Source organism: Ptychodera flava, chromosome 9 (genome assembly GCF_041260155.1).
Source record: "Ptychodera flava strain L36383 chromosome 9, AS_Pfla_20210202, whole genome shotgun sequence".
Taxonomy (NCBI): Eukaryota; Metazoa; Hemichordata; class Enteropneusta; family Ptychoderidae; genus Ptychodera; species Ptychodera flava.
The window spans coordinates 2929935-3074113 of NC_091936.1; the positions used below are offsets into that span (position 1 = coordinate 2929935).

The 144179-nt window shown below is 36.1% G+C and overlaps 4 protein-coding genes across 5 annotated transcripts in view; 2 read left to right on the top strand and 2 right to left on the bottom strand.

Annotated features, from left to right (window-relative positions):
• Positions 1 to 9826: 9826 nt before the first annotated feature.
• On the bottom strand, positions 9827 to 44186 carry LOC139139758 (deleted in lung and esophageal cancer protein 1-like). The gene is made up of 30 exons (XM_070708656.1): positions 44057 to 44186; positions 37266 to 37484; positions 36666 to 36819; positions 33463 to 33573; positions 32889 to 32998; positions 32269 to 32492; positions 31600 to 31769; positions 30978 to 31151; positions 28438 to 28571; positions 28098 to 28184; positions 27342 to 27432; positions 26555 to 26717; positions 25829 to 26030; positions 22732 to 23043; positions 22157 to 22381; positions 21372 to 21536; positions 20853 to 20995; positions 20251 to 20404; positions 19922 to 20032; positions 19120 to 19250; positions 18452 to 18649; positions 17648 to 17876; positions 16406 to 16583; positions 15919 to 16262; positions 15268 to 15485; positions 13942 to 14245; positions 13273 to 13437; positions 12877 to 13030; positions 12486 to 12606; positions 9827 to 10352 (listed from the first exon to the last, which is right to left on the bottom strand). The coding sequence occupies exons 2-30, from the start codon at positions 37482 to 37484 to the stop codon at positions 10229 to 10231; spliced, it is 5115 nt and encodes a 1704-aa protein (XP_070564757.1). The 5' UTR covers positions 44057 to 44186; the 3' UTR covers positions 9827 to 10228.
• A 212-nt stretch (positions 44187 to 44398) lies between these two features.
• LOC139139759 (transcription initiation factor TFIID subunit 12-like) lies at positions 44399 to 49335 on the top strand. Its single transcript, XM_070708657.1, has one exon. The coding sequence runs from the start codon at positions 44525 to 44527 to the stop codon at positions 45386 to 45388; it is 864 nt and encodes a 287-aa protein (XP_070564758.1). The 5' UTR covers positions 44399 to 44524; the 3' UTR covers positions 45389 to 49335.
• Positions 49336 to 51050: 1715 nt separating this feature from the next.
• LOC139139760 (PAT complex subunit CCDC47-like) lies at positions 51051 to 69704 on the top strand. 2 transcript variants are annotated; one of them, XM_070708658.1, is made up of 14 exons: positions 51051 to 51142; positions 52883 to 53146; positions 53823 to 53933; positions 54345 to 54472; positions 55631 to 55796; positions 56268 to 56333; positions 57565 to 57666; positions 58277 to 58384; positions 59852 to 59937; positions 60430 to 60488; positions 61031 to 61140; positions 61555 to 61722; positions 65755 to 65811; positions 67675 to 69704. In XM_070708658.1, the coding sequence occupies exons 2-14, from the start codon at positions 52910 to 52912 to the stop codon at positions 67681 to 67683; spliced, it is 1407 nt and encodes a 468-aa protein (XP_070564759.1). In that variant the 5' UTR covers positions 51051 to 51142; positions 52883 to 52909; the 3' UTR covers positions 67684 to 69704. The 2 variants fall into 2 exon arrangements, with proteins under 2 accessions (XP_070564759.1, XP_070564760.1); XM_070708659.1 differs by having other exon boundaries at positions 51068 to 51227.
• A 12175-nt stretch (positions 69705 to 81879) lies between these two features.
• LOC139139761 (sorting nexin-13-like) overlaps positions 81880 to 144179 on the bottom strand; it is a 63040-nt gene continuing 740 nt past the window's right edge. Inside the window, exons 2-23 of the mRNA XM_070708660.1 lie at positions 142067 to 142179; positions 126225 to 126330; positions 119339 to 119428; positions 99250 to 99374; positions 98595 to 98713; positions 98078 to 98182; positions 95883 to 96055; positions 95054 to 95195; positions 93270 to 93376; positions 92348 to 92444; positions 91606 to 91808; positions 91194 to 91298; positions 88849 to 89019; positions 88280 to 88379; positions 87145 to 87392; positions 86225 to 86335; positions 85812 to 85970; positions 85333 to 85392; positions 84887 to 85032; positions 84370 to 84438; positions 83739 to 83851; positions 81880 to 82565 (exon numbers count right to left, since the gene is read on the bottom strand). Of these exons, the coding sequence (XP_070564761.1) occupies positions 82063 to 82565; positions 83739 to 83851; positions 84370 to 84438; positions 84887 to 85032; positions 85333 to 85392; positions 85812 to 85970; positions 86225 to 86335; positions 87145 to 87392; positions 88280 to 88379; positions 88849 to 89019; positions 91194 to 91298; positions 91606 to 91808; positions 92348 to 92444; positions 93270 to 93376; positions 95054 to 95195; positions 95883 to 96055; positions 98078 to 98182; positions 98595 to 98713; positions 99250 to 99374; positions 119339 to 119428; positions 126225 to 126330; positions 142067 to 142179 (3165 nt within the window). The 3' untranslated portion in view covers positions 81880 to 82062. The remainder of the gene's footprint in view (positions 82566 to 83738; positions 83852 to 84369; positions 84439 to 84886; positions 85033 to 85332; positions 85393 to 85811; positions 85971 to 86224; positions 86336 to 87144; positions 87393 to 88279; positions 88380 to 88848; positions 89020 to 91193; positions 91299 to 91605; positions 91809 to 92347; positions 92445 to 93269; positions 93377 to 95053; positions 95196 to 95882; positions 96056 to 98077; positions 98183 to 98594; positions 98714 to 99249; positions 99375 to 119338; positions 119429 to 126224; positions 126331 to 142066; positions 142180 to 144179) is intronic.

Below are 144179 nucleotides of genomic sequence, written 5' to 3' on the forward strand. Positions count from 1 at the left end.
AAACAGTGATGGAAAAATTTACGAATTGTCTTAAGATCTGGAATACTAGAAATCTGTCGTTTAAAGGCAGGGCAACAGTAGCTAATATGCTGGCTGCATCAAAATTATGGTACCTGGCATCATTTGATCACGTACCTAAGGAAATTATTAATGAAGCAAATAGTAAATATGGAATTTTATTTGGAGAGGCAAACGAGAAGTTATAAAAGGGGGCATTTTCATTCAAAGATATGATGACTGTGGCAAAAAAGTTGTCGACCATTGAAGAAAAAATTGATGCACTCCAATTAAAGTGGCTTATGAAATTATTTGAGAAAGATCCAGATGAAGGGACCCCTAAATGGGCCAGCTTATCAAAATATTTCATAGCGAATTATGACAATAAACTGAATAGTGATTATCACTACTTCCATCTCAATTTCAAAGTCAACAACAAACGAACCCCAATGGTGTATGGGATATGTTAAATACCTGGAAGTCACTTCGACTTACAAGAGTGAATCTACCAACATCAAAACAGAATCTTCCTAGAGAAGTTCTGTGGTATAATGACAATATTAAGAATGAATGAAATGTCCTCTTTTATGAAAAATGGTCAAAGAGTAGAATTTTTAGGCTTAAGGACATCTGGAATGATGACAGAAATGACTGGCTACAACAATGGGAAATAATTGCAAAAATTAGAGGAGGTACAAATAGACATGTGCAAGAGGAAATCAAGACAGAGTATGAAACACTCCTCAATGCTATCCCAGATTCCTGGAAACAAATCATCTCTTCAAACATCCAAAATGAAGAAAACTATGATATTTTAGACTTAGAGAATTATGGTCTGACAAAAAGTGATGTCAAAACCAAGTCACTTTATTGGAAATTAGTTGATAAGAAAAGGCATACAGTCAAAGGTCAGATTGGTCAAAAATGGGCTGAGAATCTAAGCCTCACTGACAGTTACAAAGCTACTCTATTCAGCCGTCTTAATTCAACAGGAATTGTCAGCAATTCACTAAATGATTTAAATTGGAAGCTAGATTTTCCATCGAGGCCTAGTCACAGGAAGCTTGGCCAAAACTTTCAATTTAAGTGATGAGAAATGCCATATTTGTGGCCAAGAAGAAACACATCTTATTTGAGTGCAAATATGTTAAAGAAATCTGACAGAAATGTATTTCTTTCTTTGTCAGAAAACACAACTTTGATAATAATATCAATATCAAAAGACTAGCAATTGCAGGAATCGAAAATGATAATAATGCAACATCTGACACTATTTACTGTATTACTTCCTTTGTAAAATATACAGTTTGGAATATTCAAAATTCGGTTACCCTTGATGGGATTAAAGTTTCCCTTCAATCCTATGTCACGCAATTGAAATGTTATCTCTCCTCATGGATGAATACATTGTATTTCACTTATACAATGATGAACAAAACTGAGGATTTTATCACAAAGTTTTCAAGGCTTGTAAGACTTGAAGGAGAAGAATGCATCCTGAATGCATTCATATGATGATATTTGTAATTAAACAGCTAATTATTTGTTTTTTGTTTTCAGACAAGACGCATTGTAATTTTAATGCATTCACAGTTATGTAGATTTGTTTTATTTGCGACAATGTTGAAATAAATTTACCTTTTTTAAAAACAAAAACAAAAAAAAACTCAACACGTAAAGCAATGAGCAAATATTGTCGATTTAATATAAAAGTTCAATGAAGGATAAAAAACTTTATCCTTTTAGTTGGAGGGGTTAATCTAAAATTTTTCTATCCTACTAATCGATTTAAGACAAAAATTGCCAGGGGAAATGAATATTTTGAAAAAGAATACAGCAGAAAAATGTGCACTTTCGTGTTGCAGGCAGCGGCTGTTGACCTCTGTTCCACTCAGACATTTTGCTCCATTTCTAGTGTACATGTAGTCCACCAAAATGGAGCAGTGTGTAGGTTGTTACAACCACCAGGACAGATGAGATAGTTTTTATAAAGGAGAAACCTGGAATATATTGTACTTGTTCGTGTTATTTCATAGATGAAATTCAAGTTTGTTGTCAGTATTATTGAATTTACATTGGAAGAAACACAAAATCAAAGCCCCACTAGCTGTATTTTTAGCATTACTTTTATTACTTTACTTTCAAAGCTGAAATACGTCATACGTTTGTGAGAATGTAATAAAGGACTGTTCAGTTTCTTCGGCCTACATTGGCCTACGGGTGTCGATGGATTCATGGAGGGAATGTCAACCTGTTTCCGACTTTGGTGATGGGGGTCACCATGTTTTTTAAATGCAAAGGGGGTGGGGGCAGTGTGTTCTTGAATTTCGACAGGGCTCATACTTGCCTAAAATGCAGCTTGCCAGCTATGAATTTCATCGATCATTCAGTTGTGTTTTTCAACGCGTCCTTTGTGCGCGTAACTGTAATGATCAGACATATTTTTCAACGCACCCTTCGGTCGTGTGACTTTAATATACCAGACACGTATATATCAGAGATACCTGTATGTTTAATATTTATCGGCGGCCCCTTTTGGGCACGTCACTTTAAAACATCAGATATTTTTCAGCGCGTCCTTTAGCTGAATGACTTTCATGTATCAGACATATATCAGAGATATCTGGATGTTTAATAGTTTTCGGCGCCCCACTCGGGCACGATACTTTGATATATCAGAGATATATGTTAGAGATATCTTGATCTTTGCAAAGTGAAAGTCTCTTTTGCAAAGTTTACTAATCATTATGAAATCTGCAGTTCATATGAAAAGCATGACAATTTCCTGATACTTTTCTCTTTTGAGAATTTATTATAAGAAAGCAATATGCACTAATTGTTTCACAATATATTTGATACAGTGACATACTTCAGAAAGAGAAAAAATGACAAGGTAATTTCATTCTCATTCATGCGATTTTCCTTTGTGTCACGGGTTTTCTGTAAAAAGGTACCTTTTTCATTACTAAAATAATAGTTAACAAAAGGCAGGTTTTGTCATTATTATCTGTTCTTTCATGGTTTCAATGTTAAAAAAGGTCCTCTCAGACACTGCGCATATCAGATTTGGCTACAACTTAAAAAAAAGCGACCTAGCGGCCGATATAGCTCCGCTGTGTTTATGTAGAGAATAACTATTTTGACACATGTTGATGAAGAAGGTGGAAATCTTTGATAGCTCAATGCAGTGGCCAGAAAAAGTGGCTAAAATAGCTGAAAAAATACACAATAGAACATTTCATTGTTCTTTGAATATATCACATTGGATCATCCCCAAGAACATGTCAACCAAAGCTATCCGATGAGTAGTTTTTTGGAGAATAAAATTTTCTGACCAAAAATGGCAACAATCGTCCCAAAAAAAATAAAATTTGCAGATTTCATCATAATTTCAAAAGATCAAATTTAGTTCATCTATAGAAACCTGTATACCAAATTTGAAAGCTGTTGAACAGTACTTTTTGAGAAACACATTTTTTAACCAAAAATGGAAAAAATTGACCAAAAATTCAAAATTGCAGATTTCATCATAATTTTCAATAAATATCATTTAGTTCATCTATAGAAACCTCTATACCAAATTTCAAAGCTATCAGATGAGTAGTTTTGGAAATACACATTTTTTGACCAAAATTGGCAAAAATTGCCCCAAAAATACAAAATTACAGATTTCATCAGAAATTCAATAAATATTACTAAGCTCATCTGTAGAAACCTGTATACCAAATTTCAAAGCCATCAGACCAGTACTTTTTGAGAAAGACATTTTTTGACCAAAAATGGCAAAAATTGCCCCAAAATTACAAAATTGCAGATTTCATCATAATTTCAATAAATATCATTAAGGTGATCTGTAGGAACCTGTATACCAAATACAAAGCTATCAGATGAGTAGTTTTGGAAATACACATTTTTGACCAAAAGTGGCAAAAAATGCCCCAAAAATACAAAATTGCAGATTTCATCATAATTTCAATAAATATCATTTAGTTCATCTGTAGGAACCTGTATACCAAGTTTCAAAGCTATCAGATGAGTACTTTTGGAAATACACATTTTTTGACCAAAACTGGCAAAAATTGCCCCAAAAATACAAAATTACAGATTTCATCAGAAATTTAATATATATTACTTAGTTCATCTATAGAAACCTGTATGCCAAATTTCAAAACTATCAGACCAGTACTTTTTGAGAAATACATTTTTTGACCAAAAATCACAAAAATTGCCTTAAAAATGCAAATTTGCATATTTCTGCACAATTTGAACAAATCTGAATTAGATCATCCCTAGGGACATATGTACCAAATATCAAAGCTATCTGACTGGTAGTTTGAAGGAGAAGATTTTTAAAGGTTTTTTTACCAAAAATGAAAAAAATTGCCTTAAAAATACAAATATGCAAATTTCACCACAATTTAAACAAATCTGTCTGAAGTCACCCTAAGTAAACTGCATATCAAATTTCAAAGCAATCAGACAAGCAGTTTCAGAGAAGAAGATTTTTTTACCAAAAACACCAAAAAATGCCCCAAAAATACAAATATGCAAATTTCACTACGATTTGAACAAACTTAAGTGAGGTCACTCCAAGTGAGCTGAATATAAAATTTCAAAGCATTTGGACTTGCGGTTTCAGAGGAGAAGGCAATTGTTGACGGACGACGACGGACGACGACGGACGACGACGACGACGACGGACGACGACGGACGACGACGGAAAATCAACCTATTTGATAAGCTCCGCGTCGCTGACAGCGGAGCTACAACTTAAAAAAAGCTCTCTATGGCTTTTTGGGAGATGTTATTTACTGCATTTCTCTCTTTGACATTAATGATTGACATCCATTTGTGTACAACAGTTTTGCATCTGCTTATGCATAGAAAGCGTGGAACACACAGCTAATTCAAACTATTGACACTTTTAATTTCTATCTTATAACTGATATGACAACAATTTCATTAAAACACAGAATGACTGATGTTTAAAAATGTACCTCAAAATTGTGAGTATATACATACATACATACATACATATATATATATATATATATATATATATATATATATATATATATATATATATATATATATATATATATATATATATATATATATATATATATATATATATATATATATATATATATATATATATACAAAAAATGTATACAATGTGCCCTCCCGGTTATCACCATAATGGCTTCATGGCAACCTCTGAACTTGGGCACAGAAATATATATATATATATATATATATATATATATATATATATATATATATATATATATATATATATATATATATATATATATATATATATATATATATATTATATATATATATATATTGAATTATGCAATTTATATTCCACTTTTTGTTTACCTTTGTCGTGCACGGGGGGGGGGGGTCACCCTGTTTTTAAAAGTTGGAATAGGGGGATCAGCCACTTTTTGACTTTGGCATGAAATAATCCACAGCCCCCTCAGGCCAAAGAAACTCACCAGTCCTTTATTTACAAGTCCATTGATGTATGACAAACAGATTGATTTTGCAACATTGCTACATTAGAAAAAAATTCTTTGAAGGGAGAATGCAAAAAAAAAAATTGCCAGGATTCACAAGGAAAAAAAAACATCCAGTGGAACATGTGGGAAAAAAAAAATAATGCCCCCCAAAAATCTTCCAGACTCCCCTCAGGATATCAAATGGTCCACCCCTAATGATACATGTATTTGCTTTCATGAATACAGCAATAGTAAAGACCTTTCAAATTCTGATGTACCCTGCTAGATTATCATTGATTATCTCATGACTGTTGAAAAAGGTGTAACCAATAAAATGAAATTCAAAGTGACAACAAAATACAAATATAAAAGCTCACGCTATAACCAGTATCCAACCATATAGTACTGTTTAACTCAAGTTGGATGGGTATCATGACACGTACACTAGGATATCTGACTGGTCAGAATTTGAAAGTACAGGGGAGAACACACGAGAGGCTGCAGGGGAAAGTGTCAGAGGGGGCTGTCCAATATATATATATATATATATATATATATATATATATATATATATATATATATATATATATATATATATATATATATATATATATATATATTGTTATGTAGGTCATTTCCCCCACACTCATCATGACCTGAGTTCAATTAGTCTAGAACATTCTCAAGGTCACTGCCCTTGATGACCTAACAACCTTGAATTCAATTAGTCATGTTTGGAATGTTCTGGAAAGTTGATTAGTTGTGTAAGGGAGATAATTTTAGAACAGTAATTAGCATGTCAATAAAAGTTCTAGATTTTCTTATATGCCTTTATAAAAGGGACGTGCACAGCTTCCAGTCAGACTTTTGGGATCGTGTCTCTTGTGTGTTACTAAACTCCAGCAGTAGTCATTCTCAAGACTTTTCAAGACCTTCACTGCCAACGCTGGATTTATACTGTGGACTTTGTGCAGCTTCAAGCCTGCAAGGACTGTTCATTCATCCAACTGACTGTTACAACTCTGAGACTGGAGCTTTGCCGTCCCAGCTGAGATAAGTAGTCTGTACACTTTTAAAGCTTGTACTCTACCCCTGACTTAGCAATTAGTTTTATTTTCGTAATAAATTTTGTTTAAACGTTAACTGCTGAGTTCACCCTTTTGTTCGTTTTCTCTGCACGTAACAATATATATATATATATATATATATATATATATATATATATATATATATATATATATATATATATATATATATATATATATATATATAGATGTATGTGTGTGTGTATACATGCACACACAGAGAACAAAACTTAAATGTTAATTATATGTACTCTCCTGTCATAAAGAAGACACCAGTTGAACTCTTTTCTCGATAATCTACGTAAAAAAGTTTTATTCAACCACTAGACATCATTTTAGCTGCTCTCATACTAGCTTCCAAGGTATTGAATATGGGATTTTCTATCTTGGTTTTCCCTGTTGTTTTTCAGTACAATGACAGGTTCACAAATTTTATAATAGAAACTATCTCTACGAACAGCATTAGCAAATCATAGCCTTACCAAAACCATGAACAGGATCTAAATTGGCTATTTTGATTGGTTCCAACGTAAACCCTCTGTCACATGATGGAGAGACTGGTGTTCCAATTCCATCTTCTGGATAGCTGGTATGATGAGTTTTAGCCAAGTCAGTCTCTGATAGAACCTTTTCTATTATAGTTAAAACCATAAACACTTAGTTATGACAAAAAATTGCCTTTGCAGCAAAGCATTTGATAATGTAAATCACGCTCTTGTCATTAAAGTTAGAATATTACTGTTTTCATAAGGATCTGCTACAGAAGTTTCATAGTTACTTGACCAACAGAAGGCAAAGGGTGCCTTCGTGGTGTGACATAATGACTGAAGGATCCATCCTCTTTTGTTTGTTTTATATGTCAACAATTACTGTACAGAGCAACTCTTAATTATTTGCAGATGATACCAAACTTTACACTGAAATTTATAATTGTGAAGACTGTTGCAATTTGCAGTCATCATTAGACAAACTTGTACAGTGGTCAACTACTTGGAATTTACCTCTAAATATTGACAAATGTGGCACAATCATGATATCTTTCATAAAGAATCCCACTAACTATCACATCGGTAACAAAACCCTTGCCAGGCTTAATCATCATATCAAACTTTTTATCATACTCAACACAAACTTGTTGATTACATTGTTGCCAAGGAAAATCGCATTGTTGGTTTTATTAAGCGTAATTAAATGCTCCTGCTCTTTGTCTTTTGTATGTAACAATTGTTTGTCTAATTTTAGAATACAGCAGAGTAATTTTTTAGTTCTACCATATATTTCAAAGCACCAAGGAATGAGAATTGAATCAATCCAAAACATTTTCTCTGTTTTTACCCATCAAACATGGCCTTCATAAGGACAGCAGTGTATGGTGTAATTGTGACTACAACTTACTCTGCAATTTTTATAATATTCCACATTTACGTTTCTGTAGGTAGTCCTGCGAAGAAGTCCTCTGTCACATTTTTAATTTTACAAATAGTGTATCTTTCTTTGGTCTCAACATTCCTTGTTTGAGCACCAAACACATTTAAAGGGGCCTAATTTATATATCTCATAATAGAGCCGATGTTACAAAGAGAGGGTTCATTGGTCATCGTTCCCACTTATTTTATTCACTTAACAGTAATATTAATATCTTTTGTGATTCGCTGCAATTTTACAAAACAAATATCTTTGCAGTCTTGTCTATGTGATTTTAATTTGTTGTGGCATTTCTTGTATGTTGTTTCTTCATTTTCAACCTTGTCTTTTATCACTGTATCATATTTTATACTTCATATTTTAACTTGTTTGTAAGTAGCAGCCAACTGGTGCTGTTTGTGAGAATAAAATAAATTAAAAATAAAATAAAATAAAAGTTACACCTCTGAAAGGCACATTGAAAACAAAAACAAGCAGGCGATGTAACTGAGTCCTATTAAACATTTTCTTAGGTAACCTTCAGAGCATACACTGTATTTGGTTCAATGAGGACTTCCCAATCAAGCTGGGTCAATTCACTATTGGTTATAATAATTGCTTGATTTATACTGATGATCTTCAGTCTAAAAAGCACTCTCGCTAAACTGTATGATAATCTATATATGCTATTTTTGCTGGACAGGTGATGATGGGAGAAATTTCAGGGTCTACAGATGTCAAACCATGCATAAATAAATACATCGTAACTTTGTCTACGAATATAAAGAGAATGCTGTTATGAAACTCTTCCTAGACCACTGACTGAAACCCGTCCGAAAAAAGTATTTCAAGAGTGATTTTCATGTGAAACTAGCTCTGCTCCTACAATTACCCTTTCACAGAGAGGTACTTGATGAGGAAGACTTGCAAACAAGTCTTGCAAGCCAAATCATCTGCAATATTAATCATATCCTCATTGATGGGAAATCATTATCTTCCTCCACATTAAATAACAAAACCCTTCCATAATGTTACCAGCCTCCTCAGCAAAAATGATCTGTCCTGGGATGACCTCCTGGCCTAAAATCTCCATACAAATAATATGCTTCATCTCGATGGCATGATTTAAGTCTCTGTCATCAGAGATGTCATAATTGCAATAATGTGAAAATCTGGAAGTAGTGGCAAGTCTATGTTATTTTGGCTGCAACTTTGTTAGAGTTGATAAGCTCTCCAGAAAGTCTTTCAAAATAGCCATAAAAAGTCAAGATGCCTAATCACTGAGCAAAAAGTACATGTATTATGAAAGAGTATATGGCTTATATCAGCCTTAGTCTCTTATGTACTCCTTGTCATTAAAAAGACTGGCTTGTGAATTTCAATTTAAACTCCTTCACCACATCTTGTACACAAACTATGATCTCTACAGAAGGGATATGGCCAAAACAACCCTCTGCTCCATATTTTACTCATATAAATTATCTGTCACCTTCTTCTACGCTCAGTTTTATGATTCTACGAAGTCTCTTTTCTTGCGATACCAAGCCTTTATGATGTACTTATTGGAGACAAAAGTGCTCCTATTATTTATAATAATCATCTCATACTAACAGCAAAATGATTTATTTATACAATGAAAATAAATAGCATGTAACCAGCTATATTTGCTACAGGCTAAACACAACCACATAGAATATGAAGCTGCTCTGGAAAAAGATGAGTAATCTAGAGACACATTGTTGTAAACTATTTTTTGAAAAAAGTCGGTAAGAGGGTGAAAAAAGACTTCATTAAAGTGAAGACAGTGATGTTATGAAAACAATGACACAAAAATTTAATAACAAATATTTTATTTGAAATGATATTTGTGAACACAATACAAGGGTAGTTGGTTGTTTATACAGTAACAGTTGGTGAGGAAAAAGACATCATACAAAACAATTGTCAATAAAAGATATCCATGTTTGTTGTAGGTTTTAACATGAACTCCATCTGTACTGCATAGAAACGTTTCCAAATCCTAATTTACACACCAATTACAAATTATAAAATCAGAGAAAATTTTATATGGGTTACATATAAAGTATGACTGTTTGTGTACATATATACATATATAACAATGTACTGTTTTGTAGGAATGATATTCACCCAGGAGGACGGAATATATGTTCAGCTTTCTGTAAGGATCATGTGATGATCATGTGATCTGTGCTATATCATCATTATTTTGCTCGTTTAGATATTAACCAATGCTTCGTGTCTGCCATCATATGACCCTTGACCTTTCACACATAGTTTTCTTGTTTCCTCTCCAAGCATTCCTTGGAATACAAATATACATTCATAGTCTGTGTTGTGCCTGGGGAAAAAGTAAGAAGTGACATTCACTGAAATACCTGTTGCAGTCCATCCATCCATTCATCAGTGCTCGTGCACTGATGTGAAAAAAGTAAAATTTAATGGTATGATTTGATGAAATAAAGCTCAAGTATATTATCCTCGCAAAACTATACTTAAGGTCTGTCCTAATTGTTTTGTGGGAAATGGAACACATGTACGGTATGATAGAATGAGACCAACCATGCAACTAATTGTAGTAATTCCAGTTGCATTTTGTGTAATGTATGCACCAGTTGTATTTTGTGTAATGTATGCACCAGTTGTATTTTGTGTAATGTATGCACCAGTTGTATTTTGTGTAATGTATGCACCAGTTGTATTTTGTGTAATGTATGCACCAGTTGCATTTTGTGTAATGTATGCACCAGTTGTATTTTGTGTAATGTATGCACCAGTTGTATTTTTGTGTAATGTATGCACCAGTTGTATTTGTGTAATGTATGCACCAGTTGTATTTTGTGTAATGTATGCACCAGTTGTATTTTGTGTAATGTATGCACCAGTTGTATTTTGTGTAATGTATGCACCAGTTGTATTTTGTGTAATGTATGCACCAGTTGCATTTTGTGTAATGTATGCACCAGTTGTATTTTGTGTAATGTATGCACCAGTTGTATTTTGTGTAATGTATGCACCAGTTGTATTTTGTGTAATGTATGCACCAGTTGTATTTTGTGTAATGTATGCACCAGTTGCATTTTGTGTAATGTATGCACCAGTTGTACATAATATAAAGACTCAGTACATGGCAACTTACATCCAAGTAATTTGGCGGAGGTCTAAACAAGTTCTTGTAATGAGTGCTCTTTCTCTGACATGTGGGGTACATATGAGTATTGTTGTCTAAACATTAGTGAAGTGAAGCTATTTAAGCATTGAACTATTTGTTTACTGATGTACAGAGATACACAAGCATCTGAACACAATCAAAGCTAATAGGTGTATTGAATGCTGTAAGGCTATTCACAATCTACCTTTAGTTATGCTTGAATGCATACAGAGGAGGTATTGTCTGAGATCAATGACAATACTGAAGTATACAATGTAATATGAAGATGTAAGTCCCAATATTTTCTGAAAATTTTGGTGAATACTTGTGAATATTACTATGTACCTTTTAAAGTGATATATTTCACATTTTACTGACAAAAGTTGAAAAAAACTGTTTTCAGAATGCTCCGTATGTACAGTGTTTCAGGATTCCATACAAATTAAGTATGCGTCCAATTTGTCAGCTAGAGTATGGAAAGAGTGTTCAACCCATGAAGTAAAGATATAGTTCAGCAGATTATTTTGTATACATTCATACATTTTTGACAGGTTTTCGTTTAATGTTTGAAATTGTGAAATGTATATTTTTTTTTGAAAAAATGAGGCCGTGTAAGAGTTACCCAATGTCATGAAATGGCCCTCAGGTTAAAGTTCAAATGGAGTTTCACAGTTTGATGATATATCATAGGTTACAAAAGTAGGTGCGATAATATGAGGTTATTACGAAAATACCGCAAAGGATGCACGAGGACATTGGCGCAGCGTATCGCCCGACGCGAAGCGGAGGGCGATGCGAGGCGCCAATGTCCGAGTGCATCCTTTGCGGTATTTTCGTAATAACCTTATTATTATACATCTTACATTCCTGATCGGGGCATCAAAATGTCGGAGTAGTGACCGTTTTCGTGCAATGTCAACAATTTTTTTCCGATTTTATCGCGCCAGTATAGAACGCTACCTCGGACGCGCTTCTGCAAGTTTTGGAGTGTGTGCACTACACACATACATACGTACAGAGCGCGCGCGAGACTTGTTCTGGCACTCGTCCAAGGGGTCCCTTCAAACCGTTCTAATTCTACAGTGAACGCGCAGATACAGCCGCAGGGAATGGGGCGCCTTGAAACCGTGCCGTACGGAATGGGCGCGAGTTCCGTACGGCTTTTTTAGCGCACGCTAAATTCTATTGTTCTCGATGGTAGATGTATAATAATGACTGTTATCAAATGTTAAAAAGATGAACATGTGATAAAATACTTATAGTTCAGACAACAGTATTAGGTTAGTTGTTGCTAAATTTCAGTTAAACATGAGTCATACTTACTTTGCTGTGAACTGAATCTTAACATAAGCTTTGCTCTTTGAAATGTGAGTCCTGTGTGCCTCTAAGAAACCACTGGCAGGAGTAACACTGAACATTCCATTCACTGCTCTGGATGCTTTGTCTGTGTGAAAATATGTTGTCCAAAAAGTTAATAAACAAAGGCAAGGTCACAAATGTTGGTTTGTAAATCAACATGTAAGATGCTTTCTCTACTACCAATCAAAGCAATTTTCCTCACTTTTGCTACATCTTTTACTGATTGTATATTTTGTTCTACAAATGGTACATTTACGACTTTACTCCTGTACAGCATTCTTGGACTAAAATAATTTTCTGTGTATGAAACAAAAATCAAATAAACTCTGCTCATAAAAAAGTGTTTAAAACTAACCAATGGTTGCTGTCCAGAAGCAGTCAGAACCAGTTGGGTTCTTCAGGAATATTTCAAGTTCTCTCTGTTGGCCAACCAGACAGGTCCCAAAGTCCAGCATCTCATGTGACAATATCAATGATGGAATGGTTATAGAAGCACTAAGTGGTAGAGTCTGTAACAAAATATACAATATTTCACGTCTGATAAGTAAATTAGATGTTTGTCTGATAATTTGTATAGTTTGGAAGGGTCTGTTCTAGTTTGCATAAGGTCAATGATATATCTGTACATGTTACATGATCATTCATATCTCTATTCTGCGGTAAATTTTCATGATAAAATGTCACTATTCTACTCTTATATCCTCTGGGCAGGGAATTTTCTTTAACCTTTCTTTGATATAAACCAACTTACCTGAATGGTGTCATTGTTAAATCTCATTTCCAAGTGTTCAGAGAATTGTAACTTTCTCTCTGTTTCGTTGACAATCAAGGACACTCCCTCCACATCTTCATCATTTTCCAGACTGTACAGATACTCATGAATCAGGTCCATGGTGAGACAGAATGCAGCTTTTACCTACAGGATTATAGCAGAGTGGAGCATTAGCTTGACATCATGCAAACTTCTATCAGCATAGCATTGTACATGTCCCTACAGGATTATCAGAGAGTGGGGCAAGAGGTAGACATCAACTCTACTACTCATGAGAGGCTAATTTAGTTGGCCATTAAGTCAACTCCTGTAGGTGCATCTATGGGATTATCAGAAAACAAAGGTACTTTACTGATATTTGATTGTCATCCACTGAACTCCAATAGTTTAGTCCAACTGTATAGCAATAGGGTAATACACTTAGGAATCTTGAATTGCAAGACTTTCTACTAATATACATATTGCATTGAACGACGATGAACATTGCTTTTTCCTACAAAGCCCTTACATCTAACCACAAAGAGAGATGTACTGAAATTCTACAGTAACAAAAACAGCACTGTCATCAAAAGTTCTAAAAACACATGAAATAACATGTTATATTTCAAATGCATCAAACCAGTATCAAAGATAGAGAATGAGCTGTACCTGTAGATTATACTGTGGTCGTAATGAGAACTGTTCACTCTCTGTGCTCAGATGATGTCTCTTTGCTGATTTCTGTCTATTCTCTGCACTTGCTCCTTTTTCATCATCAGCATCAGGATCCATACCAACCAAGACAAATGGATGGTGAGTCACTATTTTAAAGTTAAGTGGTGTCTCTGTCATGTTGGTCAGCTTACAACTCTGTGATTTGAGGAATTGATGAACAAGATGACCATCTTGCATCAGATCACTTGCTGCTGTGTTGTACACCATACCATCATCATCAAGGGTCTCAATAGTCAACCTGTATACAAACAAAATCAATGAAATGTTTCTCTGTGCATGTTGTCCCTTTTCAGGGTCACCCTGCAGTACCCTTTATGAATGTTTTCATGTGTTTTAACAGATTTGCAGGGGAGATTCACCAAGGCTGATTTTTACATATGTGCTGGCTTTTGGATCGCTTATTTGGGAAAAGCCATTTTTGCCATCTATAACTTGCGCAATATTTTTTACAAAAATGGATAAAAATAGTGGTGGAAGTTGCATGTCAGGGCTTCATCAACTTAATGTATTTTGAATCATGGGAAAAAAGCACCAAGGCTGGTGCTTTCATCACGTGATATGGCAGGGACCAATTTCCAATGAGTATGGCATTGCCACTCACTCAAGTTCACAGGCTGTGTGTTTTGGCATAACTATCGGGTAACTTCTGCCACTGATTTTCTTTCTTTTTGTAGATAATTGCACAAGTTATAAATGGCAAAAACGGCTTTACCAGAAGCAACCCCAAAGCTAGCAAGTTTGTACAAATTAGCCTTGGTGAACTTCCTCTTTAAGGTGGATGGGGGTGGGGGATTAACTTGGTAGATTGGGTTTTCTTGAAGCAATAAACCATAAGAGGACAGCATTCAACTGATTCATCTTGTCTGCTCTGCAGAGATGTTTTTTCAAAATACTTCAAAATACTGAACATCAAATAGTGCCACACAATGATATCACTTTGTACTCTGGAATGTATCATTCAGTGCAGAGTAATTATGATCAAAGTTGGCAGATACAATATACAAGGAGGTTTGCATTGGTACTTTACGGTTGACCAACAGATTTTAGATTTGCTTTTAGAATTGCTCACAATAGCAAGACTTACATTTCTGGAATTTAAGGTTTAAAATTAAGAACTGCATCAATAATACTGGCTGACTGATAATTCACACCACAACTTTACTACTTAATCATAATAAGCTGTACCAAACATATTTTTAAAGGATGGTTGAATCTTTTTATTATGTAATTATCAGTGAAAATTCACAAGATTTGACTCACATTGCTGGTTTAACATGTGCTGTAAAATCCAATCTCAGAGGTGGTACATCTAACGCTTGTTGTCTGGAAACATAACCTCTGATAGTCTGAATTCTCTGTGTGTCTAGACTCATGAAACCCTGGGCATAACCAACACAGTCTGTGCCTTCCTCTACCATGGAATTGGTGAAAGGTATGAAACTGGCCGTCAGCATTACATGACTCCGTGCTGGTATCACCTATAATAGCAGGGATTGAATACGCATGTGAGGTATATCATATCATTCTTTGTTAGAATGGCAAATTATCAAATGTCTCTCTCTGATATGAAGATCACATCCAGTGAAAATGGAAAACATTTTTCGAATTTGCCAAAGATACACCTTAAAAACACAGATATTGCATAGAAAATTCAATTTAAAGATGATCAGATGGACATACAAAGACATTCTCCAGACAGCACACTACATTTTGTCACAAATTCTTTGACTATGCATAGGTGTAATTTTACTATGATAGTAGCACAGCAGACTGGGTAGTGCAACTGTATAACTTGTGTGTACAGTTTGTTAAATTGACTTTTAATTTGTAACCATGAGCAGAAAGTTTCAAAACAATGCTTGTCCAGTGACAGAACTGTGCCTATGTATGTAGAGTAAAAATTTCACTTACTACTTGTCTTGGTTCAATTGTAAATGGCTGATCACCAGGGATGCCTTCATGTTCTCTCATTCTCACTGTGATCAGTTTTGGAGTTTCCTCTACACCCTCTTTGCTGTCAGTGTCCTTGGTAGCTGCACTACGTTTGATAGATGTCATATCTGTATCTGGCGTATCAACAAAGAACTTATCTGTTGGTAGCAGCTTCATTGGTACAACTTTGACATCTTTCTCTGGTATGATCTCCTCACCATTTGCATCTCTCAGTGGGAAAGGATCTCCAATATTCACCAGTAAATCAATCAATTTGGAATCTCCTTCAGCCAGGTTATAAGTCTCCCAATCAACACGGATATCTGTCAGTCAAAACAGAAATATACCATAACATGTATAATATGTACATTAAGACATTTCTGAACAAATGGTAAACACCTTCTTGAAAAGGGAAAACTAAAAAAAGTTGATTGTCACATCAAAACATGATATTAGATTTACTCACCATAAGGGCTGGTATTGTTCACTCTCATTGGTCGGCTAACAGGTGGTACACCAGATACATGAGTACCAAATCTGACAATCGGCATTTGCTCTTTCAAGGCTGCCATCATTTGGAAATTCAAAGGACATCCCTCAATAGACATTTCAATAGGAATTACTGTTGGATCCAAATCATCTACCTACAGATTGTCAACAACAATATCCAACAATGAATTAAGCCAGTCTTACATTGTTCATCTGAAAAAAGAAAATTGACATGTACAGAGATAAAAAGATGGGACTTTTAACATATCCCTAATTATGTCCATATACATACGAGTGTGGAGTTAGTTGTTGATGCGATTTTTCACAAGATTAGCAACTTCATTCTTTAGAAATTGTTGCAGTTTGTGTTGAAGTTTTGCGATGATCTATGCAATGGACTAGGGTCCTGTGTTGAAGTTTTGCAATGATCTGTGCAATGGACTAGGGTCCTGTGTTGAATTTTTGCAATGATCTGCGCAATGGACTAGGGTCCTGTGTTGAATTTTTGCAATGATCTGTGCAATGGACTAGGGTTCTGTGTTGAAGTCTGTGCAATGGACTAGGGTCCTGTGTTGAAGTTTTGCAATGATCTGTGCAATGGACTAGGGTTCTGTGTTGAATTTTTGCAATGATCTGTGCAATGGACTAGGGTTCTGTGTTGAATTTTTGCAATGATCTGTGCAATGGACTAGGGTTCTGTGTTGAATTTTTGCAATGATCTGTGCAATGGACTAGGGTCCTGTGTTGAATTTTTGAAATGATCTGTGCAATGGACTAGGGTCCTGTGTTGAATTTTTCAAATGATCTGCGCAATGGACTAGGGTTCTGTGTTGAATTTTTGCAATGATCTGCGCAATGGACTAGGGTTCTGTGTTGAATTTTTGCAATGATCTGTGCAATGGACTAGGGTCCTGTGTTGAAGTCTGTGCAATGGACTAGGGTCCTGTGTTGAAGTTTTGCAATGATCTGCGCAATGGACTAGGGTTCTGTGTTGAATTTTTGCAATGATCTGTGCAATGGACTAGGGTCCTGTGTTGAATTTTTGCAATGATCTGTGCAATGGACTAGGGTCCTGTGTTGAATTTTTGAAATGATCTGTGCAATGGACTAGGGTCCTGTGTTGAATTTTTGAAATGATCTGTGCAATGGACTAGGGTCCTGTGTTGAAATTTTTGCAGTGCTTTGTGCAATAGACTAGGGTCCTACATATTATACTTACATTGAAAATCAAGGTGTCATTGTAGTGACCCCACATATCGGTAAATGCTGTGATTTCTATCACCTGTTCCCCAAATGGGGGCAGTATACCAGTTTCTGGATGAATAACAAATGCAGCACCTCTACCATCTCTCAGAATAGCCTTGGAAAAATCGGATTCTGCTCGACTACTTGTTTTACTGAGTGGATCAGAAAGATTTGGTGTGCGACCTAGCAGTGATCTTCTTTGCCTTCAAAAAAAGAACACTATTTGAGTCTTGAGAGATATACTTTTCAATTTTGCATATGATGATGATGTGTGTATGAACTAGTAAAAATTAAAAATTAATATGGAAATGATTTTACACTAACAGTACAAATCATTGTCATTGGTAGTTTTACTATTTGAATATAGCATGGAGATTGACCAAACTCTCTTAACAGCCATAATTGACTTTGCCTTGACTTCTCACCAGGAAATGTTTGTGCAGTTCAATTTGCACTAAATGAAGTGATCATATATTATTTTATTGATAATCAACACAATTCTCTTTCATTGTCATATATTTTCTACTTTGTAGCTGCCTTATACTGTCTCTATCTTTTACTAGTGATTGCTCTCAATTTTCTTTCAAATTAGTGTTGACATATACAACTTCAATGTGATAAAGATTGCTTGAAAAGAGCTCTTCATGTAAGCCTTTGATAAAAAATATGAAAAGGAAACTTCTGAAGAGCACAGAGTATGGTACTTTCTCAATTTGATATCTGTTGTGACTGATATTGATATTAATCAGATAAGGATGAAAGCTACAGACATTCTTACCCATTAGACTTAGCAGAGCCTTTTTGCATTTCAGGTGGTGTTGGTGGTTTTCCTGCAATGAAATAATCTACTGCAATGTTGAATGGTGCTGCGATGGCTGAGTTATTGGTAAGGTGTACATATTTCTTTGGATTACTGCCAAGCTGGATGTTCTTACCAAAGTCTAGCATCAAATCAGCTCCTTCAACAACTTCTGATCTGTAAAATAAATTGAAAGAATAGTTCTGTCATGCTAAGAAATGCTAGGTTCTGTCAAAAAGTGTTGAATACTAGCTTTAGAGAGAGAGTAAGAATAAGATATTCATAATGACTTCATAAGTCTTTAAAAACAATCATATCTTAAATTAATGATTGTCATCACACAAAATTGAGGGTGTAAACAGCCCAGATTATTGTGTGTTGAACACCTATTCTGCTTCCAAAATTGGTCACTTTGTTTTAACGAAACCTATCACAATTAATTGGACAGAAATGGGACCACAGACAGTGTTCGTTTATTATTATTATTATTCACTTGTCACTATCATTTTATATGATGGGCTATGGATACAGGAATTGACAGTGTTTACATTACACAGATTTCTAGTTTACACAGTTTTCCTACACTTCACAGACATTGGAAACCTCAGGGTTTCATTGGCGATGCACACCTTCCATTATATACTAACCTTGTGTCTGAAATGTCATTTGGTATTGTATAGGTAACTGACAGGCCCTTGACATCACACAACATTGCCAAGTAGATAGCATTATCCATGCCTTCAATCTGACAAGGAATTTTACAGTCAATCACTGGTCCCTGAAAATAAAATATACAATTCCACTGTTATCTTTGTGTTGTTTAGATTAAAACCAAGTTTACATGTATTAAATGATTGTTGACCTGAAGAACTTTACTTCAACATTGAGATTATCACTTTGATCAATTCAATTTGTCATAGTAATTTGTCCTTGCCCTAAAACAAATATATACTATATAAATGTATCATGTCATTATTTTTGCAAATTTGATGATAATGTGCATTGCATGGATGAGAATATCACTTTAGCAGGTTGTATCACTACAGAATTCATACAAGCTGACACAAATAGTTTCATTGTGACTTCTTTCAGATCATTGTTACAATGTTGTAGTTAACTTAACAACTGTAGAAACTAATACTAACAATATATCTCTGCATTGGTATTCAATTCAACGTCTGCATTGGTATTCACAACTACAGCAGTGAGTCTTTGAAAGAACAGTTCAATTAATCTAGTATACAACACACTTAAACTTGTCATAACTTTTTAAAGAGTGATTATACCAGTACAAGTATAGTTTTTCATTAGTTTAAATGGTCTAGGTACGTGGAGGTGCAAGACAAACTTCATGGAGTCCTAAATTTCAAAGGAATCTTGGAGACTCCTACTTGAAGACATACTATCTGAATGAAAAATTACTTTCAAAAATGAAGAATAGTGACTGACCTTTTGATGGGCTGTAAATGTCACTTCCAGACTGAGTTCTTCACGGGATCCCAAGTTACCAGATTCTGGTGCAATACTCACACTACACTGTGATGCATCAGTACCTTCCAACTGTGTACAGACATGCATAGAGTTTTAAGCAATAATAGCCTCAAATGAGACTCAAATATATCCCATGAATAGGTGGTTGTGTTTTATGCTTGGTTTTGATAAAGACTAATGTGTTCCATACACTATCATGTAGACAGAACAGGCAACAAGTATATATTGTATTTTAATGAAATGACTGAAATTCCTAAAAGATGATAATGAATACATGATGTACCTACCTTTCCCCATTTATAGACAGTTCCCAGTAAAGTCTGGTTTAGCAATTTTATTGTATTTGTCACTGGTACACCAACATAGACTTCTGGCATTTCCAACTGACAAGACAACAGACAAGCTTGTGGATGTTGCACTTCTCCACATGCAGATAAGAAACTGTAAAAAATGCACAAAGCATTAAAATCATCCTTTGTAAATTTTGATGTTGCACCTATTCAAGATCCATGTGGCCAGGCTCAGTACAATCCTGCAAAATTCCTTTTTCTTGAGAGAGTGTTTGGTCATTTTTTAAACCATGTTGATTAACTAATACACTAGTTGAGACTGCTATCAGTATCGTGTTTACAAGTTGTATGGTCATTCATGTTTGATTTTTCTACATTCCATCTTCACTTTCAAGAATATTCATCACTATCTTTGCACGAATGAATTTATTGGAAACGTGCATGCATGCACATTACTCAGTAAAACCTATCAAAACAATACTTACTACATTTTCACACTGAAAAGAGTCCTAAAGTTTACATTTTATTCTGTCAAATATTCACATGCATAAGGGACACATGCTGCAAAGCTGACAAAATATGTTTATTTCTTAACTCACCTGTTGACACCGTCTTCTACTAGTACTTCAAAGACTGTCTTGTAACGTTTACACTCACTTGGTTGAAACAGTAACTGAATGGTGACAGATCCCAGGGGTGCTAGCTCACCACCAGAGGGGGTGAAGACAAAATCTGAGATGGCCTGGTGAATGAATAGGATTGGGTGCTGATGATATCATCATGAATTTTCATTTAATGAGTGCTGTATCAGTGTCACTACTACATATTCTGGACTAAAGTATGAGCTAGTTTTTGGCAACAATTCATGATGTACCTTCAAACAAATATTGACAACCTGAAGGCGTCATTCATTACTGTTTATGAAAGGTATAGTGTACAATCTAAAGAGTCTGAGAATAAATATATAAGATGCTGAAAACAAACACAAACAAAAACAAACACTAGTATAAGCAACATATGTTACTGTATTGGCATTTATCTTAACAAGAAAGAATGTAAAAGATCAGATGAAAGTGTGTTTGTACATGAAGAAAGTATCAATAGTAAATCTGACTTACAAGTTGACCCTTTTCATCTCTAGGGAGGAATTCTTCACTTTCTTGAATTTTCCATTTGGCGGCAACTTGAGATGTATTCTCTATGAGAACCTCTTGGGTAGCACTCTGGCCAAATCTAACCAAACCAAAATCCACAGAGGGTGTCCTGACAGCAACCTCAGGACCCTAAAAAGATGATTGTGTGTTCAAGTCAATGGTTTGCGCTAACAACGAGTTCATTTAAACTTACTTGCAAAATTCTGTTGACAAATTTGTATACAGATACATTGTACTACAAGGGCTACTGTTTCCCTTCTAGTGTTTCTGATGCTATGCAAATGAATATCAGAATACTCACAGAAGGTTGAGGATATGTTAAATATGCGTGTTAAACAAAACGTTAACCTTTCAATTGTGCTGAACATGGATTGAATCAAGTAAACTGTCAAGTTCAAATTTGCAAAACTGTGACATTCTAGAGTTTTCTTGCTTAGACGTTGTTACTGTTTCTTGTTATAACTTCAATTTTACTTTACCAATGTTAAGTGAAAGGCTCATCTTCATAAACTTAAAAACAAATAAGTTTTGACTTTTAATGATGTAATGGAGCCCCATAAAAGGTAGGAAACATGAAAACTCACTTGAATAATTTCTATGGTTTGATTTTCCTGAAATGACAAGTTGAAGTGAAAATGCCTGCAACGTGATCTGGCACAGAATTGACTACCTTGGTAGCATTTTAAAAGCATAACATAATCTCTATCATAGAAAATGATGGTGTTGAGACTAACAATATGACTTCTTACCTTGATTTCAGCCTGGATCCTCAGAGTTAGAGGTTCATCTCTGTGTTCAATCTCACAAACTAGTGTGTGATCAATTCTACCAGGTTTTCCTCCAGTAATGGTCATATTCATTTCAAGAATTTCACCTCCTGCAATTTCACCTTCAGGGTTTTCAACTTCAATGATGTGTACATCTTGTAATGATGACCACTTATAATTTACAGCTGTGATACTCTGATTTTCCATCTGATGGTCAAAAGTTGAAAAATATACAAAAATATTTTTATACCTCTTGAAATTGAAATTAGTTTGTAAACAAATGTAAAGAGAACAGTTACCAGTAACCATCAAAATCAGGAGAATGTATGTACAGATATGGTGAACTGCATGGTATATTCCAGGCGTAATCATCAAATTATTCATGTCAAAGGTCACTAGTCAAGCAACTTTAACAAGTTACTCTGGAATGATTGCCTATGCAGCAACACGCGATTACATCTGAATGGCCCTGAAGAAGATTATGAAATAGAAATAAGGAGATGTTGGGTATGTTAAATCAGTGACCTAGCGTGTGGCCAAGCATCATACAAACTTACCAGAAATTGTCTTCTGATGGTGGTTGCTACAAGCAACTGTCCAGGTATTAGGATGGCGTATGGTCTGACTTCCACATTCAATGGATCACATGCACCTTTCATTTCAATTTCCAGTCCTGTCACATCTCTGACAGGTATCACTTCTTCTGGTGTTTTGGGTTTGCTGTGGTTTGATGGTTGTGGCATGTCTCCAGGTGACTTCTCAGTTGTCACCAACTTGTCTTCTTCTTCACCTGTTTCTGCATCTGGTGGTTGGGGCAACTCAGGAATTTGTTGAAGGATGAGGTGGATAACATCATGGTAGGTGCCAACCTAGATCATCAAGATATTGCAGGACATGGTAAGATGACACGATACTGATTAGCTCTAAGACACTGACAGACACTGTCAACCTGTATCGTCAAGGTACAGCATTATTATCATGTATGGTAAGATGACATACCATTTAGATTTGAGAAATTGAGTAAAATGGTAACTATTTTCAGTAATCTTATTTTTAACATGGCCTCATGTCCACAATGGAACCATAATTTTGATTAAACATTAGAATTAACAGAATTCAGTAACAGTGTCAAAGTAGTTTTGCAACAGTTACAGTAGAGAACATACATGCATGATTTGGCAACTAAAATTTCTGCTGTCCTTGCGCTTGTTTGTCATCAATTTGGTGACAATCCTTTTATCAAAATCTGCATTTTAATTTGTGAAAGACTTTCAAACAGACACATTAAAATTTAAAGCTTTTTAATAGATCAACATAACATGAAGGTAATACAGTTGCCGCGGCTTTAACAGGATCTTGATAAACAGGATTTCTGTTTAAATGGGACATTTCATTGTGCGACAGAATTTTTATATATAAGGTTGTATGGTTAAACGGAACTTCCTGCCCTTTAATTGGGACATTTTGATGCCGATAAGAACAATAAAGTTGTGATTTCGACAAGAATTGTGTCAACAATGTGTCCTTTATTTTACTGACTGATGATAAGCGACTATGTACCGGTAAATGACCTATCATATGACCCATACCGCTTGATTCAACTCAGCAGTAGGAACCAACAAAAAGGCGGTCTCAAAACAATGGCTGGTTTATGTTAGTGTTTTGCTTACAAAGAGGTTAATTTTCATGTAAAAAGTCCCCCAGTGTGAAAATGAAAACGAACAAAAACTATGGGGTGGTAAACAATTTTGACAAGATGACTGTCGTTTACCATGGAACTGTGCAACAGAGTGAACTCATCCCGAGTTCAAAGTTGGGAGTGTGGTTGGCTCCAGCCCTAAAAAGATGTAGTCTGTTGCTTATGGCAACACGGCTGCCTTCACCATGTTCGCCTTTCCCTGTCAATCAAGATAGTGAATCTGTTTCATTGACCTTTATCCTGCTACACAATAACAATACATCGTAATCTGACTTGCTCATGATTTAACTTGACATCTCATTTTTATCTGAAAGTCGACCAGCAACGGCATTCAAAACAAAACAGGATAATGTTCAACACAGAACGATCGATCACTGTTGCCATTTACATCATGTCGAAAATGTTACATGTGAAACATTTTCAAGACGTATAAGCATGATTGACTTTGACTGTCGGAAAGTTTCAGCTAAACTGAGATCAAACAAATTGTCATTCACTGTTGTTTCAAACGCATATGTGGCTTTTCAGAGAGAGACATGGCAGCACTTTTTATTCATGGACAACCAATCGCGGCAAGCAATGGCAGTGGGTTTAAATTGTTTCATTTTATCGGTGACATTAAATGTGTGAATTTGCGAAAGGTGTCGATCGCAAAAGTGGTTGCCAGGCCTTATAAGACCGGATAGCTGTTAACTCTCTTCAGCCCGAAATTTTCTTCGTGAAAGTGAACATGGCTTCGTCTAAGAAACACATCAATCTCTCTCTCGCTGATAAAGTGCAGTTGCTCAAGCATTTACAGCTACCCGGTGTTAGTCAGGCATCGGCTGCCAAGAAGTTTTGTGTTTCAACCTCACCAGTTTGGCTGGAAGAGACTGGAAGATCCCGACTCCGACTCTGACATCGAGAACGAACCACCGTCACTCACCGTGAAACAACAGATAGACATGGTTGACTACCTTCACCAGTTCACGCAGAGAAAGGGCATGATTTCCACCCTACCAATGCTTAGCCAGATCGAGAATGCCGTCTATGCTAACGTTGCAGAAGTGAAGAACTAGTGTACTATCGATTCAACACTCTAACCCCAAAATTTGCACCAGCCTTCAGTAGCTTAAAAAACACAGAGACAACAGAAAAACTGCCTGGAACTTGCTGTCAGCTGACTTTATTGAATGTACGTTGTGCATTTTTTGTTTTCCGGTATTTTTTGTGTGAACATGCCTCTCCGACCTTTTTATGTATATCTTTTGTCATACATATTTTCTTTTATTCTTCAAAGTTTATTTTACTGTCAATAATTCATGCATTCCTCGTTTTGTGAAAGTGAAATATGTTGCAATAAACAGAAATTTAATGTATCAATAGTCTATGTATGGTGAATGTGTATGGTCAACCCATTTATGAACCTGTCGCATAATCGGGACTGCCGGTTAATCGGGATAATTTGTCTGCTACCGAGGTGTTCCGTTTAAGTGGCGGCGACTGTAATAGTTTTGCCATCTAATCCTCATTAGTTTCATTTGAAGGGAATCAGTACAAAGTACATAGTAAGACAATCCAATACATTAATGGCATTACTTTATGTTTTCAATCTTGGGCTTTTATTTTCAGATATCAACAAATTCCAATGAGAGATACAGATGCTTTTGGAAGTCTGGTAAAATAACACAAGACTTTAAGCTCCAAAAGTAATGTTCATCATCTTATTAATCGTCACTGAAGCACTGTGTCAGATTTGATTTTTAGATTAAATCAGGTTTAAATTGATGTGTAAAACAGTAATGGTATGGATACAGTACACTGTATTAAAATGTGCATTGTCTGAAAAAAAAAAGTTGTGTTTGGTGTTGTGTTTGGTAGGCAATGTCATGAAGACCATACTAATATGGTTAACTCTGTCACTTCCTTTCTTAATTGATCCAATATAGAGGTATCAAAAGAGCATGATATCTCACCTTCATGGGTGCAAAGGTCAATGTAAATTCTTGTGTCTCACTGGCTGTCAATGTACCTCCTTCAGGTGTGATGTAAAATGCACTATCAAGATCATAGTGGCGTACAATGGCAGCCATGTCTTCATTTTCTCCTTCCATTCCAGACATCAGACTGCCAATATGAGGTTTGAAAATTTGCCAGCAGAATGGTAGTTCAACGTTACTGAAAATAAAAATACTTAAATGTTATCACATGACATTTTAAAACAACTGACACAACTCTTGTGCAACCCTCACAAGAGACCCTTTGCTGTTTTGAAGACAAGATACATGTACTTTATGTAAAATTCTGTACATTCAAGATATTGCAGACAGCATATCCTACTTGACAACTTTTTTAAAAAATAAAAAAAAATCATGCTTTTTGATGTGTAGTAAATGTACAATTGATATTGACCTGAATCACAATGTCTTTGATCTACTCACATACATAAAACTATAATCATATTTTCCTTGCCAATGAAAAATGACTAATGTCAATCCGTTAAAACTTACACAACTGCCTTTGAATCAGTATTCACCTGTAAACCTCAACATAAACAATATGAGATGGAATAAAAGTGTGGCTGTAAAAGATTTTTATATCTACAAAATACTTTTTGCTTGAATTTTAAGTATCAAAATTTTCATATCAAATAAACAGCTGAGTAATTTACAGGACCCAATACCTGCATGGGGTTCACTTACGTAGTGTTTCTGACAACAATTTTCTTCTGTGTGTAGGTCATTGGATTCAGAGTTTGAAATTTGATTTGATGTTGTGCTGTAACATCACACAGTTCTCCTGGCATGGCAAAACTTTCACCATCAGAGACTGATGCTAATTCAACTCCTGCAGCTTGTCCTTCACCTGCAAACCCAACAGTAGAACATTACTACCTTTGATTAGCATGACAATGGCAATGTGAACAGTGGCATTCTACTCACAAAGATTGTGTTACAGGCTTTACAAGTTTTGTGAGTACCTTTGAAATTTTGTTTTTCGTGGTGTTAACAGCACTTGTATAATTTTGAAAAATGATTGAATAGGTAATTAGAAAGTCAGGATTTTTCAGTTACAACATGTATATACAATAGGAAAAGGAAAAGAAAAATTTCATTATATTTAATGTATCGCTCACAAGACTATAAAATACCTTTACGCTGATATTGTGTTGACTCATAGATTTGAAATTTGAATACTAGTATACATGTAAGGAAGTCAGATGGCAAATCTGAGAATATTGTGGGCTAGTCTTTCAGGTGAAGTCAGCATATCAGGGCCCTGGGGAAGATAAGCATCTTTACTGAAGCTTACCAGGCTACCCTCGTTAAACAAGGTTTAATAAAATAAAATAAAATAAAATATCAAACCTTAAACCACGATGGAAATTATTGAATCCAATTCAGAATATTATTTAACTACTGAGTGCAGGGATGCCGATGGGCAACAGCTTAACTTTAAGTTGTTCTTATATCTCTGACAAACACTTACCTTTGAGGAAAAAATGTTTCACTTGACAATTATCACAGACAATGGTGATTTCTTCTGTAAAAGTTGTAATAGATGGAGGCCTGAAAGCAACCTACAATTTAAGGAAGAAGTGAAATACTTGACTGATATATTTACTACATTGTTACATTTTTGTTGCAAAATTTCAACTGTTAAAATATTCTCAATTGGACTTGACACACCTAATGGAAAGATATTAGACAGGTTTGGCTACAAGTTTTATGTGAATGTGAATACGTAATGTCGTTAATTTCTGCGATGATGTCATTGACTTGTGCGTACACTCTCGACATACACAGATTCACAGCACACTGGGTGACCATTGAGCTATTCCTGTGATGGGGAAACTGACTACGGGGACCCAAGTCAAGCTGAATCATTGTGACGTAACACGCAGCCAAATGGATTTTTGCACGTGAACGTGTATGCCAACGCCAATGTGGATTCTATGCGCTCACATTCACGTAAAATGTGTAGCAAAAGCTGTATATTGTTGCAGGAAGTCCGGTCATGAAAGTCTATCGACACCCATTCTTAAAATGGCACTGATAACAAATACATCTCTTTGTTGTATTCTGGGTTTCAATGACACTGAAATCACTTTGCAAAAAAATGGTGAGCACTATTACGGTAATAAAGACAAATAAATTGTACTCCATGTGCATGGTGAAATCTTTGTAGTAGTATGGATGGTATAATAAAGTAGCGGTAGTATGGATGGTAGTATAAATAACTCACTTCGATAATAATGGCTTGGTTTGCTGGTAGTTCAAAAACAGCAGGTCTAACTTCAAATGGTTCTAGGGCAATGGCCTGGGACACAGACTATTAAAACAAAGAAAAATGTAGATAAGTGTGAAAAGTGGTATCTTAACATGAAAATGTTATTTGAAACCATGTTTTCTCCCATGGTGTACATTACTGTACAAACTAAAACAAATATGAACTAGAATATTTGATGAAAATGTGCATATTTACAGATCTGTCAAAAATTTGCATAGAAAATATATTTCTAATATTTCTGACCAAAAAGTAGACAAATGAGAATTTCACAAACAGTGGTTTGATGATAACTCACCTGAAAATTGGAAGTTGGCCAGCTCTTTCGTGGCATGATACAAAATCTACCATCACCTCCTAAATTTTTTACAATAAAATGAGTAATTTTCAAACCACCAACAAGACAATGGCCACTATCTATCTCTGTAGGTACTGCAATATTAGAATGAAAAAAACCAAATCAGAACTGTGACAGAGTTATATATCTACATAATGAGAAGAATTCTTGGAAGTGCTCATACATTTTCTGAGAGAAATCAATAGAAAATAAGATAAGAAGTGTAAATTACAATTTCAATACCCCGGTATATAGACCAAGAACTACAGCATAATATAAACTAAATACATGTATACTAAATAAAGCTACCATAGAATGATCACTTTTGTACAGTCTATCACAATGCTATATTTGTAATTGTGCAATGGTGATATCTGGAAATCAACCCCCTCCTAAATTTTCCTAGTGTGAAGGTCTAACCGGGTAGGTATACAAACATGCAACAGTGATACACAGAACGAAAAAAAATTTACTAAAGCTCCATAAGTGGTATCTTTTTGAAGTATTATCCACCATTTTTGTCTAGTATGTAAAACAGTTTCTTGCTCTACTTTTCAAATCATGACAGAATATATGGTGTTCAACATGTAAACACAGCCTCTTCATGTATAATGTCTAGTTTTACTGTTGACAACAGAGTATCTCCCTACAGTCTGTGATCCAGAGTAGAATTCATTCATTCATCAAGAATTACATAATATATTGTACACAGCACTCTGTGCCTATAAAGCTAATACAAGGAATTTAACATAATTTACAGAGAAGAAAAACATGAAACATAGCATTAACGACACTTGGCTCATATTTGGTTCAATGTGGCAGGCCAGAGTGAGTATACTGTAACTAAGTTTACCCCTTGGAACATGCATATACCAAGCTTCAAAGCAATCAGATGGGCGATTTCAGAGAAAATGATTTTTTGACCCAAAATGGGAAAATTGCCAAAAAAATACAAATATGAAAATTTCAGATTTATTTGAAGACACTCAACTAAGGTTGCCTCTTGGTACTAGAATACCAAGTTTCAAAGCAATCAGCTGAGAATAATTAATTCACAGGAAATGATTTTTTGAACAAAAATTTAAAAACTGCCCCAAAAATACATATATAAAAATTTCACCACAATTTGAAGACACTCAACTAAGGTTGCCTTTAGTACATGCATACCAAGTTTCACAGCAATCAGAATAGTTAATTTAGCCAAAGTGATTTTTTGACCAAAAATGCAAAAAATTGCCCCAATAATTCAAATATGAAAATTTCACCACAGTTTTCATAAATCCGAAAGAATATAACCCTAAAGATCAAAAGCAACAAGTTTCAAAGCAACTCAACAAGAACTTTGGGAGAAAATGATTTTTTGACCAAAAATGGGAAAAATTGCCCTAAAAATACAAATATGAAAATTTCACCACAATTTGGACACATAAATCGAACTAAAGTCACTGTAAAGAACTTGCATACCAAGTTTCAATCAAATCTGGCTTGTGGTTACAGAGTTTTGGCAATTTGCTAGATTTTTCCACTTTTTGCCTCATTTGCATATTTTTGACCCTGACATGTTCATTTGAACAAATTCACATTTCTACCCCTGGGTACACCTGAGGTCGAAGCCACAAGTATTATTGTTCACTTAAATGGTGCCTATACTGACAACATACAGACAGACACAAGTGTTGGGGGTCAAGGTCGACAACTTCATTCCAATGTTGACTGGCTATGCGCCGATTTCCGCCAAAAGCCCCTAACACTAGTGGTAGACGCTAGCCCTCTGGCGCCCCGGAAGTAGCGTCATTGTCGCTAAATGAGTCCATGCTTGTTACTTGGTTTGTAAAGTTCTTACTACAAAGGTCCTGGAGCAATAAGGATTGCGTAGAAACAGACATATGGTAGTGCCATTCCTGTAAAGGGTGTGTCTCTCTGTACACTAAATACTAGGATGGTAGGTGCTGCAGTTTTTGGAGATTTTGAGGTGAACAGACATATATTCACACATACTAATACATACATACATACCATACATACAGACACTGCTGACTTACCATATAAGCTCTATTTGGTATATATACATATACCAAATGTGAGCTAAAAAGTATACATGTTTTTGTTTCATAAAATAACAGTATATTATCAAAACTTACAGCCCACAACAAATTTTAAAAGATTTAACATTATATACATCTTTTCAGAAGAAGGCCACTTAAAGAAAATTCTTTGTTTGCTGTCCATGGATTTTTGAAAAACCTACCAGCCAGCCAGGGATAAAAACAAACTCGGATAAATAAAACAAGTGCAATAGCATAATCTCAATTTCAATTTCATTTCTTTTCGAAAAATGATATTTTTATTTGTGATATTGTTAACATTGTGTTTGTTTCCTAATTTTCTCTGAAAACCTATCACCACAAGAACGGCAAACAAAAATTTTTATTTAAAGCGCCTAACTACAAAAGCATATTTCAAGAATCAAAGAGTTTACAGCAAGAGCACCAAGTACTTACATGTTAAAACTGGTGGTTGTCTTCTTCCTTGTAATTTGACAATCAGTGGAGCACTGGACTGTGTTTGTACAGTAATGAAATCATCATAATCCATCAATGAGTCTGGCACAAATCGTATGTCATACTGGACACTCATTCCAGGTGCTACAATTCCTTGTTCACCTGGAAATTTTCCTGAAATATTCATTAACAAATACATGTATATTTTTGGAATATATGTACCGGAATAATGATAGAATGGAATATTATTATTGAGTTTATGTCAAATGAAATGTCTCCATGATATATCAATGATAAAGAAAATAAAAAGCTCTATATTTTATGGCACTGTCTTTACATAAGGTATGCTTGATGTCACAGGAAATTTGGCTCACTGTATAAAGTGTCACAATTTAATTGAGTAATATCAAAAAGAACAATTAAGTGATTTGGAACTGTATACATTCAACACAATATGTCGCAGGAAATCATAAATGACCATTTATACTGTTATGAACACATGTATGATTGACACTTTGAAATGAATGCAGTTTTGTTTTTTCAATTCCTATATTTCATCTTCTAATTCTTTTCAACTGACAGAGATACACATTGTACCTATGTCTATGGTTGGTAAACTTACCTAGTCCTACTGTAAAATATTGAGATTTTGGTGGAATAACTCGCAGCTGACGACTTGCTGCAGAAACATTTTTTAAATCTAATGTCATCTCATAGACTTGGCCAACTTGGTAAGAAGTGAAGACTACAGTCTCTGGTGAAGCTAGAAAGACAACAGATGGCTGTTTTGGCCTGTAAAGTACAGTAGAACAATATTAACATCATTCAAAAATCAGGAGGGAAAAGTATAACTGAGTTCCCATTGTCTACATGTTAGAAAACTTGGTATATTCCTGGTTGTGTTATCTGAAGCATATTACAATGATAATGTCAAAGTGAGTGAAGAAAAGTGAGAAGACAGTCTCAGTGTGAGAAGCTAATATTTTACAGTGCAGGGAACACAAGACAGCATTTGAATTGGTGACATTGTCCCACACATCCATACATATTCCCTGCATAGTATTGTAGCCTCTAAAACAGCCCAATAGTAATGTCATTTGCACAAAAGTGTGTTCATATGTAAAGACGGGCAACTCTCTGCACTGAGAAGTTTTGGTTGTCGTATAGTCAAACTTCTATAGAGAGAAACAGGGCTGCAACTTCTCACACAATGCATCCTATGAACTTTCACAGTGCTGAAAGTCACTTAGCACATCAGTCATAACAAAACAACCAATTACCCAATACTTACTCTTCTGTATCTATGACTGTTGCCTTGGCACCACCTAGTTGTTTTACAACTTTATTTGGTTTGATCAATGTTTTGGATCCCTCCAGTGTTGACGGTGGCCTGTGTCGAGGGTTTCTTAAAAAATCTGATCTACGATGGAGCAATGCAAGGTCATTTCTGTCTGTCTCCCTCTTTTTTGGTTTCATGTTCTCCTGCCATTTGTCAATACTTCTTCTTTCTTCCTTCTGCAACATGAATAAGGGATGCATCTCTTACAGGATTCATGATATATTTTAGTCCAAAGCTTTCCAAAGAGACATTAAACTCACACAGCAAATATAAAGTAACTGACTGTCTGATTCTTTTTGTGTCTCACAACAATATGTCTTGTTCAGAGTATGTTGATTACACTCAACAGGTTAGCAGAATTGTGTATATGTTTTATATGTTGTCATCACATTGGATTGGCAACTTGCAGGGTCAGTACCGGTAGATACACAGTAAAGTACAATTGTAATGGCAACAAGTGTAAGTAACAGTTCAAAATTATTGCAGCTGCATTTAACCTTCAGTTGATACTTATTCTAATACACATACACAGATGAAATGAAGTTTAGCTCATATTAGTGCATGTCACATACTTTATTCACAGAGCTAGTTCCTGGTTCATAGGGTTCAAGTCGTGGTGAGGCTTCATCTACATGTTGTAAAGATGTCATTGTTTCTTGAGCATAATGGGGCCTAGAAGATGCTGAAAATTGACATTTCAAACAAAATAGTTAAAGTCAGTTTATATTTGACATTTCAAAATTGTGCTAGGAATGCATTTACTGTAGCAATGTTAATGTTAGGTATTGTGATGATTGAAAAATTAAACAACACACTGGCTGTTAGTGTATTCTCTAATGCAGGCATGTCCATCACGATAGATAAGGACATCTTCTCTGATAAACGCTTTACATAACTTTTCATGATCAAAATGTCTCTTGTATTATGGTTTACATTACAGCAATGCATTTTGCTCATTACGCAATGTCTGAACTGTGACAATTTGAATTTCATTTAATGTGACTGATATGTGGAAGCAAGAAGAGGAATTGTTGATTACTAACAATGTAGACAAGATGAATACTTCAGCACCTAAAAGGACTTTATTAAAATTATCTTTATTTCGTAAAAAAGAACAGGAATCTGGTGAAAGCATGAAAGACTAACCTCTTGGTGGTGGGGCCCTTGGTCGTTCAGCTGTGGAAAAATCTTCAGGAACAATCAAGTGATGTTTTTTCAACATCTCACTGTCAAGGACCCTCAAGTAGTTGGAATCGACTAAAAACAAATATGAAACATAATTTACAATTTTTCTCAGAATAATGCATTAAGAATTCATAATCACTTCAGTATAATAATAATGATTATCACAATATACAGCTACCGGTATGTATCCACTTATACATTATGGGGCAGTGCCATATACCTTACCCGCTCTATATCAGGCAATATGCTGCACTGTCTTTGTGCATACCTCAAAAACCACTACAATTTGACATCTATATCAATAAGACAACCCTTATTTCTTAAAAAATTTGTTTGACCGCTTAAGATTTGACAATAGCCTGAAACGAGAATTTCCACAATCCTTATCCATTTGATTGGGTCACACAAGTCATCAAAAATTCTCTGTAGTTAGTAGATTGTTTAATTTTATCAAAGCAGTCACAACAAGGACATTGACTGTGTCAAACTGGCTGAAGGCGTAACCGCATGCAACTATAGACAGCTTCAAGGCTGGTTTTCATGTAGTCATGTAAACATATTTGGTGAACAGGAAAAATTCTTTCTCATTCATGCACGATGAAAATGTGTATGAAGTCTGGGCATGCATCAAAGTAACTCCCACTAATGTACTCAAGGATTTCTACCCTTAATTATGATATTAAAGAAAACTCAAAATATTACTGACTTTCTTTTTCTTTGTGTAAGTCAATCAAGTAAATACTTTCATATCCTGTTGACAGGAATTATGCCAACATTCTTTCTCTTTGTACTTTGTCCATAAATCAAAGCATTTTTATTGTAAATGTCCTGTCCAAATTTTACTGATATAAATGTTAATCTGTCACTAGTTCCAAGCTAACAGACCAGTACACACATTGGTAAGTCTAATATTGAGAAAACATTAGACTTGTTACATGGAGAATTGAAAGACAGAAACTGCATGTAAAATGAGTTATCTGTCAAAGGGGCAAGAACAATCATGTCAGAATAAATGATTGTTAGATTATAACAAAAGAGGAGGGTAAAAAATGTAATCAATCAATGTTGTAAGGCCTAATATTTGTGGCATCCATAAAACATAGGGCCAAAGTCCCTGAAGCTACTATAGACATGGATACAAAATTAAGTATTTCCTGACTCTATGAAATTATCTCACTAAGGTCATCCTAGGGACATGTAAACCAAATATTAAAGCTGTCTGACCAGCGGTTTTGAAAAAACAAGCGACTCAACAGTTGACAGAGCTCTGCTGTGTTATGTAGTGAATAACCTTTTGTGACACATGTATTGATGAAGAAGGTGGATATCTTTGATAGCTCATTTCAGGATGACCTGACCAAAAATGGAAAAAAATTCCGTAAAAATACAGATTTGCATATTTCAACAGACTACCGGTATATTAGTCTATAATAGCAAATAAACGAGAGTTAATTACATTCTAATTAAAGTAAACAAGACTTGCTTAAATCAAGATTTACAATGTACGTCATAAAAAACAGCATATCTGTCACGTTATAAAGAATCTTGAGCTGGTTATCTTTTAATATCAGTATTTTCATTCTATTAACCAAGCACATTTTAACTTTCAAATTAACATTGTAAGTGAGTTCTGTTGAATAAGTTGAGACTGTACGTACTCAGAGAAAGCACACTGAAGAGACAAATGTTTGAAACTTAAGAAGTTCAAGGTCATCAAAAGCATTATAAGGAATCATGTTACACTTTCATTGCACTGTTTACACAGATTGCATAATTGCTATAAATAGCACATGAGGAATCTTACAGCCGAGCTTTACCATAAAAACCCTATCACTTTGACCACTCTTTTAATTGACCACTCTATTTTTTTCCTCAAAAAGTAATCTTATTTTATCCTTACCAAGTCAACCATAAATGGAAATTAGAACTTTTTCTATCTCTATTTATTTGACCACCCTATCATGACAAACTATTATGAACAATTTCTTTTAGATAACATAAATGGTGGTTCAGAATATATCAAAGTTGGGATTCAGGAAAGTTGCCTTTACATGTTTTAATCCTCAATTCACTATGAACTGTCAAAAAAAGTTGAACTTTCTGATAATTCCACACTAAAATTATTTTGGCTTTGATGATTTCCTAATCAATTCAATTATTTAAAAACATATTAATTATTTTTTTCTGGGTGAATTGATAGGGTTTATACAGTACAAGAATTACATACAATGTAAGTCAAACTTTAACCAAAAATGACAAAAAAATTCCCTAAAAATACACATTTGCATATTTCATCACAATTTGAACAAATCTAAGTTGGGTTACCCCTAGGGACCTGTATACCAAATAACAAAGCTGTCTGACCAGCGGTTATGAAGAAGAAGATTTTTTACCAAAAACACCTTTTTTGGCATTAATTTGCCTATTTTCAACAATATCAAAAAATCAAAAAAACTAGTTTCTCAAAATCATATTTTTCATCTACACAACAAATATCAAATCAGTAAGTACTGCGGTTCTCAAGATATTTGAGTGGACGGACGCCTCACAAACGGACATACATACATACATACATACAGACTGACGACGGACGCCGGACGGATACCCATCCCAATAGCTTCTATAGACTATAGTCTATAGTAGCTAAAAAGACAAAAAAGACAAAAAGGTAAATGTGTCAATATTCAAGCCTCAGAAAATTTCACTTTTAATCCTTTCAGGCCAGGCTTTCTGGTAACTTACCAGAACTACCCCTATATATAGGGATTTAGGCCTGAAAGGAAGAGTACATAAGGCATTTATGCTTCAAATATGTAACACCTTTGAGAAAATAGAAAAAAAGAAAACAATTTGTTGCAATAAAAAACATGTTGCCATTATTTTCATGTACTTTCAATAATTTTATGAAATGATCCTATTGTACCATATTCATGGCAGATTAAACTATAACATAGAATTGTTGTTCCAACATAATGCTGATGAGAGTAGTTACTAGAATATGATAGAAACTGCAAGAGAGCAAGATTGTCAGATGGTTCACCCAGTGAAAACAAATCTTCTTGATTTTTACTTTTGATTGGAAATGACTGGATGAATAAGAAGAATAAATTAAGGTTGGTGACTGACAGATGCAAACTAGAACATGTGTGTAAAGAGAGACTGACCTGGTGGCAAGCCTAGATCATGATAAACATCACAACCTTCAGCTGCATTATTCAAAGCTCTCTCATCAGCTGACATAGCACGGGCCCGAGCCTGCATGATATGACGTTCTAACATTGCTGCTTCAGCCATTCTACGTTCTCTCTCTGCTTGCACCTTGTGGATAAACATAGAATTTACAGATATTAGAATGAAGTCAAACAAAAAGTGAAATAGTGTCACTGTGACATAAGTCATAAAATAATACATCACTGTGTTACATTTTGGCTGTAGCCATACACATGAAGCTTATTATTGAGCATTCACATCAACAAACACTCCCATTATTAGCTGTCTTTATATGTTGAAATGATTTCATAAATACTGTTTTTAGTGCCAGAGTGGCATTGGCATGAAATCTTCAAAACAATTACATGTCCATGCTGTAATGTAGCCATGGCTCAGAAAAGTATGTTTTGGCACAGATTTTTTTCCAAATTCTTGATTGAATTTGAAGATGGCAAGTAGTTCATCAAAAGTTGAACCAAAATACTAAAAACATTTCAAACAGGTACAAATATTTTCTCATTGAAATAATTAAATCCTGTGTTGAATTCCCTCACCTTTCTAAGTTGTTCAACGTATCTTTCATGATACTCATCATCTGTACTCCTTGAAATGTTTAGGTTCTTCACTCTTTCTTGTTCTACAAAGTCTCTTGTGAAAAGTTCACGGAAAGTACTTGCTAGTACATGTGATATGTCTTGAGATTTTCCAGAGGATGGCCTCTGCAAGTACATGGGTGGCTCTGACTCTGGGAGCCGCTTCACTGTGGCAGACATCTGTAGAAAGACAAATATATTTGTACTTAATTTGACAAGATCTAGCTGTAGATATCAATAGCCCTGCTCATCACGGCCATTAATTATGAATCTCAGTGGCAATATCAGAAGAAGAATTGTACTGAGAAAATATGAGTGATGGAGGTTTACAGAGGAGTAAAAGACTTTGCATGCTATCATTTGTTTACACTAATATTTAATACTGATACATTCTTTAAAAATAGTGACAATGTCACTGGTCGCTCCCATATAGTTATCAAAACAAGCTAAAATCAAGCTAAAAGATTTTTTTATCACAAATAGAAATAATTCCCCCAATAAAATAAAATTATACAAATTTCACCAGAATTTGATCAAATCTTACTGACGTCACCCGTAAAAACCTCTACACTAAGTTTCAACTCAATCGGACGTGTGGTTTCAGAGTTAAAAAAAATTTTTGATCAAAAATGAAAAAAATAGCCAAAAAATGCAAATATGCAAATTTCACCACGATTTGCCCAGATTTGAGAAAGGTCACTCCTATGCACTTCCATACCAAGTTTCAAATCAATCAGACTTGTGGTTTCATAGAAGAAGATTTTTTGACCAAAAATGGGAGAAAATTACAAAAAAATTCATGAAAAATAGCAAGTCCAAGATACTGACCCAAGATGTGCACAATCATTTCAGGTCAGCCCAAAGTACTTACATGCTAATTTTTCATCTAATCTGCTCAGTGGCTATTGAGATTTTCAATAAAATGTAAACTTGTAAACATATATACATATGGCTATGGGAGCTAACAAACGACCCAATGGTCGACAGAGCTCTGCTGTGTTATGAAGAGAGCAACGTTTTGTGACATATGTATTGATGAAGAAGGTTAAGATCTTTGATAGCTCATTTCAGGATGGCCTGACCTAAAATGGCAAAATTAGCTGCAAAAATACAAAATTGATGATTTCATCATAATTATGTACAAAAATGTATACCAAATATCAAAGATATCACATGAGTAACTTTTGAGAAACAAATATTTTGACCAAAAACGGCAAAAACTGACCCAAAAATACAAAAATTGAAGATTTCATCAAATTTCACTATATCACACTAAGAGAACCCCCAGGAACCTGTATACCAAATATCAAAGGCATCAGACAAGTAGTTTTTGAGAAACACATTTTTTGACCAAAAATGGCAAAAATTGCACCAAAAATACAAAATTGCAGATTTCATCATATATTCTGTATATCATATTTAGTTTATCTGTAGGAACCTGTATACCAAATATCAAAGCTGTCAGACGAGCGGTTTTGATGAAATAAATTTTTGATCAAAAATGACAAAAAAATTCCTTAAAAATACAGATTTGCTTATTTCATCACAATTTGAACAAATCCAAGTTGGGCTATCCCTAGGGACCTGTATACCAAATATCAAAGCTGTCAGACAAGCGGTTTTGATGAAATAAATTTTTGACCAAAAATGAGAAAAAAATTCCTTAAAAATACAGATTTGCATATTTCATCACAATTTGAACAAATCCAAGTTGGGTTATCCCTAGGGACCTGTATACCAAATATCAAAGCTGTCTGACCAGCAGTTATGAAGAAGGAGATTTTTTACCAAAAACGCCTTTTTTGGCACTAATTTGCATATTTTTGGCAATGACAACTTCATTTGAACAAAATCTCATCTACAGCCCATCATCCATGTACACACCAAATATCAAGATGAAATGTGCAGCGGTTTTGGAGTTTTTGATGTTGACGGACAGACATACAGACATACAGACATACAGACATACAGACATACATACATACATACAGACATTTTCCTAGCCTATAAGAATAGCTTCCATTGCCATATATACATATGGCTATGGGAGCTAAAAATTACATTGCAGTTTATAGCAATAAGCACATTGTATGGAAATAATTTCATAGTTTACCCAAAGAACAAGGAATATACACAATACTACTACTAGTGGAATTGAAAACGTCTGGTTAAAGGGTCTAGGGGTTTCAAACTTGGGCAATAAGGGTTTCACATAAGTGGCATTGTCTCTTTGTAATTAATGTAACTTCTATAAATCCTACTTTGATGCAAACAGCCAATATTTGAAATTGAAATTGTTAGCAAAATGTGCAAAACTGAGAAAAAAAAGATGTTTCTAGGTGCAATTTTTTTGAATCTGATATCTCACAATTATTTCTGATTTTGAGCTGATGTGTTTCACATGTATGTTGTCCTTGTGATCAATACCACTTCTGGGAGTCCACAAGATCTACGAAGCAAGGTGTGCATCTCTTCTCTAGCACTGTATCATACAATACACTCCCAGCAAAAGCAGGTGTTTGAACTCTCTATCTCAGATTACAAGAATACCACTGACAAGTGTTTGATCTTTGGAACTTAAAATTGAGTGGGCCAACATTACATAAATGTCTTTGAAAACATCATTGGTTTTTTATCAATGTCGCAAAAAAATCAGTATACATGTAAATAAAGGTCACATATATTTCAGCAGCATGTTAAACATGTTATAAAAAGACAATGCCAAAAACAGGCAATTCTGGATGTTTACTTGCAATATGTTTAAATAGAACGTTAGTTTCTCAAGATTGCAAATACAACAAGCCCTGACTACAATTAATTGAAAACAATTCATTGACAATGACATAGTCCCTGCTTGTAATTTGACTTTGTCAGTAGCAGAAACTAAATTGAAGTCAATATGATGCACATGAAAAAAGAAATGAGCAAGTGTGCCAAAGACCTTTCTGTGACTGAATTGGATTCTAAACAAGTACACATTAGTATGAATAGCATAGAGTTATATCCTTTTACTAAATTAAATAGAATTAGGTTTATTAACGTGACACTTATAAATGTCTTTATTCCCTGTAAAAACAATGTGAACCCAACATCTATACCATATTAATGAAGTATTTCTCAACATATCAGCCTAATTATGAAGGAGCAGTCCACCCTAAACACACATGTAGATTGGTCATTGTCATCGTGTAATTAGGATTGTATGTAGGTAAACTTCAAGTAAGGTGGCAAACATTATGCCAATCCATGACATTATGACTGCTTCCGCATGATAACTTTGGCAGGAACTTTTAAAAAACAAATAGTATATCATATATTCTGATTGGCTGGATACTACTACTGGCTTAGCCTGTAACTGGCTGACTACTACAACTGGCCAAGCCCTTAGCTGACTTCTCTTGTTCCGGTATTCTTGTTGACAGGTCAAGGGCTGTCAAATACACAGCTTCTTATGAAAGCATTGTTAACAGCAGTTTCAGGTCATTTGCAGTCACAAAAGTTTTGACCCTAGTGCTCTTCTTGATTCAACCCGGATATACAACAAATGACCAAAACGAACAAGTACTGAAAACTGATAATTTCACTATGGAGGCAGTATGCTTCCTCCTTAATTTCATCATTCAATATGGTATTTTTACCATGCAAAACAAACACCTGACCAACTTGTGCTCCATATTGAAAGAAACTAGGAGGGGTCAAAATGATCTGGGTACCACGGTTGAAGTGGCGAGGATCAGCAAAAAATGTTGGGTAGAAACAGTTAGAGTTCCAAACAACATACTATCATGGAGGAGGTGAAGTGTGGTTTAATATCCCTTTCCGATCTTATCCCCACCCAAGAGAGAATGATACAACTTGTTTCTATCCATAAAACAGCTGAGATATCTACTACTGGAACCTGAAACCACTTTTTGTTTGACAGCTGTTTTTCATTTTCTTGCGTAGTATATGATTCACGTCTCCTCATAGCTTGGGGTGTCCTATATGCTGTATACATCTATGCCTTTCATATTTGATATAAAAAACATTATTTCTGGCAAAGTGATCAGAATGTACGACTTTACCGAAATGCTGTCATTTCAGCAATTATCTTCATCCAGTCTAACTGCAGTGTTCGCGCTACCGCTCGCCAGACGGCAAAATGGCGAATTGATTCACTCATTGGCGACTCAGACGGTCAGAACACTCGCCAGACTGGCGACTCAAAATTTGTACGTTCGGTCACTTTGTTCTACGATGTTCTGTTGCATTGCGGTGTTTTGTTTTACTTCTTGGGAAGTCTTCCGCCATAGTACTATCGTACTCATCTAAGTATAAGCCCTGCCACTGTTTTCAGAGTATAATGGGTCGGTCGTACAAGTTGGTAAAATTACTTTTCAGGTAAAAGAAGCGAATGGGACATCGAAGTTCCCGTGATAGTATCGTGAGCAAAATGGCACGTATACCCAATACATGTACTTGTGCCCCTCCGAAATGTCCCCCGTTACCTAAATAGAATAGTCCCACTCTAGTTACGTCCACCATTGTTCACGTTCACGCTGTCCTTGTTTTCCCGGGAGGTTGTCATAGTCCAAGTCTAAACATGCAATTTCAGTTGTTTTCAGCGATCATCCTTTCATCTGTGAAGAGCGGTTTTACCGGTGACATTACAATTTTCACTGCTATGCTGTTGTTTTAACAAGACACGGACCGTTTGATCTTGGAAAGTAGAGTTGCTTTTACATGCAGCCAATGCACATGCCAGTTCACGGGTTCACACCATGCTCTTGAACGTGAATGGCAGTACACATGATGTCTTTGTTTCACGTTTATATTTTATCTCAAGGTATGATTCAAGCTGAAATGTCACCAAAATGTCACTTCTATATCGAGGGATTGTGCAAACCAGTTTGATTTAAAACAGCTTTGTAAAACACTGTTTACTTAGCTTGGAAATTGTTACTGAGTTTTGCTGTCTTTTGGCCATGCACGTGTATCAATATCAGTGTGATCATGGCATGCCATGCGACGTTCATGAAGATCTTGAGGATGTTACTCTTTTCTGTATTTTTTTGTACTTCACAATTTCTTTGGATGACGGTTGAAAGTTCAAGTGGTGTTCAATAGTCATGCATGAGTTTTGATACGAAGCATTCTTTTTATTGAACTATTAAAGCAGCACTGAGGATACATATGATGATGAGAAAGTGGCAGACCTGAAATATTTGGTGATCATTACTCTTGAGTATTTAATGATATCACCTTTGACCCTTCGAGATGAATGTGTGTGACCCTTGACCTCATCTCTCAAAAGAAAAATCTGGCTACTTGTGTTCACACTGTATTAGCCAAAAAGGCTAATCAGCTTGAGTAGCCAGAGCAAACCCTGAACTGTCAACAAATGCCCTGCACAAGTACGTTCAATGACTAAAAATGGATCAGTCACTATTATATACATTAGTAACAATTGCTTTGATTTTGTGAAGAGGGTTGAAATCTGCTACAGAACCTTATTGGCAGCTGCCGATCTAATGGCAAAGCATGTGCAGAGACAAGATCAGCAGGGGATAAAAATGGCACTGCAAAAGAACAAGCTTGTACCTCAAATGTCTGAGAAGGTGGAGAAATATCTAGAACTTCAGTTGTACATTTACGTAAACTTTTTTATCTCCATGAGTAGCTGCAGCTCTGAAGCTCGAGGTTTTGCCTGGGTATGTGGCTTGGACGGATATTCGTCCAACCCACATACTCAGGCAAACCCCGAGCTTCAGTACTGCAGCTACGCCATGAGGAGACAATCATTACGCATGGAGATACCTCCATGATGTACGTCAGATGATGGGAGGGAGTGCTCCTCTAGATTTCCGGTAGACTTCCAAAGGAACTCGGCCAATAGTATCCGAAGGTTACGTAATTGCGGTAGACAAGCAGCTCTTTTTCTAAGTTTATCACAATCACAAAACCTTTGCTTACACTTTTACACGAGCACGAGTAAGGGGGTCCTACTAATTACTGCCCGTCACTGCCCGTCAGGAAATTAGCCTTCCAATTACTGTAATCAGTCGATATTTCAATACCAAAGACCACTAATCTTTGTAAAAACGAACGAAATAATATTCCAAGATCCGAAAAATGTTGATTTTGGAACGAGTAGCAACGCTAATCGTGTGATCGTACATGCATCACCATTGGCCATACATACTGCCCGTCGACGTCCGACCACTGCCTGTCACTGCCGTCGGGAAAGTTACCTTTCAACGACTGTAATCAGTTGATATCTCATATCAAAAACATTACTTACTATACAACCAAACAAAATTGTCGTCCCAGACCCCAACAACGTTGATTTGCGAACGAGTGGCAACGCTGATCGTAATCGATGTCCGAACACTGCCTATCATCACTGCCCGTCGAGTAGAGAACTTAGCGCTCCAATATTCACGTTAGTTCTGAGACAGGACTCGGGCATTTGGAGTAAAACAGACTCTTATTTTGTAGCTTTCTCTTATATAAGTGGTCTTTGGTATTGATATATCGACAGATTACAGTAATTGGAAGGTTAATTTCCTGACGGGCAGTCGACGGGCAGCGACGGGCAGTAATTAGTAGGACCGCGAGTAAGGCGAGAGCTTGGCCTGTTGACTTTCCGTACAAGTGAAATTAGGATGATGATGATGATCTGTAAATTATGCCGTCTAATCATTGCATTTCTTCGGGAGATATGATTAGCAGCGATTGGTTTGCGCATTGTTCAAATATATGAACCGCTTTACCTTGTTAATTATGTGTTTTCGTCACTTTTCATGGAATGGTTCACGATCGTGCTTTTTCAGTAGCTGTATTTACATGAATCCGCCATCTTTGTTGCTAAGAAATACTGTTGTTTGTTAGTGTGTGTATCAGTTCTCCAATAATTTAAACTGCGCCACCATTATAAGCCTCGTACAGAAAATATTTCGACAGAAACCTCTAAAAGAATATTGCCCTTGTGAACTACAATGCCTTGTCAAATGTTGAATATAATATACGAAAAACCTCAAAGTAAATACGAACGACGAAGAAGGATTGTTATGAGTGTACAATAAGCCAGTCGACGGGAACGGACAGCCAGTTAACAAATGAATGTTAGGAAGAGGTTGCTGTAAGATGGCGCGGCTCCGGGTCTGTACGTCGAATGTGTGAGTGTATCTGCAACAACTCTGTATTTTGATGGACAACTCTGTATTTGTCGAAGCGTTGTTATGATGGCTACTCCCACTTCTACGCTTTCGGTTGCTCCCGGAAGGAAAACTTTGCAGGACACGATCAAAGAAATCGAGACGCAGATTGCTCTGTTAGGACCAGGACCTCACAATGCCAAACAACAGGAAGACCTGGCAAAATTGAAAGATCTTCATACGAGAGCCTTAGCTGAACAAGAGAAATTGAAATCGGCTAAATCACAATACCAACAGCCGATAGCACCTATAGCAATAACACAAACTCAGGTGCAGCCGCAGTTACAACAACCGATTCAAGTTCAGCCTCAAGTGACTGTTATACCTCAGACGCAACCCCTTCAGACAGCGCCCTCAACAACAGCTGTACCAATGGTTAACATACTCAAACCGGCAGTTAACACGACAAGTGCAACTCTGCCAATACTTGGTACAACCGTTGCCCAACAACTTACAACTACGACAACACAACCGGTGTCAGTAACCATGACCAGACCAAACAGTGTACCAGGAGCATCTACCACAGTCTCTGTGGTTAACCAGGGTCGCATCAGTCCAGAAAGCAATCAAATTTTAACAAAGAGGCGACTCCAAGATCTTGTCAAAGAGGTTGATCCGAATGAGCAGCTTGATGAGGATGTTGAAGAACTTTTGCTTCAAATAGCAGATGATTTTGTTGAAAGTGTTGTAACGGCAGCTTGTCAGTTAGCTAAACATCGAAAAGCCAACACTGTAGAGGTCAAAGATGTCCAGCTGCATCTGGAACGGAACTGGAATATGTGGCTGCCAGGGTTTGGTACTGATGAAGTCAGGCCATATAAGAAATCTACTACAACAGAAGCACACAAGCAACGATTAGCGCTCATTAGGAAAACACTTAAGAAATAGTTGTAATGGTGAAATGGAGTGGTATGTTAGGGACTGCTATGTCATGACAGTACATGAAGAATCATGGCACAATTTTGTTTGTTATCCCCTCAAATATACTATCCATTTCAAATCAAAATATACCATAATGTTGTGCTGAGCCATAAAGGTTTTAAGATGAATTGTTTTTGCTGTTCTCTAATGAATGAATGAATGTTTTAATCGCACATTACATTCTTTTGATGGTTTCATGTTTGAATAGCGATTGTGAATCAGTTCAAAGAAGAAAATTTATGATTACCGTATTCTTAGTTATATGAATATTTGTACCTACTTGTACTATTTTTAGTATTTTGAGGATCATAAACTTTGCCTTTCTTCTGACAAGAATTGTGAAATTGCAAATTTTTGTGGACTGATCTTCCATGTGAAATGAATGAAATTGTCAGTATTACTTTACTAAAGCGACTTCCTGTGCATACAATATGTGTACATAAATGATGACTAATTGCTCTTTGAAGTTTCCAAATTTATTATACAGCCTTACAGTATACCAATTTCATAGCAAACTTTTCAGATGATGGAGTAAAGGTCTTGAGTAGTGCCAACTTTGAAATGTGTCTGACTTATAACAATTGGATGGATTGTTGCACAAAATGTTGATTTTGCACCTCATGCTACATAGAATTTAGCCTTCACTGAGAGGTTGGGTGAAGTCTGAATGGCTTGAACATACCATCAACTCAAAATACTGCTGTCTGAAATCTGCCAACTAAAGTGCAACAAGCTCAGTGATGTTGGAACTTTGGATCAATTTATCACAAAGTCACAAAAGTCCATTGATATTTCTTGACAGTTTAAAAATTCAATATGTAAATAGGGGTGGTCACCAATGTTTTTTATGCATTGTCCTAAATGAATAACGTTGCTTGATTAGTACATCAATTTTCAACCCTGAATAGTAAGATAATCACTGGAGGAATAGCCTCATTATTAAACAAAAGGTTTTTTATCAGGTTTTTGTTTCAACATAGCTAATTATCCATCCTGAACTGAGTTAAAGTTGCTGTCACATTTTCAAATACCGTAATACATTTAATTGACTCAAGGCTAGGAAGATAAAAACTGCTAAAATTTCACAATCTTCTACTTCTTACATCTTTCATAAAAATTTGTTCCTTGAGCAGTGACAAGTGACACAAAAAATATCAAAGGATCTCATCTTTGGCTATTATGAGTAGAAAGCATGTGCTATTAACCCTTACCCTGCCAAGTTCATGTGTCATCATAAAGTCAAGTTTGTTGAAGTCACTGAAGCACAACATGTTCCATATGTTTCATTATAACAAAGGCTTGAACACTTGAAGGCCCCTGAATACATAGATACAGTTATCATGATTAATATTGATTAACCCTGCGATAACATCCCATGTCAAGTAGGTCAAAATATGTATAGATGTTGGCTCAGTAGTGCTTTTTCCTAAGTTGGCAGATTGGGAAGCGATAGGCCTAGCAGGATAGGAGTTAAAGGGACAAAGTAGGCCATTTTTCATGAATTTTGTCTGATATGAGATACTACTTATATTGTTTGACATGTTGAAAGACACTGTTTGAATGGGTGCATGCATATATTCGACCCCTGTTTAAGACACGATACATAAAACCATCATGAAAATGAATTAATGGTCATGACCATTAATTCATTTTAGCCATGGTTTCATTTAATTTGTCTAAAACTGGGGTTGAATATATGCATGGTCACCCATTCATTTAGTATTTTTCATTATGTCAAACAATATAACCCTTTTCCTGCCAAGTCCATATTTCACCACCAGGTCAAGATGGTTAAAATTAATGAAACAAAACGTATTCCATATGATGTATTTTAATATAATACTGTACATTTGAAGGCTGTTGAAAACATAATACTGTAAAGTTGATTTTTTTGGACAAAAGATGCTATAACATACCAAGCCAAGGGGGTGAAAATACATCATGTTTTGGCTCAATACAGCTTTTTACTGACTTGGCTGATGGGGAAGTGATACAGTTATTACTGGTACTGTCTGGCAGGAAAAGGGTTAAGACGTATCTTCAATCAAACAAAATTCATGAAAAATGGCTGACTTTGTCCCTTTAAGGTTGATATGTAAATGTAAAAAAACTTCAGTTTGTCAATGCTGAATTCAGCATTTGTAAACTTCCATGACCTTACATATCATTGAAATTCTGCCATAACCGTACACCATATTTAATGATAGAAAATAATTATACTGAAAATATTTAAAATGATTTCCTTTATCTTTGTGGTGACATTTTCTTGACTGAAATAATATTATGTCTTCATATTCAATGGTAGAAGACATTGTTAATGTTGTTTATGAATGGTATCATTTTGATTTGTAATGCAGATAAACAACATTATGAATCATCATGTAAATGATGAGCTAACTTTCTGAATCTTGTCACTGCTCCCATGACTAGCTTAAGGTCACTTTTTGATCTGTAGATTGGTAAAAAAATTGTGTTAATAATTTGTTATCTATCCTCTTAACCTGTCTAGTTGGTGTTGTGTGTCTATCAAACTTTAATAAATCATCAGAAGTAAGCTTTTTTGATATTGTTAGATTTATTCTTTTGGCCTCTGAATAATTGGCTATTGCATAACAATGTTAATACTTTTCAAGAAAGTAGAAGCAATCAACTTTGTAAAAGTTGTAATTCTTGAAATATGATGATACACTGTCAGTATCTTCATCAAGCGATTTTAAAACTGTGCAATTTCGGTGTATATGTATTCTCACTCTTAGACTTCTGCCATCATTTATGAATAGACAATTCCATATACCAGTCCGGGTAATGTCCATATACAGGATACTATGATAAACCAATCAGCGAACCTACCGTCGCAACGTCATGAATAATTAACCGTGCAAACCTTGGCTCGTACATTGCAACGAGTTTGGAACTTTTCGGCTTGATTTTGCCCTTTATTTTTAGCACTGGGTGTTTTTAGATGTAAACGTTACACACAATGTTCAGTGCGGCCGAGATGGTGACCAACACAAGTGGTTAGTACATCGAAAATTACTTATTTGGATGAATTTCCTGGCCGGATATGGCTCCTAGAAATCAGCATTTGACCCATGTAAATCTACAGTAAGTTATTTGTCGCCAAATATCGCCTATTTTTGGTCAAATTTCAATTTAACCTTGCCATCTGCTGTATGGAGAATGTTTCAAGCTTTGCAAAGATGGGTCAACTGTTTTAGTCGGTCATCGGAGCAAGATGGAGCACGATTTTTTCGATCATCGTGCGTTTCCCGGTACGATTGACCCTTTGCTCAGAAAAACACATGCCGGATCAATCGCCGAGAAGTTACCCAAAAGCTGGAAAAGAGAACGAAAAACGTCCAATAACTCATTGTTGAATATGGTCAAGGGTAAAGAAACTCAGAAAACTATTCCTGAAGAAATCCTTACAATTTTTAACATGGTAGAACATCACCAATCGACTGGAGCTAAGATACTTCCGGGTAGCCAACAGTCTCACTCGATCGGTGGATCTATCAGGTCATATCGCGATCTGAACATAACATTTAAAAGTGAACCAACATAACCTTTGACCCTTGTTACATATACAGTACGTGATTGGTTCTTGCCTTAATTTCATTACATATACGGTACGCCATTGGCACTTCCCTACTATCCTCTGTATGGACATAACCTGGACTGTATACATGTATCACAGAAGACAGGTAGCAAGTGGAAACTTTTTGTGAAGACTGAGAGAATTTTTTTCGGGGAGAAGAACCTTCAATCTTATATATGATGTAGTGTTTTGTGTGAGTAGTTAAGCTATACATGAATGCAATATAATAAAATAGGAATTCGGACTTTGAATTGTCATATGCACCAGTTAACATAATACTGTAGTCTGCTTTCTGAATAAAGGATGCTCAATGTAATCAATGCATGTATGTCTCATTCCTATTTTATTCATTATTTCAAATGTAGAACACATGAATGAACAATAAACTGACAAATTCAAAGTTTTAGCAGTGATGTCTACCCAAAGGCAAAGTTTTCTGAACATAATTGCAAAGTTGGGCCTGGGCATGTCTACCTTGACCCCCCACCCCCCAGTCCTGTAGTTGTTCTGTATCAAAGCAGCTTCAGAAACATAGTGTTCTGTCAAAGTGGCAGAATGGCAAGTCCAATGGTCTGACAACAAAATTTGTACTTCCACTCTCATTCCACAGGTTTTGCTTGCACATAATATTATTAATGCGATATATCAGCAGAACATTGCTGTTATTGTCACAGGTGTCTCTATTTGTAGCATGCTGTCAGCCTGCTTTTCAAGCAGAAAGTGTTGTTCTGAATAGGCAGACACTCAATTTAAATTCGCCCTATCAATATAAATTTGCATTTCCTGTATGGATAGCTGTGAGTTTACATTGTTGTGAATCCAGTTAACAAAACTGTGAGACTTCAGATGTATCTCTGCATTTCTGACAGAATATTACAGTCAACCCAAACAAGAGACAACTGAGGGAGTGATAGAAATGAGGGACCGTCTCAGATTGTCGCATAAGTTCAAAAAGCGAAATTCATTCGTTTAGGGGAAGGGGGTTTGACCTCCGTTCAATTAGTGTATATCACTTTTGCACTTTTATTTTGTGATTACAAGCACTCTTTACATTGTGTGTATAAATGAACAAAAACTGCACACTTGTACCAACAAATTGTGGTGTAAGTGTTTCCAACCCGTTCGTGTCACACTATGGTTAGTACTAAAATTTGATCGATTACTTTACGATGTTGTGTGCTCAGTGGATCACAGGGGACTCTGGTTGTTGTTTATTTGTGTCTGTTTGTTTGTGTGTATGTGTTTGTATTTGTTTATTTATTTTTAATAAAATAACAGCGAAAAGCTGTTTTGTTAATATTTGTCAATAAAGAGCAGTTTATTTATTTGTTTGTTTGTTTGTTTGTTGATACGTATTTCCGATGGTTAGGGTTAGGTTTAGGCTTAAGTTAGGGTTAGGGTTAGGGTTAGGGTTAGGGTTAAGTTAGGGTCAGGGTTAGGGTATTCACTCCCTCTTATATATTTGTCACAATGTATAGAGGGAGTGAATAAGTCTAACCCTTACCCTAACCCTAACTTAAGCCTAACCCTAACCCTAACCCTAACTTAAGCCTAACCCTATTTTTACCCTAACCATCGGAAATAAGTATCAATAAACAAACAAACAAATAAATAAACTGCTCTTATTGACAAATATTAAGAAAACAGCTTTTCGCTGTTATTTTATTAAAAAATAACAAAGAAACAAACATAAACACATACACACAAACAAACAGACAGACACAAATAAACAACAACCAGAGTCCCCTGTGAGTGGATACATTTTCATCAGTAGCTACAGCAAAATGCTAACTGTACTCTCAGGCAGTGCAAGACTCAAAATGATCTCCCCTACAGCAGTTGAGATTGGTTAGGATTGTTCTGTCTTATTTAAGATTTGTAATATAAGACTATAATTCTGGACGAAAGATGCGAACTTTCTCTTGTTGAAGAAAAAATCCTCCTCAAAGCGTGATTCTGCAACACGAGTGCTGACAAAAAACAAAGGATTTATTATTGTTGGGCGAGTGGGGCAGATAATCTCCCATGATTCACTATATGTAGAGGTCGAAGGTTAAACTCTGCCATGATTCTGTGAGGGCTTGGTGCTAGCGTGATCGGACAAATTATCACTCTGATACCATGTAAGTGCACATTTCGGGAGTATTTTGTGTCTTGAAAGATTTCTGCAGATCGTTAAAGATATCTTTGTTTTTATCAGCGTTTGAGGTGGGTACATTTTCAAATTTTGAAGAACGCGAAACCAAACGAGGAGCTTCGCTTTAGTTGTAAATTACCAATCCAATATGTGCACGCCGGTGAAACACATATGTAAATTTGAATGTGATATTTATTTTTACCTAGGAAATGATGCAAATAGAACAGCATTTTCTTAATGAAAAAATACTATTTCTTTTTCGCCAAAAACAAAATGGACTACAGTTATCTGGGTCCGTCCAGTAAACGATGAAGTCCTCGCCTCGGGTTAGGATTGATCATTTCTATAATTATTCATCATGGCAGCGGTCATTGATAGAGCTGGTTCCCAGTCACTTCGCACCAAAACCACTTCGCACCTTGCTGCGGTTCCGTAGCCCTACCACTCCCTTTGCTGGTTGTGTTTGGGGACCCATAACACAACCAGCAAAGGGAGTGGTAGGGCTACGGATCCGCAGCAACTTCGCACCATACCATATGATCTCGCCCCATACCATTTCGCATCAAAACCACTTCGCACCAAATCAGCCTCGTACCAAAATCACTTCGCCCCAAAAGTCGCGTCGCCCCAAACCATTTCGCTCCTAAAACAACACCACTTCGCCAAAACTTCTCGCCAACCGGTAACCTTTCTATCACCCCAGGACTGAAATCTTGAAAGTGTACACATTTCGAGAAAATGACATCGTGCAATTCCACGCATGGCACCTGAGTTGTAGCATTTAGTAGTTTGCATTTTTCTTTACCGTGATTTCATGCAACAATAAATGGTTTGTGGTTGCCAAAATATCCTGACACATTGATGCTTCAAAGTTGCAGGTAAAAACAGTTATAATACATCGTAGCATCATTGTTTTAGGACGAGTTGATAGTATTATGATCATGATGGTACATGCATCATACTTTGGGCGAAGTGGTTTTAGAACGAGGTGGTACTTGGGGCGAAGTAGCGATGGACGAGGTAGTACCTTGGACGAGGTGGTTTTGGTCCGAAATTGTTTTGGGACAAAGTTGTGTGGGGCGAACTAGTTTTGGTGCGAAGTGTCTGGACCCCTTGATAAAGACATCCGTACACCTTTCCTACGAGAGTAACCCCTCCCCCCACCCACCAAAAAGATGTTGACTGTATTATCAATGGGCTTTTGTACAAGCTGCTTGTGTGATAATAACGTGTGCCCGTTCTGGACATGTTATGTTCATATTCACACATTCATCAAGTTTTAATGCATTTGTCTCTGAACAAAAATTCTTGTACCTCCAATGATAATTGATAATGATATTGATAACTTCTATATGGCACATGTTCGTCTCACCTTTGGTCCCTCCCTCCATCATACCATAGAGGTAAATTACCTCCATGATCTTACATAGTTTACAATTCATGTACTAATTTGTAGATAGTAGAGTGCGCTTGTTCTATTGTTGTCGTTGTAGTAGTTGTAGTAGTAGTAACTTGTTCTATTGTTGTCGTAGTAGTAGTAGTAGTAGTAGTAGTAGTAGTAGTAGTAGTAGTAATAAAGAACAATACTACAACCTCTAAGGAAATATTAAAGCCTTGAAATATCATGTGCAAGATTCAGGTATATGTGACCTTTCTTCGCCACAGTCTCGTTGAATACCAGGGAGTCTTTGTCCAATTTTCACATCTTGAACAAATTATTTTTCAGATTAAAAAATAATTAAAAGAAGAGAGAATGAGGTCATATAGAGTTGTGTTAGTATTATTGAGTCTTGCCTGGACTGTGTTCAGCTTTGAAAACCAACATGGAGCAGAGATTGAGGATAATGAATTTGCTGAATTTGAGGACCTAGGTGATGAGGATGAGGAAGATGCTACCATAGAAACAGAAGGAGAAGAAGAAGATGGAGAAGAAGAAATTATTGATGAAACAGAATTTGAAGAAGCCACAGATGATGATGTCACAATTGAAGTGAGGGAAATATTTTGGTAATCTTCCTAATCTGATGTATATTTCTTGCAGAGTTTCGATAAGTGAGGAAAGCTATTGCAAATCACTTGTCCTATAACTTCAAAAATCACAATTATTGAGCTTTGTTCCAAGGAAAGTGTGAGTGGAGCGACTGTACATAGAAGTAAGAATTTCTAAATTTGACCAAGTGTAAACTTACATTGAAATCGTAGATATGACATTGTAAAGCTATACTCTTTGTTTGAGTGCTAATATTAATTTGACTATTAAAATAGAATAAAATTATGTTAGTCATTCTTCGTGTCTAAGTTGTACAGGCACACTGCAATTTAACATGCTAGATTATAATAATTAAGGCAATTGTAGTGATTCCCATCCTGAATAGAGCATAGAAGGTTATTGAATAAGTCAAGTGTATTGGTATCAAAATGTTTTAAAGGAGCAGTCATTTATCAGCTTAAACCACATACAAATTGATTAACTGCACACAACCTTCAAAGGAAAACCAAGGACTAACTATAGTTACATCCTGTAAAAAGTCAAAGTCAAGCAGCACTATTGCAAGAAACAGGGATCTTACACAATATACCTATCAGGGATATCGTAAACTCATTGATTTCCTTACTAGCAATTAAATTTATCATAACTTACAATCATGTCATCTTGCCATTTTTAGGATGAAGATGAATTTGACCATTTTGCTGATGAAGAAGAGTTTGAAGGTTTTGACAAGGACATGAAGAGTACAAAAGGCAAATCAGAAGTACCAGATCTGAAAATCGCCAAGGTAAACTAAAATAGATTCTTGAACATCTGCATCTGAGTTTCATAGGGTATGTACATTACCTTTGATGCTAAAAATTTATCTACAAAATCATTTCAGGCCATAATGTAGTGTAACCTCATTTGTTAGTGTATTGATTGTTGATGTTTCAATCTATGGACAAACTGATGGCAAATATATGTATTGTCATGGAATCATTACTCAACTTCAAAGTTTGTACAAGTTGATAAAATCTGCTCAAGTAAAATTTCTTCTGAAACCTTTTATTGTATTACTTTCAATGAGGACAAGATTCCCGATGCCTAATGGTGTTCATAACTCAACCAAAATGCAACATAAATTTAATTTATTGTTCCATATCAATCTTGATTTTATGGACACTGAGTGCCATTTCTCTGTTTGCTCTGCTTTAAGGTTCCTGTTCATTTCAGTACCAACTGGGATAGTTACTACCTTGAGCTTTTAATGCTGGGTGGGCTTATAGCCTATTGTTTGAATTTTCTTGCTGGAAAGGCAAAAAACCATAAATTAGCAACAGCCTGGTGAGTACCATACTTTTTAATGTCAATATAGCATTAGTAAAACAAAATAGAGAGATTTTCATGGAGTCAGTGGTAAGAAATGGATGACAAATGTAACATACATTTCTATCAGTCCACTGTATACTGCATGCTACATGTACATTATATAAGCAAATACAGAAATTTCATAGAGTAATGCAGCCTTTGTGACATTGAGCTATACTTTTTCCAAGGATTTGGGTAAATAAGCCTACATTCACAAATACTTGTGGGGGTATTGGAAAGTTTTATTTTGAAAAATCTTAAATAGTATAAAACAACAAGTAGACCTTGTAACAGTGGACAGAAGCTGCAACTGTCAATAATTTTTAAAAATATTTCTATTCAATGCATCAACTGCAGTTTCTTGCTGTCCCCCTAAAAGCATGCTGAAACTCAACTTGTTGACAAAGCCTGTATATGTATATACTATTGTTGATGATTGAATTAGAGTCCAGACTGAAATTCATTTGTCAATGATACAAATGCAAGGTACACATTCACAGACTGTGTAGGCCATCTGAATACTAAATATTTCAACGTAATACTATATGAATAATTATTAATTGCATTGTATAATAATTGTACAAAAAACTTGATATTTGAAGTCATCTCTGAAAACTGTCATCAGAATTTAACAGCTTCAAAATTACTCTTAAAACTCACAAAAACCTTACCACTGAATGTTTGTAAACATAAGTCTTCTCAACTTCAATCGGAGTGAGATGGGAGCAGTCCCCCACTTTGTTAACGCCTTTGTAAGACTCAACATCATTAATTGACTAATTAATTGATTAATTGACCTTTTATTGCGTGTTAGATTTGGTAAGTTGGTGTGCTTGTGACAGATCAGCTGCCATTTTAACAAGCGGCAATTTCGCAAACATAATAATCAACCCGTAACCTCATGCGGCATTCTCGGATATGTTTTCAACAAGGGGGACCCCCTCAGGAGCATGCGCAGCGCAACGACCACTGCGCTTTAAGAGTATGTGAAGAAAAAGATTGTAACCTTGTCACTTTACCTGATATTTCCAGAAGCATGAAACACATTGGATGGCACAACATTTTATTAGTATAAGATAGTACAATAGGGAAACAATAATGTTCAATATCTGTTTATTTATTCTATTTGTTTAGGTTACAGGCAAATAAAGAACTCTTAGAAAGCAACTTTGCGATAGTTGGTGATGATGGACAAGCCAAAGAAGTGCAGTCCGGCATTTTAATGAAAGAAAGTGAAAATTTGTATGCATTATGGTGTTCAGGAAGACAATGCTGTGAAGGGATGCTGGTAGAATTAAAGGTACAGTATCTTACAATGTGTAATGTGAAAAGGCTTTTGGAATGACATAATACAGCCATTCTGACAAGAAGAATTCTCAATCAAAGCAATCTATATATTTTGGGATGTCAGCTGTGATCATGTCATTTTTGATATCCTGTGTATCACTCAAGAATCAGACACATTTCCAAATTCAAGTTTGTCTTTGAACAGTGTTTAACATTGCTGAAGAATGACATTATTTAGGATTTCCTGATCTGCTTTGGTGTAATTCTTGTTCCAGAGTGTAGCACACACACATTAGATAGTTAAAGAGCACACCATATTTGCCAGTTTATTCTCTTTCTCCCAAATGGTATTTATTTCTGTGGTTTGTCTATTTAGCCCGGTAGAAAGAGGATTAAAGCATCAAAAACTTGACTGTGGATTATGATCTTCTTATTTCATTTCTCATCTGTCTTGTTCACAAATTTTGTTTGCTTTACTTTCCAGTTTTTGAAAAGACAAGACTTAATGAGTGTACTCAGTCGTTATATGAAGCCAGCATCAGATCAAGTTGTAAGTGTTTATGTCTTTCCATGTATTGCTTTGCATTGCCCGTACAAATAGCTATTGCTACAAGAGAACTGTTTGTTCCCCTTTCACTTATTACATTCTATTGATGACTGAAAAGTTTACAATTTATAAGGATCTCATATCCCCATAGTCCGAGGATAAGACTCCCAAAATGTCTTTCTGTGTTTGACCTGTAAAAAAAAACTTCCCAGTAGTATTCTGTCCTCAAAAACTCAGTTTGTTTTGATGTCAGTCCAGTTTTCCATTACCTAATTGTATCTGACGACTGGAGTTACTTAACCAATACCACAAGATTTAGACCAGTTCATGACAGTGCATGAGCAACAGCAAGTGAATATATGGAGTGATCTGGTCAAAACTGAGTGGTATACCCATTGCTGAGGTGGTTTATTGCTGTTTTATCATAGCTGTATGTTGATGTTCTGGCATGAAACCTTAAAAAGGGATTTTTCTCTAACTAAGAGCTTTAGGAGGTTCCAACCATGCTATATCACAAATATACATTGTAGCATGGTTATTTTCATGTCTTGACCAATCAGATCACCTTATTTTCACCATCAACATACTGGCATGATATAATACCCTATATCACCTGTTCCTATGTTGTAATAACATCAGTGTCATGAATGCTGCGTCAGACTAGACTCAATCTTTTTTGACGAGAACTTCAAGGGAACGATCATAGAATAATGCTACAAGATTCAACATACCAACAAAGTATCCTTGTTCCTGAAGTCCAACTTTTTTTATCAGCAATATCAAATTGCAGGCAGAGAATGGCAGCTGTGTTGGTTCTTTTTGTTCACTTTCAAGTTGCAATTGTAGTTCAGGAATACTACAAAACTAATGATGTTCATACTTCAACGTTTACCGTAAAATAACACGAATGGTATTTTACGGTAAATGTCATTAGGATAGGGGGATCTTGACATGTGTATGTGATAGACAATGGTGTATGATAATAGTTGTACTTTGGAATAAATTGGATGAACAGTGTTCTACAGGCTTAGTTTTTGAATCTGGCAAGCTCAGCATTTTCCACAACATTAACTGTACAGTTTATGTCTTTATGTATACTTCAATAGCTTTAAACCAGTATTGTATAATACAACTCTCAGTCCCGTAGATGTTTTTCCTGTCAATCAGTATTTGTATATCTCTTCATATCTGTACATTCAAGAGTAATGTAATTTTTGTCTTTCTATAATTTCAGAGGATAACAGTCACTATGAATCCAGAAGATATGGACTGTTTTATCTTTGCTGTAGCTGACAAGAAAACAGCTGTAAAGTTACAGAAAGACATGCAAGATTTGGTATGCATATAGATTCAATTCATCAGAATCTCAATAATATTATTCTGTTAATGTTCATTTTGTCTATATGATCAGATGCCAGTGATAAGTCTTCCTTTGACATGCATGTTCCATAGAATGTTCAGATATCAGCAAGGAAATTATTCTACTTTGTACTCTATGTATCCTTGATGAGTGATGTAAAATGCATACACTTGCACTGCCAAACAGTCTAACCTCACTGCAAAGTTTGTCAAATACTCTGTCTGACATGCAAACTGCCAAATAGTCTAACCTCATTGCAAAGTTTGTCAAATACTCATGCAAAGTGTCTTCATGAGAAAAGAGAATGTAGCTGTTACTTGCAGTAAATTGTACAGAAAGTGTGATAAAGATAATGACAAATACACTGTCTTACTCCTGTGTTGAATTTCAAAAATGCCACAAATGAGATGTTTTATAACATTCAGGACTTTGTTGTAGTTGTGCATAACATCAAATATTAGAGAGCTTATATAATCCATGGCAACATCACCTTAGATCATGTCATAATATTAGTTTTATTGAGACTTTCCAACTTCAAGATAAACCCAATCACATGACATCATATACCCTCCTTGCCTTCCATCAGAGTTTATTCTGTCCTGATAAAAGAAGTGGTGACAAGTATGGATTACCAGCATCCATGTCAGTTGTCAGTGAAATGGGAGAAATTATCCATGGAATGCTGGACTCCAAGGTAAGTAAGAAGACAGGATCTGTAAACTGGAAGACTTAAAAAGTGAGGCAGGTGGTGAAATCAGTGGAATCTCAAACACTTCATAACACTGACCAACAACAGAAAATAGAAATGCACAATATTTCCCCATCTCTGCACATTGGAAAGGCCAGTAGCTGTATCTTTTGATGATCCTTACACTAATTTTGTTTTGTATGTCAATTGTAAGTCCTTCTACCCCTGATACAGGCTGAAATACCTACATATACTGTTTAGCTTTACCACAAAGCGTGTACATCTTCAAAGTAAATTTTTAACTGTTAAAATTTGGATTCTTGTGCAGACTAGCAATCATGTGGCAACAATAACAATGTAGTCTACACAGGGTTTTCCAAGAACATTAGAGGTGGAGAAAAATGCCAGGCAGAGCTTCAAGAAGGACTTCTTCATAGGACAATTGAAACAAAGTAACCAATTTTGATGCTGTTAATTAGGTGCAATCTGGGAAAGACAGTTGCTAAAATTGTGTCCTCTTTTCAAAGTCAAAAACAACACCTCTTACTCTAGGAGATTATAAGAGATGGTATCCCCATCTCATGGGATAATTTTGAAATATTAGAACCAACTTTGATGTTGTTAGGTACATTCTGAGAAGGTAATTGCTTCAACATTTCTTGTTTCAAAAGGAAAAAAGTACTTCCTGGTTGGAGAATATTCGGAGACGGGTATACCTCCCTTGAACAGCAATTTGCAAATGTTTTCATCAATTTTGATGCTCTTAGGTGTAGTCTGAGAAGGCAATTGTTGAAAACATGTTCTGTTTTCAAAACATAAGAGACTGGCTTGCTTTCAGCCACTTATAAGTTATATAATGCATATGGTTAGAGCATTACACTGCAGCTACATTTGTCAACAAGTTATTAAAAGATTGCTGTTTTTATCAAGCACAAAATTCAACCATTTACATTTACCAATGTCATCTTATGATAATGTGCAATGTCATCATCAATTTCCATGCTGTGCAGTAATATTTCTCGTAAATCCCAGCCGGCAAAAATGGTGTTATGTTACAGCCATCCAATTTCACTGGCTCCCATCTTCTTATGAATATGCTGATAAACATGTTCAGGCTGTGTTGATAAGCTGAATACTGTGTATTTCTCCATGCTTAGGGGAATAGAATAAGAACCTGCAGTTGACATTAAAGACATAAATAGTGGAAATGTCCTTACATGATACAGCTACTGGCCCTTTAATGTTAAACAAGAACAAAAGCCATACAGGAAAAAATCACATTTGCTTAAATTTGCAGGGAAGATCAGTGCTAAGACAAATTACTCATGGCTTGGCATATCAGTTGATAGGATTAAGAAGAGTTAAATTTGGAAAAGAAATATCATTTATATTTCTGTTGAATTAAGCCTTTTAAATTTCATATTCAGGTAATTGAAAATGTTTTTAAGATTAAAGTGTGCTGTTTTGTTTCAGATCGTAAGTTGTTTGAATGCATATGAAGACATGTTTGATTATTTACACTTCTCTGACCAGTTTTCTGGACCCAAACTTAATACAGAGTAAGTACAGACAATAATCTTTGTTTTGGCTAACAAATTCAAATTAATTCATTTTGTCTTCTGTATGCATGAGTAAAGATCAGTGGATGTAAACGTTTTGGTCCAAACTGAAAAGGTTTCCTGAGGGGCCTCTGGCTATATACTCTGTCCCTTACAGACTGCTCAAGTCATTCTTGTATTCGTAACCGTTATGACTCCCTAGGTTACTGGTAATCATTGTTCTCTCTCAGCTGACTTGACGTGCCACTGACTCAGGAAAGCTGTATGACTCAGGACCATTTTACATGTCACACATGCTGGTATAGAGTTGATGCAAAGAAATGTCTATAAATTCCTAAATCAACTAAAATATTTTATAAGATAGAGGGCATAATGCTATCTGTGTCCTGTAATCTTCATTCTTGGTATCTCAACAAAACTCTGTAGATATGATGCAGAGTTACCTTAACATGGCATCTCTGATATCAATATTGTAATGACATCTTTTTGCAGTGACGGCCAACCAACCAAATTACCACCTACTCAGAAGGTGCTAATCTTCAGTTTTAATGGTAAGTTGTCAGTGCATTTTCAAAATAAGTGTAAAGGAGGCATATTGTCAGGTGCTCTGGCTAGCTCATGTTATTAAATACAGAAGTAATCTTTACAGCCCTAATAAGGATTTTACATACCAAGATTGTACGGTAGAAGGGCCCGAGAATAAGGGCCTGCACGCTGTACAACTGAGGTACGATGTTTTATTGTATACCTTGTTGAATATGCTGCAAAGTTTTAGAGATAAAAATGTGTGCAATATTATGGATGGCATATTAATCTGTTCTGACTAAAATTCATATTTTTTCAACAAAATCTCGCCTGGTTTTAGGATAGAACAAGAAATCTTATTTTACAAACAGAAAAGTATAATTGGTTTTTAGAAAATTACTAATTGCACTGTGACTTGTTCACAACAGATCTGTACAAGATTTTCATGAATCTAACTTGTGAAAAAAGCTTTTAAATCATCAATTTTGTACACTGATCTAAAACCCTATATTGCTGATGACTCTTTTTCAATGACTTTGTCATGTATTTGTACTGTGTTTGAAAACAGTTCCAGGGAATGGCTACCCTTCAACAAAAGACATGCAGAAGTTGGAACCAATGATGAAATTGGTCATGCACTGTATCGATAAAGTGAAACGATTCAGACTTAGCAAAGAGGTATCTATCTCCAGTTATTCCATTGATATACTCTACACAGCAAACTTCCTCTTCACACTTAGCACACAGATATCCTTCCCTTTACATGTTCTGTTTAGTATCAGATGAAAACTATTGTGTAATTTGTAAAAGTTTGGTAACTTCCAGTCATTTCAGTTCTTTAAGTAAATTGAAGTATTGTATGATGCCCTTCACCCAAAGTACTTCGCATTTGATGATTAGACACGGGTTGCAGAATTACATCCAATCAGAAGCAAGCAGCTTGGAAAAGCCTTAATAATTGCCAGCCCCAGATTCACTGCACAGGATTTATTTGGATACAAAAAAAGAATAACTCTAGTTTTATCTGTGTTTGCAACCTTATTATGCTGCTGCTCAGAGCTATAACTGATAAAACATTAATACATATTACAGGGCAAAAGTAAAGCTGACAAAACAAGGGCAAAAATTGCTGAGACTTTCCTGAAAGCATCACATAGTCAGCGTCAGGAAGCTGCACAAACCCGCAGAGAAGAGAAACGTCGTGCTGACAAGGAACGAATGATGAATGAAGATGATCCAGATAAGCAAAGGAAATGGGAGGTAATGTACCATCTAGTCTTGGCCTGTGCGGTAACCATAGTAACACCTCAATAAATACTTTAGGAAATTAAAACAATGTTTTTCAGCAAGAGAGATTATTAGACAATACTCTACAGATACAAACTAAAAGAGTTTTCCTATGGGGTCCACTGCATGGTATACTATTTCTAATCCAAACCCAAATAACTCCTCAGGTCACGAGTAATTATCATACTCGTTTCGAGTATAAGCTCCTCCACCGATTTCAGGGGAATTTTGAGAATGCTGTATATCTGTGTATAAGCCCCTACCCTAGTTTAACTCAAATACAGAAAGACTAGGAGAGTATAATGGGTTGTTACCATTGATAATATTACTTTTCAGATCAAAAAAACTATTAAAAACTGTTAAAACAATGTAACACTGAAGTTCCATAAACAGCATCATAAGGAAAATGGCACATTTTTCCACTACCTTTCTGATTCTGTGACACAAACCACCCACTCCCCCACTCCCACCCCCATCTCCCGTTCCCTAGATAGAATAGTTCCACTTTAACCAACATTGTTTATTTTCATTCACGTCCATAATGTTTGTTTTCATCCTCTTAATATGCAATTTCATTGGTTTGCAGCAATTATCCTTTCATCTGTGAAGAGCTTTTACCGAGAACTATTACAATTTTCACTGCTATGTTGCTTTCACAAGATGCTGACCGTTTGATATTGGAAAGTTGAGTTGCTGTTACAAGCAGCCCATGCATGCTGGTTCACAGTTCACACTATGCTGTTGATGCAGCAGCATACATGATGTCTTTTTTCCAAGCTCCGCTGTCAGCGACGCGGAGCTTATCAAATAGGTTGATTTTCCGTCGTCGTCCGTCGTCGTCCGTCGTCCGTCGTCCGTCGTCGTCGTCGTCGTCCGTCAACAATTGCCTTCTCCTCTGAAACCGCAAGTCCAATTGCTTTGAAATTTTATATGCAGCTCACTTTGGGTGACCTCACTTCAGTTTGTTCAAATCGTGGTGAAATTTGCATATTCCTATTTTTGGGGCATTTTTTGGTGTTTTTGGTAAAAAAATCTTCTTCTCTGAAACCGCTTGTCTGATTGCTTTGAAATTTGATATGCAGTTTACTTAGGGTGACTTCAGTCAGATTTGTTCAAATCGTGGTGAAATTTGCATATTTGTATTTTTAAGGCAATTTTTGTCATTTTTGGTAAAAAAATCTTTAAAAATCTTCTTCTTCAAAACTACCAGTCAGATAGCTTTGATATTTAATACATATGTCCCTAGGGATGATCTATTTCAGATTTGTTCAAATTGTGCAGAAATATGCAAATTTGCATTTTTAAGGCAATTTTTGCCATTTTTGGTCAAAAAATGTATTCCTCTAAAAGTACTGGTCTGATAGTTTTGAAATTTGGTATACAGGTTTCTATAGATGAACTAAGTAATATATATTGAATTTCTGATGAAATCTGTAATTTTGTATATTTTGGGGCAATTGTTGCTATTTTTGGTCAAAAAATGTGTATTTTCAAAACTACTCATCTGATAGCTTTGAAACTTGGTATACAGGTTCCTACAGATGAACTAAGTAATATATATTGAATTTCTGATGAAATCTGTAATTTTGTATATTTTGGGGCAATTGTTGCTATTTTTGGTCAAAAATGTGTATTTTCAAAACTACTCATCTGATAGCTTTGAAACTTGGTATACAGGTTCCTACAGATGAACTAAGTAATATATATTGAATTTCTGATGAAATCTGCAATTTTGTATTTTTGGGGCAATTTTTGCCACTTTTGGTCAAAAAATGTGTATTTCCAAAACTACTCATCTGATAGCTTTGCAATTTGGTATACAGGTTCCTACAGGTCACCTTAATGATATTTTTGAAATTATGATAAAATCTTCAATTTTGTAATTTTGGGGCAATTTTTGCCATTTTTGGTCAAAAAATGTGTTTCTAAAAAAGTACTGGTCTGATAGCTTTGAAATTTGGTATACAGGTTTCTACAGATGAGCTAAGTAATATATTGAATTTCTGATGAAATCTGTAATTTTGTATTTTTGGGGCAGTTTTTGCCATTTTTGGTCAAAAAATGTGTATTTCCAAAACTACTCTTGTCTCATCTGATAGCTTTGAAATTTGGTATATAGGTTTCTATAGATGAACTAAATAATATTTATTGAAATCATGATGAAATCTGTAATGTTGAATTTTTGGGTCAATTTTTTCCATTTTTGGTTGAAATATGTTTCTCAAAAAGTACTGGTCTAACAGCTTTGAAATTAGGTATACAGATATCTATAGATGAACTAAATTTGATCATTTGAAATTATGATGAAATCTGCAAATTTTATTTTTGGGGGCAATTGTTGCCATTTTTGGTCAGAAAATTTTATTCTCCAAAAAACTACTCATCAGATAGCTTTGGTTGACATGTTCTTAGGAATGATCCAATGTGATATATTCAAAGTAAGATGAAATCTTCGATTGTGTATTTTTGCAGCTATTTTAGCCACTTTTTTCTGGCCACTGCATTGAGCTATCAAAGATTTCCACCTTATTCATCAACATGTGTCAAAAATAGTTATTCTCTACATAAACACAGCGGAGCTATATCGGCCGCTAGGTCGCTTTTTTCCAAGTTTACTTCTATTTCAAGCAGAAATTTCACCAAATTGTCACTTCTCTATCCAGAAACAGTTTGATTTGAATTTGAAACAGCGATATAAATTACTGTGCCAGTTAAGCTTAGAAATTGTTTCTGAGTTTTGCTGTCTTTTGGTAGTATCAGTATCAATGCGATTGTGGCATGCCATTTCATGAGATCGTGAGATCTTGAGATCTTGAGATCGTGAGATCTTGTCAGTAATTTTTCTCTTTACAATTTCTTTGGATGTAAGTCGATTTTGGAAAGTAATCGAAAGTTGAAGTAGTGTTCAATAACCATGCATAAATTAGCATAAATTAAGCATTTATTGATATTGACATAGGTTTCTTTAATATAAGTTCCGCTCATAGTATAACCACAGTTTTGTGTTGCTGAACTAGAGGCTTAAACTCGGATGAGTACAGTAATGCATAGCACTGTGTTCACTTGTGATTTGGCAACAATATTTACATGGCTGTGAATTCAAAGGCTATACCACAGCATGCTGGTTGTCTCTTTGCAACGTTTAATTTTACCTCACACACCAGTATGCCATATAGTATGAGGAAAGCCTTTTAGCTATATAATTTGATAGTACCAATTTGAAAGTTTTGTACCAAAGTAATCCTGTGTGCCAAGGAATGTAATAATGCTTGTAAGCCATTTGCTGAGTCAATACAAGGTTGAAAAATGATGAAATTTGATTTCTAATGCTTTCCCTCCTAGTAATTACTATTATTATTGTTATTATTATTATCATTATTAAAAAAATTTGGAAATGCACTATTCACAAGTCTCAGCACATTGTACATAACAGAATAAAAAAATAAAAAGTAAAATTATAAAAGTACAACCATACATTAAGCTTAAAAGAGAAAACTCACTGGGTAAAAATAATAAAATTAATCAAATGAAGCCTTTTAAAAATTACAACTGAAACTGGTAAGTTTTCAAATGAAAACTGTCAACAGTACAAACTACCTTGATGTTCAGTGGCAAATCATTCCAGAGTGCAGGCACACAAACAGAAAAGGCCCTCTGACCGTATATCTTATTGAAATTACCATGAAGTGGTGTTAAACATAATTTCTCACTGGATCACAAGTCTCTTGCTGGTACATATAAATTAATCACATCTTCCAAATAAACAGGTGCATTTCCATGAATTATTTTTAAGATCAAGAAGAGTATTTTAAATTTAATGCGGGTATCTACAGGTAGCTAATGAAGATCTTTAAGTATTGTAATCAACCTAAGTGGTCTTTAAGTATTGTAATTAACCTGAGTGGTCTTTAAGTATTGTAATCAAGCTGAGTGGTCTTTAAGTATTGCAATCAAGCTGAGTGGTTTCAATTCAATTTCATCCTTTGTTTCTCTGTTTCCTTTAAGGAACGTGAACACCGCCGAGAAATGAAGAAGAAAGCCCCCAAGGTCAAACAGATGAAGGTCAGACTGGGTTAAGAAAAGGGTTTTCCACTAAAAGTGCCCCTGTCACATGCATGCACACTCTAATGACAGGAAAAAACCCGCTGTGTGTAACCTTAATTGTGACTAACAGTCAACTGTCTACTATGTCATTTCAAATACTCATTTCTAAATCTTTCACCACATAGATTTGATAAGATCATTTTTACCTCACATTTGGTATATGTATACTATATGTACCAAAGAGAGGTTATCTTGTAAGGTGAATCAGTTCATTTGCATCTCATTTGTTATAATATGCAACACACACCATTCATATTATCGTTTGTACATTTGCATCATTTACAAGTTTCACCTCTTTCCAAATGGTACAATCCATCCACTGTGTGTACCGGTATATGATGAGCCATACCATTGTTAGGTAAGGGTGCACAGACTAGTATCCTCAAATGTCACAAAGTAGTGTACATTTCACAAGATATGACTCATTGATCTGTTTGGGTTTGTAGAATGTACATATTACTGATATTGACGAAAAGTAATTTAAAAAAGATCATAATGTGGCTGTGGTTAAAAACTATAATATGTCATGATTTATCAGTGACAGAGGCCCTTTTACCACTGTTAAACAATATCTACAGTAGTGCCTCCAATACACATTATCTTGGTAGCTGAAACAGTATAAATCATTTTACAAATAATCTATTACTAAAGCTTTACAATTTTTTCCACATTATAGAGGTTATTTATAAAAGATGTATGTGTTGATCATGATTATTTGTCCTCTATTCTTAGTCAAACATTTTGTCGTCTCAATGTGCAATTATAACTTAATAGTATGCGAGGCCTTGTTGAAAAGTTTTATCCCATAAATATCACTTCAGCATGATCAAATTGGTGACAATCCATCAGATTGACATGAGGGAAAGTAAGGCAAATTATTTGATCATCAAAAATTTATAATGATGATGGTGTATGTTGTGGTAGTGAAAACCCTAAAATTTCTGATATGTACATTGAGATTAGATTTCATAGAGAAGAACTGATTAAAGTCTTGTCACCCTTGTTTATTTGATGTTTCATTCAGCAGCAAAGTTTTCATGTTATTGTGATATATTTCATTATTCTCTGTCAATGATTCATTTTTGTTACTGAACATGACAAGATCTGACAAGTGTTTGGATAAATGAGGTCAGTTTAGCTGAAGCAGAGTTTGTATCTGTGTTCACAGTACATGCTCAGAGTCTAAGACTATCACAATTTGACTGTTCCATTCCAAACATCGGCATGACTGTATTTTCTGAAGTAGAACTTTAATTTTTCTGTCTGTTCAGAATGTGTTCGTCTATAGACATCCATCTTTTATGCCTAATAATGAAAAGATAGTACCTTTTCTTAAAAATATGTGTTACAAAGAAAATATGTTTCCATAATTAATGTATGGTTCTATGTCATGGGTACTTGATATTGAAAGTACTGCAATGTACATTGAAATCTTCAGTAACAAATGCCTCAAGCAAGTTCTGTGTGATCAAGATCAGCTTCTGTTACAATGATATTCTAGTAATATTTTCATAATATCCAAAGCTTTAAAAAACATGAATTTCAATCATAATATTCAAAGCCATATTCCTTATTAAAAACATGAATTTCAATCTAACCACTTCCTGACATGACTTATACTTATCCAACATATAATTCTTTCACTATCATATGTTTCTATGCACTGTAGTAGGTCTAACTTTATCAGAGCAAATAATTCAGGCTGTATCCTGTCAGTGAAAAGCTCATGTAATGCCATAACGTATCCTCACTGAATGGTTAACAGGCAAGGTAATCAATCAGTCAAGAAAAACCTTTTCTTTTTTTTCTCCTTCTGTACAGTTACATTGAAGAGCAAGCCAAGCAGAAAATACCCTAGCAGTGAATCAAGTACTTGATAATGTGTTGGCTTTGATGCTAACTTCCCATAGTTAATAGTGTGTATCTGTGGTGACAGAGTTGAGGCTGCAATCTCCATCTTGGAATCAGACAATGATGAAAGTCATTAAAAACTTTTAAACCTTTATCACTTTTCTAAAAAAGACAGTGTCACAAACTGTAGATGTGAAATTGATGCATTTTCAAAGTCAAATCATACGGTGTTAATTTCCAAGTCCAAAGATCACTCAAACCAAAACATCTGAGAAGGAAGTTCAGAATCATCATGAGATTTTTATAAGTTGTTCTTTGTATAGTTTTGCAATGTTTATGGTACAGTATTGCAACCATACAAATGGCGTTTACTTGCCAAGGTCTGTGCTTGTATCACTGTATATCATGGACTTTTTACACTTTTAGGTAGACAGTCTAGAAAATTTCAAACAATGGGAAAGTTGTTCTAGAATATCATCTCTTCTTTAAAGGGATAAAGTCAACTTTATTGGGGCATTATTTTCATTAATTTATATCAGGCTAGAGTAAGTAAATTCTGGTTTTTAGCTGCAACTCAAAATGCTGAAAGATAGGTGGGTAAAGTTACACAAAAAATTAAACACAAAATGAAAGTGCCATTATTTGAGAGTTTCCTTGTATTGCCCGCACATTCCTATAAAAATATGCTTTTGGAAAATAAAATTGTCTCATCACATGGTTCAATGATTGGACTGTGACTGCTGTAAGGAATTATTTCATTGTGGCATTGTTTTGTGACATAATATCATCAACAACGGTAAATTTATTTTTTCCTAAAAAACTCTGAAAAGCTACACATTTAGGTGTAAAACAAAGAATGTACTTACTCTGGCCTTATTTGAAAAGTTGTTTATATTGGTAAGAACCTTGAAATATGCTGGAAGAGTTGTCAATAAAGATACTTTTGACTTTTGACACTGCTCACTATCACAACATTTCAAGAAAATCATGTAAACACCAGGACAATACACAGATTTCATTATTTATTTCAAAAAATGTTAATCTAATGATCTCTAATTCATGCAATGAATGAAGATCAGTCCAAAACTTGTCAAATAATTCTTCTGAACTACAATTTCTTTGTCGTACAGGGTGAGTTTTTGTTCTGGATATATTAATAGCTGACACACTGCCTGGACACATACTTGATCTGCATATGATTGTGCTATGCAGTGTAGGTAAAGGGCATTCTGAAAACACCAAATTTTTTAACTTTGCTTGTGATATCTGTCTTTAAAAAGTGTACAATAGTAAGGTTATTCACAATTCCTACATTTATGTCCCTGTACATTTTACCCCATGTATGTACCTTGTGTTTGTGTTTCCAGCAATACCATTGCTGTACAATATACTCAGACATAAATCCCAGTATTTTGTCTATAATCTTACATTATGTGATATCTCCCGGAGTTCTTAGATTGATATTAAACAGCTGACATTTTGTCTGGTGCCTACTAGAGGACTTACGATGGGTCCATTATCACAGGTTGCCACAAACCATACTGGTACAACTCTGGGAACTGTTCAACTGAGATGTGCTAAAGATAAAAAAACAGTGACTGTCTTGTCATGTTGATTATAGCTTGTACTTGGGTTAGACCAGTATTGAAAAATAAAGGAATGGGTATGTCTCAACTCTGGCGCATCAGATATTCAATGTGAATCCTTCAAGAGAGTAATGCTGCTTTTCCTGTTTGTTCAATCTGCCAATTTGAATCGAATTCTGTAAATTTGATAACTCAAAGTTCTCTAGCTTTCAACCTTGATCTTATGTTACTCTTTATAAATCATTGTGAGAATTTTTTTTTAGTTGAACAGTACCTTGTAATGAACTTTAACAATAAATTAGTTAATATGTAGATGCTATTAAGTACTAAACAAGTCTCCCATTCTATATCAATACAAGATTTCTTTTTTTGAATAAAAGCTGCCAATGACAATGTCTGTCATTTCTTCACAAATGATGTCTCATTCATATCAGTAGGGTAAAAGTAATGGTTGTCTAACAAATGTACAATTTGAAATGACTTTGATGTTTTGAATTCTGTCAGCCAGCTAGGATTCTCTGCCTGCAACAGACCTGCGTGAAAACTTGAGGAAATGAATGAATATGAATGAAAATGATCAACTCAGAAAAGCTCACTACCCTTAGTTTGTGTGGTCTTGAAAGGAAAGATGTACAAGTTTTGAAAAAGATTGAGAAAAACGATTTTCCTTGTAAGTTTGGAATGGAAAACTTGTGAAGTTACAAAGATTTAAATCAAGGTAGCCTGAAAGCCTTTTGACATACATATGTAATTCCATGGTCTGTGAGTGGCTGTGAATAAGGTGTGCAAAAGTAATGTTTTAAATCTGGTAGAAGGTGTTATAAACCAAGATAAGACCTGCTCCTTCTGATAATCCTAATCCAAACAGTAGCATTTGAACACAAACACTGTAAACAAACATAGTACTGGTAGTTACAGATAATAAATACTTGACACATCACTGAGCAAGGAATATGTGAGGCAACCAGACAGAAATCATAAACAATAATGAGTTGTTCAAAAACAATTGTGAACACTGCTGAGACTGCATGAACATGGTATGTTTCAGTGTATTTTACTTCCAGTCCCTAGTCTTGTAACATTGTCATAAAAACTCACAATGAGATCAGTTGCCTTCATGCAAAAGTCAAGTGAATTTAGTTTTAAAAGTAAAAATGCATTTACTTTTACATGAAATCTTTCAATAAAGTCAAGTCAAAATGGTATACAGATAAAATACCTGTACATTGCGCAAAACACTCCCCGAGGAAAAGTGCTCAACATAATTTTGTTTTCAAACTTCACTGAAATCAGACTATTATTATAATTATGGCAGTTGAATAAGTTCTACACTAACAGAAGTCTTGTTTCAAAGTTGATATTTTGCATAGTTTGTTTATGACCCGCTCAAACCTTTCTGCATACTCGTTGCATTATCATTATCATTATCATTATCATATCAAAGTTCACCAATTTAGTTGTTTTTGCAAGTATTGATGTAATCAGTGACTTGAATCAAGTTTACGTTTCATTAAACAGAACAACCTTATGGCAATGACCATGCCGCAGTGCATAATCCGGCCATTGAGTAGTTATTCATCAATAGAACTCTACTGCAAATGGTAAGGACACATTGGTATTGATAATACTATTTTACAACACACATGGAATTAGAACTGATGTCTCAGTACTAACGTAAATACTATACAGACAGGACCTGAGGTGTTCAATGGTGATCTTTTGTTTTACCATTTCATGCTCCATTGTTTAGATACTTTGGCATTCATGACCGCATGTCCAACCCAGTGGATCTAATTTTGAAACTTGAAAGGCTTTTTAGGGGCTTAAAGACCTAAATCAAGCAGAAACATTTGATATGAAAGTATAAACTCATTTCCGTGACTGGTGATGTGTTGTTGGTACATTCACTATGTGAAGTATACCCTGCACTGCACTTGTAGTCACTTTTGTACAACTGACGGTTCCTGTGAACAAAGGATCACAAGGGCCATCTACCGTCTACTAAAATCACTAGCATCACAAGCAACTATGAACTCACCTATATTGCATGCATTGATAGAGTGATATTTCTGAGAGAACTGTATGTAGTCAGTAGCAGAAATGGTCAAACGAAATAACATTAGACTGTTAATGGGGCAGGTTTTTTATCAGGTTTATCTCTGAACAAATTGACCAAAACTTTCAAAGGAGAAAAAGGACTAAAATCACATAAAAAATGCCAACAAGCACTATGGTAATGTGAGAATCAGACATTGACAAGTATAGGATAAAGCCTGAGTAAGGGGGCTCTTCTGGTTTATAAAGTCCGATACGATGATAATTTGTCGAGGCCTTTGGCCTTGACATTTTATCGTAGGGGAGGACTTTACACATCAAAAAAGCCTGCATGAGTGTGGTTTTATACTATCAGATGAGACTTCCATCTGTTTGTTTGGGTTGTTACCCTTGACCATCTAGTTCATCAATGTAACATTTTAGCATGTAAATTAAACTTTGATTTTTTAAAGTCACCAACAAGTGGAATGGAACATCTCATAAAAGCCCTATAGGTCATCTTATTCTATGTTTGTGCCAAGGAAGACATGTTCAGCTTTTGTGCTAACATTTGAAAGAAAATTTCAGCTGTCTGGGGGGGAGGGGGATATGGGTGGTGTGATCACTTTTGATCAGACAATGCTTAGCTTGCAATATATCATTCGTGTTTGGCTTTCAGTGACATAATCTGCAAAATGCCAATTTAGATCTTCTCATTATTAGAGTGGGAAATGTGCAGCAGTGTTGGTAACTTGTTTCTGATCGGCTCAATTCTCTTTCCAAGGCAGTGTGGCTGTGTGACAACTGCTACAGGTGTATGGTGTTGTAACCTGTCTTCTTTGCAAATGATGAATATTTTTACCCATTTCAGTTCAAATCCACCCAGTCTTGCCAACACTGCTGCCATCACATGGTCAGTGGGTGTTGTCAGGGTGACTGCGAATAAAGTGATTTTTCAGATATTCGCTAAACAAAAGTACCAAAAACTACACAATCGTAACAAAACGGTTTGTAAAGATACCGCTAAAAACAGAAATTTTCATGGTGTTTCAGTTTCGCAATGTAACAGAGTTCCCATTGATTTGAGTGAGGTGAGTACCACCAAACTACACTTTTTGTTGCAGTGTTTCTTTGTGGAAGTCTGTACGTAATGGCAAGAAGTTTATACCAAATACACTTTACCAACTGGCATGTGGGCTCTTATGGCATTTAAGTGACGACTTTGGGGCATTTTTGACTTTATTTCTTGGCCAAAAATGGCACGGCCTTCATCACAAGTCGAATTTTCAATGTTATGGTGAAAAAGATGCATACTAAAGGTTTTAACTATACTTTGAATATCCAAGTGCATTTGAATAAATTAAATGTATTCTATATAAAAGCTCTAGGGCTTTTATATAAAAGTTCTAGGCCTTTGTATAAAAAGCAACGGCCTTGTAATGGATTTTTTTCACATACAATATGCCATTTTCTTGCTTTATAAATGAAGCATTTCTGAATCATAAACTTTGTGTTCTTTTCGATTTTACCCGACAATTTTCCTATACTTCACTGCCCTTGCCACTATTGCGATTCACAGCATAATATCACAAAGGGCCTCATGAATAGAGGCTTAACAAATGGAGCATTCTGATTGGCTAAGTGCCATATGATAGTTTAAGTGTGGTTTTAACTCTTTCACACCACCATGATTTGCTACCAAACAAACCCATTGTAACAATGTTTATTGTGGATCTGTTTACAGGGAATTGGAAATAACAGGTAAAAAAGGCCTTTATACCAATGAAAATGAATTCAGTAATGTTTGTCAATGTGCTTTATGATGACTAGTTTTTATGTACTTGAATAATTTTCTTTCTACAAATAAAACAAGAAGTTGCTGAAGATCAGTGTGAGGATAATTTTGTATGAATCTGGAATCCGCAACAGGAAACATGAGACAATCGTAATATGTACTTGTATTCAGCCAATCAACCTTCTTCATCCCCTCCCCCAGGCCATAAATTGTGATAACAGTAATCTGTGGTCATGCGAATATTCAGAGTGTGAGTGTCAGGTTTTACATCAGCATGCACCAGTTTCTCAGTACCTGCACAGTGACAGAGTTACAATATATATTCCAAGTTATCCTCCCTATCATCCCAATGCAAAGGTCTCTTTTTCAGATTCATGGAGTATGACCTATGACCTATGAATTTTAGGGCAAGGCACCATTTTTACAAGTGGTATAGCCACAAACTGATGACGTCAAATCGCTGTACACAATACACAATGCCATAATTACAAGGCGTCTATGTTTTGAATATGGTGAGTTGATGTCATTAGTTTGTGGCTATATACCACTTGTAAAATGGTGCCTAGGGTAATATTAATATTTGGTTAGGCATGATAATGAAGTATCACGTTTTACAAAACTTCTTCATCTAGGATGACATGTGGCTTCATGCCTCAAGCCTTTTTAATTTTGATTTGAAATAGACAATGTCAATTTTACCAACTTAGATGTCCAAATTTACCACATGATTATGCATTTTCTGATAAAGATAAGAGTACAAACAATAGAGAGGTTTAGTTACACGTAATTACGTTCGATCAGTACGCGTAGCGTCTTTGTCACGTGATAACCAGACGTCGCGTACGTGTAGCACAGACGTACGTTCCAAATGTCAAACAACACTTCTACACGTAGTCATAATTACGTGTAGTATTTTTGATATTTTCTCAATGATTTCCACGAATTTAGACAAGCAAACTCTAACGGTATCATTGTAAATTAATTAGCAAACATCTTTGATATCAGAATATTTCGTAGAGTTTGCAACTGTAAAAGGAGTACTTGCCATAATTCCCTTACATGAACAAAATGTTGTAGTCGCATTCCACTTTTTGTCTGACGCCTCCAAAAAGAATTCTCTAAACCACATAAATAACTGTATCAAAGAAAATCGGCTGTTCAAGGGTACAACTAGCGACTATAAGAGTGGTTCTCACGTATCGAAATTCATGTTTCTTAAGATTATACGAATTTCGCATGTTTCTGAGGAAGATATGCAGCAAAATAATCAGGAACGCACAACTAAACCTCTCTATTCGCACGTGAGCACGGATACCCGTACGCCACTGCGCGCCTAGACGTACACGTAATTACGTGTAACTAAACCTCTCTAATATTATGTTTAACATACACAGTGTGCATGCTACGTAGGCACTTCAAGCCCTTGTAATTCTTTAACTCTGTACATTGAAGTTCAATGATCTTCGAAAGTGAATATTCACAAGTCCATGCGAAAACATGGTCTTTGTATACTTTTACAGCTCCACTTCACTCTCCCATCTTATTTGTACATACTGTTAGTTACTGAATGGCTGCCCCATTTCTCAATTACAGTTAAGAGTAAAATGTTATCTACCTGTGAAACAGTCACTTCAAGGCATCTGGAGTAAACTCTGTCTCGTTTTAATTCAAAGGAACTAGTTGAAGTCAGTGGACAGCAGGAGCTTCAAAATCAGGAGTGGCAATGACTGCCAAAGTGTTCAGCTACAAGAATGCATAGGTGTACCCCTCAACTAGCATGTAGCTTGACAAGTTACATTCCAGGTAAGGGGTACAAATGTGCATTCTTGTAACTAATGTGCAAATTTTATGCACAGCGAACAAAAGACTGAAGTGTGATTGGTTTGAATTAGATTGGTGGAGTGAATATTATAATCAGTCAGTACTAAAATGCCAGTTTTGAGTATTACATATCACTGCTAAAGTAATTAATTCATTACATCTGCTAATTATACAAAATATGACAAAAGGAATAATGCATGTATCAGTATGTGCACTTTTATTTGGTCCAATCACAATCAATACTTTCCTTTAACATTTGAACTCTGAACTCTGAACTCTGCATGATGCATTGTACATATCCATGATGTACAATGTCTGCTTGAGAAATAAATGAAAAGATAGGTACCGTAGGTTGTGAACCTATTCTATGAAAGAGTACATATCACATGACATTCACATATATGTCATGTGACAGAAAGCATGCACAGCAATTGGCTCATACACAATGTGGCCAAATACAAACGAACTGATAACATGTATACATGACTTTGATGTGACATCATGCCTTACGGCTGTAAAACAATTCTAAAAACCATGTTACAACCAAATACTGATGAAAATTTATGTACAACACAAACAATAAATGTTGATAACATCTGTTCCTCACAAAATGATCAAACAGACAATCCTATACTGTTGTCATGGCAGCCATGCATGTTATGAAAACAGACTTGCAGTCGTCTTCCAAAAATATTCACGTTGCAATGAAAGGCTGCAAACTCCTATTGTATGATTCAATTGCAACATCAAGCAAGCTTGCCAATCATTTAATCTACACTGACCATATTCAAGGGTTACAAACATAGCATAGTTTCTGTACATCAGATAAAATGCCGTCTGGGTTATGAAAGATATCAACAATTGATATGAATGTGACAAACACAATGGTATTGACAGCTGTCAAAGTGATAGTGGTTGGCTCTGACTAATGTTTGGCCGTTTCTATCATAATATCTAAATATCACTTACAGTATCATGAAATACTGAAACAATTACAAATGTGGACAAACATTGTTTTTGACACAAAACAGCTAATTTCCTAACCAAGGAATAAATTGAAAAACTTTGTCAGATAAATACAAGTTGTACTTTTCAGCCAAATGCAAAATAAATATCCTCTTGGCAACGACACAGAGGAATGAAGTTTTTGAAATCTACAGCACGCAAACAAATGGATAATGACAATAAACTTTGAATTTACAAACATTTGGAATGACTATTTAAGACAAAGACATTCATGGAGGCACTTTAAGAACTAAAGCTGCATGATATAGATTCTTGTTCTTTCATAAATGTTAAAATTAACTTTTTTAAACATTTCAAAATACTTTTTTTTTATTATTCTTGATCATTTGTAAGTGGCTCTCTTGTTGTACTTTGGTGCAAATGAAAGCACATTAATGAAAGTGAATCAAAGCATACCTTGTGCTTATTGATTGTAAATGGTGAATGGTGAAATACTTGAAACAACTCTGAAATGCTCATAGTCAAGAAATTAAAAAGGTGAAATAAATTGTAATGTTAATATTGCAGCAAGTTTCACACTTCTTTGACATGTTATTGCCACAGAATTTCTCTTCTCCTACTTTGGACTATTTGTGAATCAAATGTTTCTGATTGTAAAAAATTAACCTGGTGTTCAAAGAAAGAAATGAAGAATATTGGCTGCCTTATTCACATCAATACAACATATAATTTTTCTACATTTCCTAGCATACAATGCCAGAGTTGACAGCAATGATGTCAATGACATAATATAATTACTCATTCAAATTTTGATTTAAATGCATGAATAGATATTCTTTCACAAGAAATTGCACTTGATCATAACAGCCAAGTAAACAAAAGTTACTGTTATGCAATTGTAACTAGAGCATGCCTAAATGCTTTCGAGATATACCGGTAGATATAAAGCTTGGACATAACAGTGGACGAAAGTTGTAATTGGTGGACGTACCACTGACACAATATTAGTTGTGAGAAAGGAAAACTTACAGCCAAGACACCGCGATATCTTTCTCACAATTTTCAAACAATTATGTATGGGTCAAGAGTCAGCACAGGTGAAAAAACAAAGAGCACTGAAAAATAATGACGTGGTATTTTACATGTGTATTTGCTGGAATTGAATTCACTTTCAAGAATTCAAAACCTAAGGTAGCTGTTGTGTGAGTGCTGTCTTAACAAACCGATGCAGAAATGAGGAGTCTACAAAACTATTTGTGCAAATGAGAAATAAAATTACTAGATATACATGTAAATGATGAGAATGATGTCTTAAAATTAGAAGACAGATTTACCATATAAATATACATGAATACCTTTGACAATGAAACACACAGAGCTTTGACAATGAAACACACAGAGCTCCTGATATGCTCAATCTACAGTCTGCAAGAATATTGAGAACCCTACCACTGTTCAAAACTGGAACATCAGTCAGTGGTACCATTGTACACTAATAGTTTCATGTTGTACAATTTAGTTGAGTCTGACATAGCATACAAGCTACCTCTGAAACTATTGACAATTATCAAAATCTCTCAATTGTGGGTCTATCAAAGAACACACACTGTGTCTCAACATTTTGCAACAAACATCAAAGAATGTTTTGAGTCAACGGAAACAAAACTTTGCTGGACACACATGGAAAACACACAGACTAACTCACTTAATGATAGAAAGTCAGCCTTACTAAAGCATTGGTACACTAAGGTGCTTGTTAACCTGTTCACCCCCAATTCCCAGTAAACAGGTCCACACTCATCATTGACATCAATGGGTCTGGGCCAAACCATGGTGGTGAAAAGGTTAAAGCATATGGGTGCATAAAATGATCCAAACCATAAGGAAAAGGTTTACAAAAATACCGTACTGTGTCTGCATATCTTATCTATCCAAACTATAATATTGATACATGGGGTTTTTAAAGCAATAAACATGTACAAAACATGTCCAGATAACAGTCTTCGGGCATCTATATATGTGGTATTGAAACAAAGCGCTGTTCATGATTAAATTATCATCCAAATATGTGAAACTAAAAATGCCATTGTTTTCAAAGATTGGATGTTGAATAAACATGATATCTTCTTTGATTGAAATGGCTTGACACACTACTGCAAGTCATGAGTTTTCTCAAAAACATAAAATGTTTTTGACATTGTTGTCATGCTGAATTTGCAAAACTTGTCCTCCTCTTGAATCAAACAAAGCTCTACAACATACAACATTTGCCATGCATTCAGTGATGACATCTTACCTTCATAGCAGGATTCAGAAAGATTTCACTAAACATCAACAAATAAACAAACAACATATCAATCTACACCAGGCAGGTAATTGGCAGACAAAACAATCAAAAATTTGTTATGCATTTGATGATTTCCATTAAACTCTCATATGAACACAGGAAAAAAAGAAGTTTTTCCAGAATTTGTAAGTTTGGATATATCACTGTAGTGATCACAGCTGATATTGGTGCGTGAGACTTGTGAAATGTAATTACTTTCTTTAATTATGATATCCTAGTTTATTATAAACGTGGATACTAAATTTAAATCATTTTGATCTGTGCAATGATCAAATAGAAAATTTTTGGTGAATACTATCAAATAAATTTCGAACTGAATTACATTTTGATTTGAACACTGAAGTTTGACCTTGGCAAAAAGAAACACTCACAAAAATCACAAATATGCTAACATGAAAATAAAATTCATTATTTTCATTATTATTCATAATGAATATTCTGTTACATATTGAATTCCATTTGAACAGAAGCTTCACAGGTATCCATTAGTTAAGCTTTGTTCCTTGTACTTGTTTCAAGATCCTGAATGAGGCATTGAAATTTAAGAATATGATTTTGATAGGTTAACAAAGCGTTCATGTAGATTTCATTTTTAAAGTATTATAGACAACATTAATTTCATTATGATGTTATTACATCATTAATGACATGCACTTCATTGCAGATTACACACCATTGTGTATTTTTTGTCAAGGCAGCTAAGTCTAGCTAAGTCTCTGTCATCAACATTCTGGAATTGATTTCAACATGGGGAAATTTCACATTTTCATCACTGATCAAACCTGATGCATGAAATACATCCTCCTATACAGTACTTCAGGGAGTACATGCTACATTTCTTGACAATCTACTGTAAAACAATACACCCAATGCAGAACATAGAAACCAAACAGAGTTGACAAAACAATCAATAACTGATGCAATACCATTGTAATACAGGGTTGCTTAGCTCTGCTACAAGTCACTGGCAATGCAAACAAGCTGTACATTTCTTTAATGGTTACAATGCTTCCACAGAAGGGCAGTATTAAGCCACAGTCCCTACGATCACACACTGTGAACAGACTAGCTTAGATAATCTATCAATTTACACATGTAAATATTAACACAATGTAGGTTATTGCTTTGTTACTGGGGACAGTGTAGCTTATTACCAGTACTGTTTCTCCAGAATTGTGTTCATCTTTCAATAATCCGAATTCAAGACTGCAATTACCATCATGCTGAATACTTAGCATTTATCAAGTGGATATTATAAGGCTGATTTTTGTTACTACAACTCAGCTACAGAACAGAATATTCGCAGACTCGTGACACTTGTTTGGAATTTTATCACATGATGACGTCAGGCTTAAACTATAGGCATGACTTTAATCCCCAGGTACTCACATCATTGGGTGTTTGTACTGCTATCGATTCATTTCATGCACGCGGTATATCTGCTAGTCACTTGGGTCCAAAAGTGACAGTGTATGAAATACATGTAATTCCTGCAAATAATGAAATCTGACAATAATCTGGATTTTAAAAGTCACAATGTGAACCGTTATCATTCTTATGGTTTTCTCTTTTATGAGAAAATGTGTCTCATTAAATGTTATATAAAGGCTTTCAGCAGTGTTCTAATGGTCAACAATTTACCAAAGTGCACAACTAGAGTACCTTGAAGTTCTTAAATTTGTATTAATAATGCCAAACAAGTGTCAAAGAGTTGAAAGCTTTGTCTCTTTCCAAGCAAGTGAGGAGCTGATGTTTAAGTTTTTAAAAGATATCTCAAATTTGAAGTCTTCACTTAGTCTTCATTTGCTTAATGCTGAATTTGAATTGGATGACAAATTATGCATAGAGTTTGAATTATAAAACCAATGTGGGTGAAACGTACATGAAAGGTGAATTCCTGTGTGTGTGAAATATGGAAGGTAAATATTCCAGTCTTATTCATTACACAGTTGCTGAAATTCACAAATGCTCAGTGTTTGCAGTATGGTGAAATTAACACAATAAGTCCCTAATTAAAAACAATTTATGGTAGAATGCGATTATGAAACTAAAAAATTTAATCTTTTGCTCTGATTTTTCTCGAGGCAAGTTTTTACTATTTTCTTTCAACATCAGGAATACAAAATCTGGGGTCACTATGAAAATTGTGGTACTGGAGAAACAACTTATCTAACATTTAGTGGTATTTGAAATTCAAAATGGCTGCTATTGAACTCTGTGGAGAAAAATTCAATTTTCAATTTCCACAACAGAGATGATGTAAACTTAATTTGCTCAACAAGCTTCAAAATGAAACCTAGCAAACAGCATGCTAGCAATGCATTGTAAAATCTGATTGGTCAAAATATCCCCAAGCTGCATTCTACCTTAATTGTCGTTTACAATACTGATGTCTGTTATTTTGCGATATCAATGTCTGTAATGTCAAAGATTAAAGGATATACAGTGTGTTGCATTCATGACAATGAACATAAGCTGAAGGATTTACCAGGGTCTGTTGACATTTAAAGATGTAGTGACATCATGAGTAATTCTATCTATCTAGATCAAAACATATTTTACGGCAATGTATAAAATTTATATATCATTAATGGATGTATATCATTACCAATCTCTGTATTGCATGATGATTAGGAATATATTTGATAATGACTTTTACAAATCATAAATCATTTCACCATCTCTATCATTTCTTTTTACACTAAAATCTTTCACAGTTCATGACTTTGTCCTTGCTCAGGATGACTTTTTCTTCATGATAATTTTTGCAAACAATCTATCCACTAAGAGTAACATTTTACCATGTTAATAAACCATGCCTTCTGATGAACACTGCAGCAGTAGTACAACTCTGGCAAAGTTACAGGTGTAGCTGTCTGTAAAATCATGCCTTCTGATGAACACTGCAGCAGTAGTACAACTCTGGCAAAGCTACAGGTGTAGCTGTCTATCAAATCATGCCTTCTGATGAACACTGCAGTAGTAGTAGAACTCTGGCAAAGTTACAGGTGTAGCTGTCTGTCAATCATGCCTTCTGATGAACACTGCAGTAGTAGTACGACTCTGGCAAAGCTACAGGTGTAGCTGTCTATTAAACCATGCCTTCTGATGAACACTGCAGTAGTAGTACAACTCTGGCAAAGCTACAGGTGTAGCTGTCTGTAAAATCATGCCTTCTGATGAACACTGCAGCAGTAGTACAACTCTGGCAAAGCTACAGGTGTAGCTGTCTGTCAAAATTTACCTTTCACCATGGACAATGCTGAATCCTACCTGTTGAACTTATAAATGCAACCTGTGTTGAAAGAAGTGCACTGAACAAAAACTTAATAATGTTGACTGTGACATGAATCTCTCACTCTTTAACATTATCAGTTTTGTCCAGTACAGTACCGGTATTATGATCAGACACGACAAATATCTATTAGACCACAGTCCCTCAACACAGTGTGCAGGGACTGTGGTCAGACTCTACAGATCTACCCTGTCCATTTGGTATTGCAGTAAATACACATTTAGTATTATGAATTTAAAGTTGAGTTCTGTGATTCCTATGTGAATGACCTTTTATGCAACAGCAGTCATTTGTATCACCTTCAAGTTACAATGCGGGAAGAATCTGCTCTGATGTGTGGAACCATTTCCTTCTCTTTGTTGATGTCATTTTAGAATTTGAACACTGATTGACCTTGGCCCTGAAAGATGACAAGTGGTGTCAAGTTGCTATGACGATAACTCTCCTGAAGCTTGGTATTTTGATGAAATCCATAAGCAATCTTGTAAGTTTTCAAGTCACTTGCCACTGATTGCTATGAAAGATGACTCTCTGAGCTACTCCTGGACAAACTCTGACTGTTACTGGTTGTTTCATATTGATTGTTCAGGGATTTTTCCCTTTGTAACTTCCTCCCTTCAACTGAATTGCCTCTGTCAAGCCTTGTGCCTGAATTCTTTGATTCCAGTTTTCCCTGCCTCTTTTCAGAATCTGTTCTTTCCAGTTTATTCCGTCTTTGCTTTGAATCAGTCCTTTGAAGCACACTCTTCCTGTGTGAGTTACCACGTTCAAGGATGCCCCGTTTCTTTGCTCCAGGTCGTCGAGCTGCTGGTGCTGGTTTGTTCCGCAATCGTTCTGACCTGGAATGCAATTTCCTGAAGACTTCTGGGAAAGTGTTGTCTGGGAAAAGTGTCTCTAGCATTCCTTCAAAACACACATACATAAGTCTCTTGTTCAGTTGCTGGTTTTGCAACATTTCAAATACTCGTAGAATTCCTTTCCGGGTTGTTTCTGCTCCTATGAAATTCTTCAGTTCATCTGGCAAAAAAAGTACAGAAAAATCTATTTGTTCTCAGTTGCTTAGCATTTTAATGACATCTACATGACAAGACTAAAATCTTGTATACGGATGCGAAATATAACCAAGGTAAATGAGTGACCATGTTCAGATATTAAAAATCTTTACAATCTACAGCAAACATCAAAACAACATCATCTGTGATACACTGCTATCTGCTTTACCATGCAACAGAAATTTGATATTTCATGAATTTGTTACACAGTAAATATAGGTATAATTCTGGGCAAAGTGATATAAACTAATATGATTTCTTAATTCTGAAAGCTGTAAAAATTACAGGGAGTACTATCTATTCTTTGTCATGACTTTGACTTGGCTCAGCTTGGATTATTCTTTCTTCATCCAATGAAACCTTCAGTTCTTCTGTGTCATGTGTTATGTTGATCTCATGTAAAGTGTTTACCATACTCATCCGAGTACAAGCCCCTGGTTTGGTAACACGAACTGGCGGTAAAACTAGGGTAGGGGCTTATACTCGAGCAACCCCATGTTATCTGCCCGTGGACGCTTTAATTTATGCTAATTTTATGCATGACTTTTTCAACACCACTCGATCTTTCTGTCACTTCAAAATCAACTTACACATCCAAAGAAATTGATTACACAATCTCTGAATACAGAAGTGACATTTTGGTGAACTTTCAGCATCAAAAATAACCCCCAAACTTCAAATAAAGCGGTCATGTATGCTGCTGATCAACAGTAATGTGAACTGGTATTGCCTACACGGAAAAGCATCTCAACATTACAGTATCAAACGGTCTACATCTTGTGAAATCAACAACATAGCAGTGAAAATTGTAATAGTCACCAGGAAAGAGTCTTCACAGATAAAAGGATATTTGCTTCAAACAAATGAAACTGCATGTTTAGAGGATGAAAACATCATGGTCATGAATGATAAAAAAGAATGGCGGACATGATCATGACACTTTTCTATTTAGGCAACGGGGTGAGCAGGGTCAAAGGGGCTTATACTCGGACGAGTACGGTATATTGAAGTTCACTGATTCTGTCAGCTATTAACCAGTGAGGAATTTTGATAATTTTTGATGTTGGTGGAAAGAAAACCAATTCATAGATTCAAAGAAATGATGTTTAATGATGAGTGAAATTTTGATGATAGATACCTGGCATACTGGCTATTAATTTTGTTTTAGCAATGACTCTGGTTCTCATCATAGTCATATTGTCTCTCTCTGCAGCTGAATCAGCCTCTATACCATCTGGCCAAAAGGAATCCCTAGAAATACAGAAAAAAACAGTGATTCAAATGACTCCATTTGACATGCAAAATGACAAAATGTTTGTATTGTCTTAGTGAATAACAAATAAGATTGTAAGTACTTTTCATGATAAGTCCTCCAGAATCAAACTTAACTCCCATGGCATTTCTACAGAGTACAATTGAATTCACACTGCAAAGTTTGCTGGCATTTAACAAGTAATAAACCTTTAACAGCTTGTAGTGAAATTTGTGACACCAGTTCTTCGGCCTGGATCAGTAAATTTGCCATTTGATCAGTTAGTGTACCTGTGAAGGCTTGTAGAATTATATCACTACATGCATGCAAAGTTACCAACCTATGAATATTGTTAGATCACTGGATACAGTGATCCCAGTGATACAGTTTATGCAGACCACTTAAGTTACTACCGGTAGATTTGCTCACTGTTTTCCTACCGAGTATCAGCATGTCCTACAAACAGAATATCTAATTCATTCTACGGGAACTATCATCCTATCAGCTGTGTACTAACCTGAATAATTTGACATATTCAGCTACTTGCTCTGCTGATGTAGTGTACGCCACATAGTCAACAATTTTTCTGAAATGGAAAGAAACTATTAAACAACTCTATACTTCTCACAACACAGTGATACAGCAATTATTGATCACACTAATCATGTAAGGTTTGTCCCAAGCAAGGACACACAGTGTGATCTACATCCACATCAAACTGCTACACAGATCTATACAAATTACAAAGTTTACAAAGCACAGAAAACATTCCTATTGGAGAACATTTGAAAAAGAAATTCCAACGAATAGACACAAGATGAAATGTCGATAGCATCTCATTGCCTGGTGAAATGACAAATGCCAGTATATGAAAACATTACCAAAGTACTAGTAGTTTGTATTTGTTGAGAACGGTCAATTAATGTACGGTATAATATAAGGAAGACCAAGGCACAATAAATCATTAGAGGAAATAAGTTTTGAGACAAAAGTATGATCCATTCGTCTTCAAAGTCTGAGAAGTATACACTTACGTATTTATCATATTACCAAAAGCTGCCTTGATAAATTGCCGTAGCAGAGCAATCATACGTTTTCTCAACCACTGATCACGACTTTTCAAGTCAAACACTTCATCTAATAACAATAGCATGATTCTCAGTGGAATGTTATCATCATCCTGTTTGGAGAGTGAGGAAATACAGATGACATTTCATTCATCTCAGCAAAATTTATTCCTCCACAATGCCATTATTGGAAAGACAATTTAAACAGAACATATCCAGGTATCAGAATGATGAAACAGAGTATCTAACATGAAATTTCATTGTATGTCAAATCACATGCAGATCAGCAAAATCCAAAAGTTCTTCATATTTCTTGTTTTGATAAACAAGCATAATATTTTTATTAACACGATTATTTTTTATTTTTGTAAACAGACATTCTAATGTAACATACTGTTATCCTTCATACTCACATCAGCTCCAATGTTAGCAGATACCTTCTCTGTTTCGAAGAAATGATCTCTCTGGTTGCCCTATTTTAAAACCAACAAAGTCTCCATGAACTGACTCTACCATCGATGTGAATACCTGATTTTATGGCTCTTCAAAACATTTACATTCACTAAATCACTAAATTATGGTATTATTACTGATTCATATTAGTCATTCACTCCAAGTTTTCAGTAAAAATATTGTCAAACAGAAACAAATCATTCTGTGATACAAGCACTTCAATTCTGACCCAACAAAGTAACCAAAACTTTCACATTTATGAATTTGTGCATGCCACTTTTTCAGAAACCTTTGTTCAAAGATCATTCCTTCACTTTTTCTTAACTTTACAAGGGGACATTTTTTCAGTCTTCACTCTTCAAATCAATATAAATATTTATAAAATTTATCTGTGTACAGTAAAAATGCTATTAACTGAGATAAACAAAGCTAAGCTTACTTTGAACATTTTGGTGAAGCTGTCTGTCATCCTATCTGACATTTTATTGAGTTCACCAGACATCTGCACCATACCATCAACGATATTACCAGGAACTGATTTCACTGTATGTGCTACATTTCTTACAGAATTCTTCAAAGGGTTCACCAGGGTGTCCATCTTGAAATAAAATCAAAGAAATTAGCATGTAATCTTGAGCAAGACTCCAGAGTTTTTGAATTACACTGATGAGCAGTTAATTCCAAATTTAGGCTGATATACTGGTATACATGTTAAATTATAGATGCCTCAATAATATTTCAGGATGACTGCTCTAGCCTTCAAAACATCTATGCAAATAAATTCATAGTATATATTGCATAAGTTTCATTAAAGCCTTGATAAAGGATGAAATTATGAATATGCTTTCTTACCTTGCGTGCAAATTGACCTTTGCCCTTGTTGTACACACCTGGTTCTAAGAAGTGCACAAGCACTCCCAGCATGCCTGGGTTGTTACTCAGTACATCATGACACAGCAAGGTCTGTGGTAAGTAAAGTAATAAATAATCACGGAGTTTATCTTTGGTAAAAAATCAGCATACTGAGTGAAATACTTGCTGTAAGCATCATAGCATGTCAGAAATTTACAATAATTGTTATTGTATAAGAAGTGAGATAAACTAATTCTTCACAGAAGAACTGTCAAATTTGTAAAGCACACTTCAGAGGTCACTCACAATACAACAAAGAAAACTAGAGAATGATCAGATAAGTCACAAGACACAAAAAATACTGTCAAGGACAGTGTGCTCATATTTGGTTTGAATTGATCCATTCAAGAAATATTTAAACTAGAAAAACAAGAATGACAAAAGTAAATAAGGTCTGAAACTTTAGGTACTGGAGGTCAACTTTAGCAACATGCATAGCAGAGGAATGTTTCAACACAGTCCCTCTTAGTTTGAGCAGGTCTGTTAATATGTAACAGTTCATGAACAATGACAGGAAATGACTCATAATCTATTTCAGTCACTACCACTACTCCTGCACATTTGCAGGATTTCCCCCTTTTTCTTACCTCATTTGCATATGTTTGACACAGACATGTTCATTTGAACAATGTCACATCTCAACCCCTGGGTCCACCTGTACACCAAATACTAAGATGGTAGGTGTGGCGGTTTGGGAGTTTTTGCGTGTGACAGACATACATCTGCATATACATACATACATACAGACGCCACAGACTCACCATATAAGCTCTTTTTGTTATTTACATACATACCAAATATGAGCTAAAAAGGGTCTGAATGTGATACAATACACTGTGATGACAAATAACAGCACTTACTTGTAAGTAGGAATTAAGTTGCTTTGTTCTTTTTTCAAGGAATGATTTGCTGGTATTGTTGAATGCTTTCTTTCCTGGTAAACTCAGACCAAACAGAGATTCAAATTTCTCTTTGAGTACCATATGTAAATCATGGAAGTCACTGTAACGTCTGTACACATCCCATACTTCTTCAGTATTATCTGCATTGGTTCGTTGCACATGTATGCTGTATACGCCATACGATTTGCCAGACTCTTTCACAATAGCTGAAATTTCAAATATGTAAAGATTCTCAAAAATCTGTGAGTATTTCACCCCATTTGCAAGTGTACGCTATCATCCATCCCATTGTATCAATGGAACTGAACAACATGGTTAGTAATGATAGTGTTAAACCTTGACAGCCTTTGCTGTGTATCAAATCACAAGCAACTGTGTTTTCAATGCTATGGGGGCCATTTTATACTGTCACATGATTTCCATGCATGTGTTTCAGTAAAAAGACATGAGAAAAATCACTTTCTCTGCAAACATGGTGAGAATTTTCCTTGCGAGGCGAAAAAACATATAAAACATGTTGAATATTTTGTTACACAGCACATGTCAAATAGGATAAAAATTCATGAAAAATCACCCCAACATGAGAGCAAAATGGCTAAGCTAATAGCCTCGAATGAAATTTTGCCAATTTCTCCTGTGCAGACTTAATGAACACTATGGTGAAAGCAATCATAGAGTTACAAATCTTAGCAGTGCTTTGAGTAGACATGTCAAGGTTCACCATCAACACCTCATCAGTTTCATTGTCAACAAACAGGCTGACATGTTTAAATGTATTCCAACCAACAGCAATTCCTCTGAATTGATAAATTGATAAATCCTACAATTTGATTTGAAAGTGGTACTGACAAAACCATTATACAATTACATACATTTATACACTCATTTATGAATGTCTACTTTCTTTTGCCTTATGTGCAATGTACAGTCCATTACCAGCACATCTCAATTCACTCTGTAGTCAATACTTCATTCTATTCTGAAACGCTATCTCCCCTAACATGTCATTTAACACTTGCAGACTACAGCAATTCTTTGCAAAATTCAACATACAGGATTCTTAGAGGTGAATGGTCAGTAATTTGTGGCATACCTGTGTTTTCAATGGATGCTTTCAATGAAAAGTGTGAATTTGATAACATCTCAGCTGTACAACTTTCTTCTAATGATGATGATAACAAATCTTCTGTTGACTGTGAAGAAAGTATCCAGATTAAATCATTAATAAGTGCAACTTTTACAACTTTAACTTGATTCAGAAGAGAAGTTATGAAAGTTTTGTGTATTTAGCTAAAATGTCACTCCTTCTATTGCTCTGAAGCCTATCGAAAAATCATCATGGTACTTGGTGAAAATTCAATTGATATGTAACACACACACACACACACACACACACACACACACACACACACACACACACACACACACACTCACACACACACACACACACACACACACACACACACACACACACACTCACACACACACACACACACACACACACACACACACACACACACACACACACAGGTGCATTGACATGTATCATCTTATGAAATAATTCCTCCCAATACAGTCACAGAGTCTGACATAGATATTCAGACCCAGAGCACACGGTGACACACCATCGGTATTTGAGCATGAGTTGCTGACTAGACTTACTCCTTGTAAACTATTGGAAGGCGATGAATCCGCTGAATGGAGGGACATTCTCCTGTCATCTATTTTGGGACTTTCATCTTTCAATAAATCTAATTCTGCCAGACACTTGACATAGAGAGAAGTCTGTTTAAATGCTGGAAAGAATGGCTCGCCTTGTAGAATCTCATATACCTACATAAAAGAGACGATACAAGAGGTTATGTGTACAAGAAAGGGAGAAGACTGGTCAATTCACATCAACATATAAGATTGCACCAATATGCTTAAAGGGCCTAAGACATCATTTCCAAAGTTTTTATTTTTTCTCGTCAAAAACTCAGCTTGGGGACCTGTCTATGGATTGCATTTGTCTCAGTTCGTAAAGATGTCTGCAAATGCCGAAATTTGACTTTTTTTCATGCCTGGTGATCCGGGAGCCACTTCGTACCCGAGCCAAGCAGCGATATTTGCATATTGACCAACAGGTACAATTGACGTCATTTGTTCCACGCTATTGAAACGAAAGTGTACTTGGCAGTCCTTGCATAAATTAGACCACAAATATAGTCAGCTATATAAACAGTGCTCACAGACGCCCAGTAAACACTGGCAAGGAAGCCACACCAGCAGTCCAGCTACATGGACTTGTAAAGTTGCTCTAGCAAGGACAGTGTTAACCAGAAATCAAAAAGTGATTTTGAGGGGCATTGGTTTGAAGGCGCATAGGTATATCAATTTGAACCCCAGGCATCCGGGATGAGTGACTCCGAATCAGAGTCGGAGTCTGATTCTAAACATGGAGCTAGAAATGGATCTCTGAAGGACAAAGTCCGACTGGACAAAGCAATAGAATACTCGGGAAAGATTAGAAAGTACGAGGCCAAGTTTCATTTCTTTGTATTAAATAAGACAGTATCAGTGTTAGTTTGAACTTTTCCTGGTTGATTTTATTTTATAAAAAGTGGAGCGATATCCCGCGCCTGAGTGTTTCCGTTCAATGAGTAAAACCTGCATTGCATGTTGTAGATGCAGTACAGTAGCTCAAGGTTTTGCCTGGGTATTTGGGTTGGTCGTCGAACTTTGACAGAACTATCATTTCCTTGGAGCACGAGACGAACGGTGCAATCGACCCATGTTCCCATGCATTTTCAGAGCAATGAATCCTGCAAAAAGTGATTTGTTAGGCCTATTCCATACATGTTTGAAATGAAGAAAACCAAAGACATTTGTTGTCACATTGTCGGGTCGCCATTTTGAATCGCCGTCTTCAATCGGGTAGATACGGGAAGCTTCCTGCCGCATAAATGTTTCCTAATTAATGAGGATAAGACATTGACTGTCCTTCTTGTAGTTTTTGTTTTCCATATTTGGCACACAAGCAGTTATAGCTTATACTCTAGTACACCTAATTCGACAGCCTGACAAGTCATTTTAATTAAATTCATCGGCGCGATCGGCCATACACGCATCATGTGACGCTGCGGTGATCTCATGAAAAGACCGTGGTTTGGATCTTGTTTGACACAACCATGTCACTAAAACTAAGCAAGCTAAAATGTTTAGGCACTACAATGTTCGCTGGGTTTACATTCTGAGCAAAGGAACCCTGTGCCTCACACCCTTATGGACATGGGATTTGTGAAGGTGTGTAAGACAGTTTGCCCGTATTAAGATAAGTCGTCGGCTGAACTTCAAAACCAAAAAAAGTCGAATGAGTTGGGTTACGGGTACACACTCACCCGTAACTTTTCCTTGCCTTAGCGATACACAATGCAAGGCAGTGACGTAAGCTAACTTCAAGACCCAAAGACTGATTTTACGTTCGGTTGTTTGGGCATGTCATAGGCACTTTAAGGATAATAGCATGTCTGCATTTCTGCTTGCCATCATGTTTAGTCCTGGAGTTTGAATAGAAAGCACCTACTTTGCAAATGAGTTTTAGGTCAATACTGTGAGTACAGTAATCACAGTACACCACAGACAGTAGAAGCAAGAGTATTGTTTAGGTCAATACTGTGAGTACAGTTATCACAGTACACCACAGACAGTAGAAGCAAGAGTACTGTTTAGGTCAATACTGTGAGTACAGTTATCACAGTACACCACAGACAGTAGAAGCAAGAGTACTGTTTAGGTCAATACTGTGAGTACAGTTATCACAGTACACCACAGACAGTAGAGGCAAGAGTATCGTCTATGACTACACCTACATGACGTTATCTGACTTTCATGAACATCTGCACAATATTATCTGATTTTCATGAAGGGTCATCAAATTATTTCCTTTTCATCCACACTGTCTTTGGCAGCGGCACTGGCAAGTAAATTTTTTTCTTACATGATATTGACATGTATATGTTTATTACCTTTTTCTGGACGTCATCAAAGACACATTCTGTAGGAGGTTCATTTTTGATTTTGTGATAAGTTTTCTTTACAATCTGCTCACCAACATGAATACCATGTGATGCCTTTAAATACAAAAATATAACAACACAAAAAATAGTGTTCATTTACGTAGCAATGATTTTGCCATACACTGAGTATATATACTGAGTACTCTTTAACAAACAATTCTAAAGTGTGAGTTTTAGTGTGACACAATCATTATCCTTAAATGTTGAAATCAAATCTACTCCATAATTTTCGACAAGTAGTAACACATATCCTTCATAGTAATGAATCTTTCTGTCTCTGAAATCTCAGGTTTTCTTCAAATTTCACGTCTGTGTCAGCTGTGCATGTACAATGAGACAACACACATACAGATATACTTACATCGTCTGCTAAGTACTGTTCAAAAATATTAAGCGCTGCAGCTCGTAACATTTCAGGGTCAGGTCCTCCATACACGTCAACTGTCTCAGGTTGTAGTTTTTGTAAATGGTAGGCAGACAGCTGCTGTTCTGCCATAACTTTGTAGGATTCAATGGTCAGCCAAAAAAACAGGTAACCTTGACCTCCCATCTGTCCCATAAACTCTGTATTTGTGAAAGGAAACACTACATGTCAGTATTTTCATGTCAGTATGTTTATGATCAATCTATTGTTAACACATACTCTGCAGAACTTTCTGCGGTCTATATTTTCTTTAAAACTTATTCTGAAATTACAGTACACAATGATTTTGGAGTAAGTTGAGAGAGAATTGGTTGATAGAACCTATCATGTTGGGATAGAATCAATTGATAAAACTACCATGTACGGTACACAAGGATTTGGTTTTGATAGTTTTTCTCTTGGACAGGTACATCAATTGCCTTCACCAATTTCCCCATCAGTAGAAACACTACATCTGATTCAATCTTTACTTTCTCAGTTGATGTCACTCACAATGTAGATGATATCACGGCCACTGGGCTGATCTAAAAGAATGTTGAGAAACTTTGACATACTTCTGTTCTTGCAATTTCCTTGTAAATCCATCAGTGAAGTTGCAATACTGGCAACAAGCTAATGCTCACAAAGAATGATGTGATAAACATTAAAGTGTCTTAATTCAAAACTTGAAGAGACTTACCTATGAAGTATGAGAGGGCGACATTATTGACAAGTACAACATCCAATGGTAAGGAATACAGACTTTGACCTTGTAATGGCGTCATTATATCTTGACCCTATTAATAGAGATGACAGTTCATTACAATTACATTTATGTTTCCAGATACCAGTATTGACTTTGGTTTTATTGTTCACATGAACAATGGGAAAGTGTAATTACTCTGATACAGCAAAGCAATAACAGCAAAGGTGTTATAGTATATACTGATGTTCAGTTAAAATACTTATATATCAATGGAAACATATTCCCCCTCCCCCCCCCCCCAAGAATAAACCATGATTTCTGTGGGTATTATGTATCTTTTGGTGATTGATAAAATCTGAGTGGATTGGACATAATTTATGTGGAGCTTGGTATGATTTATTCACAAAACAGCCCTGGTTAATAGAGACCACGTACAATTTCTATAGACTGTCAAACAAAATACATGTTGCAGGGTTTTCCCTTGACGGCGCAATTGCGCAAATTGCGCATTTCAAGCCATTTTCTGCCCTTTAAAAGTTACTAAAAGTGCAAAAAATCGCGCACAAAACACAGCAAGCAAAAATGCCCATTTGATGGTGACCTAAGCGCACAGTACTGTGACCTGTGAATTTGCTGTTGTTTCAGCCCCCTAAAATGTCAAATCTGCCCCCTTATTTTGATGAATGGGGCAGAAATAGCCCCCTTCAATGAACATGCAGAGAAAACACTGATGTTGTGTTTAACCTCTGAATATTAAGAATACTGTGGCCAAACCTTACATTATTCCAAGAAGATCTACTTAATGCATCAATCAATACTATGTCAAAACTTTAATGTTTTTAAATCATGGTTACTGCCAACTTCACAATGCAACCCTAACACTCTAACATCTGTTATAAGTGTTGGAACAACTCACCGCCTCCATAGCCATGTCTAACTCTCCATCTAGTAATCTTTGTAATGTTTCCAGTGATACTCTCCTTACATGTTGTAAGCTGTTTAATTGCATCTTGATGTCAATGTCTGTATGTCAAATGAAAAACATAAAACATAATGATTAAAGTCTATGTGTGAAAAGAATAAAAAACTATCTACGCTGGCATGTGTGTGTCACACTTGACAAAAAGTGAAGAGTAATGAACACATATTACCTGGTCATAAAGATTGTGACACCCATTTATTACTCAAAGGGGGTGTGCCACCCATTTATTACCCAAAGGGGCTGTGACACCCATTTATTACCCAAAGGGGCTGTGACACCCATTTATTACCCAAAGGGGCTGTGACACCCATTTATCACCCAAAGGGGCTGTGACACCCATTTATTACCCAAAGGGGCTGTGACACCCATTTATTACCCAAAGGGGCTGTGACACCCATTTATTACCCAAAGGGGCTGTGACACCCATTTATTACCCAAAGGGGCTGTGACACCCATTTATTACCCAAAGGGGCTGTGACACCCATTTATTACCCAAAGGGGCTGTGACACCCATTTATTACCCAAAGGGGCTGTGCATTACCAGAAACAAATCTCTGTTTCCTGAAGCTGTAGCAATATGTTTCTGTTAAAATGTCATCAGAAGGGGTGATAAATTAGCTCTATAGCCCAAATAATGGCTAGGTAATAGGTGTTTATAACACTCCACAAGGTTTACGCTGCTCACATTATTGTTTTTGATGTGCTGTAAATTATACAGAGCAACAATACCATGTAAAGTTCACAAAACGATTCCTCCATGGTGCCAGTAAATGTGCAAATTTCATCAATATTAGAAGTAAAAGCAATGACAGAATATTAATTGACTTTCATGATTGCTCTCGAATTTTGATGAGCTCTTCAATTCTGGCAAGGATGGAAAGCAAAATCACGCTCTTTTTGTCTGTAGCTCATTGTTTTTATTGCAATCTGACCATCCACCATCATTTCAAAGCTGCAGACAACACTCTGCTCATGGTCATATGAAGAGGCACTTTTTAACAAACTATATCCTTGCTGAAAAAGTTTGTCAAAATATACTCTCTAATGTTACTTTTTCAAGTCAGTGGGCACTACCTATATCTATTCTCTTGTCATGTGACCTTGGCACTTTTGCTAAGATTGCAGATGGTGGGTAAATGGTGTGGGAATCCTGGTTCCAATTCTGTTGTCTTCTAATACAATTGTACTGATATTAGAGGGGAATCCTGTTATGGTGACTGGCCAACTCAAGTAAAATTTACCAGGGTACCAGCCTTAATAAAAACACTGCTGAGTTGTTCTGGTGAGCTGCTGCACAGAATGAGCATGTGGTGTTTCACAATACAAACATGATATATCAATGATTATACTCATTGGTCATAAAATAGTGTTGCCATGGTAAGGTACAACTCTGACAGAAAAATTTGCATAACCAAACAAAAGGGATACAATTTTTAAAGAATATGGGCTTGACTATAAGACTGACACAGGATAATGTGGGCTTTGACTATAAACTAATGTAGGATAATATGGGTTTTGACTATAGACTGACACAGGATAATGTGGGCTTTGACTATAAACTGATGTAGGATAATATGGGTTTTGACAATAGAATAATACAGAATGAGGGTTTGACAATAGATTGATACACAATAACATGGGATTTGACTATAGACTATAATGGTTAATGACATTGAATTTCACTGAGATGATACCACAGATAGCAGTTAAAATCTTACCATCAGCGCTTGAATCTCTGGATCTTTGCACACTAATTTCATGATCTAATTTCTCAATGACAGCCTCTAATTCTCCAATATTATTTGATAATTTGATGATTGTCAAGAACCCTTCACTGATCACTGGTGCATGGTCCTTGCACTGTAAATGATGAAATGCAAAAATTACATTTAAATTAAAAACAGAAATGTAATTACTTTTCATTACCCATGTACAAAGTCACTATGTAAAGTATTTACATTGCCTAAGTAAACACAAATTTTACAAGGAAACTACAGGAATGGATATATATGGATAGTTTATATGGTACTACAAGCATTCAAGTTGTTGGCGTGATCCATGACTTTTTCATGATGAAAGCTAACCACACGACAACCATGATAATCATTTACTGGTACTGGTACTACCAATGCAACGTGAATTTTGCAATGTGTTCCTGAACGTGAGGTGATGACACCCTGATTATCCCCACTTCAATTCAATTCAGTCACTACAAACATCAACAAACACATACACACTGAACTGTTTGCCTACCTACACACCTGTTCATGTGATCACTCATTGACAAGTTTTATTTGACATTTAAATTTAACATGCTCAGAAATGTTCACTTGATTTTTAAGTACATACTGTAGACTGTTAAATTTGGATATATTCATACAACATTTTGATGGCAATATTGGTTGCAGATTGCTTCCTAATCAATCGTACAAGACGAGAGCTATAACTGTTACAAACTTAGAGCACAGACCCACTTTATTCTGATCTATGCTTACAGTAAAGTTATCCATCATAACAAAATATGACAAAGGATTTTTCAAAACTTACCATCCATATTATAGTTTGGTTGATATAATCAGGCTCTGTTATCCTATCTATCATTGGCTGAAGTATGCCAAACACTATGACTTCACGTAATAAATAACGAAATGGCTTGTTGTAAAAATCATGAGCTGGCAGAAGCAAAAATAATAGCATCTCCGTCACATCCCTCAGATATTCTGAAAAAAGGCAAAATTGAAAATATTTGTTGGTGTAACTGAAAAATTAACAAGCATGATATCTGAAACTTATTTGCAGTTATTGTAAATTGCCAAACATAACATGGTAATCCTTAACATGTGCAGGTATATACACTAATATATGATAATCACCATAAGTTTACAGAACCCTGTTGGGAGCAAGATATGTGTGAGCACAGGATTGGTATGATTACAGAAGACTGTGAAGAGCCCTCCAGCAAGTTCATTGGAGATGGTGACATCATCAGACTCCACAAGAATGCAGTCACCACTTTCAAAAAACATAAAGGTTTATCTGTCCCAACCTGGTTACTCAACAAGTCATCGTTGATGACACAGTCCCCGCTTGTCCATTTTGTTATAATCTTTGGTGTCTAGGTAGCTGTGGTCTAGGTAGCTGTGGAATGACATTGATGCAACGGGTGCATCAGGCCTGTGACTTGCATAATAAAGTAATCTGAGGAACATTCAATAAAATTGACCCATCTCTGCTGGTAATGACCACTGAAGGAACTTTTGATTACATCACACATAACGATGCCCTCACTGCCTCTAGTGTCATGATGGCACATACTATACACATGGTTTGGTGGAATTTTAGAAATGGTATGGGATCGGGTATTGTTGTAATCAGCCATTTCGGATCATATAATGAAACAAATTAATGTGCACAAGAATGCAGCCATATCACGTTTAAACAAAATCAGTCCATCGAAGGACAGTGACCTATGTTTATGTTTCAAAGACATAAAAAAATCACACCAAAATTGAAATCAAATGGCTGTCTATTGACCATATGGATCATAGCACAAAATTAGTAGACATGCATATGTATGCCATAGTACTTTATCTTTGTACCAAGTCTCAACAACATTGGATAAGGAATATTTGCATATGACTAAGCCTCAAAGACATGAAGAAATCCAAAAATGACCATCTGGCAGCGATATTGGGAAAAAATGACAATCTGGCAACCATATTGGAACATGTCACGAAGTACATTGACATGTAGATCTGATATGTATGTCATAGTGCATGATCTTTGTGTCAAGTTTGGACAAAATCGGTGTAATGACCTTTGAATTAAGCTTCAAAGACATGCAAAATTCCAACAAAATGGCAGTTCTGCAGCCATATTAGCTCCTATCGCAAGGTTAATTGATACATGCATATGTATGCCATAGTGCTTTGCCTTTGTGCCATGTTTGAACAAAATCAGTTCAAGGATGTTTGAGTTATGGTTAAAGACATGAAAAAATCGCAACAAAATGGCCGCCTCACGCCCATATTGGATCGTATCGCGAAATAATTTGACATGCATATGTACGCCATAGTGTTATGCCTTTGTGCCAAGTTTGAACAGAAACTGTTCAAGGATGTTTGAGTTATGGTTCAAAGACATGAAAAATCGCAAACAAAATGGCCGCCTCACGCCCATATTGGATTGTATCGCAATATAATTTGACATGCATATGTAGGCCATAGTGTTATGCCTTTGTGCCAAGTTTGAACAGAATCGGTTCAAGGATGTTTGAGTTATGGTTCAAAGACACGAAAAATTGCAAACAAAATGGCCGCCTCACGCCCATATTGGATTGTATCGCAATATAATTCGACATGCATATGTAGGCCATAGTGTTATGCCTTTGTGCCAAGTTTGAACAGAATCGGTTCAAGGATGTTTGAGTTATGGTTCAAAGACATGAAAAATCGCAAAAATATGGCCACCTTGCAGCCATATTGAATCGTATCGCAAAATAAATCGATGTGCATCTGTAGGTCATAGTGCTATGCCTTTGTGCCAAGTTTGAACAAAATTGGTTCAGCAGTGTCTGAGAAACGGCTGAGGACGGACGCACGCACGAACGCACGCACGCACGGGACCCAATCTATAAGTCCCCGCCGGACTTCGTCCGCGGGGACTAATAAAACAGTTCATTGTTCACAATGTTGATCTGCTATGTTCTATGAAGTGATTGAGGAAATACTGGATTATCTTACCAGCCTCTTGGTCTGGAGATAAACAAATTAAATCTCTGCATTTGTCGCCTTCCATTTCAACCTCCAAGTCAAAAAACATTGATTCCAATGTTGGCATTGCATCATCTAATACAAAAAGGAAAAAATGCTAATTAAAATGAAATTCAAATAAGAAATGTCGATACAAGCTTAATAGATGATTTCTATTCTCCATGAAGCAATCAGTTTAAAGCTGTAACTGTATAACCTTTACCTGCTGATTTCACCAAACACAATGCTACTGCTCTACAAACTCTAGTCTGTATCAGTCACATTTCACTATAGACATTGGTGTGGATTTGAAGCTGATCAATCATATGATGACATATAAAATTTCTTTTACAAAATCCTAAGCCTTGATCCTAATAACCAAAGAATTTGTAATTCAAGCACACTGACCATCTCTTTAAAATTGCATCAGCAGCTTTTGTTATCAGCAATTTACAATTGTTCCCAATCATTATCAGATAACTATATTACACATTTTATTTCTTCTCACCTTCTGTACATTGTATTTTGTTAAGTTTTTCAAGTGCATTTCTGTAAAGTCTGACATGTGATGCAAAATCATCCACCAGTCTTCTTGTAAAATAAGGCACCCATTGTACCTCTTTTGATCTGAAAACATATGCAAGCATTGTCAAATAGAGTTGGCACTGCTTGAAGAAAATTACCAAATACCGTTGAGTAAATGAAAATGACTAGAGAGTTAAGATGCCATCAAGCCATCACCAAATGCAATATCTAAAACTGCTTGGTTTTCTCAATAGTGCCACCAACATCTGAGTTGGAGTATTCACTTGTTTTCAGTTGCGGATGACAAACATCACACTGTTATCCTGTCCATTTTGAAACATGATAGATCAAAATAAAATTGAAGTATGACTATAAAAATATCAAACAGATGAAAAGAGAGAACACTGAACATAACTTGTACAAGTCTGAATGACTTTCTATTCTGATAGTTAACATGTCGGTGGCAAATTCAATGAAATTTCCTTCTACGTTTAGTGAAATGTGAAATAGTACATCTTTGATTAACTTTTATATCTAATGATTAAACAACAATGGAACCAACTTCACTACAACTTACAAATCATATAGACCTTAAGCAGAAAGAATATCTATTTGAGTGGTCAGTATCTTGTATTTACCTGTTGGAAAATGACACAATAACATTCTGTACACTCTGTCGAAGGTAATGTAAAAATTCTTCATGGTCACTGACCCTTCCATTATACCAATTCCGCACATAATCTCTAAAAGCATATTCTAAAACCTACAAGTAAAAAGTGGAGAGAAACACATTTCAATAAGCAATCTATCTGCAATATTATGCAGACATGCTTGACACCTGACAGATGGCAAGACCCCTGCAGAATGGAATCCTTCAATATTCTGAAAATGGCAATCTGTGTTGACAAAGCTTACATCTCTGCAATGTATCAGCATTCACATATCATTATTTCAGTTATGTGTGCATACATAATCTAATCAATTGTTACTATGTTGACTATCATTATAACCTCCTTTCTTCCAAGACTGGAGGATTCATTGCTTGAAACAGTGTTGCCCCTTCTTCCTCACAGGAAGCATTAGTGTGAGAATGTCCTCATACCATGGATATTCCAGTCTACTTTCTACCCTGCAGGTACAATGACTACTACCCTGACAAGTGAGTGTTTGTGCTTGAGAAGCACTGTTGAGTTAATGAATACAACCATTATTTCTAATGTTCTTTACTTATGAATATTTCTGATAAATGGGCCTGTAGTGATACAGAGTGGAAAAACGCAGATTATAGCCTTGAGATAATTGCTTTCTCCAGGCTGTAACTCATGTATATCTGAGCTGTAGGATGAACACACACATCTATTTTTGTAGGATACACAATATTGTACATTTTTCACAAAATATATACAAAATTTAGATAAAGCCACCCATGCATTTGGTACACTATACTTGTTTTCTTCCCATTCTAATTTTTTCCTGTCAACTTCCTTTCCATACATTTGAAATTCCCTGAAGCACATCATAGTTAAACCACAGTTTTTCTCGAGGGTCTATGGTTAAACCTAGACCATACAGTACCTTAGCAGGGTAGGTCATTTATCAGCCTTAGCTAAAAGTAAATTGACCAACCTGATAAAATTTTCAGTGGAAAACAAAGGCCAAACACCATGTAAATGCTCAACTTCCACAAGGACTAATGTGAGAACAAGGGATTGAGGACTGCCCCTTTAAACAATTGCACAACAGCACAAGTTGTCATCATACATGCAAATACCCAAGGCTGTTAATGGAATAACAAGCTTGCAAGTCCAACGGCTGTAAAGAAATCCAGTGCCTGCACAAGAAGTAATAAGTAAACACTTGACATGTGTCTGGTACCTGTACTATATTATACAGATATTGGTGATAAGATTTCACTCAAACTTGGTACAAGGACAATATGCTATGATGAACATAGGCCGGTCACTGAGTTTCACAATACAGTAATGCATGATGATATCCTGGCAGCCATTTTGTAATGGAGACTTTGTCTGAACGGAGAAATTACACTGTCTTGTCACTACTACAAATTATTTTTGTTCAAACTGCATATTAAAGCACAGGGTGCAGTAAATGACAGACTATGTGTAGATATGACTTTTAAAACACATCAAAGTCTACTTTTTAAATGAGGAAGACAAGCCTTGGTATTCTCTACTTTCACATGGTGATTATATATGAATAATACAGTTCACGAATGGAATCTGAAATAAACATGTTTGGTAGTTGTACTTTGATTGATTTTTACATTTTGACTTTTGGCAGTCTTTAACATATAGTCATGGGAAGTATGTCATCATTGATTACTTATTAAAAAGCAAAAAGTAGGAAAATTTCAGCTTTGAGCACAAATGTTATCAACGGTGACAATTCCTTGATAATACAAAATCAATGGTTTATACTGGATTATTTGTGCCTGAGTACCAGTAACAGAATTCTCACTTCTGCATGAGTAAACATACCAACTTGATGTCATTTTTACACTACATTTGTCAGCAACCTGAGGAATTTATCTGGTTTTTCCCTTGACAGTTTCTCAAAATACTTATCCAGTTAGAAGCTGATAGCAATGTACAAGCAACTTATCTGGCAAAATTGACATAGGATTTTTATTTGCAAGAAAAAAGACAAACAAATGAAATGCTTGTTAGAAGTGAGAAGATGATTCAGGTGTACCATCATAGAATTGTAAAACTCTCTCTTTGTCAACTTTTCAATCTTCATCAATTGACCGTACTGATTAGTAATAGTTCACTGCTTCCCTCTTTGTCACCATGGTAACAGAGCATACAAGAGATGTGTGTATTGAAGTGTGTCCTGTTTCTGAAGAATCTAATCTAAGGGTTCAATTCTCATCTAAAAATTCAACACAAGTGACACAGCCAGGATGTTCATTCTATGGTATTTGATGAGCCTTCTGAAGTATAGCTTTTGAATTGAAAGATTCTGAGTTTGGCAATTGTATTTCTGTCAGTATCAGAAGCATGCACCAAAACAGAAAATGTTGATTGGCATTTTACTGGTACATTAAAATATTTTATTCTGAGACTCTGTATTTTGAATAAAATTAAAATTGTGAAGGTACAAATACCAGTAAATATTTGCCCTCCCATGGCAATTTGAAAACCCTCTCCCCATTAGGAAATATTCCCACTGTCCCAAACCAAAATCACTCTGCACTACCCTCGCTCCACTAAATACATTCCAACAACAATCTTTTTGCCACATGCTTTTCCTTTACCTATTGTCAAACTCCTACCAAATCATAGTCTCTGCCTGCCCATTAGGTCTTTTTTAAGTTGCCAACTGAAGAGTAGGTATGCAATTTCCCTGTTCCTAAAACAGGAAAACTGCCCATCCACCCGTTCTCTGCCCACTTATAAAAGTTCGTCCACTTGCCCACCAAGAAAACGTTTATAATAAAGCAGCTTTATGTATTAATGACTTTGTTGGCTGCCATGCAGTAGTCATTAGCAGCTGCAGTCATTGTTAAATACAATATTTCTGTAAATCAGTATCTTCAAGACAAACAAATATACATTAACCTTGTATGGTAGTACTAGTATTTCATTTTCAGGAAAGGTAAAGCCACAGTCATTTGAGCAATTAATTTTAGTCCTGCGCAATGTAAAGGTCTGTGGTGCACATAACATAGGAAACACAGACTTGTATGCAGGACTAGATGCAGTTGTACTGACAAAGGTACTGTCACTGGTAATTACCAAATTGCAAAAACTTTATTTTGCACTGAAATGTTACATATCACCTGGTATCAGTGAATTCCCCACATCTTACAGGTGTTCATCTCTTACACTAATGTTTTACTAACGTCCAGAATTCAAAGATAATGAGTGACAAAAGATGCAGAAAGAGTTATATATCAATGCAAACTCCAAATGTATGACAAAATAAGATGATAGTCATCAATTTGTTCTCATTTTGTTATAAAAAAGCCTGCAAGTCATTTTACTAAGAAAACTGGCCATCTTAGGATTCTATGAACAACGTAAACAGCAATTTGGAATGTTTAAAACAATATACTTCCATAAATGATACCACATAAGTTCCAGTTTTTTTACTCTAATACAGAAGGTCGACACTCATACTAGACCAGAGAGAACACTAGAACTGATTTGATAATTTCTAAGATTAAACACAAAGCAGCTGAATTCACTGTTCAATATGCCAAGGCAAAGAGCTGGTATAACATTTTTGTCATTGGTAAAATCAGAAATATAGGAATTATTTCAAACAGGCTGGAATCTTAATAGCTACCTTCACTTCCTTATTATTAGTTTGTATAACCACCTTTCCATCCCACTTCCAGTTTTCTATTGTTTTGTAAAATCATCTTGTGTGCTTGTTAGCTTGATTTTTTACCAACCTTGACAGTAGTTTTGGACATTTCATATATCTCAGGTATTTATTTACTTATCAATCAAATAAACAATTTTATCTAATCGTTTCTTTTAGTTTGTATGGTACTTCCAACACTTTGCCATGTTTCTTTAACCCTTTTCCTGCCAGACAGTATCACTTCCCCATCAGCCAAGCATGTATTTTCACCCACTTGGCTTGGTATTTTATAGCATCTTTAGTCCAAAAAAATCAAGTTTACAGTATTTATGTTTTTAATAGCCTTCAAATGTGCAGTATTATGTTAAAATTAACCATATGTTGTGTTTCATTAATTTTAACCATCTTGACTTGGTGGTGAAATATGGACTTGGCAGGAAAAGGGTTAATAGTCAATACTATCATGAATCAAGGATACACTTCACAAGTAGCATAAAAACCATTTTCCATTCCTCCGGATTATTTCCACATATTTTCTCTCTGTCACCAAATTCTATACTTCAAACTTTATGATGATGTTTTGATAACAAATCAGTATGACATTAGGTTTATCAGATTCAGCTGGGTTATATGCTTGGCGTCTTTCAAGGAATACTGTACATTTACCACATTTACCATTCACTGCTGAATGTGATATGTTGCTGGAGATAGGACTGGAGAAAGACACAGACTTCAAAGTAAAATAACACATCCAGTATTATATTGCCATGCAAAAATAATGATCTGCATTACTGCAAGTCAGTTTAGGCATAAGTTTGCCATGTATATAAATCCAGATCATTTCTTTAAGCTGGTCATCAGTCTTATCCCTGGCCATATCAATGTAATATTCTCTCCTTCAGTACATATCTTGAAGCATATGTCCCTACTCTGACATACCTTTCAAAAGCTAGATATGGTATCCTGTTTCTCTCAAAATAAAAAATAAAACCAACACTCTGATTAGACAGAGATATTAGAGCTTCCCAGACTGGAATTGTGTGTCTTCAATAGAATTCTCATATCAAACATTTTACATGTGAGTCCTGATGACATTTCTAACTTCATCAGAGTTGCCATGGTTACTTGTGCAGGCAATTGATGTTCAAGAGGGTTCTGTGATTTCCTCCTTTGCCGATAGCACAGACAGCATAGGTGCTGAAGGCAACATCATATTTTTTGCCAGAACTGCATATTACAGATACACTGACAGATTTCAAAAGAACTCATTTCATTCACACCCACCAGGTTTCAAGTTCTGTACTCATTCTTAGGCAAAAAAAAAAATTGTGCTGATCCAATAACCTGAACTACCCTATTTTTTACCTGCCGATCCTAAACCTTTTAGAGCTCCCTGAACACAAAAGTAAAAAAAGAAAGGAAAACCCACAAAACCACGTGTTCGTTACTTTGCGTTTAATTTTTGCTTGAACGGGGATGTCTTTTATGTTTTTATTCCTTTCATATGCTATGATACATTTTTCTGAAAAAAATTTGGCTAGTATTTGATTGCCCTTAACCCCTGAAAAATGCGCATTTAAAAATAAAATATTTTGAAAAAAAACCTGCCTACCTTACCTACCTACTTTATTTTTGAAAACCATGATATCGGAACGGCACAATTAAGTTTTTTGGCCTTTACCATGCTTTAAACTTTTCAGCTTACAAAACTGTCAACATGGAAAGACAGGATCCGAAATGTTTTTGATAATAAGAAATGCTGTACCACATGCTGAAGTCATATATCTCAAACTGACATATACACTATCCATGAAACACTATCTGCATTTCCTGATACATGTAAACAGTAATGTCATATCTTGATAATTTCACCAAAAAATCTGACATTTTTCTGTATCAAGCATGGAAGCATGAGTGGGTCCTTGTGATGTACAATCATCTTGTCCTGAACCTTTGGCAGTTATGGAAGAGAGTATAGATAAATGATAAAAAGCAATTCTATGACAAGTATCATGTACATATTGCTTGAACTATGATCTTTTAAAGTGAACAGAAATTGTGAACTACCGGTACATGACTTCAAGACTGAATGAAACATGAAAAATATGGAATTGACGGACATATTTTGAAGATGGGTGCTCTTTCCAAAATAATTGCACTCACTTGAATGCATTGAAGGTTTTAGTATACATCACTTAGAATTAACAGAGTATTGCAAATCTGAATAAATTTCTACTTTACATTGCAAACTCTCGGGATGTGAAGCAGAAATCTCAACAACTCCCTTGGGAACTATCAGTATTTTTGGTCATTTAGATTTCATGACAACCACAGAGGCACCAGACATATGTAACACTGTGATTTGTATGATGAACTAAGACCTTCCCACAATGCACTGTATATTTGTATTTTAACAGTACAGACATTAACTAGCATCGATTTCAATGAATGAAAGACAGGCGTTCATATGCCACTAGATACCAGTACATTTGTACAGAGAGAATTGAATTTGTTTTCTTGTCAATAAACCATGGTAAAAATACACTTTTCACAATAAAATTATTACATCTAAATGTTCTTTATACTTATATACGGTGTCAAGTTTCTCTGATCAACAGCGCATTGTTTTAAATCTTCCATGTATTATCCAGACTTGTTTCCACTTTAATCTGGCCACAAGAAATCCAACATTCCTGTTGGTTCCATCGGTTTCCACTGGAAATTTTTTCTCTTAAAACATCTACATGATTTTGTCAAAAAAAAACCAAATAAGTTTCCAGTCATTGTCCCATCACTTTGACACAGGGGTGTCTTGTATGACAGTACACCAGTATGTTACAGAAATGACCACAAATCTGCTTGGTTGGATAACATCAACACATAACTTTCACTAACTTCAACCTTGCAGCTTTGGGACAAGATCAATTTGGAATTGATTTACATTTATGATAAAAATGCCACTTGACTTAACAAGACCATTCTCTTTACTACTGACAAGTCACTTTGCTGTAGGAAAAGTAGGCCATTTACTGATATCACAATTTCAAACTCATTTACCAAAGCAGTCACCAGTCTTGATTTTCATAGCAATAGTAGCTTAACCCTTTGACTGATAGAGTAAAGATAGTATGTGTAAGTCGTGACTTCACCTCCAATCTTCACTGACAGTGAGCTAGAATGAAATTGAAAATGAAAGATACATGTACTGTACCGGTAATTGTGTCACCGTGGTTGCATATTTACCAGTATTTAGCAGACCTGATATTCCAGCGTGAATTAATTTAATCAGTGATAGGATATTGCAGTGTACCCAAAAGATTTAATTTTTCTGTTTACCACTTGTAAAAGTGACTGTTTATTGCTAAAATTCAGCCATATGGCATGATGAGACAATACATGTAACATTTTTTAACGTATCTGACTGTTTAAAATACTGACTTCTAGATGGTTTTCTATCTCATGAAAGCTTTGCTAGTTTTTGATATATTTGACATAAATACACCATTCTGATTCAATATGAGCACATGCCAGCTATGGTATAAAATAACATAACAGTAGCATAAACTTTTAGAAAATTTGTAATCAGAACAACCTAATGAGAACATTTGACTTAAATAGGCTGCACCATACCAGCCTTAATCATCACTATCTGTCTTGTTGACAATCCTTGGTCACTTGTGCTTAATTTACATTCACACACTATTGGTTAATTTTGAAATCTGGTCTCTTCATTTTTAGATTCTCAAACTGCTAAAAAAATCATTTGTAAACACTAAAAACACATGCTGGTAAAATGTTATAGCAATAACCCACTTTTGTTACTTACACAGGCTCTTCTCTTGTACAACATACTTCTATGCAGTTATTACATATCATATATTATTACTACAACTTCTTCTTTCTTCAAATGCGCTGATACAAGCCTTTGAATACTTGACACAACCATCAAGGCAATCAACTTAAATCAAAATAGCACTTTGTAGACTAACAACATAAGACATAATTTTTGTCAAGCAATAATGAGTCCAGTGATTACATCAGTGTACAGGTAGGTACACATGATCTGGTTCAAACATGACATCAAAAACCCACTTAAAATTATTGAGTTAAAAAAGAATATCAGTCACCATGAAATCAAAGATGACATCCAAGGTTATAGAAGGTTCTATACATATGACAATCAATTCTATCTGGGAATAGCTTTTATAAATATAGGCTCATCTGGTTTTCAAGAAATTGATATCACTTTATCCATTTTACTTCCAAGACAAATCTATTCCTTTTGAGTCCCCTGAAGACCCATCATCCAATACCTTGTGGTAATACCTAGATAACACTTGTGACTGCTAGTGCTATTTCATGTGTACGCAGGCAATATATTGAATTGCATCTGCCAAATTGTGAAGTGAATACATCTGAGAGTAGCATGTTGTAGATGGTATGCATCTGCCAAATTGTGAAGTGAATACATCTGAGAGTAGCATGTTGTAGATGGTATGCTGTCATTCAAGGACTGGCAATGAATACCGAAGAGTTCTGAGGAAGTTTGGACATTAAACCAGTAATACTACTGGCTGTTGAAATAGTAGTTCTGTTAGAGTACAATGTCATTGTTTGTATGATCCATTAAAGAAAACATATTATGAATTGCAAAGCACAGTGTACATGTACTTGCATAAACATGATGATCATCTTACTGAGCAGAGAATGGCTGTCATATTATGTTTGTACACACACAGTGACTCACCATGTAAAACATATAGAATATTGCTGCAATGAATCAACAGTTATAACTTTTTTACCTTAGAATGTTAAAATTCACCTCCAAATAATCAAAGAAATTAATGTTATTGCATCCTTATAAATCAGGGTATCATTACATGAAAAATATTAGAAACAGCAAGAAGCAATCAAATTATGTTACTGAATGCAATAAAGATTTTTATCCAAAGTAAAAATATACGGTAGTAACCAAGAAGTCGGGTCAAAATTTCTTTCTTTATTCCACGGCCTATACTGAACATTGCTTTTAACACTGAGTACGGTACAAGAAACATCAAATGTATGGGTTCAGTAACAAACTAGCGAAATTGAAAAACACCTTGCAGATACTAGTTAAACAATCAAGTCTGGAGCCAGGATAATGAAATAGGAGGCCAGGAAAAGTAAGATATTCATGTAATTCAGTACATTTGCAGTGATAAGAAATGGAGACTGAAACACTTCAGTTCAATGCAATCATGACCATTCTTCAGCAGTCCGGGTTATGTCCATAGAGAGGATAGTACGATTGACCAATCAGCGAACCTGCCGCCGCCAACGTCATGAATACTTAACCATGCAAACCTTGGCTCGTACATTGCAACGAGTTTGGAACTTTTCGGCTTGATTTCGCCCTTTATTTTTAGCACTGGGTAGTTTTTAGTTGTAGACGTTACGCACAATGTTCAGTGCGGCCGAGATGGTGACCGACACAAGTGGTTAGTACATTGAAAATTACTTATTTGGATGAATTTCCTGGCCGGGTACGGCTCCCAGAAATCAGCATTTGACCCTTGTAAATCTACAGTAAGTTATTTGTCGCCAAATATCGCCTATTTTTGGTAAAATTTCAATTTAACCTTGCCATCTGCAGTATGCAGAATTTTTCAAGCTTTACAAAGATGGGTCAACTGTTTTAGTCGGTCATCGGAGCACGATGGAGCACGATTTTTTCGATCACCATGCGTTTCCCGGTACGATTGACCCTTCGCTCAGAAAAACGCGCGCCGGATCAATCGCCGAGAAGTTAACCAAAAGCTGGAAAAGAGAACGAAAAACGTCCAATAACTCTTTGTCGAATATGGTTAAGGGTAAAGAAACTCAGAAAACTATTCCTGAAGAAATCTTACAATTTTTAACCGGTAGAACGTCGCCAATCGACTGGAGCTAAGATACTTCCGGGTAGCCAACAGTCTCACTCGATCGGTGGATCTGTCAGGTCATATCGCGATCTGAACAAAGTGAACCAACGTAACCTTTGACCCTTGTTACATATACAGTACGTGATTGGTTCTTGCCTTAATTTCATTACATATACGGTACGCCATTGGCTCTTCCCTACTATCCTCTATATGGACATAACCCGGACTGTTCAGAGGGATTAAGTATAGTAGTGAGTGTATTTCACAACAAAACTTAGATAAGAGTGTTTCTACAGTACCATGCCTGCATGATCATGGAATTTAAATTCATTTTACATACCCACTGTTAGAGGAATTATGAAGACATGTTTCATTGACCCCAATGTGTTTCGCATAATCTTGAAACATGCAGAACTTTTATGTGAATGCTAACAAGCAATATAGCAATCAATACAGCTCCTCTGTTTAACATGATACGGGGATAGCTATACTAAATTTTGTAAAGTTTGTCAAGCACGGCAAGAGTAACGTACATGTCAGATCACAGGGTAGCCAGGCAGAAAAAACAAACAAACAAACAAACAAACAAGCAAACAAAATAAACAAAAATATACAAACATACAAATAGGCATACAGATACATAAATAAATTACAAACAAAAATACAGACAAACATAAACAACAAAGAATATCATGAATAAATAAACATACAAACAGATAAACATCTATATTTATATTTATATATATATATAATATATATATATATATATATATATTATATATATATATATATATATATATATATATATATATATATATATATATATATATAATGTGTGTGTGTGTAAGAGACAACAGCATATCGAAAAATAGTGACAATGTCACTGGTCGCTCCCATATAGTTATCAAAAACAAGCTAAAATCAAGCTAAAAGATTTTTTTATCACAAATAGAAACAATTCCCCCAATAAAATAAAATTATACAAATTTCACCAGAATTTGATAAAATCTTACTGACGTCACCCGTAAAAACCTCTACACTAAGTTTCAACTCAATCGGACGTGTGGTTTCAGAGTTAAAAAAAATTTTTGATCAACAATGAAAAAATAGCCAAAAAATGCAAATATGCAAATTTCACCACGATTTGCCCAGATTTGAGAAAGGTCACTCCTATGCACTTCCATACCAAGTTTCAAATCAATCAGACTTGTGGTTTCAGAGAAGAAGATTATTTGACCAAAAATGGGAGAAAATTACAAAAAAATTCATGAAAAATAGCAAGTCCAAGATACTGACCCAAGATGTGCACATCATTTCAGGTCAGCCCAAAGTACTTACATGCTAATTTTTCATCTAATCTGCTCAGTGGCTATTGAGATTTCAATAAAATGTAAACTTGTAAACATATATACATATGGCTATGGGAGCTAACAAACGACCCAATGGTCGACACAGCTCTGCTGTGTTATGAAGAGAGCAACGTTTTGTGACATATGTATTGATGAAGAAGGTTGAGATCTTTGATAGCTCATTTCAGGATGGCCTGACCTAAAATGGCAAAATTAGCTGCAAAAATACAAAATTGATGATTTCATCATAATTATGTATAAAAATGTATAGCAAATATCAAAGCTATCACATGAGTAACTTTTGAGAAACAAATATTTTGACCAAAAACGGCAAAAACTGACCCAAAAATACAAAATTGAAGATTTCATCAAATTTCACTATATCACACTACCGTATTCCTCCGATTCTAAGACCCCGCCCGTTTATAAGACCCCCCAGGATTATTTTATCGATTCGTAATTGGCCGTTAGTTCGTTTATAAGACCCCCCAGGGGGGTACACCCGAATTTTGACCGGAACAATAGAGCCATTGTCATGTAATGAGACCAGAGTATCCACAACACCTACGCTGCTTATCAAAGTCACAAACAAGTGTCAAAGTGAAGTATCAAACCTCACACACACACACACACGCACACTAAGCTTATTGTTGGGGTTTGGAACATGTCAGTCGGGAACAGTGCTATCATTTCCTGGCGATACTACACTTGGATTTCACTGCCTAAATGAACAATATAAAAGAGTTGGATTTTTTAGTGTCTCGATCTAGTACAATGTCGTCTTTTCGTTACTGTCATTTTGCTACCATCAAAATAAGCAGATTTTTCAACATCTGATTATGTACGAATCGAAAATTTCGATGCAATTTGGCTACCATGAAATGAACATTTAGGATAGTCGGGTTTTCAGACTTGTCGATCAAGTACGATTCGCTCATTTCATCACGATCAAACAAACACAATTTACACTCATACAAACACAAAAAAGTTTGGGTATCAGTTGTTCTCTTTTTGGAGACTGTTGTGGCCCTTAAAAGGCCGTTTCATTTTTTTGGTCAGCGGCATGATTTGATCTGTTTTAGTGAATATGTACGGTGAAAACAGTACCTCGGACTGATTGCTTTAGCAGAGGTACAGCCGCATTATTTGCCAAAACACCGACGTGACATTTCTCTGCCATGCCAACTCTTGGAGAATGGATGAATGCTTTCTTTTTTGCCTTCAAGTAGTATTTTTTGTTGACTGACACGTCACGATCGATGATATTCGAAAGTAACCGTGCCCGGTATGAGTGCTGCATCTCGCTTCAAACTTTCATTTTGCAACCATCTTGAACACGGCTACAGCATTTCGATCGTGTATGTTGTCTGCATCTCGGCGAAGTTCATACGGCAAACCAAGTTCTAGCTGATTGCGACGGTAGTTAGGCATGCCGACAGCGAGAATGTTTTTAATAATTACTTTTTTTCTTACCCATGACGACCGTGCACTGTCTTATGACTTTTCGGCTCATAAAGTCTACGATAAATTGACGCATTTTTATAGGATCTTGTGACGATGTCGGGAAACCCTTTTGTTGCCGTTATCAATAGAAAATTTGGGACGTGTGAATGACACGAGCTTTGAACTTGCTTCGCTCAACTTTTACACTTTTGTTTTCATACCACTGAGGCAAAAGACTACGGCACATGAAAAAGTTGCTCTTTAAATGGTGTGCTTATAAAGATTTTTTCAACAGTTTTCTTTTCTTTTGTGATCATTGTGAATAGCTGCACGTTTTCTCTTACGTTCAAATTTACCATTAAAGTATAAAAAGATTTTTTCAACAGATTTCTATCACGTAGGCTAAGTTTTCTTTTGTGATCATTGTGAAGCGCTGCAAGTTTTCTCTTACGTTCAACTTTACCGTATAAGCAACCAGTGAAAATAGAAATATCATTGGCATCGTAAAATCTTTCAAAAAGACTTAACCCTTTCACCCCCAGTTCCCTGTATACAGGTCCAACTTTACCATAGAAAACAATGGATTTGGGACAAACCGTGGTGGTGAAAGGGTTAATGACGACGATATCGACTTCGACTGGTTTGACTTAGATGAAGAGGGCAATTATTGTGTTGACAAACGAAACGCGATATCCAAAGTTTCTTCCGCGCATGAACTGAAAATTCTTTGAATTTCTTCCGTTTATGTTTCATCAATTTTGTAGTTTTTCTCATGCAATGAAGGTATTTATTGTTTGAACGGCATTTGTGTGTGTCCTTTCCTGAACTAGTCCCAGCAATGAGTAGAACGATAGTGTAACAGATTTTCAAGATTATGCACGCTTTCGAAGTCTTGCGAGGGAAAAATACCCAACTTCATAAGCTTAAACGGCCCTATATAGGCCTACTTACAGTTAGAACAAAACGTGCATGATCGTACCATATTCCGAACAGTTGATCATAGATGACTGAATTCCACATCAGGAGACATTTCGGTCATCGATACAAGTAATAAGAAAAACTTCAGGGTGTATTGCCAAAATTCAACACATCAATATAAAGCAGATTGGCGCAACAATCTTTCGTCTCGGCCAGCCGATGCCTCAACACTTTACCTGTTCGAGCCTGCCTGTTCGTAAGATCACATTTCGTTTCGAGATACGGTTAGACTTTTTGAAACTAGGAGCAAATAATAAAACTCACGACGTGTAATTGATTGTTTATTTTAAGGAGTACAGTAAGTGAAAATCGTACATAGAAAACATCGGACGGACACCATCCCACTGAACAGAATTTTACCTTGACCTCATGCACTGACACCTTTGACCTATTGCGTAAATTGACCAATCACAGCCAGCGGAACTTCAGGGACTTTCCCTTCACTCATTGTCTGACCTTTGTGGCCATGCTATGGGGAGCTAGCTGCTGCTGCTGAGGAACGTACTTGTTCATGTTGTTGTACAAAGTTTCGTGGTGATTATCTATTCACGAAATACAAAGATTTATTGCTATCGTATTGTTTAGTAAAAGAAGGTATGGCAATACGTTATATTTCAAGACTTGTGGATCTCCACTAATTTATACTTGTACAGATTGACTGCCAGTATCTACACAGCATGGCCATGAGTCGATATCACAAGTATGAGTTGTCTGTAGCGTGAATCAAAAAATCATTGGCATAAAATATTGCATAACATTGCATAAATTAGCATAAATTAACTTCGACGTTCGATTTCGCTGTGACATCCGTTTATTAGACCCCCCCATATCTTTTTCGTCATCTTTGGTTCTGAAAAGGGGGTCTTAGAGTCGGAGGAATACGGTAAGAGAACCCCCAGGAACCTGTATACCAAATATCAAAGACATCAGACAAGTATTTTGAGAAACACATTTTTGACCAAAAATGGCAAAAATTGCACCAAAAATACAAAATTGCAGATTTCATCATATATTCTGTATATCATATTTAGTTTATCTGTAGGAACCTGTATACCAAATATCAAAGCTGTCAGACGAGCGGTTTTGATGAAATAAATTTTTGACCAAAAATGACAAAAAAATTCCTTAAAAATACAGATTTGCTTATTTCATCACAATTTGAACAAATCAAAATTGGGCTATCCCTAGGGACCTGTATACCAAATATCAAAGCTGTCAGACGAGCGGTTTTGATGAAATAAATTTTTGACCAAAAATGACAAAAAAATTCCTTAAAATTACAGATTGGCTTATTTCATTACAATTTGAACAAATGCAAGTTGGGCTATCCCTAGGGACCTGTATACCAAATATCAAAGCTGTCAGACGAGCGGTTTTGATGAAATAAATTTTTGACCAAAAATGAGAAAAAAATTCCTTAAAAATACAGATTTGCTTATTTCATCACAATTTGAACAAATCCAAGTTGGGCTATCCCTAGGGACCTGTATACCAAATATCAAAGCTGTCAGACAAGCGGTTTTGATGAAATAAATTTTTGACCAAAAATGACAAAAAAATTCCTTAAAAATACAGATTTGCATATTTCATCACAATTTGAACAAATCCAACTTGGGTTATCCCTAGGGACCTGTATACCAAATATCAAAGCTGTCTGACCAGCGGTTATGAAGAAGGAGATTTTTTACCAAAAACGCCTTTTTTTGGCACTAATTTGCATATTTTTGGCAATGACAACTTCATTTGAACAAAATCTCATCTACAGCCCATCATCCATGTACACACCAAATATCAAGATGAAATGTGCAGCGGTTTTGGAGTTTTTGATGTTGACGGACAGACATACAGACATACAGACATACATACATACAGACATTTTCCTAGCCTATAAGAATAGCTTCCATTGCCATATATACATATGGCTATGGGAGCTAAAAATAGACTGAAATAATTAACTGAACCGCTCATGCCAAATATTCTACCACGGCGGTATCACTCTTCCCTATACTTCCTAGGGAAGAGTGATACCGCCGTGGTAGAATATTTGGCATGAGCGTTTCAGTTAATTATTTCAGTCTTTTTTTTCGATATGCTGTTGTCTCTTACACACACACACACACACACACAATTTATATATATATATATATATATATATATATATATATATATATATATATATATATATATATATATATATATATATATATATATATATATATATATATTTTATGGATAGATAGAATATAATATAGATGTTTATCTGTTTGTGTGTTTGTTATTTATTCATGATATTGTTTGTTTGTTTATTTTTGTCTGTATTTTTGTTTGTAATTTATTTATGTATTTGTATGCCTCTTTGTATGTTTGTATATTTTTGTTTATTTTATTTGTTTGTTTGTTTGTTTGTTTGTTTGTTTTTTCTGCCTGGCTACCCTGTGGTCAGATATTTGAGTATCAGCTGCAAAAACTCTGAATAGCACATGATACTTTTTCAGAATTTGATTTATCTTTTGTACAACTACCATTTTGAAATTATGGTACAAACAATTCATACATCATGCCTTTCCCTGTTCTAATCACTCGTCTCATGTTTAAACACCAGTATGTTGATTATGAACACAAAACCATGGGACATGCTTAGTATACCCTTGCCAGTATATGACTATCAGTGTATGGAGAAGTAAAACTAAACATAGAACTATGGACGACCTCTTGCATATAAATATAAATTTAAAATAACTTTAAACCTGAGATCATTCACCTTGATATCATTTAAAATATATCATTTGTACTTTAATCATTTCCTTTGCACCCTGGGTCAGCATTACTTAGCACCTAGATTATGTCAAGGTTTATGCATTGCCCAGCTGCACAAGAAATTGGACGAGACGAGAAAAACCGCTGTCAGAATTCAGAGGTAAATTTTCTATAAGTGAAATGCTGCTAATGAATCTTTACAAATTAAATCATCATCTATTTAAGTACAGGAATTTTGCCATGGTTACAATGTCATGTCAGAGATACTCCCCTAGCAACAATGAATGTTACTTGTATTCAATAATTGCTTACTCCAAATACCCCCCCCCCCTCCATGTTACACCTGCATGTCATGGTGCATGTACATGTACACGTGTCTTGTCAAACTGAAATATTACAGATTTATCTGATTGCTAGTTGACTGACTACTTGCATGGCATCACCATATATGACCTTGTTCCCATGGTGATAGTAATTCTCTGAACTGCACACACTAAAACCTTTTTTCATTACAGATAATCTGACCTTTTCCATGATGTAATGTGAATTATTGCTCTTCTCAACAATGTTTCACTCACCATAGTCACAAAGGATCACTAATAATGCTCACAGCTTATATAAGACGTCAGATGTATGACACTACGCAGTAACAGAATGATTTTCAATGCCAGAACAGATCACATAAAATTTTCACTCGAGGTCAATCCTCAAGACAATTAAAACTTGCTGAGTCATGTTTTTACCTTGGTAACATTCTCTATTCTTCTGCCAAAAAAATAATAATTTAAAAATTGGAAAGTTTGACTACATGCTCCTTATTATGTCAATTTATTTTGGTACCTTCAGTAGAGTTGGTTTTTATTTAGCAAGCAGCATTGAAATCTAATGCCATTATTATGTGTGTCTAGGTCAAAGAGTGTGTCTGCATGAATATAAATTTCATGTCACCTTATCTCAAATAGAACATTGTTGTTTGTTACAATATTTCTCAGCCAAACCACGGATGTATAAGAGTTGTTTTACAGACCCTACCCTAACCTTTAATTACCGTAATAAGCCTTACTAATAACCCTAGGCAAATGTCATCTACAATAGAATGATGTCAATACAAATAGGTGCCTTTTCTATGTTTGTTACATCTCTAGCAACAAAACTTGTGTCCACTTTTCTGTTAGACACAATGTCATTCAATGTCATTCAATGTACCTTAATCAAATTACAAATCTCTTCTGCGTGAGAGCAGTGTTGTATATTTGGATGCATTCAAATTCTCCCTGCCAATTTCAAAATGCAATCATCACAGCTAACATACACAACATACAATGTATAAATAGCATCGTAAAAAACAAACTTTTACTGCAGAGTGTTTAGGAGAGCACATCAAGATATGTTTCTCATCTTATTTTCAATGATTATGTACATGCGTGTAATGTCAAAAGTCCTGAACCTTAAAAGCTGTGCCAAGTGCCTGTGTGTACCTTACTTTTCCATCAGCTATGCATGGTATTCATATTTGTTATGGAAGTACCGGTATGTCATATTTATGCATGAAGATTGTTCATTTTTATTACCTATATATTCCATAATTACTATAAAAGATAATAACAGAAAGAAATTAGCAAAATGAATTTGGTAGTGCATGTGTCAATAGGCCAAGACCACTAGTAATTTGCATAATAATAGCCAACTAGCTACTGTCACTTATGCCCACTTCAATTTCAAGAAGAAATGACATGCTCGGGACCTTGGGTGCTAACAAGGAAAAATATGGTACCTTTATTATTTTAAGAGTATCTTGGAACAGAAAGAAGCACAAAAACACAAAATATCTGTGATGGACACATCAAAATTACCATGCCCAATTTGTCCAGCAAGTTAGTGACATTATTCTACAGTACTTATATATACATGTAAACATTTCACAGCACAGCATTGTATCTAATGTCTACCGGTTAATGAATCATACCGGTATTGACAAATGTACAATACCAGTGATAGCAAACAGCTGGGATTATGAACAGCTGACACAAAGATGATCTTATTAATCCATTTGAATCATACCATGAAACAAACTTTGAATGCAGTTGCTAGGTAATATTTTCATGACTGATGGTAATCCAAAGTATACAATGTCATCATTTATTAATAGTAATTGCAACTGCAACAAATATAATATTTCTGATATTTTTGTTGAATGATGACAGATAAGCATGCCACCAGTAATTATTATTTATCAAATAACCATGCAGTGTAACATCCCAATGTTAGGAAAACATCTTCACATTTTCATACTATGCTAAGGAGGTGAAAAGTGGGCACCAATGGTCCCTTGTGGCTGAAAATATGGGATAACATTGGGCAAGTGTGGTCAAGCCAAAGTCAACCATATGGAACGGAATATGCTGTAATACATACTGGATACTGGTACATGTACCTTTTTATTGAAAAATTAAGGAAGCTGGTATGCTATGTTTTAAGCTTCTGATAATAAACATCAAGTTTTTTTTATTTTTGAAATAAACAGATTAGAAATACTTGTCAACTTCTCAGACAATTCGTAACTGATCAAACTCACAAAACCAAAAACTTTGTCAGCTTTAAAAAAAAATTTCTGTTTTGTTCTGTCAACTTAGAACTGTCTACCATTAATTGTCAATACATGCTGTGCACAGCAGTCACTGCCACAGTGTAATAATACATGGTTGTTTAATCTCTGGAGGTTATAGTTTCAGATGAGGATGTAAAAGTTTGGGCAGCAGAATTGCGTTTGACTGGATTTGCCTTCTGTGGAGGCAGGCGTCCTCCAAGAAACCCTACGAGTGTTCTCCCACCAAATGTTGAAATGCTACGGGAAGCCATTTACAAGGTTGGATGAAAGAAAGACGTTGATTGGTCCAGCAATGGGTAGCCAAAGACAGCCAAATTATTCAAATGAGGTTGGTATTGCCATGACAGCGGCACTTGCTCAGGCCATGCGCAAACACCATAAGCCCAGCTGTGAATGAAATGGCATGTGCCAGCTGATGGCTAAATACAATTTCTGCTACAAATATTGAGAAAATTTTTATGTATACCAAATACAATATTTTGGTTGAAACACTCACTATATGTTTTGTGAAACCTATGGATGTATAACAGAGTATTGTTCACTGATGAATTCATGTTCAGACATATCGTCAACAACTGCAGTTAATGTGAAGCATACACTGTTACACCCTCTATTGATACACTCAAATTTTAGAATGTTAGTGAGAATAGACCACAGGGTACTCAGGAGCCATCAATGTTAATAAAAAAATATGAAAAATATGATTAATAAAGAAATGTTAAAAAATATGAAATTATTAATAATAAAAAATATGAAAATATGAAAATTGTAATCATCGTCATCATCATCATCATTCAGCATCATTGGCAGTGTTGAATTCTTAACACTGCCAATGTTGCTGAATAATGATGATGATGATGACGACGATTACAATTTTCATATTTTTTATTATTAATGATAATTTCATATTTTTTAATATTTCTTTATTAATAATAATATTTTTCATATTTCTTTATTAACATTAATGGCTCCTGAGTACCCTGTGAATAGACAAAGAGGCTACAGTTGATACATCAAACAAAAATACTGGAAAAATTACCATGTACCCATTACTAAGATTCTACCCTTTTGAAGGGACAAACTCGGCCATTTTTCATGAATTTTGTTTGATACGAGATACTACTTATATTGTTTGACATGTTGACAGATACTGATTGAATAGGTGACCATGCATATATTTGACCCTGGTTTTACACACGATAAACGAAACCATCACGCAAATGAATTGATGGTCATGACCATTACTTCATTATTGCAATGGTTTCATTGATCGTGAAAACCTTGGGAACATAATAAATGTACCTATTGCCAATGTACTCTTATTTTATTGTGAATAGCTTGATTAAAATGTACTTACTTCTTGCAGTGGTTCATCAATGATGTTGGCTCCTGACAGTCTTTTATCAATTTTATATTTTGGATCACCTTTCTTCACTTGATCAGTCAACTGTAATAGAATGAGATAATGTCATTACACATTTCCATCATCTGAGAGAGTCAAACCAGCAGTCTTGCTAGAATATATCCCACTTCAACATTCCAGTGAAGCAATCTGCAGAACATTTAATATAAAATGTGGCAAATATTTCGGGGCAAAACTAAATATTTTTTGTCATTATCACAATCACAAATGTATCTGCTTTTCTAAATTTTAAGGAATTCTCACTAAATGCTGCTTAGGCTACGTTCACAAAAAATGATTACATGTAGGGGGGGGGGCTGGAGGAATTCAGGGGGACTTGAAAATTTTGGGGGTAGTAGAGGGGGGACTTGAAAATTTTGCTCCTCCTGTAGGGGCGGGGGACTTGAAAATTTTTTGGTTCCCTTTATGTTTTACATTTTCCAATTCCAAGTTTTTATAGGTAATTTAATGAAAAATGAATACCAGTTTTATGTCATCCAAGTGTTGCAATGTTAGTAATAATTTAACAGAATCTAGAACCATTTTGTCACATTCCATGACTTTTATCTTGAAAAAATCAAAACATGTGTGAATTGTTGTAAAAAAATCAAACTTGAGCCAAGTAACAGGGCAGAAGCTGCAACCGTTGATGATTTTTGCAATATTTCTGTGCAATATGTCAACTACAGTTTCTTGCTATCTCCCTACAGCATGCTAAAACACACAATGTTCAGTTTGTCGACAAAGCCAGTATATATAAATATGTATTAGGTGATAATTTAATTAGAGTCCAGACTGACAGTCAGTTGTCAGTGATCCAAATGCATGGTACACATACACAGGCTGTGATAGCAAGCTGTATACTGGACAGTTCAACATGCTGTGGGGAGTACAACAAGAACGCAGTTGTATAAACTGAACAAAAATATTGTCAAAATTATCAAAGTTAATACAGCTACTGCCTACAGGCAACTGTCACTATTAGATACTGCCCTGCTACTGTAGTGTCACCTTTACTGCATACCTGAACAGTGACAGAGATAGCTATGACTCTGATGTACATGGTAGTTGAAGAAGAGTTTGTGTCAAATGACGCTCATGACAATGAAATTTTACTGAACAAGATCAGGCCAGAGAGCAACACATGGAAGAACACATGGAAATTTTTGAATTCTGGCATATGAGAATAATCAAATATTAAAGAAAAAAGATGGGGTCACCATGCTTGATTTTCTAAATTTTCACATTCTTGTCATAAAATATAACAAAAGTTAAACTTTAAACAGTAAAGACAAATGAAAAAATATATGACTAAATGGAATTATTTATTTTTTAACCAAATTTGCAATTATTACACCCAAATTTTCAGAGATGAAAACATATTTATTTGATGGAATATTTTAACCTTCCAGTATAATTGTCAATTTTCAGTAGCATCTTATTCATATATGTCTTGTACTTTTGAAACAATTTTTTGATGGGTCACTTTGCTCAGTTTTATACACTATGACAATTAGCCAGAATTCACAATTTGCCAGAATTCACAATTTGCCTACTCTCTCATGATCTTCATTTTGTATGATCTTTGGCAGGAGCAATTGACCTGGCCAGATTTGGATTAACTCAAGTTGGCTTAGACCAATAAATCCAAAAAGTTCACTGATGTGTTTAAAGAACTTGCCTTGGGAAAATGACTATAGAAAGTGCTAATACCAGTAACAGGTAGTGTTGAACATTTGTGAGCAGAACGGCGCAATACGTGTTTATTATTTCTGTGCGCACATACTTTACAAATATGCGGGCCTGTGATAGTTGAGGGGGGACTTGAAAACTTTTGATCATATAGAGGGGGACATTTGAAATTTTTTTAGGGTATTGAGGGGGAGTATCTGAAAAAATATGAGATTTCAATCGCCATTCCTCCATCCCCCCCCCCCCCCCCCCCCCCCATTGTTTTTGTGAACGCACTTACTGACCAGAGTGGTCACTTAAATGTAAAGACAACACTGAACACTATTTAATGAAACAGTGTAAAAAAATTTGAAACAGATCTGTATGATTCTTTTACTGATTCTAACCAAACTATCGATAATTCCAATTATGTAAAAACTGAGTTTTAGATGTTGTTTATTGATTTCAGAATAGCATATGTGATATACTATCTGTAGGCTAAGAGGACAGCACATCATGTATTCTCTAGCATACATGTACCTTGGTATGCAACACAGTCAAAAACTAAATGTATATCATCTTTTCACCCCCAAAGCTTTTATATATTTCAACAAAATAATTATTGACTTTGTCCTCCATCAGGAGTTATAACCAACCCTTGGATGAATTACTGATAGTAAATTCTCAATAATCAGAAAATTGCATGTTAGTACAACTATATGGAACTACATTGCTCTAATTTGTTTAAAAATGCCACATCACCAGCTCAGACGGACTGCTACATTTGTGTTAGTCTGTTTGAATAATTACCCAGTACTTAACTTCAATATACATATAAATTTGTACTGACACGTTGCTTGATATATTATGAAATATTATGGGCATTTGTGTACAGCTCCAAGATAAGCCATATGCTAGTCAGCAAAACCTAAATCATTCAATTTCAAATTAACAAAAATCAAAATGAAGTACAATATGTTGCCCATGGTTCACATTTTGTAAATGAATATTTTATTTAATGTAAATAACCTATCATACTGTACCAAAATTTCAGTGTCATTTTTTGTTTGGTAATGTTTGTTTACATGTCAAGGTTCATTGTGATCAAACGACAAAATGTCATTGGCCTTTTTGTAGATAGAATTTAAAAATTGTTCACTGGAAAAGCAATCTGCCATGAAATATCCTACAACTAATATTGCTGTTGCATATAAACTAGACACAGTGGCTGAGAAGCTAGTATCTTTCCTGGCACAGCTTGATGACACGACCTGAAACACCTCCTTGATGAACCTCACAATACCTGTCAAATTAGACATGATTAGACTCTATTCATTCGTGCTTTGTACTTGTAGTAATTCAATGCATAGAGTGACAAAGAAATGCCATTTGCTGCTTCTACATGATATGTATATGTAACAGTACTGCATGGTATTAATGGAGTCTACTTTTATCAAAAGCTCACATGAGGAGTGTTTCGATACTGAATGTAACTATGCTATCCAGATAAGAGAAGTGCTTTCCTATTTTTCTACAACCAAAGGTGACTCAAGTATTAAGTTTAATATACCAAGTACAAAATGGAAATGTCTTGATTATTAAATTACGTAGTGATCTGTCAATTCTTATTTGTGTTATTTACAACCAACTAAGCTACAACAGAGGTATTCAATTTTCTACAAAGGTCTCTTTACAAATCTGTGCAGAAATAGGACGTGTTTACACTGCAATCAGTAGAGCTATTTATTTTTCAATTCAAAATTGCACCTGATTTCCATATACATTGCATTACCTGACAAATGACATTGCAATATCTGTCAGGCAATTTGTATGCATTCCAAATACACATACACTGTAATGACATTGGGTTATTGGCTTTATGGACTAATTGTGTTGTATTTCAATGCATTGATATAACAGCCCAGAGGCTCTTTGGGCTAATTGTGTTATATTTCAATGTATTAATATTGCAGCCCAGAGAACAAAGAAAACATCCATTGCCATGATCATTTACAATTTGTCAATGCTGACCTTGAATATCCCAAATTTCACCTTTTGAGGCTTTTATTCTATGTCTTGACAAGACTGCATCATCACTACTTGTATTATTTTGTAAACTAAAACAATTTAATAATGGGAACCTATTGATGGAAGAAAAACCTGCAAAATAAGCAAATCAAGTTGCTTTCATACAAATGTTCAAAACACACTGATCACTATGCAAAGATTATTTATTGCAATTGTATTTGAAAAGAAAATGACAGAACTGATGAAGAGAAAATTGAAGTTTCAATCATAGGATTTGTGACACCACACATCCATATGTCACGGCTAATTGTGAATTCCTGATAATTAAATTGATATTTTTCCTCCAGTCCTTCAGCTCTACATTAGTCATGGGGGTTATTTTTGCTGTACAGCTGTACTCAACTTCTTAATACAACTTGTGGTAAAATTTCTCAAAAGATATCTGCAGGTGTAGGAAGAGCTTTTTTACAAAATATCCATTAGACTACTTTATTTACAGTGGCCATAATCAGCATGTTATCACAGATAATTTCAAAAATTAGGGTGCCAGTCTTCAATAGCAGAAGAATAAAACCACATTTCAAAGATGATTGTAAAACAGGTATTCTCCAAAATATTGTCCCAAGCATTTTTATCTTTTTATAAACATAAATTACATCATACAACATAATCCATATATCATACAGAGCCCAGAGAGTAATTTATTTGACTGTACACGCAACATATCAATGGTAATTCAGGATTACCCTGTCTTGCACTAGATTTTACACTAACATACATGTAGCAATATACTTTTGGGTTATTCACGAAATATAGCACTGCATGGATGAGGGCTCATTGAGTGATATACACATACGGGTACTCTTACTAAGCTTCAGTCCTTTCAGGGTCAGGGCCATACTTTGTGTGTAACCCTATTATTTTACACTTTCCTCTGTTACATGCCCACTTTAATGTTGTTTTAGGGGTAATTTTGGGGGTTTGAAGACACATAACACAACCTACATCAAACAAGCAATGAGTGAATAAAATTCATGCAAAAAATAGTCAGATTTACTACACTGAAGATCGTACTTGATGCAGTGGATGAGCATCGCATTGGCACTGTGCCAGCTACTACTTTCTATGCAAGGAAGGTGTTAACTTGGTAACTTATTTTTCATTTTATTCAAACTCATTTAGATACAGTTTGCTGTGGATTTTATTTATTTAACATATGACATAAACAGTTTTTTTTTAAAAGTCTCTGCAATTTCCAGAATGCAACATAAATTTCTTTTATTACTTTGAGATTAAAGGGGGAATTTTGAATCCCATGGCTGGAAGTAGGTTGCTTTTCTGCCTTGCATTTGAATACTAGTATAAACTAATATTTGATAATCAATTCAGTCGTTATCAATTGTGGAACACATAGCGACTTTGTTGAATGATAAACCGGAGACTCTTTATTTTACCGGTAGTGGATCATGTGAATATAGTGTAGCAACCAGGGAACATTTCCCATGACTTTACCCAATGTATACTTACTGGGGCTACAGACTCAACAAAGGTCATAAACTACAAATACGCAACTAAGTCTTGGGGCAAAACCTTGCAAATGATGTCTATGGAATACAATTTTTTACACACTGTAAAAACTGTGAGTTAGTTGTTCATTTGTTTTGCCTCCTTACGGTACATACATACATATATCTATACTGTATTCTTTCTTTCGCCATAAAAGCTTGATGTAGGTCCAGACCTTCAACGGTTCTGGCTAATGAGATCCATTCATTTAGCTCCCATGCTCAGCTAGTTCACTCTATTCTATAAATGACAGTTGATTTAGCTGAAATTTACACAGAAAAGACTAAGTAATTGAAATCAAGCTGACTATGTGCATACAGTATGGCAATGTAGTGACAACTCTGGGAATTATTCAGCAATCAGCGTATGTGAACTCTTTGGATATTTGATCATGAGATCTTGGCCTTGTCAGTGACATACAAGCCAAAAGTTCACATGAGGTAAAAGCAAGAGGATGCTACCATTAGGCTCTTTTCAGCAATGTTTGTACCGGTATGTGTCTTGAACAAGACTGTCAGTAGTCAAGTTTTCTTCATCTCATACTAAGATATTAAGAAAGAAAAAGTATTCGTCCTTTCACCAACGCCTACACATAGTTACATTTAATACCACCAAACACAATTCTATCGATCAGCAAGGCTGGGTTTGACAATTTCAAACAAAGACAAACAGGAAAGACAAACAGAAAATACAAGTATCGGAAATACAGCAGCATTTGGTTCAAAAAGCCCTTAAGTATGTACATGTATTAATCACTTTGAAAGTTCTTGTGAGAAATCAGACATGTCAATATGTATTTTCAATTTTAATGCATGCAAGAGTAATGTGTATCTTCTCTGTCAGTTTGTTTCATTATTGTAATCATCATCGATATCATTATTTTTCACAATGTGATTTTTGCCTATGATGTCAATAATGGCAAACTGCCTAGCTTGTCCCTTCTGAAATAATACAATGCCACTTGAGTCCAAAAGAATACATGCATGTTGTGTTCTGTCTAGATATTGTTAAACCACACTGTGATGTCACTGAACAAGAAGTAATGCTGACATGCATCGTCAAGGAGGTACGCATAGTCTTAGACTGAGCATAGACAACATGGACTGCTGGAACTGAGGCACACTGTATCAAAACCCAACTACATCATACATTCACCATACATGTACCTGTAATGTAACACTTGACAGTCTCTATGGTACACGTACCGTACTGGTAGTAAAGTACTACAAATGATTGTAATTTCATGCAACCATTTAATAATTTTGAAAGTGGAGAAACATTGTAAAATACTGTCTTTAATACAACACAATATTTCATATTCACTGCCATTCTTATACAGTAGTTTTACAACTGGAATCTATTCTCAAAGTGAGTTATGATTTAAAAGCTGATCCTCTACAGTAATCAAATGGTATGTCAGGACTTGTGCATTACATATAATTTATCATCCAACAGGCTGTGGAAGGAATGGATTCTACTGGGGAAGTGGATTACACTCACAGCCAGATAAAAGTAATTTACATGTAGTGTAAGCTATGTTTACAGAATAATACAAACTTAGCTTATGGTTGCATACCTTTTGCAATCCTGGTTTGGGATATGGTAAATGGTCGAAGCCTGTCTCTGATTCCAGTATGCCTTCTGAGAAATAGCAGCCATGCTGATAGGCAATGATTCCACACCTGTGGAATAAATCAATGAAGACATGTTGAGTTGTAGTCACTCATACACTACAGTACCGGTATGCATGTACATACATTTAATGAAATGGCGAAAATGTACGTATATTTTCACCACTTCAATAATGCCGTTGAAAGCTGTCACTATGAACAATGTAGATACTTTGGTACTGCTTGAGAGAATCTTCACTTACATATAGTTTCTCTTTGTCTATTAAAAAAATTTTGTAGCCAATTCAGTTTTCTCACACAACTTTCAACCAATGAGAGAGACTGCAAATCTCTGAAATTCCATATCAAAGTCAGCATTCATTCATTTGTTCAGTGTGCCCCCTATGATGTACAACAATGCCCATTTTTTGGTTTACATGTAAAGATATTGGGTTGATGAAAAGAATTTTCAACAGTTGGTCAAATTGATGGAAAGTTTCGGGAAATCCATGTTTGCTAGTGGGCACACTGATGCAAGTGTCACATATCAAGTTTGGTACACATGTTTGATAATGTAGTATGATTCAATAAATTGATATCATAGTAGAAACTTTTTGTACTGTTTGCTGTGTGTTGTCAATCAATGTCCTCCTAAAAAGTGCAGTCATGAAGGACCTTATAAAGATTCATACACCATGGTAACGCTAATTTTCCTCAATTGATGTTTTTCATCCATTTTTCGAAAGGAAAGTAACACAGCTGATATGCTGCCAAAACAGCTTCTCTTTTGCCATGCATGGTTCTCTATACTTTGGAAGCCTGACCATGTGACAATAGACAATCTGCTCACAGTTGAAAATATGTTATATACACTTTATCTGAATAAACCTCCTTATGTATTACATGTCTATGCATACATAATTTAAATGGTTGTCAAACAGAGAAATGTAGGCAAGCAGACATACAGATAAAAAGGGCAATATAGACAGACAAAGATGCATGAAAGCTTACAGAGCAGACAGAAATGATGATATCATGAATTGACAGAGAGGACAGGGTAAGTTATAGATAACAGACAGACAGCCAACTTGCTGGTACATGGTACCAGTACATGTGGGTTGGACACGGCAGAAACAATGGAACACAGATGTAATTACAGCGATGTCATTCTGTAAAAGGTCTACTTGTAACAAGACCCACAGGAACATTAAAATTACAGCAATGTCATTCTGTTAAAGGTCTACTTGCAACAACAGAGTAACATCAGTCAATGAAAGTACTGGTAAACAATCAGCCTGATGATCATATACAAATATATCAATTTTAGGTATCAAACTTTCAAAGAATTGAACTGTGTACATCCATGAAGAACTACCAGCTACTCTATCTACACAGTGGATAAACAACAATACTCTAAATTAATTCTTAGTATTTAATCAGTGCCATACTGGAGTTTTTCCAGTGTGATTTCAGAAGAGAAGAAACTTTTTCTGATCCATTCACAATGAAACATACACATACATGTACACGCATACATCCAAGTTGATAGTTTAGTTTTTATAAAATGCACTGTTATGGAATTTAGTCTGAGTTATAATGATGAGTAACACAGAGATTATAGCTCATCTGTTTAACATCAATAATGAATAATAAAACTCACAATGACACATTTCTTAAACTTTCACCCACATTAATAATTTATATATATCATATCTGCTGGTCTTGACTGAACAACTTTTATATTATCCAATTCTATGTTTGTGATATTACTGTCATTTCAACTTGAACCTTTTGATTTGTCATGATACAATCATACAAAATACCGACAGCCTGACTATGGTATGGAATATGTTCTGCCACATGTAGATGTTGTATTTGCAATTTCAGGATGAAAACAATGGGAGAAAACTCAATAATAATAGTGATATTATTTTAGACAGAACAAGCAGTGTTCTGCTCATGTTACAATAGCTGTCTCAGATATCTTATTCAAGAGTCACAACAAAATCTTTACACTTGTCTGTGTTCTAAAAGGTAAACTTCCACTGTTACAACTTAGGCATAGAGAATATTAGAAAATTCCTACATATTTCACATCTTCAATGGCTTTTGATCAGCAGCAAATTAAACCTGCTATTCTACCATTCACAGAGATGACATTATTCTGTTACAACAGGAAAAGCATATTTTGGAACCCACTATTGCTCCGATTCATTTTATTCAACTCTTTTTGACACTGTTACCAAGATACCGTATTCTCTCTTCACTCTTCCGCCCATAAATTTTCATTACAGTCTTGGGGGATAGATGTACAAACACTCAAATTTTCACAATACTTTTTTAGTCTACTGCTTACAGAGGCTCCTTTTCAAGCTTTTTGATTATAAACAATTTTCACTTTCTTAGTTGTTTTTGACAATCAAAAATTTTTTCCCCGTAGAGTTAACACAGGGATAGCAGCCATTTTGAATTTTAAATATGAGTAATACCATACTAAATTCTCTCGTACCAAAATTTACACAGAGACCCCTGATTTTTTTCCGTGATTTTGAAAGAGAATGATTGAATGTTTCATTGAGGAAAGTTTCCAAGTCTGTTTCATGAAGAAACAGCGACTGAATTTCAATAGTATTAACCTTGATTTGTCTTGATCACAAAAGGAAGTAAAACAGGAAGAGCTATGTGGATATGAGATGACATGCAACATGTACAACTGACCACAGTATCAACAGAATCTAAATTCAATGTGTTACTGGAGAAGTAAAGGAAAAAAGAAAAATATTGATAAGTAAAGTTAAGATAAAGGAAATAAATTATGCTCCAATAATGATGAGTTTATTTACATTCAGGATAAGTGTGATGGGAGCCAAGGTTAAACTTTAGATGATGGATGGAAATTGGGTCACTACCCTGGTCAAGGATAACTTAACAGAAACCAACACAATGTTTATATATACTCTGTGTGTGAGTGTGTGTGTGTGGAGTGTGTATGTAAGTATGTACACGTACATGTATGTATGTATATATTTACACACACACATACACATGCACACACATACACATATGTATTGCTTCTTGTTTTTGATTTTGTCTTTGAAAAAAGAACAATGGACGTTTTATTTGTAGTAGGAGGGGGCTACCCCCTTCTCATATATTCCCCTGCCAAGCATCCCTATATTTTTCTCCACCTGTAAGTGTAATGTACATTGCCCCACATGAAAAAAAAATTAACTGAGAACCCTGGGACAATCTTGCTCATTTTTAATGTTTTTTGTATAAGTCAGAGAGCTAGAGAATACATTTGGAAAGCAACCATGAACTCACATTGTTGATTTCTGATAATTTACAATAAGTATAAACCTCACTGACGCTGTAGACCAAAATATTTGGCTTGCTAATTGAGCAATTAACCGATTAAAATATCTCTGATCACTTTTTCTATCCATTATTTGAAGGTCTGAGGGTATTTTTGTTTTAATACTCAATCATATTTTCAGCATGTTTCAATAGGTCTACCGATGTAGTTGACCTCTTAAAAGGCCAATAACGCTAACTTTTGATGATTTTTTTCTTTATTTTTGTCTTTAATGTCAACCATAATTTCTTTTTCTACTTCCCAAAGCATGTTGATATACACAGTATTCAGCTTGTCAACTTACCCTGTAGATATGTAAACAGCTTTGTTATTGTTGACAAGTGAATTCTGGTCTAGACAAGAATTCACTTGGCAACAATAACAATGTATTTTACACATACAGATATTATCTTGACAAGCTAACTAGTGGATGTTTCAACGTTCCTTGGGGAGTAGAATAAGAAATTCAGATTGCGATACAAAATACAAATAACGAAAACATAGGGCCAAAGTCCCTGAAGCTACTATAGACATGGATACAAAATTAAGTATTTCCTGACTGTATGAAATTATCTCACTAAGGTCATTCTAGAGACCTGTAAACCAAATATTAAAGCTGTCTGACCAGCGGTTTTGAAAAAACAAGCGACTCAACAGTTGACGGAGCTCTGCTGTGTTATGTAGAGAATAACCTTTTGTGACACATGTATTGATGAAGAAGGTGGATATCTTTGATAGCTCATTTCAGGATGGCCTGACCAAAAATGGAAAAAAAAATTCCGTTAAAATACAGATTTGCATATTTTATCACAATTTTAAGAAATCTAAGTTGGGTTATCCCTAGGGACCTGTATACCAAATAACAAAGCTGTCTGACCAGCGGTTATGAAGAAGAAGATTTTTTACCAAAAACGCCTTTTTTGGTGCTAATTTGCATATTTTCAACAATATCAAAAATTAATAAAAAGAGTTTCTCAAAATCATATATTTTATCCACACAAATATTAAATCAGTAAGTACTGCAGTTCTCAAGATATTTGAGTGGACGGACGCCCCACAAACGGACATACATACATACATACATACATACTTACAGTGCACGCCGGATGGATACCCATCCCAATAGCTTCTATAGACTATATTAGTCTATAGTAGCTAATAAACGAGAGTTAATTACATTCTAATTAAAGTAAACAAGACTTGCTTAAATCAAGATTTTCGTCATAAGAAAACAGCATATCTGTCAGGTTATAAAGAATCTTTTTATCAGTATTTTCATCCTATCAACCAAGCACATTTTAACTTTCAAATTAACATTGTAAATAAGTTCTGTTGAATAAGTTGAGACTGTACGTACTTAGAGAAAGCACACTGAAGAGACAATGTTTGAAACTTAAAGAGGAAAGTCCAGCGCCGTGGGCGCACAATAGGCAACGTCGTAGTGACGTCGGTTGATGGCAAACACTGGGCGGGATGGTTAAACACTGCTTAGTCGTTGGCTTATCAGAGAAACATAAACTATCTTTTACACCAGGAACTACCGATTATCACCTCTGCCTGAATATTACGGAAGTGTGTAGGGTTCAACACAATTCGAGACTACATTATAACTAGGGTGGAGTAGGCCTACTGGTCGAGGGGCTGTGGTCTGGTCGACAGCCTGAGACCTTCCTTGACTGTGATTTCTTCGCTACTAAGGTGACTGTATGCCGTACGTTGTGAGTTCGAATCCAATCAAAATTTACTGAATTCAAATCACAGTCGTTTTGCGGTTCGATAGACAGCGATGCGATGACCGCTGTGGTATGCAATAGAAATACATGTATAGGAAGTTATGAAACAGAATGGCCGCTCATGTATCGCCGAGTTCGAGGAGACGAATTTCCATCATACAATTTGCTCAATAAACAGCAACGATGTATGGCTTTCAATACATCTCTGAATTTCTGCTAACCTTTTTGCGTCTATGTAGATGTGTGCATAATCCGTTGCGATTTCAAATGGGACCCGGTTTTCAACCCCCTGGTTTCAACCCCGGCTTTCATCAACACGGAACGGATACTTTCTCACAACAGCAGCGGGTGATTTGAATGTGAAGGCGCTGTGATTGAAGCCAGTAGTTGAAATGGACAGAGTATTACGAGTTTCGGAAGGAAGATAGAAAACGAAGGTCTTGACTTAGTTCAGGAGAGAATTTCCTCGGGCACTGTATTGAGTTTAAATCTAGCCCTGAACATCTCGTGTTCGGTACAAGCGCGCAAACTAGACATATAAAAAATAAGGGGAAAGTCTAGCAAATAGATGATAGTCTCTAAGGACGGTAGTAGATTGTGATCGTAAGCAATCGTAAGTTAGAACCTTCTACTGTTTGTAGCTTTATGGCTTTTTTGGTTGGCAGTGATGTAGATAATAGCCGGTCACTGGTACTTCGCACGGCCGGGTTACACGCAGCTTGCAACGGGAAAAAAAACTTGTGAATTTGAAAAACAAATCTTCACCCATTCGTAAGCTTATTTTCCGTGTAATTTTGGCATTTCGAACAAATCAGAGAAAGGGTGAAGAAATTTTGAGTAAAACTGATTTAAAACGTTACGACCCCCAGTTTAGAGTTTGGTATGCATGCCCGAAGTATAGTGAGCGCATATTGCATATCCGGTTACCTCGGATAGGTAACCTCGGAAAACATCGACGACCGTTCGTAATATGCAAATGACATGTGACTGAGACGTTGTGGAAAAGTTGCCGTAGTTCCATAGATGAGCCTGCATATTTGCATACTATACATACGCTGCTTGCTGTTCCGATATGTAAGCCAGAATCTTCAACAAAAGGAAACTACTAGTAATCTGTGACATGGTCAGCCAAATATTTTGAAATACATTGGTAAAGAAAGTAAATGACGCTGATGAGTCCCCCAGAACAGCTGTGCAGGGCCGTGGTCGTCGTCGATGAGTACTCGAGTATGGATGATCATGGATGATCGATCTACAACGCAATAGTGGCAACGATGTAATCGACACTGAAATTTCAATTCCACTCAGCTCAACTGAATTGAATCAACCGATATAAACATGACCAAACTTGTCACAATGCTAAAGGTACTTCCTCAAAATGTGAGCCAAAAGATTCAGTTTCGATGCCTGAAGGAAAAAATGAAATTGTGATTGCCTTCAAAACGACGTGTGAAGACTCTCAATGTTCATAACTTTTTACAGGAACACATACAAAACGTTTTTTTTTTCAAGACCACCAATCACTCCAAAAAGAAAATGCCGTTTCTTGCGTGTTCATTACATGTGTCCACAGTCGCTTGAGAGTTATTCAGCTCTGGGACTATTCGCCCCATAGACGAGTATACAGAAGCGAGTTCTCGCTTCTGTATACTCGTCTATGGGGCGAATAGTCCCAGAGCTGAATAACTCTCAAGCGACTGTGATGTGTCGTATCGTTTACGTTGTATGTGGTTGTGTATGCGTGTGTTTAGGTACGTACATAACGGTGATTTTAGTGATAAGTCAGTACGCTTTGTTTGTTGTGCTCGGCAGGGATCAAGATCGCCTAGGCCGCAATTTGAATTTGAGTAATCATGATTGGCAGCATACATTAACATTTAGAACAGAGGTCAAATGGACATTCTGGACCCACACTTTGTGAAAATATGCGTTCTCTGTATTAAATAACAGTGTTTTTCAACGTTTTTTTTTTTTTCGACATAAGCAGTCGCCATACATTCACAGGTGTCATGTATGAGATTGGACGGATATTCACGCCGTTCACCCGTCGAATTTCTGGAAATCTCGGAGCAAATCGAGTGCGTCTTACCCGTAGCGTGGCTTTTTCACATCTGCATAGTCTTACCATAATCCCCCTTTTGTAGGGGACTTTCCTCTTTAACGAAGTTCAAGGTCATCAAAAGCATCATGTAAGGCTTTCATTGCACTGTTTACACAGATTGCATAATTGCTATAAATAGCACATGAGGAATCTTACAGCCAAGCTTTACCATAAAAACCCTATCACTTTGACCACTATTTTAATTGACCACTCTATTTTTTTCCTCAAAAAGTAATTTTATTTTGTCCTTACCAAGTCAACCATAAATGGAAATTAGAACTTTCTCTATCTCTATTTATTTGACCACCCTATCATGACAAACTATTTTGAGCAATTTCTTTTAGATAACATACAGGGCACAATAAATGACGGTTCAGAATATGTCAAAGTTTAATCCTCCAAGATGGTAAGCATTTCACCATGAACTGTCAAAAAAAGTTGAACTTTCTGATAATTCTACACTAATATTATTTTGGCTTTGATGATTTCCTAATTAATTCAATTATTTAAAATCATATTAATTATTTTTTTCTGGGTGAATTGATAGGGTTTATACAGTACAAGAATTACATACAATGTAAGTCAAATTTTGCTCAAAAATGACCAAAAAAATTCCTTAAAAATACAGATTTGCATATTTCATCACAATTTGAACAAATCCAAGTTGGGTTGTCCCTAGGGACCTGTATACCAAATAACAAAGCTGTCTGACCAGCGGTTATGAAGAAGAAGATTTTTTACCAAAAACGCCTTTTTTGGCATTAATTTGCCCATTTTCAACAATATCAAAAAATTAAAAAAAATAGTTTCTCAAAATCATATTTTTCATCTACACAACAAATATCAAATCAGTAAGTACTGCGGTTCTCAAGATATTTGAGTGGACGGACGCCTCACAAACGGACATACATACATACATACATACAGACTGACGCCGGACGCCGGACGGATACCCATCCCAATAGCTTCTATAGACTATAGTCTATAGTAGCTAAAAAATCATCAAAAGTTAGCATGAGTGGCCCTTTATATTTCAAAATTTACAAAATAACACTTAGAATGGGAACTTTGTCCTCTTATGGACTATTTTTCATTGGTTTGAGAAGACACATATAGTTCAAGACACAATATTGTGTGTATATGTTGTGTACCAAAATTATGTAAACAAAACCAAGGATCTTGGAACACTGTTGAAGAGAAAATATCTGGAGTAAAATGTCCATGACGTTTAGACTATCATGATTTCAATATCTTTGTCATTCAACTTTATTCAACAAATATCTCAATGACCCTGTGGTTCTTAATGTTACCTTTAAACTGAAACAGAACATAGCAAATTGTGGCTAGCCTATCTTTAAGCAGGGCATGCGATTTGAAAATGGCTGGTGAGCTGAAATTTGCTCTTCTGAAATCAGCTGTGCGAGGGGTTGGAGAGTGATTGAACAGCTCCCCTGAAATAAGTAAAGAAAATCAATGAATGAAATTTATCATGAAAACAGTAATCAGTTTCTTTTTTATTGCAATATACCAAAGAGTACGTGTTGAAACAATTTGTAATAACAACACAAGGTAAGTACTAAAAGTAGAAGCTTGTACTAAAAGTAGAAGCTTGTACTGACAATTCAATCCCAATGAATAGATATCATTTATGACTTACATGACATACTGGTTACTGAAATCTGACTTATACATGTAACTAACGCTAAGACGTGTGTATTTCAGCACACATTGCAGGTATCCAAAGAACTTTGCACTGTCTAGTTTTTTTGTAAATATCAAAATTCAAAATTTTTCCCATACATTGTATAAATCGTGCAATGGTGGCCATTTTGAATTTCAAATATCAGTAACTGGGGAATATTCATTTCTCTCATCCTGATTTAACGGGACTGTAACTTTTTCAGAAAATGTTTTCATACAAACCATGTCAAAAGAGTACACAGATATAATAAATTGACACTGAGTCAAATATCCATGAAAGAACAGTGCTCTCGACAAACATGTTTGGTTTTGAACTACCCCCGGTACACTGAAATCGGACTAGATTTTAATAAAGGCAGCTCTATCATGCTATCTGCAGTCTGCACTCAAAGATGGCATTTCGCCTTGTTTATTTGTGGGCCCACTGAAAACATCTAAGTGTATTCCTGCATGTTTGTTATTCTTCAACCAAAGTTCACTAAATTGGTTCTTACTGTGGTGCATTGATGTGATCAATGACTTGAAGCAAGTTAGTATTGCATAAAACAAAGCAAACTTACATGTACATGTATTATAAGAGCTACATAAATGTGTACTATCCATCGTGTATCCCTTTTCCTGCCAAGTCGGTGAAAATCCGCTTGAAATTCGGTGTAGCTAGAATCTGAGCAGCCTCGGCCGTTATCCTGCCAAGGCGGTGGAAATCGGGCTACTTTTTGGTACCCCTTTCCTGCCTAGTCGACGGAACTACGTGTAGCAAACCCTTGCTCGCGCTAGGGGTCGTTCGAGGACAGGTTTTGGGCGAGGAACGGCGTTTGCTCTCGAAATGGGTTCACAGAGAGTCCAACGACAGGGAAAGGTGCAGAAGCTACCCAGCCAGTCCCCCACCCCATTGGGGGACTGGTTTTTTTTGGGGGGACGAGTAGTGTACTTGGCAGGTTAGCACGGTGACGTATCCTAGCGGAGTTTGGGCTAACTTGGCTCTGAGGCACTACATAGATTGCGGCCGAAATTGACCGTCTCGGCAACGCTAATCTGTAAGGCAACCGCCTAAGACCGCCTCAGCTGGCGGTGCAATTTTTGCCAATGGTGCGAGACGAAAATCACGGACTTAGTCCTGATTGACGGGAAGTGCGGACGGATTTGACGGACTCGGCTTGATCAGTCCCTGACATGGAACTGATCCGAACGGACTTGAGCGACATTTGTGAAGGGTAACCACCGCTTTTAACCGACTTGTTACCTTCTCGAAAAGACTACCCACTCAGATGTCGGACGTTGTCGGCTGCACTTGGCTCTAGACGTTCAAGCCGTGCAACGAAACACACCACCTCAGCCTTGCCATTCACGAACATGGCCTCAAAATTTGATACCATTGTTCACCGACTTGGCGGCTGCGGTTAGGTGCGTGAACCGTTGTTCACCGACTTGTTACGACTATGTTGTCCCTGTGAAGTTCGGCTAACGCCGAGTCTAACGGGAGTTGGCAGACCTGTGTTTGGTTTATACCGTAGTATGACCGACTCAGGTAGAGGTACCTGTCGGTATATTCCGAGTTTTACGCACTCGGGCGTCAATGAAGGGTCGTCATCACCACTGATGACGTAGACGTGCTGGCCACGTTATTTGAAGGAGCCATGTTTGCCCAACGGACGACGCCGAGACAGCTGTTGACAATTTTGGCATCCTTCATCTTTGACCGCCTTAGTTGGGTAAGCCGCTCGGCAGGCGACGGTTATGACCTAAACAAGCCGCTGAAGCACTGTTCGTTGCCGTACAAGAGCGAGACGGCCAGTCCATTACTGCTTAATGGGCGATCTGTCGGGTTTGCTTGTCACCGACTTGGATGACAATACGCCCTGCGCAGGCGTACTTAGAAGGGACATGAGGTTAAAGATACGGGTTTCCCACCCGTACTAAACATGGGCTTGGGCCAACGTCCTTGGGTGGCAGGTGCGCATGCCACGTACCCAGCTGGACGGAATGTCAAGTTGAGATGCTAATGACACTGACTATGTTATGCTAAGTGCTCGAGGGATTTGCATTGCAAATGAGTATTATTAGCATATCAAATGGTGCGGACAGGCAATTTACATGACGGGTAGGAATGTCAGCGCCGGTTGGTGGACTGATTGCCGTAGGTCCATTATAATAACAGGTGGCTGCATATATAAACACCCCTGCATCCAATCATGTCCAGGGCTTTGTTTCCCTGTGGCTTTAAAAGGGTGGGACCTGCTAGTCTGTCGACACCGTTCCAGACATGAGCTTGACGGACCGCAAAAGTTTTCTGAAGGCGAGCAGACGACTGAAGCTCAAAGATGCAGAGTCTCCGGGCGGTAGTGGTAGCGATCGTTGTGATGTCCCTAGTAAACGTTCTAAGAAGTCGGGCAAGAAACGCTCCCGTAAGGCGAAGCTATCTCCGGCTGAAAAACCCAGTGGTAAGCGTAAACGTAAGACTGATCGTTCTGCCGATGAGGATGATGATGGGTCACCGCTGCCAGTGGTTCTCACCCGGCTGCTCCGGGAGAGACTACTTCACCTGCAGAGACTACATCTGCTCTTGTGGGAGATACTTCACCTGCACAGACTACGTCTGCTGCTGCTAGTGAGACAGTTAGTAACGAGACGGCTGATGCCATTGGTTCTCCCCCGGCTGCTCCGGGAGAGACACCACCTGTTGCGTGCACCATGAGCCCTCATCCTGCGTCAGGAGAGGTTCCTGTGCCCAGTGCGAAAGAGCTTGAGTCCTCGTCATCAGCAGAGGCTGCCCAGCCCGCTCCTGCCATAGTTTCGTGTGCTGCGATGTCCCCGCCGAAAAAGATAGTGCGGAGGGTTCGTTATCAGGATAGCCCACCTGATTTTGAGCCAGATATGATCCTTGATGCCGCTACGGGCGAGTTCAGGCCCAGACGCCCAGACGACGGTGATATCACCGCTGAGTCCGACTCGGAGGTTGACGAGGATGCGGCAGAGGACGATGACTTTTATGACAGGCAGTATGTAGGTGAGGCAAGCTCTGACGACGATGATGACGTTGCTGCTGTGTTGGCGGAGGACGACACCCCTCCTGTCTGGCGTATGTCAGAAACTACCGATGCTAATATATTTGAGGAGACCGATTTTGACCATGAGAGAGGACCGACTTTCACCTTGCCCAGCCACTCCCGTGAGATCGATTACTTTTTAAAGTTTATTCCAGCTACACTGATCAGATTGGCAAAGGACGAGACTAATAAATACGCCAAATTCCACCAGCGATATATCGCTAGGAAGATAGATAAATACTGGCGTAACGCTGACTACCGAGAGGTGCAGGCGTTCATTGGCGTCTTAGTCTGTATGGGTATCGACCGTAAATCATCAGTGGAGGATTATTGGTCTAGCGATCCATTTCTGAGAAACCAGGGTATTTCTACTGTGATTACCCGCAGTCGCTTTCAGCAGCTTATGCGATATTTTCATCTGGCAGACCCAGAGAACGATCCACGTCGTGATCCTGATGAGGCACGCCGCCGACGTCGGTGTCAGGAGGATCCCCTTTATAAAATCAATCCATGGATGGAGCCCATAGTTGACAGGTGCGTAAATAATTATAAGATGGGTAGAGAGATCTCCATCGACGAGGGCATGGTGCGAATTAACGGCCGTTCTAAATTTAAGCAGAGATTACCGCATAAGCCTGATCGAGACGGTTTTAAGATATGGCAGCTGTGCGACTCCACCACTGCATACATCGCTAACTTTGCACCGTACCTAGGTGTGAAATTTCGGGATCGGACTGATGGGAGACGGCAGGAGTGAGGTGTGGTGAAAAGAATTACGATGGAGCTGGTCCAGCCATTTTGTGGATATAATCACAGCCTATTTTGTGATAGCCTGTTTAGCACGGTCGTTACTGCTAGAGAGCTGATGGAGACCGGGACCTACATGGTCGGGAGCTTTAACTGGCGTAATCGTCGCACCATGCCCCCTCAATTAATTCCGCCGAGTAAAGGGAAGCGCCTTCCTCTGTCTGTTGGGGATATGAAAGCCACGACCAGAATGGACTCTCGTCTTAACATCACTGCTTATCAGGATAGTAACGCTCAGGTGCTGATCTTGAATACGGTCTATCCACCCTTGGAGTGCGTGCCAGTGGGGGAGGGAGACGAGCAGCGACAAGTGCCTCTGTCGCTGTATAATTATCGCCGGTACATGGGAGGTGTCGACCGAGCCAACCAGAAGCGCAAGTACTTTCACACTGGGCGCAAGAATCACAGATGGTGGACATATCTGGCATGTTACCTGATTGATGTTGCCCTGGTAAATGCATATATGCTTCAAGCATGTACACCCTGATAGTAAGCTGACCCATAAGATGTTTCATCTGCGTGTCGGGAAACAACTCATTGGCGGTTATTGTGGGCGATCGCAGCCCAGTGTGAGAGAGGTCGAGGCCACCGTTTCTCTTGCCTCGTACATAAATCCACAAAATCAGCCGATGCACGTTGTCAGCCGTTTGGAGGGGCGGCAGAAATGCTGTAAAGTATGCAGCAGAGAGGGTAAGACCACTGCGAGCGGACGACTGTCTGAGACGTCCAAAGGATGTAGTCTGCGCGGGTTCATCTTCACGAGGGCGAGTGTTTTGCGGCTTTTCATCATCGCATGATGCTACGAGGTAAGAGGAGCGTTGGCGTGCAGACCTCTACTCACACAGCCCCGACGACACCCATCAGCAAGAGAACCCGACGTAAATAACGGACAGGGGACAGCTTCGCCTCACAGTGGCTTGACTGTATTCTTAACACGGACCATGATCACATTTTGAGCACGGTTGTGCCGTTTGTTTGTGCTTTACGATCCCGCTGATTGTAAATTGAAACACAGATTATTTTGTACAATCCCCCCGATTGTAATCTTTGTAACACGGACCATGCACTCGGACGTCGAGACAGACTCTGAGATTTATTATTCGGCATAATGTAAATTATTCCCGAATAAAATACTATCTATGGATCGCATATTTTCGTTTGTTTTGTTTAGACGGATTATTTTGTACAATTCCCCCTATTATAATTTTTGTAACACGGATCTGCCACCCCGATTGTAATTTTTGAAACACGGACCATGCACTCGGACGTCGAGACAGACTCCGAGATTTATTGTTCGGCATAATGTAATTATTCCCGAATAAAATACTATCTATGATCGCATATTTTCGTTTGTTTTGTTTTTACCCCCACTTTCGTTTTTGGCAGATCCGTAAGGACGCTATAGTAATGGATGAACGTGCGTTGTATCACGTGGGAGGGGCACAGCCCAACGGAGGCTGTGCTCGTGCAACGTAGACGTTGTACCAACCATCTGTCGTTTGGGTTAGTGCATAGAGCAGTTGCACTGTCCAGAGCTAAGGTGGTACAAAACTGCACCTTAGTAACAACTGCACAACTAACCTGTTAGGAAACGGTAACACTAACGAGCTAAGTGTGCACTGAACTGGCCAAACTACGTACACGCTTCCCTTCAATGGCGAAGCTATGTCGTTGACACTACGTCAAAGCAGACTGCACTGTGCGACTCTTCCAAGTCATTCAAAGTACGTGGCCAAGTGACACAACCCAGGGGGAACAGGACAGGTTTGAGGGTGCTGCCGCACCCATAGCACTAACCCCTGGGTCTTCTACTAACTCACGAGCGAGGTGATGTTTCCCCGGTGTGGACGTGCGTGACGGCGAACGAGCTTTACTTCCGCAAAAGTAAGCTAGAAAAGGGCATAAAAGTGCACGTCCCCCGGGGCAAACAACGCCCAAGACCTCATTCTTTTCTCGACACAACCTCATCAGCGGTTGCCCTCTATACGGGCATGCAAAATTTTTGAAGTCTAATACATATATGGTCGGTAATCGTACCCCAAAAATGCGGTATTTTCCCGCCAAATGCCTGGCAGGAAAGCGTGCAGGAGAGCCTATCTTCTGTAGACACGGAAAAGGGGGCCGGTTTTGACCAACTTGGCAGGATAACGGACAGGGGCGCTCGGCAGGAAAAGGGGTATACATGTACTGTTGGGGCAAGGCAGAGTAAATCTGCTGCAAACTATGTGGATAATACCATTTTACAACACACATGGAAAACTTACTGCCCACTCTGGACTATACCACAGTCCCCTTGAATGTCCAAAAACTCTTTACGTCATCCAACTTTTTACAATATCATTAATTGATCATTTTGTAATCATTGTTCAGCTGTATCAGGTGTCTGTCAGACTTTTGTGGAGTCAATTTAATTTTTTAGGATTTCTAGGCGCGATTAAATCTAGTTATTGCTCAAGCAAAGCTCTTTGATCAGAATTTATGCATTTGCTTCCATGAGTGGCAACATGGGCTATACTTGTTGATAATTTCTACACATCAAATCTCAATGAGGAAATCAAATAGTAGTACTAGTATTGTGATCTTTTTATCCAAGATCACAGGCATTTGTACTGTGTGCTTTATCTATGAAACCTGGTGCTGTACCACAGTACAAGCGTGAACGTCATTTTGAGACAAAAAATATCCATAATACAACGATTCTGTACATGTCTGAAAGTTTTAGTGTGTTATGATCAAGTGCTGTGATCAAAGGTTTTACTGTACTTGTGTGTTTTGTCATCTTTAGGTTTTACTTTTGTGAACAGCTGGGTCAGTTAAACCTTTGATCACATCACATGATTTGTTCTTTTTCCAGACATTCTAGTTGTAACTACAAAGTGTAACTTGATCAGAAGTTTGACAACATGTTGACCTCAAGACTGACAAGAGTAGATCATAAACTACCTCAAGACTGACAAGAGTAGATCATAGACTACTCAACTCTGTGGTAAATTTTTGAGAAAAAGAAGAAAGCGAGTCTTAATTGTAATCAAAAGTTGTAATGTACATCAGATTTTGTACTTACCCTGCAATAAATGTAATCAGGTATACCAACAAATAAACTGGAGCACAGAATCCAAAAGTGGTAAAGAACAAGACTAGGGTTAAAATACCCCAGCCATATGCCTTTACCTCATCCTGCAAAATGAAAACAAAAATAAATATTTATAGTTACAGATAAATTAGTCAATCTGTGATTATGTAATAAACTTTGGAGTCAGTCTCCACCAAACTTGATATCTGCTTCAAACTATGTACAAGAAATAGGAATACATTATATGTACATGTATATTTGGATCACAAGCTCTAAAAAGTTACTTTTCAATAATGTTCAAAATAATTTGAAGTACTTAGTTTGTTGTAAAACATCTTGACATAAGAGGCAATAAGGTTAAAACAAACTGCAATTGTTGGCAAATCAGGCAGATTCAAACAAAGAATTTACATGAAGCTTATTAAATACATGACCTTACAATAGCATCAAAAACTACATGTAACATCAAAAATTACAGTCTTGATCTCCTGATTATTATCATGGCAACATTCCAGCAGCTAATCATACATAATCGAAACTTAGAAAGCAAAGGCATATGTACAATTGAGAGAATCTAAATGTACTGAGTATCAGAGATAAAACTGAGAGACTTACATACATGTAGACAGAACGATCTCAGTGTTTTGCTACGGTTGGGGAACACTGGTAAATGATGTAATCATATGCCAACCCATGTAATATAATAAACCTGAATGCATTGATATATCAAGGGGAACTCCAATAAAATGACAGGAGAACCCCAGTAACATTTACCTGCTTACCACTCTTGACAAAACACTGGATCTACTCTCCCATAACTTACACATGAGAAACTGTCAAAATCACACCAGTGCACACTCTTCAAATGACCAAGTTTCTAGTCAATAAAATGTTCAATGTTCAGTAGCATTCCCATAATCAGTGTGAAGTCTAGAATTATGAGTGAGTGGTCACAGATCTTCAAACAAGAGACTCTCTTACCCTCTTGAGAAAGTTCTGTAACCTTTCGGACCAAGTATCACCGATAGGACTATTGTTCTGACAGCATCTCTCCATTTCAAACATAACAGCATTCTAAATAATGTTTGGTCTAGTTGCCTATTCAAATCCTTTGGACAATGCTGTAGCTATGCCTTGAGCATGTAAATGATACAACAGTAATGACTCTGGTTCCAACCTCCTGCACAGATGAAGCTACCCTGTACCACCGGAACCGAAAGACCACTGTATCCACCCCCTAAAATTCCTACAGTGTACTGTTAACAAGTTCTGTGTGCCATAAATCACAATCTGATATGGCTAGAAAGGAAGTAAAGCCAACTTTCTTTATCCCTACAGAATGCAGATTACAATGCAAATATCAACACAACTATTCACAAATCATGCACGTTTTCAGGATAACCACATCCTTTCAAATTTTAAATGAGTATATTTATTTCTTTGTATTTTATTTTATTGGCATTATGGAAACTTCAATCACATGATCAGTTATTGACATGTCAGATTATTTGCTGAGTAAATAAGACCATTTCACTCATCTATAATGTTAAGATTGATATGAAATGACCTGTGAACCAAGGTCACAGAGGGGCATTTGCCACGCCCCCTATCTTTGTTTATTTTCAACATGTTCATCATGTTGTAACCAACCTTGTTGTAACCCTTATATTATTGGAATTCAGTACGCCAAAACATGATGCATAACACCACAATAACTTTGGCTCTTTTCTAATTTGTGGAATTATTTAAGGAAAAGTTAAACAGTTACAATGAAACAAAACTTCTGCTTGGTAGCTCTCTTCCTCTACATGTTTGAAGTTTCCATACCATTCCAAGAATGTCCCTGTAAACTTTATCCATTGAAGCGGAAGTCGTGTTATGTGCAAAATGTATTGGGATTCCCTTGACACGCTGACTACCAACAATATACCATGTGCCATATTTAGTTCCATGATTTCATTTATCCACATCGTACGTGCAGGTATTGAGATATTACACGTAAACGGTTTACCATAATTATTCATATTCATTAACTCTCATATTGTTCATAATCTTGTTCTACTCGTTTGTGTGATACACAATCAACCTTAACAAAACACACACA

What these genes read in the sequence shown, in the direction of transcription:
- LOC139139758 (XM_070708656.1), bottom strand. Translation starts at nt 37,484, where the DNA reads ATGTCTGCCACAGTGAAGCGGCTCCCAGAGTCAGAGCCACCCATGTAC. An exon ending in CCATCAGAAGACAATTTCTG is followed by an intron (nt 22,382 to 22,731) that starts GTAAGTTTGTAT and finishes TTTGACCATCAG; the next exon opens with ATGGAAAATCAGAGTATCAC. An exon ending in CTTCTGGACAGCAACCATTG is followed by an intron (nt 12,607 to 12,876) that starts GTTAGTTTTAAA and finishes ATTTTCACACAG; the next exon opens with ACAAAGCATCCAGAGCAGTG.
- LOC139139760 (XM_070708658.1), top strand. Translation starts at nt 52,910, where the DNA reads ATGAGGTCATATAGAGTTGTGTTAGTATTATTGAGTCTTGCCTGGACT. An exon ending in AGCCAGCATCAGATCAAGTT is followed by an intron (nt 56,334 to 57,564) that starts GTAAGTGTTTAT and finishes CTATAATTTCAG; the next exon opens with AGGATAACAGTCACTATGAA. An exon ending in GGACCCAAACTTAATACAGA is followed by an intron (nt 59,938 to 60,429) that starts GTAAGTACAGAC and finishes ATCTTTTTGCAG; the next exon opens with TGACGGCCAACCAACCAAAT.
- LOC139139759 (XM_070708657.1), top strand. Translation starts at nt 44,525, where the DNA reads ATGATGGCTACTCCCACTTCTACGCTTTCGGTTGCTCCCGGAAGGAAA.